This window comes from Clytia hemisphaerica, unplaced genomic scaffold (genome assembly GCF_902728285.1).
Source record: "Clytia hemisphaerica strain Z4C2 unplaced genomic scaffold, Clytia hemisphaerica genome assembly, whole genome shotgun sequence".
Classification (NCBI taxonomy): Eukaryota; Metazoa; Cnidaria; class Hydrozoa; order Leptothecata; family Clytiidae; genus Clytia; species Clytia hemisphaerica.
The window spans coordinates 2231413-2353308 of record NW_027104338.1 but is presented as its reverse complement, the minus strand read 5'-3'; the positions used below and the strand labels follow the sequence as shown (position 1 = coordinate 2353308).

The window sequence follows — 121896 nt, the reverse complement described above, 5'->3', positions numbered from 1 at the left end:
GTAGCTATCCAGGTAATTCCTTTGTTCTTTTGCTATTTTCTTTTGTTCTATGTGACGTCGCCAAAACGATGCTAAAGGACAGCCCTGAAATTCATCAAAAATCGTCTCATTTGGCTAAAATTTGACACACTTGTTCCTTTGGGAGAACATCTGGGGTGTTTTTTTTTGTTTTTTTTTTAACTTGGATTTTAGGGGCCTTGGCCTGCCTGGGCACTTATTTTTTGGTTTGCTTTGACTTCTGCTACGATCAGAACTATGAATAATTTGAAGCTAATGAAGTTGAGCCCAGTGTGTTGCGCATGTTCAACTATCAAAATAGACATTTTCGGATGTTAATGATGTCTTCTTAATCACTTATTTTTAATAATTTAGATTATATATAAATTACCATAAAATGCAAGAGCAAACGACTGATACCGAAGATATTGGGCTTCCCCTTGACGAGGAATCAAATTTTGCATTGAGGGGTCTCATTGCATTTGACAGTCAAGAGTAAGACTTTCTTTGTTTGCATTTTTAATGATCCCTTCTCTGATGTAGGTTTTTGATTTAGTGAACAGATGATTTTTTGGTCCCAGGAATGCCACTTGCATTACATCAAAGTTGAAATTTAAGTTTCAATAACCTGAAAGTTATGATTAATAATTAGAAATTATTGTTGAGATTATTATTTTTTATTTCAGCTTCAAAGAAATTGAAAAGCAAGATGGATCAAGTATGACACAAAAACTATATCTTTCAACAAGTTTTTTATTATTTTAGGCAAAAAGCGAAATTTATTCCTAAAGTTGTGTCGATCTTCAATCATGGCTCTTGTCACACTGTCTTATACTTCTTTCACTGTGTTTTATACATTTAACGTATACCTTTTCTACCTTCAGTCTTTGAAGATCAATTTTCAGCAGGGATGTTCTCCAAAGAGGTAAGATATTTTAACTTTGTTTACTTTAACAATTCTGTACATAAAGATTTTGTTTATAGGGGCCCCCAGTGGTTTGCGTGAATGTGTGAATGAGCTTTTTTCGTTTCGTGAATACGTGAATGGGTGAATCAAGGGTTCCCTTGGGGGGGCTCTTTATATTCTCTTAGTCACCGTTTAAATCATGTCACCCAGCTCGAAAACCAACGCTATTTCCTTATTACTGTAGATGATGTGTAATATTTAAAACTTTAAAGACTACTCAGATAAGGAAAATTATGTGCTGTAATTTGAATTAAGTTAGAAGTTTGTTTTGAGCTTTATAATGACCATAAGTTCAAATATAATTATGCTATTTTTTGGACCTACCCCGGTGGAGGTCCTATAAATTAACCTTTGTCCGTTCGTCTGTTCGTTCGTTCGTTCGTTTGTTATTAGCTTTCCTCATGATTGGCTCGTTAGTTTTTTCTGATTTTTTGCACAAAGATGCATAACTATAAACCCTCGAATGTGACGGAGCCCGATTTTCAAAAAAAAATTTTTTAGGGCAAATTTGGGCCAAAAAACGGCTAAAAAACGGTTTTTTTGGACTTTGGAAAATTAGGTCGTTAATTTTTTCTGATTTTTTGCATGAAAGTAGGGTACCATCGTAGGTAAAAGATGGCTTAAGCGAATTTTTGCAAAAAAAATTTATTGGCTCAAAAAACGCATGTTTATTTATAAGAATCACTATTAATAAGCATACATCAATGTTCTTAGTCAAATTACTCAATTTTTTTATGAGATTTTTTGCTAGGAGGGCTTATTTTAAGAATTGTGTTTTCGACTGAATTTGGGTTGCTTGGTGTTTTATAAAATAACTGGCCAATTCGATATTTTTTATAAGCAATTACAATTCTTAGGTATTAGCTTTCTCGAGATTGGCTCTTTCATTCTTTACGATTTTTGAACAAAGATGCATAACTATAAACCCTCGAATGTGCGGAGCCCGATTTCAAAAAAATTTTTGGGCAATTTGGGCCAAAAAACGGCTAAAAATGGGTTTTTTTGGACTTTGTGAAAATGGATCATTAATTTTTTCGGATTTTTTGCAGGAAGTAAGGTACATCATAGGTAAAATACTTCAAACAGATTTTGCAAAAATTTAGTTGGCTCAAGAAACGCATGTTTATATATAAGATCACTATTAATAAGATACGCAATTTCTTAGTCAAATTCTCATTTTTTTATGAGAGAGATGTTTTTTTGCTCACGAGGCTTTTTTTAAGAAGTATGTGTTTAGACATGTTTTATAGAAAAGCTGGCCAAATTCGATATTTTTTAAAGACACTATCAATTACTTAGGTTTAGCTTTTCTCGGATTGGCTCTTTATTCTTTATGATTTTTTTTGCACAAAGATGCATACTATAAACCCTCGAATGTGACGGAGCTCGATTCTGAAAAAAAAAAATGGGGTAAATTTCAGCTAAAAAAGAGTTTTTTTTGCTCTCGAAGTCTTGAAGTATAAAGAATATTGCAAGAGCAATGGAAGTTTGGTTTCTAAAGTGGGGTTTTTTTAGAAGAAACAACGACTAATTAAATAGATCGCCTCACTATTTTTGTGTGTTTCCTGAATGAAATTGTTTATTAATGGTACGCTATGGATATTCATTATATATGTGTTAAATGCATAACCAGTAGGTCCATAAAGTTCACTTGTTTTGCTTGTTTAGAGAATCAAAAGTGCTATTTTGATGTTTTTTTGGGGGAAAATTCGCGAGTTTTTAGGTTAATTTGCGATGCAAAATTGGGCTTATTTTCTCTATGCGGACGTTCATTTTTCACCAGTGTAGTCACCTAGGTTAATAAGTTTGAAAATTTAAGCAAACAAAAGTCATTCTTAAGATAGGACCCGAAATAGCCCCTTGGTATCACTTTTCTTGAAACAATCTCCGATTATTCAAACGGGGTAGATTGATTGTAGAAAGTTTTCGATCATAACACATTTTCGATCTCTTATGACTCATAGCCAAACTGTTTATTTTTGGGAATTGCAAATCTTTAATGACTAAAAATAACAAGGCATTGAGGTCAGCTATTTTTTCAATAAAAAAATTTACTGTGATTTACTTCGTTTCGAAAATCAATGATACCAATAATACCAATGCACCACACTTAACATTTTCCACTTTTAATTGCACCTTTCAAAATGATACCCCCGTTTTTAGTATACGTTGGAATTTGATATTTCACAAAGGTTACCAAGGGGTCTCTGGGGTCCATACTCCGAATGATTTTCTGTTCGCCTTGAAGTTTAAACAAACTTAACCTAAGGTTGAACTCCACTGGTGAAAATGAATTTAGCATTGTAGAAAAGCTAAATTTTGCATCGAAATTTAAGCTAAAATCGCGAATTTTCACAAAAACATCAATAGCGCGGGATTCTCTAAAACAAGCAAAAAAAAAATTCCATAATTATATTTGACTATCAAAAGTTACAGGCATTCTTGTTTCCACTGTCAATTATATCTGGACAGACTTTAATTTCTTTTTGACTTTAGATCTCCATTCCATTGTCTCCCCCAACCACACCAAACCCCAATGTAAGTTTTATGTGTTTCATTCTCATTATGGAAAAGGATCCAATGGCTATATTAGTTCCCATTATTCATCAACAGAATACATTTCTGCTTTTTCTAAAGAATATATTTAACTTATTTTTTACTTCTTTACTACTTGCTCATTTTATGATATAAGTTTGTGCTTAATATAAATGCTGGTAAATGCTGGAACGTTCTTCAAATCAGTCATTTTTCTTTTTCTGTCTTTCAGAGCTATGATTTGATACCCACACATCTTGATTTCCAGCCAAAATCTGGAAGGTAATGGACATTCTTTTCTACTGCTCTTCTATTTTTCACCAAATAATCATCATATAATAGCCTATACTTCATGTGGATTGCCCAGTATTCTAGGACTTTAATGTTCATTTGAACCCATGCAGTCAGGTGATGATATGAACTAAACAAAACATCGAATGAACAGGCATTTGAGTTCTAAAGAGAAAATGACATCTGAAATGTCCGGCCAAAGTTGGATTGGAATGTTATGGGAAAAGTGTATATATTTTTGGTCAGTTTTCTGCATTTTTATTTCAGTGTTACAACTTTCTGCCTGTACTGTAGAGGGGAATATCCATTTGAGATTTTTTATTTAGAAGTTTTATAAAGTTTTTATTTAGTTTTGAACTTTCTGTCCGAATTTACAAAAGTTCATTTGAAAAGACTTACGTTTTTATTTTTTAGATATAATTTTTCATTGTTCTTCGAAGAAGAGAAGAAAAAACCATCGAAATCATGCAATTTTACATATTCACATCAACTTGGAAAACTTTTTGCACAAAAAAATGTATGTGGCTGAAGTGATTAGTGAAATGGCCAAGATTATTTCATAAACTTGAGTTCAGTCTTAATTTTTTTACACACGAGACTAACTTGTTCTTGTTCATGTTCAATTTGCTGAAATTCCTGCTGAACATAATGACTGTCTGTTATTTCAAAAAATTGGGCTCTTCCAGAAAATGCTCGTACATGGAGGGTGGAGAATATAGCGTCCGGGGGTAGTTTTTGTCTGTTTGGGGGCAAATTTGCTCTGTTTGAGGGTAATTTTGAGTTTTCAGGGGGTTAACTAATGCTTGTCCGGCGATTTAGACCTGTTGTCCGGCGGGTCAAAAGTCGCAATGTCCAGGAGGTAAATTTCCAAAAAATTGTGATATCCTCCACCCCCTATATTCAAATTTTTTCTAGAAAAGCCCATTCATTCTGCCAAACTAAATAAACTTTTCTCTCTTATTATAGGTAGATGTTCCCATAACTTTCAAAACATCTATAGCTCTGCCAGAGAACTTTCAAATTAGATCTTACTTGGCTTTCGATGGCGACACATATCGATCACATCCTGTGGAAAAATGCCCGGCAGATCTCAAGGAGTGGAAAAGTAGTTAATTCTTTCTGATAATAGAGTAAACAGTTCACTCATCTCATTCGAACTATTTAAATCTGTCTGTAAAATTGGAACCAAAAGATTGGTCCCCTCAGTTGGAAAATTGTATAAAGTGCTCTCTGTAAAATCCGAATCTTTCTATAGTATAAGTGAAAGAAAATTCTTGGTCCCTTGATTATAGAATTCGAGAAAGTTAATAGCAGAATTATATTTTCTGATAAATTTTCAAACTGACTTTGACTGAATTTTGACTGAATGAAAATTCTGACTTGTGAATATTCTCATAAAAGCTGTATACTTTTAATTCTCTTTTCTCCCTTTTGTAGATATGACGGGTGAGAATCACATTATCATCAATAACAAGCCTGATACCATCTACTCGCAATGTTCATCAGGCCATTACGTAACAATCACGTCTGGATTCCGTACGGAGAAAACCAAAAAGGAGTTTTCAGATGCATTCTCTTTCACATGTTTCACAACGTGTCGTGGTGGTATAAATCGAAGAGATGTTTCACTACTCTTTGCTCTTTACTCAAAGTAAGTTGTTTTGTTACTTTTCATTTTTTAAATTTACTACTTTTTTAAAGGAGCCTATGTCTAGGTTAATAAGGTATTGCCAAAGGCTAGAGTTAAATCTCCTCTGTAGGATCTAAAGCTGCTTATTTCCTACATAAGTTGTGCAGCAAAGAAGGACCTATATTCAATTCGCCATCCAAAATACGACTCAAACTTTAATTTTAAGGCATCACTTTTACTTGCCTGGGAAAGATTTTAACCTATTCTCAAACCAGCGACAATGGTCCAGGACTTTAGGCGCCTTTAAAACTAAAGGCTCTCGGCTGGGGGATTGACTTCAGGCTCCTATAAAATGAGGCGTAGACCACTCACATGAAAGCCCTTGCTTAGAACTGGGTCAGTCGAAGACCTGGCTTACTTCTTTGGCCCGGCCAAATGACCTACCCTATGGCCTACAAAATCATGATCATCCCGTTTGAAGCTTTATAAATCATGCGATATCCAAAACTCAAAAAATGAATATTCAGCTGCAAGACCTTGTTTTTGACTTTGAACCCGATAGACACAGTTTTTTTTTATTTGACCTTCCCATTAATATGGAATGACGTAGGTTCTAATATGATCATCCAATCAGATTTGAAAGAGTAACTTTGGATACTTGTGCTTACTACGTTATTTTTTCAACAAAAAAACTTCTTCCAATATGAATTTATTCAAAAGGAAACACAATAGAGCAGATTTGGTTATGTGGTCTTTTTGTGGACTCGAGTTGATGGATGTTTTTCTATAAACTGCTATAAAAGCAATCTTTTATTCTTCGTAATTTTTTCTTTTATGAAAGACTCTCTTTTAGTTGCTTCACAAAAGACCATTTTTACCAATAGTGGTTACTTCATGAAGAACTTTTTTGGTTTTTGGCAACACATAGATTATTTCAAATTATATAAAAAGAGCTTTACAATAATATTGTTGATACAAGAAGAAAATTTTGTAATTTTTTCTAATAAGCAAAATATTTAATTTTTTTTTTATTTCAAAAAGTATGTACATATGGACTGTTTAATGTATACTATTGGGCGGTATTGATAAGTTGACTAGATTCTTATTTCAAACTCAGAATTTAATGGTGCGCCTATGCCAATCTTCATTTAAAGGGCTGTTGTTTTAGTTTGGGTTCTGCCAGAAAATTTTTGTACATGGGGGTGGAGGATATATTGGATATTTTGTCCAGTAGTGTGAAATCTGCAAAATTCGCCTTGTTTTAGGGGCAAACTTGCTCTGATTAGAGGTGAGTTTGATTGTCCGGGGGGGGGGGTCAACTGATGCTTGGTCTGGGGGGTGAGATCTGTTGTCCGGGGGGTCAAAATTCACAATGTCCGGGGGGGGGGGGGGTAAATTTCCCAAAAATTTATATCCTCCACACCCCCCCCCATATTCACATTTTTTCGAGCCCTATATATCCATTGTTTTTTGATCCTAAAAATTAGTTTGTAATTTATATTTTTTAACAAGATCAAAGTTACACTTAACCGGCTACACCACTGATTGCCGGAAAACGGGTTGTTACTTTTAATAGATTTCTACCACTTTTGTAATTAAGGTCGCTACCCAATCAGCATTTTATGGTCGTCGAACAAGGCGCGCGGCTTAATTATTGCATAAATTGCATAAATCAAGCCTTCAAAGGCTGTCGCTTTAAGCGCAACAAGAGTTGAAACTTTTCAACTTTTTTCGCTAAGCTATGCAGCTTCCCTATTGTTTTTTTGAATAAGCCAATCAGAAGAGACATTTAACTCTGTTGTACCGTGTGCAAAAAATCTGTCTGTGACACAAGAGTGTTATTTGAATTGATTATGCCATTTTAGTTAATTGATCGGCTATTGTACTCTTTTTTTTTCAGTAATCAATTTTACGGACAAGCTAAAGTTCCAGTGGTTATTTGTTCTTCACCTGGAAGAGATCGCATCTCAAAAGAAAAAAAGGTATACACTTTTTTATAGGAATGGTTTCGTGATGGATATTCTTAACTTTTTTGGAAAAAATCATCCTGAAGTATTCTCACGGCATTCTTAGGCTAGGATCCAAATTCAAACTAAATTTAACATTTAATACATATATACCTAAAGCAAAGTATGCCATTTTTGTAAAGGATTTGAGCCTTGCTGGTGATAATTACAAGTTAAAGTTAAAAATGCTCAAAAAAGGCGTTTGTTTTCAAATTCCATGATTGTGATATGTTTAGCATATTTTCATATATTTGTTTTTGCCAATTTCATTATCACAAGTCTTCTCCTTGCGTGTATCGAGGGAATAAATCACTTGAAATAAGGGTGTACAATAGTTTTTGCCTTTTTGCTTTTTCATTTGACTTTTTAACTTTTATTTTGGGGCCAAGAGAATCCTCTTCCTCAATAGTTTCAAAGTTGCCCATAAATAGTTCTCCGCTCACATCCGCCAATTCAATTTTTGAACGGTTTTTGACTTTTTATTGACATTTTGAGGTGTATAAGAACGTTTTGAGTGTTACATATATCTATCGATATGTATTTCGCTACTGAGAGATTCCAAATTGTAGAAAGTATTCCAAGAGGGTTTCTTCCTTTACGGGTGATTGGAAAATTATAAAAAGATTCGAATAATAGAGAGTACTGTGTATTTATCATAACCAACGCTATTGAATTAAACATTTTCAAAAATAATTTTCATTTCAGCTCATGAAAGCAACCTGCAAGACGATCAAGAAGGACGAGAATCCTATCCCAACGCCACCTACAAATGACATACCATCACCACCACCACCAACGCCACCAACGTCTGCAGTAACAAGAAGTGGAAAGCGCAAGAGTGAGTTTCATTTTTTCAAAGGTTTATAAATCATGAAATGGTGAAATACTATTTGTGGGAACTGTGATGAAAAATTAAAGAAGACGTCGGCTTTGGGATATCATTTTTACCATTTTTTTAGATAAGATAACAACAATGAAAAAAAGTGATCGAAAAAAGAACGACTAAAAAATCTTTTTTTTTTGGTCGAGTTAGGCGAGACCGATTCAATTTGTTGTTCTACGGGCGCGACCGACCAAGCATTTGCTGCAAACGAGAAAATAATAATATTGAATTTCCTATGCCACAAATTTCTAATACTAGTCATTTAAAAAATTTACACTTTGAAAAAGTTGAAAAGAATCTAGAATCATGAATTCTATTCACGAAAGATTTTATGACAAACTCCATCAAAGATGAATGATGAATTTTCGACCAAGATTATTTATTACTCGAAGCTTAGTTAACCTTCCTTGATTAATGAAAATCTTATTTTTATTTTACCGACCGACCGACATATTTTGCTAACGATCTGCCCGATTTTGCCTTATTCAAATTTTAAATTTTATTGATTTGGCTCTACGGGGGAGAAAATGAACGAAGGAGGGTAACTTTGTGACGTAAACATTGTGTTTCTGTTTTCCCCTTCTCTTTCTTGTAATAACGACAGAAGCAGTCATCGGCGGAAATATCTGCTCTTTTGTGCCAGCTTGGAAAAATCCTCCAATTTCCAAGGGACCAATTTTATGCATTGTATGTAGTGGTCATTCTCACCCTGATTGTTTCAAAACCCATCGATGCCTTCATCCGACTCCCCCTCAGATTCAATGTCTAATGAGTTGATTAATAAAGTATCATTTGATTCAACGGACATTTTGCATTTGGTCTTTTTTGATTCTTCGTTTTCATTAATTGTGCAAGCTCTCTTTTTTTACCAAAAACCTTGTTTAACAAATTTTGTTTAAAAATTCTCATCTCTAAAAGCACATTCGTTACGTCACAGATTTAAAAAGAAGGGAAATTTTCAAACGTCTATTATTACGCGTTGAAAAGAAAACTTGAAGACTCGAGGGATTTTATCACCTTGGTAATGGTTTGAAAACGAGGCAGGAGTTGCACTCTAAATAATTTGATTAAATAATCTAAATAATCTTTTTTACGTGATGCGTGATCAGCGAAAGTCGAGGCGTGATGCGCACTTTGGCCAATCTTACGCTATTTTTGCGTGTTAAGAAAATTTGGCGAATCTCGTGATCGCGATAAGACCAAAAAATTTGCGAGGGGCGCGATGACCGTTACCACTGGGGACCTTTTGCTAGTAACCTGAGAGTGGTTAGATTTTTCTACTTATTCATTTTAGTGGTGGCATACAACTTTCCAACTGATGTGGGAACTCTAGTGGATACAAATCCACCACCAAACAAAATTTACACAGTAAGTAATTTCAAAATCGCTCATTTCCATTCCTGTTGTAACTGGTTGTATATATTCTCAACTTCAGTTGAGCTAGAATCTGGGAATGTCTGTCTGTCTGTGTGTCTGTCTGTCTGTCTGTCTGTCTGTCTGTCACCAAAACTTTGGGGCAGGCTGGAGACTTCAAAAATGGTCCGATTGGGCTGAAAATTTGCACACTTGATCCTTGGGCAAATCCCTGGGGGTGTTTCTTTCATTTTTTCAAAATTTTAATTTTTGGGGCCTGGGGACGAGTTTTTCGCCAAAACGAGGCTAAAACTTTGGGGCAGGTTGGAGACTTCAAAATTGGTCCGATTGGGTTGAAATTTTGCACACTTGATCCTTGGGCAAATCCCTGGGGGTGTTTTTTTCATTTTTTCAAAATTTTGATTTTTGGGGCCTGGGGACGATTAGCCTAAACGAGGCTAAAACCCAAAATGCTATAATTTTTCTTAAGCCATTAAGTTTACAATTGGGCCTACGAATGATTTCAAAGATACTGAAGTTGAGCCAGTGCGGTTAGCACGTTCGACAGTTATATACATCATGGCATTTTCTAATATTGCATCGTAGACTAAACAGCTAGTTGGTTGCCCGGGGGGGGGGGTTACTTGATTTAAAAACGGCTGTATGTACGGCCTTCGAAATCCTTACAATGCAAAGAAAATTCAGCAAAATTTGATTCAATTTAGGCGAAAGATCGACCCTTACGATACATTTTCTTGAAAGGTTTTGACCATTCTGACCATGGTCAGATTTTTCCAAACTTTACACCCTTAGAGTGTACTTTTGAAAGCTTGGAAAAAGAACCCTTAAGGGCCGCACGTACAGTAGGTCATTTACCTTGAGTGCGCACCCCCCCCCCACCCTAAGATTCGTTGCAAGTGACGTTTCTGATTTTACGTCACTTACAACCATTAGCTATCGGGTCAATGGAAAGAAAATATAGTAAACCCTTTTTCTTATTTGATCTTCATGGGTCCGAGAATTATCTTCGAATTGGAGAAAGATTCGAATAATTACAAAGAATATTTTAAACCACTTTCAAGCTAATGACCCAATATATAAGTTTGAATAGACCTTTTTATAAATTACGTCACAGACATCACTTGACTCGTATTCAAACAATTACGATGGTGATTATATCCCTTGAGACATTAGTTTTAATAAAATTCGCTCGGGGTTAATCACCTTGGCAATAATTTCAAAACGAGGCAAGTAATGTTCGTGACGTAATTTATGAAAAGGTCTATTGAAGTAAGATTGGATAGAATAGAAATTCAAATTAGAGTGAGTTGACGGTAGATCCAATATAAAATTCTCATAAATCCAGGGCGTCTGGATCGATAAACAACAGATGATAGCGTTTTGTAGCATTTCTAATTGATAGATTTTAAATTTTTATTTTCAGATGCAAGTGAAGGGTTACGAACGATTTCTCTTGATGCAATCACTAAATAAAGCGATGGAAGATGCTCACAAATTCCGTGAACTCCAGAAAGGATCGGTACCTCTAACGCCACGAGAGCCTTCCTCGTCACCACCTCCGGATAAGTAAGTGGCGAGTTTATGGTTCGTTGGATATCGAGGGCGACGGTTAATCAAGTTGATGCAAAATAAAGTCGATAGTTGATGTACGGCTCTTTATCGTCTTTGCTCACTTAAACAGACGCCGGTATTTTGGTTTTTTTACCGTCATCGAGCAAAGTAGACGGCCATTTTAGCGACATGTCGACTTTGCTTTATCTCGAATGCATAAACTTGGTAGTAGCCTACTGCCAGCACTGCACTCATGGCTCCCAGATACTCACAAGTATAAAACAATCGGGGAAAATTTTGTCGGATGATGAAATGTCAGGGAACTTTTTCTATGGGGACACCCTCTCAGAATTTTCATCACTTTTCCCGATAATGTAAATGGAGGCCTTTACACACTTGTCTTATTGCTAATGACCTAATGAGAACTTTCGGATTGAACTAAGAGGTGGTCAGTTTTCAAATTGAAAAATAAAAGTTTGAAATATAAGGGTAGTTTTTTCGCCGGGAACGGTTCTGGTTGACTTTTCTTAGGGGGTCTTATGGGGAGTCTGTTTATGGATCTTATGCGGCCTTAGCATTAAGGTAGAGAAAAACTGTGAGTTTAATCCCCAGCCGGGTCAAAGATTCCTAAGATGGTACTTGATGCCTCTCTCCTTAATGCTCAACTAAAGAGACGGGTCGAGGGTAAGTGTTAATCCAGGGAAAGGAGTGCGGCGCCCTCCACTGTGGGGAGAAAAGGGAGCTTTCGGGTCGTCCTCCACTGTGGTTGAAAATCTCCTCGCTTATTAGGGATGTGTTATTGGTTATCAAGTGTTGTTCTCTATCGATTTCATTTACAGTTCTCTCATATTAACGAACAAAGGAATGGGAAGGATCAGAAATCACGATTTTGCTACGAAATCCACTTCCAATCCCTACTTGGATGAGGTATACGTTTTTTATAGGAACAAACTATTTAAGAACATAAGGCTTCGATGGCCAAAATATTAAGAACAAGTTAAGAACATTTTAAGGCTTTGTGGAGTCTAAAACAGACAAAAATTGAAAAAAATACTCAAAAAATGCGGAAAATAAGATCATGTTAAAAATACTTTAGGATAAAAACTCAATAAACCAGCTGCGCTGGAAGCTCCGGCTTAAGAGATTCAAAGATGTGAAAGATGAGCTTGTTAAGTTAGTTTTGTTAGAATGTTGCCCACAAACTACTAATCAGAACAGATCAGAAAGCAAAGTAATAATTCTATTGCAGAGCGAGTATGAGAAATAATCTTAACAAATAAATAAACCAGCTAGTTTAGCTCTTCTAAGTGATTACACATGCACTTTCTTGCCTAAAGAACCAATCCCACCCCCGCCGACTCATCCTCGACTAAAAAGTTCCAAATTGGAGCTAAAGGAGATAAATATTTAGAAGTGAATATTTCCAAGTTCTTATAAATTAATTTTTTTCTAAACATGCCAATAGCGAAACCATGATGCGCCGTTGATTTGATTGTCCGGATAAAATTTTGGGGAGAAAAATAGCCTTAAATTAGAGGCCACAGCTTCGAGCTAAGCATTATTTTTTCTGTTGGGATAATACTTGGAAAAGAGTAGGATAAACCGAATAAAATGGTACAATAGTGTGTATGTAATAAATAGTGGTATATTTGGAAAAAACCTGTTTCGGGTTTGAAAAATCTTCAAAAGGGATGGTCGCCCCAGCCAATGAAATTACGACAAAGTCCAAAAAATATAATTTTCAGTTATAACACTGTGAAAATTTCTCCGATCTTGCAGTCAGCCGCATCCTGGCAAATGAACGGGGTATTTTTCACTTGCGATTGGTGGCAAATGCAAGGGGTCGAAAACAAAAGTGATGTAATAGCGCTTAATACCCCACGCAATTGAACCGGGTTGGAAATATTTTGCTTCATTTTGAAGAACTGCATAGATGAAATTTTTTTTCCATGGGTCAATTTTTTCTTCGAAGATTGAAGAAACTTTTAACAAAAAAATAAAGTTCCCGGTTTTCTTCCTTTTTTCCCGTTTTCAGTTTGAAGTTCATTTTTTTTCATTTTCACGCTTTTAGCCTGAGACGTCCTATCTCATTTGCACTGGGTGACGAATACCCCATGCAAATGCTCACCCCGTTCATTTGCCAGGATGCGCCTGACTGTCTTGTTCAAATTTACACAGGAATTGTGTTTTAGTATCCTTTACTGAATTCTCGTAGCGATATGTTTGTAAAAAATCTGTGTCCGGTTTGAAAAATCAAAAGGAACGGTCGCCAGCCGCGATGAAATTACGACAAAGTCCAAAAACGATAATTTTCAGCCATAACACTGAAAATTTCTCCAATCTTGTTCAAATTTTCACAGGAATTGTGTTTTAGTATCCTTTACTGAATTCTCATAGCGATATGTTTGTAAAAAATCTGTGTCGGGTTTGAAAAATCAAAAGGAACGGTCGCCAGCCGCAATGAAATTACGACAAAGTCCAAAAACGATCATTTTCAGCCATAACACTGTGAAAATTTCTCCAATCTTGTTCAAATTTTCACAGGAATTGTGTTTTAGTATCCTTTACTGAATTCTCATAATGATATGTTTGTAAAAAATCTGTGTCGGGTTTGAAAAATCAAAAGGAACAGTCGCCAGCCGCAATGAAATTACGACAAAGTCCAAAAACGATCATTTTCAGCCATAACACTGTGAAAATTTCTCCAATCTTGTTCAAATTTTCACAGGAATTGTGTTTTAGTATCCTTTACTGAATTCTCATAGTGATATGTTTGTAAAAAATCTGTGTCGGGTTTGAAAAATCAAAAGAAACGGACGCAAGCTGCGATGAAATTATACGACAAAGTCCAAAAACGATCATTTTCAGCCATAAAACTGTGAATATTTCTCCATTCTTGTTCAAATTTACACTGGAATTGTGTTTTAGTATCCTTTATTGAATTCTCATAGTCATATGTTTGTAAAAAATATGTGTCGGGTTTGAAGAATCAAAAGGAGCGGTCACCAGAGTCAACAATGATGAATACAAAACAGGATCATTTTCAGCCATAAACATAACACCAAAAAAACTACTCAGATCGTTTTCAAATTTTCACTGTAATGTTGTAATTTTAGTATTCTCTTTTAAATTCCAATGGATGTGTGTTTGAAAGTTTCATTGTCAAGTTACCTACAGAATTTTATGGTTTTGTTAGCCATATGCAAGATTTAAGCACTCGATCAGCTGACGATTCATGGCCAAAATTTCTCCAAAGTCTTTCCACATTGTTAGAGAGCCAGTATGCATCAAACTTCTCATAAATCTAGTCCAAAACATCATGAATAATGATGAAAATGATCCAAAATAGTCCACTTTCGGCAGCCATCTTTTTCTTAAATACTTTCGGCCGGAATTCCCTTTCGGCCAATCAAATCACAGTATTATTGGAATCAGATAATCCGTTTTTATTAATTCGGAATAGATCATCGGATTAAATAAACAAACAAAAAATGTCTTGACCGTCGTCGTCTTCGGACGAGAGAGAATTTAAGGCTCCTAGGCCGGAGCAAAAAGTTAAGGACTGCTTTTCGAAATCCCTCAGTAACGTGAACAGATCTGTTTACCATGTGAGCTGCAGTTATAGATGGATGAGAAATTTCATAATCACATTATTATCTATCATAACAGTAATTATAATCTTTTGCGTTTCCTCTTTTTCTTAGAACAAGGTATATCATAAGAATTATCGTAAATTTGAAGAAATCAGGCGCAAAGTGCAAGTGAGATCTTTTAAATTGGAGCGCTCACAAAGTGACCCTAGCGAGGGCATACCAACCGTAAGAAGATCGAGAGTGATATTCCCGCGAAGTATAATAACAAATCCTGATGGTATTGGACACTGATCGCTTCTACTTCCAGGTGCGACCTTCCCCTTTTCAGTTTTCATTTCATCGATCACCTTTATGGACAATCTTTCAATTTTCATGGATGTTATTTTGATCCTTCGTCTCGTATTTTTGATACACGTTTACCATATTGCTCGTAACAACGAGCCCCTTCGTAACTCGTAACAATAATCTGGACGCATCTTCTGTTTAAAAGCATTATTTTTGGGTTGCTGACTGGGTTGATTTCTTGATGATTCTAGTCTAGCAAGCTAGACGACTAATTTATACATAGTAGAAATAAAGTAAAAAGTAATGAATGGAACAATTTTAGTCGTCTAGAAACCTTTGTGCACTAACTCCAAACAAAAGAAAAGTGTCAATATTGCAATTATAATTTTTTCCTGCTCAAAATAATTCTTGAGAAAAAAGAATACGTGTGGATCTGTGTATTGAAAGTTTTTCATTTGAGTTGATTTCGTTTTGAGAGTTTGTTGTTGCTTGAAAAATTGTTTTCTCGCTACGCAAGTTTCTGCGTAGCTAGCCCCTGTATCTATAAGGCTGGAACACCGGATTCTTCCAGTCGTTTATACAAACTAAATCCCGTGTTATTGTTATTATTATTATTAATATTAGTATTGGTATTATTAGTATTACACGCATTATAAACGACTCCAGTCTATGATGATTCTAATTGTCAACTTAAATTGCTGGTCGCAACGCTTAGAATTATTTTGGTATTCCAACTCATGTAAAGACTTTTTTCTTGTATTATAACTGGAACACATGTCAGTTCGTTGTATATTTTTGTATCATATATTATAACAAAAAGGTTGATCGCTTTTTTTGTTGACCTTTGTGTTCACTGAGACTTAGTTGCGACGGATTTTCTTTCATCTATGTTTTGAACAACAAGATTCCTACTAAAAGCCTGAACTTTTTGTTTTAAAATGATGTAAAATTGAGAGCGTTGCCACTTTTTTTAATCAGCTAGCGTAGCGTACAGCTTAAGTGGTCTTTTTTCATCAGTTCTTTAAGGGGCCGTCCACATAGTACGTACGCACTAAGGGGGGAGGGGGAGTCTTCTCAAAAGCGTATTCTTGCGTACAGGGGGAGGGGAGGAGTCAAAGGAAAATGTATGCACGCAAAGAAAGTTTTTTCAAAGCCCTTTTTCGCTTATTTTTTTGTCGTTTTTTTACGCTTTTTATACGCATCAAGGAAAAGAAAAAGTTTCTTGATAAAAATTGAAAACCTCGTCCCCATGACGATTTGCTTTTTATATAGGTTTTAGAAACATTGAGTTTCATGTATGAAATAAAGGTCCGAACCAAACGATTTGAATTCGAAATTTTCTTCAACCGAGGAGGGCGGGTGAATGAAAAAGTACGTACTTACCAGAGGGGGTATAGCCATTTGCGTATACTTGCGTACAGGGGGGAGGGGGTACTCGATTTTCGACATTTTAGTGCGTACGTACTATGTGGACGGCCCCTAAATTCGAAGCTGCTTAACCGGGATAAAATGTAGTTGCTTAACAGTAATATCAACAACTTGTCGTGTTAACTACTTAGATTTGTTAACTTCCTCGAATCTAAAGATTTTCACGAGGAAACTAGTATCAAACCAAGTCCCCAAGTCCCCTTTCTTAGTTTTTTTATATTGTTGTTTATTTCATTCTTGTTGTTTTATAAACAGCAAAATAGACTCTCTTTTAAAAACATGTTTATATTTTTGCATAGGTCCAATACTAAAAAAAGGAAAGATTTTATATTATTTTAAGCATACAAAGGGTTTTTTTTTTAAAGAATACTCTTTTATCTTTAGTTAGTTGCAAACACACGATGTACATAGGATTTACAACATTAAAATAGTTGATAAAAATATATCAAAAATAAAGTTATTATTTCAGAAAGTATTTTAAACTGAATTTTTTTCAATTCCATGATTCCATACAACTTGAATTAAAAATTTCGAAGATAGCAAAAACTTTAAGGATCTTCTGTTTTAAAATAATTTAAGCATTGTGAACAATGGCCTGGTATACCAGGAAAAAACGGGGTATTTTGTCCAGGGGTATCGGAAAGATTCCACAGAAAAAACTGCCATGTCCATGGGGTACATTTCCAGTGTCCACCAGGCAGGGGTATATAATGGGAAAAGAATGATAATGAAGAAGCTCAGAGTTCAAATTCAGGGCGAAGTCGCAGACCGCACGAAGGTAAGTAAATGATCGAGCGTGCTTGGGTTGTTACGTTTCCTGATAACAGTAATAGAAAAAAGCTTCTTTATCTGCAGTGAATTATACAGAAAATGAGTTGAAATAGAATCAAAACAAATCAAACTTTTCAAACGGCTGGTTGAGTCTGGATCATAATTAATGAGAATTGGAAAACTAGTTCCCAGGCAGCCTGATGGATTTAGTTCAGAAAATATATAGTTTACTTCGAGTTGTCAAGGACGTTGAAACTAATGGAATAATGAGATGGAGGTCAGTGGTCTAAATTTTTGAAAGCCTGTCTCAAAACTAGTTTATTGTATTTTGAAGCTGAAGGCAGAATTAACCAAATATCAAATGTTTGGAGATTGATAACCGCTTGTAATGTTTTAACATTCTGAAACCTTACTGTAAAGTTATTCTCTAGAAGATTTAGAAGTTTCCAAACGCCATCCAAAGATGTTGAGGTTACTGCTCACATTGACAGTCTTTTCAACATGGAATATGTTGGAGGTGTTTGGTGAAGGTGAACAATCTCCTCCTGTCGTTCAACAATCAACAAATATGTTCAACAACTTGACGTTAGAGACTTTCGAACAGTCAACAAAAGAGAAAGATATAATGTTGGTTCTCTTCTTTGTACCATGGTGAGTCATCGACCGTTTAGATTTTTTAATCTACTCCCAGTGGAGGTCCTATAAATAAACTGATGTTCGTTCGTCTTCAGAAATCTCCATTTTTCCAGATTTTCATTGGACTTTTTCCTTATATTTCTTTGTTATTTATTTTCACAGAAAAACATTATTGATAACAATGCTCACCATCAAGCATGTTTCAATTGATAATAAACTGATTTTTGCAACCGGAACTTTCTATCTATTTTTTCCTTACAACCCTTTCCTCTCCCCCCATCAACAATCAATGATGAAATTTAATGCGCTATGCATTTTTGCTAAACGCTTTATTTACTGACTGGTTGTTTTCATTTTTCTCCTTATTGCTATCTAACTTTCATCATCAGGTAGGTCCATTCAGCACCTAGCTTGTTTAATCTACTCCCAGGTGTTTTAAGCAATAAGAGCACCCTCCCTGTTTGTTAATGTTATTTTTGAGGGGGTTTTTAGAAGTACAAATTCTGTCCTGTAGCCCTCCTGTTTGTCTTAACCCTATTAGCCCCAGGGGGGGGGGGTAGAATCTACCACGCTGGAGTTCTTTTGTTTATATCTCGGAGAAAAATTTTTCAAACGACTTGAAACTTTCTGACTTTTAATAAAATCTTATTAAGAGTACTTGTGCAAAATTTTAGGGTCATAGGTTGTCCAGATCAGGTTTTATGACTTTATTGTGAAACATGACATAAAACCCAGCTTAAATCGCTTAAAACTCAAAATTTTAAAGTGCTGATAACTTCTAAACTATTTATTCAATCATTTTCAAATTTTGACACGTGATAGGCATTGATAATACAAATTTAAAAAATCAAAAGACAATTTTTGAAAATGATGACGTCATCATTTATGACGTCATCAAATTTTGAAAATTTTACTCATCTTCAGCATAGATTTTAAGAAAAACTCTTCATGGAATTTGCAAAACCGGCAATTCTGTTAAAGAACAGTCTTTTATCTTTCAGAATCTTCAAACAGAATTGAAATATCTTTATTGGTTCGACTGTAATAGACATTTTTGTAAACCATATATTTGGGCTTTTTTCCGACAGGTGGAAATTTTGTGATGACGTCATCAGTTTTTGAATGACGTAATCAAATTTTTTTTTCTTCCTGGAAAATTGTATCATGATGGAGAACATCTGTACCAAATTTCATGGCCATAGCTTTTCTAGATCGAAAATAATCGAGGGTGGTAGATTCTACCCCCCCCTGGGGATACAAAAGTCAAAAAAGCTTGGGGCTAATAGGGTTAATACGGTTCTTTCTTTCCCAGACAGGACAGATCCCATTGAGGATGGTTCTGCACTATAATGCTATTAGTAATTAAGTAATTTAATCAAACATGCACTCGCTTCCTTGACTAGTGATAAACAAAAAATTTCCATTTCGTTCATTTATTTCAAATATAGGTGTCCACATTCTAAAGCGATCCAACCAGAATGGGAGAAAGCATCAAATGTACTTGAACAACAAAAGGAATATGTTCTTGGTCGAGTCAATTGTGAAGATAGTGGGAAAACACTTTGTGAAAAATATGACGTCAAAAAATATCCGACAGTTAAGTTATTCCGACATGGACAGTTCCAAGAAGATTTTGATGGCAGAAATGCAGGTTTGATGCTTTTTTTTATAAGAACATGTAAATTTTGTTTAAGGCTCGGCTGTTCTCATTTTCACGAAGGGAGCTCTCAAAATCATCCCCAATCCCTTATTAGTAATTTTTGAGGCTCAGATTGTTATCATTTTGTTCTTAGGGTTAGACCAGATTTACCTAAAGAAATCATGAAGTTGGTCTCACAAAAACTAATGAATACAGATTTTAATTTGCTTGGAGTTGAAAAATTTCAAAATTGGTTGAGCTTGCGTCCATGAACAAATGGGTCTTTCTTGAATTTTGGCCTTTTGGTTTCGATAGATAATAGCTTTTATTGACTTTTTTGTTGAGTTACACGTTTTTTTTTTAATAAGGAACACGTTTATAAGGAACTCGAGGCTGAAAATGGTCCAAAAAATAAGGAATTGTTAAGGAACTGCTCAGGCTGAGAATAAGAAAACTAGTTTTAAGGAATCCAATTTTTGCGAATCCAAACTTAGCAGCTATGTAAATAAGGAACTCGATAAGGAACTTTGAGGCTGAAATTCTCTGTAAAAATAAGGAACTCCAGGCTCAGAGCAAAGTTAAGGTTCCTTATAAAAAAAAAACGTGTAATTGGTTTTCACCCTGTCTCTTTTTCCTATTAGTACTTTTTGTAAATCTAGGAAACTAATTTCGGTGGGAACTTCTTTTGGCGGGCAGCAAAAATCCTGAAAAGAATTTAAATTTTGTGGAATAATTTCAGCGAATAGCAGGGTAAATTGGTTCATTTTTGCCTGTAAAATGAATCCGTTAGGCAAAAATTAAGTTTTATTTTAGAAAACGATGAAAAATCTAGTTTCGGCGAGGAACTTACTTTGCTAAGGGAGTAATTTTTTTATTTTAGCGATAACTAATTTTGAAGAATGAGTTGCCTTAAAGATAAATTTAATGAGATAAAAAAATCTTTCAGAAGTTTTTGATTTCTTCAGATTCATTAATCGATTTCGTACAAAGAGCACAATCAACAAACGGACCTGTTGGAACGACACCAACGCCACCCTCTACTTCAACCACACAATCACCGCCACAGCAAACAGGGGCGTCTCTGGTGAACAGTGAGCAACAAACACAACAACAGCCACAAGCACAAGTTGTCACTCAATACCAATCAGCAGGTGGTGGGTTACTTACTCATACGTCAAAACAACGTTTATTTAACAGCCTAGGCTACGTCATATATCTTCCTTCGTTTCAAAAACTAAAAAAGCCTGGAGCTATCTTTGTATAGATTATTAACAGCCATAATATTCATAGATTTTAGGATATACGATATACATTGAAACAGTATTGTTAATCAGTTTACCTATAAATAAACTAACAGTTATTTCATCCTATTTTTTCTAGAGACTATCACACGGGAAAGCATAAAGCTTTTAATGCCAATATAATCAGTGTAGTTTTTCCTGACAGTATTTATTCCTTTACTGCCTTACTGTTAGAAACATAAATTTTCCTTTATTTCCTCTCTAGAAAACGTGAACAGCCAACAGCAGCAAGTTTCAGCGCCTGTTGTACAAACACAAAACCAACCCCAAATTGCAGAAAATGCACCCGTAAATCCGCCCTCGAATCCGCCATCTAATACTCCAGCGGGCGGAAATTCAATTCAAGGATTTCAATCCGAAAATAAACTTTCACAACAAAAAGCAGGACCAAGTCTAATGTCTTTATATGAATCCGTCTCTAAAACTAAAGGTGGGCCTCACCCTTTATACCCGCAAACTTTCCATTCACAAGGCCCCGTTGGAACAGCTCCGGCCTCAATAAGCCAAGAACCTTTTATACCAAAGCGAGATGCTGCCATTATGAATTACGTCATGAACCGACATGAAGAAATAAAACAATCACCGGGCGATTATCAGAGATTGGTAACTTCGAAAGATGTTGATCAAATTAAGAAATATTACGAATGGAAATTCAAACAACTGTCCTTACCAGAGAAAGAAAAACAAAAACGTATTGAACTTGGTTCTATGTTACTGGGAGATAAACGCGCAAAAGACTAAACGCAAGCTGTACTAATACATTTTTCCATCTCCAATGATAACACAATGACGAAAGCTGAACATTTCTAGGACAACCTGAACAAAAATACGTTGTGAAAGGTGTGGTTTTTGAATTGGAATGATTTCAGAATTAATACGGCCTTAATCTTTTTATATTGATAGGACTTTTCATAAGTTATTTTGAGTTCAAACGACTGCCTTGTTTTGAAACAATTATCAAGGTGATTAAATCCCTGGAGTCTTCAAGTGCGATTTTTTTTAAACAGAGTAAACTTCTTATGGGTTCTCTTGGAAATCAATTACTATGGCAATATTTTGAAAACGAGATAAAGCGTTGCTCGTAACGTAATTCATGAAAAGGTCTGTTGACCTTTATGATGATTTTGGCTGACCGATAATGATAACGTTAAAAGTGAAAGGACTTATATCGATGACTTTGGCTGACCGTCACTATTATGCACCGGTCATGGTCCGATTTTCATCATCGTGGATAATGCATTCAGTTCGAATATTCAGAATACATTATTTAGTTTCTCATTTTTATGTAAAATGCAAAACAATTTTGATTTCTATAAATTAATCAATCTTATACTGAATCAGATATTGAAACAAAGTTGAATAAACCCCCGGTTCTCCATTGATTTTTGTCTGGATTCTAACCAAAAATGTGTAGAACCAGGGGGTAGTCTTTTATATGTTACTATGATCAACCGTTAGTAAATAAGTCTGCCATTTTAAATTGACATTTTTTATCTGTGGATATTTTATATCTTGAAAGTAGTTTTTGATGGAAGTGTTTTCGTAGCAATACAACGGTAAATCTTTCGAATATTACGAATCCTGTTGATAATAATTTTCCTCTTTTAAATATTTTCAAAGGGTCAGCGAAATTTTGTAAAGAAACCGTAAAATCCAGACTTGATTCCATGATTTCCTAAGGATTTTATCAGGACTGAGCCTTAGATATAAAGTTGGTCTTACAACGAGTTTGCCTTATGAAAATCATGTTCTTTTGAAAATTTGCTAATGGGGAGAGTTTAACAGTTCTGTGAGACAGGTGTTTAGTCTTAGTCAGATATATTTTACACTTTGTCGCTAATTCAATTATTTCTTTCAATTTGCTTACCTTCCAGTGATACTTTTTTTTCATCATGTCACGCATTTCGGTCGATCACGATTCAATCGAAGATCACGCTGTACACAATGAAGTTCCCGAATTCATGTCGCTTATCAAACACTATAAAGAGAAGGGTTGTTATCAGGAAGTCCTTGCAATGAGATACAGATATGGCAAATGCAACCTTTTCCATTTGATAGCACGTAAAAGTACTTTACAACTCATCAAAACTTTTTTCGATTACACCGAGAGCATTATGGGTAAAAACTTTCTTACTTACGAGCTTAACACGACGGTTGATCGCAACGGGCGTACATTTTTTATCATTGCAGCCAAGCATCTCCAAGAAGAAATCTTAATGTATATTTTAAAAGAATATAACCTAGATCCAGGTTACTATGCTGCCTACAACAAATCGTCCGCTTTCACATATCTCACCAAACGTAAACTAACCGACTGCATGGTTCGAGCTCTTGCCTTGATTGACCAAACAAAGTTAAGCGAGGAAGGTTTCAAATGGTTTCTTGATGACATGGAGTTACTTAAAGATACAATGACCGAGAAAGGGTTAATCGAGGCAAAATGGATGTCAGCTATGACCTATAGATTCAAACTGGGTGGGCGAGTTTCCAAAATGCAACCGTTTCAGGAGTCAACGATTGCGTCATACGGTGGTGACTTACGTGTCCGTCAAATCTTACGTCATATATCTACGCAACTTTTCTTCCGTTGGAAATATTACCTTGGGTATAGTTTGTTAGAAGATGTTCAAATTTTGTACATGATCAAAAAGGCTGATAGGGAAAACCCAAACCCAAAGCCAATCATATTTGTTGGTTGCACTCCACTAGAGGTATGATTATTTGCAGTATTCAGAGTCACAGAGACACTATTTTTTTATTTTAATAATGGTTGATACGTGCCCACCCCCGGAGAGGGGGGCACTTGATTATTCTTAACGACGGCATTTGCCGCCAAAAAATTGGCTTTCAAAATCGGTGCCCTTTATTGAACTTTTCTGACCCTCGCAGTGTAGTTTGATATCATGTCTTACTATTTTGCTAAAGCTAGAGTCTGGAATTTATTTTCCATTGTCCCCAAAAACAAGCCCTTAGAGTGCATGAAGCTAATATGACATAATGTGATATAACCCTTACAGTGCACCCTTACTTACAGTGCATTACAAGGGTCTTGAAAAACCAACCAACCCTTCAGGACGGTACATGCCGTGGGTCGGACCATGTGAGTAAATAGTAACCGATCACTTTTTATTTTCTTATTTCGAAAGGTTGGCGAGTACATAAAGGAAGATTACAAAACTCGATCGTTACGTGAAATATTGACCAAAGAATACGACTGTCACCAACACGATGAAGAAGGTACTTCCCCTCCTGTCTTTAAAGTTCTGATAGGCCATGATTCTAATACATCAAGAACAATCGTAGGACTGATCGCACACTCTAATTATGATTTCCTCTTCAAAATTTTCAAATGATTGAAGTGATATAAAGTCGTTATTAGTTCTCATATTCATATTCATTGCGATCGGTAAACTTCTTGTCGCCTGAATAGAATAACATTATCCACGGAGAAACTTTTGAACTTCTGACACAAATCTAATTAAAGAATATACTTACGAGTAGTTATGAAAAATTCAATAAACTTTTGTCCAAGAGACTTCACCCAGGGTATAATACTAAGACTCATTCAATGTTTTATTCATTAGGTGATAAACGGTCCCGACGATTTGCTGCTAAAATTCGTTCAAGATGCTGGGGTTCAAAAGTCAAACGTCAAACACGTGAGTCGCGTGATATTATCAACCTTCTACACGTGGATAAGAAGAAATGTCAGAAAGTGGTCAAGCTGAAAACCAAAGTCAAGCTCCCTTACCTGGATCTAACCGAAAATGGTTTCTATTTGATCATACCGGGCGGGAATTACCTGAATACAAATATCCATGCGGAAGAATCCTTATGTGACGTATCAAGCTATCTCTACAACGCTTGGGATCACAAATCAGTCATCTACGGTAAAAACCGGCCTTGTATATCATGTTGCGGCCGCTTGAAATCAGAAGCAGTCGATGAGTACAATAAAAAGCATGGCTTCCTGTATACCCATACTATTGAGTACCAAGAAGATGACGCTAGACTGCAAACCTTGTCTCTCCTATACACTTCTCCTTCATTTATAACCAAGAAGCCACCACCGAAGCTACAAGATGGTGAAGAAGTTATGGAGTATAAGAAAGATGGTAGCAATGTTGGTCATGTTGAGGGGAATGTGGATGAGTTTGAAGATTTCGTGAAAGGTTATGATACTGCAAGTGACTCCGAAGCTGAATGATCGTTTGGTTGGGATTGGTTTTAAAAGTTTTTTAATCTTAATCTGGACATTTTAACAATACATCAAAACTAGCGAGGTTATGCAAGAAGCTATCTACGGCAAACACGAAATCTATGGCGTGAGTTTTTTGCAGACTAGCGTCCAAACCACAAAGATAGCTCTGTATCCAGTCTAAAACCCTACGGCATAGATTCTATACGTCATAGATAGCCAGACCATGTTCGCACGTGACGGTTCCGTTTCGCTCCGAAACAAAATGAAGCCATTTTATTGGTTACATTTAAGTTTTACGTCACTTCTAACCAATAGAACGACTTCATTCCGTTTCGGAGCAAAACGGAACCGTCGCGTGCGAACATGGTCTTAACCTCACACTTTTCCCATCACAGGGTAAAGATACTTAATAGGGACTGCCAATCCCCGTTCATTGGGTGATTTTTTCTATTTGACTTTCAAAAGAAAGTCTCAGTGAATAGTGCCAAACAGTATCTTTCCAGCGTCTGGCACAAAGCCTGGTACAGCCTATACCCTGTGAATAGCGGTTGAATCTTCAGTACTGAAGGAGCTTTTTATATAGATATCAAAGAATTAGACACTTTGCATCGTTTACAGTTCCTAACGCTTAACTAGTTGTTGAGTTTCGTATGTCAGATCTTTCGAACTGAATTCCTGTGCAATATATCTCGTAGCTCGACAATTTTTTTAATACGTGTGGACAAAACTTTTTAAGTAGGAATGGAAAACAAATTTTGTGATAAATTATGTATTAATGTTTTTAATCTGGGTCTTCTTTTCAAATTGTGCTTTGTAAAATATAATTTACCGATCTCTTAATATTTATCAGGATATAAAATTGAGCTTATCCATCCGCCATATTGGTCAACACGTGCAAAAACACCATAGTAACCATCCGCACATTGTGGATGGCCCCAGCTGACCACCCCTTGTACAACAAAACGACCGTCACTTTCACTGCAAACCAACGGCCCGCCGCTGTCGCCATGGCAACTAGCTTTTCCATCTCCACCTGCACATAACATATTGTCAGTCACTCCACCATTTAAATTGACTTGATTCATTTCTAAAAAGGAATATATTTGTGATGTTTAAGGGCTCTGACCATAGTCGGAAAATTGATTTTAGTATTTGAACATAAAAGTTATGTTTTAGGTTCTTTAACACTTTTAACAAAGAATTGCCTTTATAAATTGCTTTTTAATCAAATCCCTTCAGAGTAATTAAGAATTTAATTGCAGAAATGACGTTATGAACTTTAAAAAGACGTTAATAATATGTTGCATCACCTTATTTTATAAAAAGTGCTAAGTTTTAATGGGTAATTAACCTTTTTGTTTTAAAATTTCTTTACACTGTCCGCAAAGAATTGAACTATTTTAAATTTTTCTAAAATGATGTGTCAAAAGTTATGACTGTTTTTTTAAGCAAAATCCAGATGAAAAATTGATGAAAAACCACTATTTTGAAGATTTCGAGACGAAGAAGCATTTACAAAAATTTTCCGCAAAAATTTTTATTGTTTGGTAAAAGATACACCATCTACTGCCAAAATTTTTTCAAAATGTTTTTTCTTCGCCGAAACTAAGCTCTTCAAAGTTGAAATACTCTTCCTCGCAAAAGTCTTCATTTTCTTCTTCATCAAATTTTTTCATTGCAATTTTTGAATTTTCAGATTCAGGAATAGTTTGTCTAACAGAAAATGTATAACATGCCATAGTTTTGTTGGTTACATCAATCAGAAAACACATTTTAAACACGGCAATTATGAAAAATTCACTATGGTCAGAGCCCTTAAGGCAAGAATGGGGCTATACACAAGACTTCGCGTGAGTGTCGCTTATAGATACTTATGAAGAAAACCGTGAGACACGTCACATAATTTCCTATAGATAAAACGTATTTGATGTTTTAGGGATAAAACGTATTTGATGTTTTAGGGCACGTGTTATCTGTATCTGGGAACCCTTCCCACTGGAAAAATTGGCCAAAATATCGTCCCGGTGCAAAATATACTCTAATTTTTTTTCCCACTGAAAATAACCAGATAAGCAAATACCCACTGCAAAATATTGTGCTATTTTTTCCATCTTCACTGAATTTTCTGGCTAGAAAACAAAATAGAGTTCAAATCCCCAGCTATAAAAAAACATGGGAATATCAATCCCCATCGTGTTTTGGTCCATTATTTTTATCCCCAGTGGGTGATACGTGGGCTGATAAAATTCCACCTGATCTGTGATGGGATGTCTGTATGAAGATGGCAGGCTCAGTATATTTATTCATAGGTATGCTGTAGTTGAAAAGTCTCTCCGTTCTAAGTGAACAAAGCTTCATTCAATCAATCTTTATCAAAAACTATTTTTGTAGACGAATCTTGAAAGATATCTAGAAGATTTCGTTAAATATTCGCCTTGTAGGTGAGGAAGATTGGTTTTAAAGAATCTAAACGAAAATCTCACTTTTTGCACATTCAGCATTTGTGATGATAGGAACATCTCCATGAAGTAAATATCTTGTTGCCAATGTCGATGACTTCAATCCCCAGCCTGATACAAAACAGTTTCGACCTACGGTGAGAGAAAGCAAATAATTTTACTATTGTAATGTAATAATTGATCTAGTTATACTATTTTATGCTTGTGAAAATGTGGATTATCTCTTGCTTTCTAAGGCTTGGGAAGAACGCTTGTACCGGGATTGCGTGTTACTGCGTGGAAGTAAGCTGCGGCGAAATACAACGACGTGGTTTCACTAGTCTACTATTGACGGAGTCCGACAGTTACTTTGAATTATAGAAAGTTCGGTTAATAGATGTTGAAACGTTCGAATAAACGAGAGCACAATGTATACCTGCGAGAACTGGTTTCGGAGAAACAGCGTTCGGTGGAATACACGCAATATTTACTTTATCAGTTAAAACAGCTGGTTTATTCAATTTGATGAGTGCGATATCGTTATCATATGTACGTCTATTGAACATTGGATGGATCTTCAATTCACTTCCCATCAAAATTTGTTCGTTTGGTCCCTTCCTAAAAATACAATAGTAGAGGTTATGTTTGCCTGGCAAGTGAAAGCCACGGGTATGTGCTGACCCTTGGGTACCTTTTTATAACCTGGTCCCTAATTGAAAAGGGTTTGAAAAGTCTGAAATTAAATCTCAGTTCCAAAAAGTCGAAAAAACAGGGAAATTTCAACTGATTGGAATTTGATCAAATTACTAGTCAAAATTAGTCCTATCAAGGGTCTTAAATTTCACAATATTTTCTCATTTTCCATTCTTTTAGTCCCCTTAGCAGGGGATCATTCAAAGGTCGAAAGTCAAACAACGTGTACACTCCAGTTCGATAGGTCTAGGTGATTGAGACTTGTTGCTGGTATTCTCAAACGCGGATTCGTACTCTTTTCAAACTGTTACTATATACTACAATCATGGACAAAATATTTGAGACAAAAGGGATTTCCCGGCGAAATTTTAAATAACACCACAAATGATTTTAAGCGCGTTAAACTACATCTGGAAAGTAGAGTTTTAACTCTGAGTTTTAACATGAGACTTAAAACTTAGGATCTTAGGATCTCAGGATTTAAAAGCTCAAATTTGCTCGAATAAGACTTCTTGGAATATAGCGTAGAAGCCACCGAACCCCTCTTAAATCGAAATATTCAATGGAAGAAAATGGAAGTGCTAAAATAGCAATTCTCGCCCGAACTTTTTATTCTTTTTACTTTTTATTCAGAAAAACGTTAAAATACACTAAAATGTCAATATATTTTGACCATGATTGTACTGTTGTTTTTGAGGGGTTAAGGTTAATACTTAAGTTGTAAATTGCTGACCTCGCTCTTCGTGCAGGTATTTTAAAAAACACGAACCCGTTAGGAGATAGCAGTAGTCTAGATCAGATTACGAGACACACACAAGCCTTCTTAGAAAACTAATTCCGCTCGCCATAACTTATCAGTCTAAATACAATTTCTCTTGAATATATTACGAAATTTGGAGTAATGGGATGAAAATAAGTTGTGCACGCTTGTCGTATAAATTATACAATACAGTACACGTTTTTTTATAAGAACAAACTATATAAGAACATAAGGCTTCGATGGCCAAAGTGTTAAAAGCATGTTTAGAACATTTTAAGACTCTAAAACACTCGATTTCTTAAGAAAATGGACAAAAATACTATAAAAATGGCGAAAATAAAAACATGTTAAGCTTAAGAACATTTTAGGCTTAAAACTCAAAAAGTTAAGAACATCCAAAGGCTTCAAAAATTGTTGATGTTTTAATAAAAAAAAGGTGTATACTTACGTTTGTAGGTCATGTTTCCCAAGTGTGATTTGATAATGAAACGGTACTCTATAGTCCATCAAACAATGAGCGGCAGTCAAAACATACATCGGATGAATCAACGTACCCCCGCAATGGTGTTGCTCACCAAAAACTGTCCGTTTGATTTGTGCTTGCCAAGGCCATTGTCCTTCTTGTGACGTCACACCATTGATGACACGTGATTGGCTAATAGTCACATGACCGCAAGTTTGAGCGTTGCATCCGTTGTGCTTGTGTGATAAGATTGCTGTAGAGTGATTTGATATGCAGTTAAGAAAACTGATAAAATACAATTTAATTTTAATGTTAAACCTACCGCGACCTATTAATTTTCAGGCGAGCATTTTTTGACTACTCCTCTACTTGATTCGATTAAGTGAAATTAGTTCTTTCATTCTTTATAATCTCTTAAAGATCTAATTTTCAATCGCTTTCTAAACACCAGAGAATGACTCAAACCCCGACCTAATCATTTCTTTCTCCGAACCTCGTCCTGCCCTGTATATCTTAGGCATTATTTTCGTAACTGATGGACGTCAGAGAATCATCCCTGGCGCTCAATAAGCAACAAAAAGCCGGTAACACGAAGGGAACGGGTGCTGTAATGCACTTTTTTAAATGAGAATACACTCTTCTCGAGATGCATAAATTTATTGTTGTCCTCGTTTTCAAACAGATTTCATTGCTATAAAATTACATATTCACAATGATAATTGTGTTGTTTACACCTCATGAGACATTTTGAATTTCAAGTACTTTTGTTTTAGAGTTAATGTTTGCCTTTTGGGAATTTAAATTGGTTTAAATGTATAATTTCATAGCAATGAAATCTGTTTGAAAACGAGGACATCAATAAATTTATGCATCTCTAGAAGAGTGTATTCAGTGCAGTAATTTAAGATTTAACAACGAACACTTACTTGCTAAAATGAAAATTGCAAAATTAGCTGTAGGCATTTCTTCTTTCTTATCTTTTTACCGAGACGTGATCGTTCTTTCAATGTTCCTTATAATGGTTCGTAATCTACTTTTATTACTCCCACTTTTCCTCAAATTTGACACAATACCATTTTCCTAATGAAATTCGATATGAAAAAAAATGAATTGTTGATTTTACTGATATTCTTGAGAAAAATAAGTAATTTTTTTGGTCAATTCTTTTTATAAGTAAATTTCGTTCAATGTTTATCATTTCTATTCAATAATTTCTTGATCCAGCTGAATAAATAAGTCTTCTAAAAAATATGAAATTTAAAGAGCAAATATTCACTTTTGCAGGAATCGGGCGTGTAATACATAGAAAAGAGGGTAGGGGGTTATTATTAGCGAGTTTTGAAACGATCGGGAAAAACCCGAGGACATGTCGATTTACCGTCATCCTCATTTAGTCAGGATAGACAAATTAGAACCTTACCGTCTCTGTCGCGTCGCAGAAAAATACACATACATAAACTCGGAACCTTATCGGGGAAAAAGTGTCGGAGTTTTATTTAGTCGGGGTCTTTTCGTCACCTAGAGGCATTTTCGTCACTTTCCCCCGACCAAAATTTCAAATTCGTCTATTTTCCCCGACCAAGTTTACAATTTAGTCACTTCAAACCGACTAAATTGTTCAAATGAAATGGTTTCCTTCACTAGCTCGAAAATAGATCCTGTAATTCAACGTAGAAAGCACTAATTTCGGTTGATAAAGACATAAAAAAATTGGATTTGTATTTTGGGTGGGAAAAAAAATGGGGTAAAAGTTTTGGTCGGGGATGAAAAAAATCGGGTAAAAATTTTGGTCGGGTGATAAAATATCGGGGGAAAATTTCGTCACCCCTCAAAAGTTTTGTCACTTTCCCCCGACATTTTTTCCCTCGATAAGGTAATTATAGCGAAGGTAAGTAGAAAAGCCCCCCCCCCCCAGCGGGCCTTCAATTCACGCAATCACAGAAATTTTTTTCCCAGATTCACGCATTCATTCACGCAATGCTTTTTTCGCAAGTCACGCATTTTTTGTTCACGCGAAGCTTTCCAATTCACGCATTCGCGCATTTTTTTTACTTTTCACGCATTCACGCACTCACGCAAATCGCTGGTGGCGTAGAAGCTATCCATGACGTACATAATTTATGACGTGGAGTAGATACTGGATCCGACTGCTCGACCTATTGCGAGGAGACGGGTTAGAGGTATGTCCGAGCCAAAAATCGAACCCCTTGTCTTTGACATTTTTGGTTGAGACCCTTTTTGAGAGGTTTTTCGTCAAAAATTAGGGCGATTTTTATTACAATCTGATTTAAAATTTTCTTTCTGGGCCCGGTAATAAGTTTTCAGCCCGAAAAATGGTATTCTTGATATGCGTAATTCGAGATGACGTCATATTTTTTAACGGAAGCACCCTGGTTTTTGACCTCTGTGTTTCTATTTTTAGTAACAGAGAGAGGTCAAATCCACTGACCTTTATATAACCCTGGACCAAACAATATCTGCCATCTTTGATTGGAGTTTTTTTAGAATTGGTACCCAAGGAGAAGCCATTGCAATGTTAAAAATTAACGTCTAACGTCGCTACATCATCAAAAGAATTTGAGGAAAAGTAGACCTAGCGCTCTCGATGCATTTACACCGCTATCGAGTAGTGCCGACATTAGGGTACCAATTTTCAAAAAACTCCGATCAAAGATTTTGCTTGGCTGGGATTGAGAAGCTTTGTCCAGGGTATATAAAGGTCAGTGGTCAAATCCCGGCTTTTTCAGGGTGTTTTTGCTAGAAAAATGACTTACGCATAATCAAGAATACACTTTCGTTTTCAACAATTACGTCATTTATTGACCGGGTGCCAAATTTGTCAAAATGACGTCTTCTTTCACTTTGGAAAAGCAGGAGAAGTGTCTAGAACAAAGATTTGAAAGAGAACCAAACACCAAATCAATAAGTACAACACAAAATAGATACGACATAGATGATAGAGCTTTTTTGTTGCACCAAACTGAAAGAGAGGTAAACTAAATTTCATTACTCTCAGGTGCCAATGACCTCCTTGCAACTGTTTGGCTCATGTTTGTGTTTGTCGTGACTTGTGTCGCCCGTGTTGTTTGATTACCTTTGATTACCTTTGATGTGTTTCAGCAAATTCTCTGCTCACTCAACCCTTGGGGTCCGGTGTTTGACCATTTCAACAATTGAATTCGAGTCAGCCATCCTGTAAGGCAGGGAGCAGTGGCTGGTCTGGTCGGGAACATCTTGGAGAAATTGATCAAGTTGTTTTTTGAAATGTTTGTATTTAATGGATTTAATTTTTTCCTTTTTTAATCACAATCTGTCAATTTTTGCCTAGACCTTATATTTTTAGCTGAGGACTTTGAATCACACATTAACAGACATTCTTCTAAAAGATTTAGGAATTCCTTATGTGTTGTGTCAACTTCAGCATTGTATTGTTGGGAAATACAGAAGTTAAAATAGTATTTTGGGGGTGTACAATCTGGGGCGGTACTTGGGATAAGGCCTAATTTAGGGCCAGGAAGCGGTAAAAACAATAAAGTAAAGTAAAGACAAGAAAGCATCTTATAAATAAATATTATAATCATTAGACAGACGATTAGAACAATAAAAGATGGAATTACTTACAATAATCCAAAAAGAAATATTTACAGAACTTAAACAAAAGCCTTTTAGAAACTTGTTCTTAAAGACATTCCATATTCTGTTTTAATGACATTAAAAAATTCCACCAAGACAGAGTACACACATCAAACTTTCAAAACACGCAAACTGAAAGCAGTAATTATGACGTCACACATTCAGATTCAGCGAGTTCAGATCAATGTTTTGATTTGATCGTTTGGCGGTTCTATTCCCAGGAGAATAAATTTTTACCGTCAGCCGAATAAGGATTATTTTTGTACCTTCACAAATGATTTTTCAGCTTGAGTTTATGTCTAATGTTATGGTTTTTTGAAGTGCTTGTTCTAAGAGATGATCCAGACCCGATCAATCGAACTTGTCGAACCAATTGAACAATCGAACTAATTGAACTCCATCGAACGATTAAAGTTCGATCAAAAAAATTAATCGAACTCTAACTCTAAGATTTTTTAAAAGATTGTGAGTGTTCGATTAAAAAAGTTCGATCAATGGGTTTTGGTTCGATCAGTTCGATAAACCAATTTTGTTCGACAAGTTTGTGCTGCTCCGTCACCGTATATTAGCTTTTTTCAAAGCCAAACTCGGAATGTAAATCGGGAAATTACTTCTGATAACGGATTACACATTTTTCCTGTAGACAGATAAAAAAATTCACTCCATTAAGAATTAGTGAATAAGGCAAAACCATGGGGAACCTGGTGGAGCCGTATTTTTAGATACAAACAAATGAGAAAAATAAAATGACAAGATAAAGAAGACAAAAACGGTGAACACTGTAAAATCCGTGAAACCTTGTGTTTTAAAATACCAGTGCTACCCGCTTGTTTCAAGTGGCCGTAACGGAACTTGTTGGGAAACTGGTTGGTTTTTGTCACTGTGGAAAGTTTGTCACATCTTCTCATTCTGACAAAGAAGGATTGATATTCACAGCATTTGACCTAGGATCAGCTACACATGACAAGAGAACACCTGGGTTCCCATGTGTAGCTGAGCAGGTACCGATCCTTTATTTTATCGATTGTTTCACTTCTCAAGACACTTCAATCTTTCATTGAAAGGAAGTACCTTTTTCCTATTACTTTACTGTTTTGGTTCTCCTGCACTCGCACCATGACGGAGAACACCCCTGAAAGTGTTAGCGAAACAGAAAAGCTATCTCAAGTTGAAGAAAATCAGTCAGAAATAGAAGACTTAATTGCTGAATTATGTCTGAATACTTCATCTAAAGCAGTGAAATCTTGTGTGCGAAAGTATCAATTTGGCAAAAGTGTAGCACAGATTGAAAAGGACATATACAAAGAGAAGGTTGAATTGCTGAAAGAGACTGCAGAATTTTTAAAATACAGCATTTCGAGGATAAAACAAAGAAGGCGTTATCACACCTGATAACCTGTAAAATCCAAAACCTTCTTCCAGACAATTGTTCAGTTTGCAAAAGAAGGTATCGTATCAGCCTTCATGACTGTCCGATTCTCGAATGTGCCATTTGTGGCCAAGGGGTCCACAAACCTTGTTGGTTAAATCTTGCATCAATTGCTACAAATGATTTCAACCAACCTGTAGATGCGGATGTTTTCAAAACCTTGGTCAACCCTCTAAATCTACCAGGAATGTTTTACATTTGCGATCCCTGTAAAGTTACTACCATTCCAAGTGATGAAGAAGGGAATAGTAAGCGTAAAAAACGTACAAAAAGTACATCCCAAACTCAGAACAACCATCATCCAATAAATACTGAAGCTCAGGATACAACCCTTACAGTCACAACCGATTCAACAACTGATGTTGATGTTGTCGACATTGACCAGTCATCTGATTATAATTTCTCTGCTGGTAAACAAAGTGAAGATGACGAAACCAACAAAACAAGAAGAGGCGAAATCAAAGATAATGAAAAGAAATCCCAAATCTGCAAATTTTACAAAAGTGGAACATGCAAGCATGGCCTAAAAGGAAAGGAATGCAACTACACTCACCCTAAAATGTGTCGCAAGTTCACACAACATGGAACAAGGCAACCAAGAGGATGTAACCTTGGAACTAAATGCAAGGACTTTCATCCAAAAATGTGTTTAGATTCCCTTCGGAAAGGAGAATGCTTTTCAGAATCCTGTCGTTTTGCTCATGTAAAAGGAACAAAAAGACAACCTCCAACTGTGAAAAGTAGTGTAGCGCACAATAACAAACAATCAAACAATAACAAACAAGAGCCTGGTCATTTTTTTAGATGTGATTCGTCTGTTGAAGGAAGAAATTCTGGAAACACTGGGACAGAAAATCCAAGACATTCAATTTCAAGTACAAAACCTACAACAGACTCATCAATTACCTCAACAACAGACTCACAACAAATACCTCCACAACAGACTCACCAAATACCTCCACAACAGACTCATCTGATACCCCCACAAGGACTACCGCTGAGACCACCATTCCAAATCCCTCAACTACCATTCAACCCAATGCAAACATTCCAGTAGTGAATAGCTTTGCATTTTTTAACATACAAGGGCTTTGTCCACAAACAGTACCCAGCAAAGTTCCCTTTATTAAAGATAATGTTTGTAATGAAAACCAACTTTTTGTTGGATTGTCAGAAACTTGGTTATATAACCATAAAGACGCAGAACTTAAAGTAGAAGGTTTCACTCCCTTCCGATGTGATTCAACAAGAAAGAAGAAATCTAGAGGCAGATTTACTGGTGGAGTTTGTTTTTATGTCAGGGATGATATTGCAGCTTCATGCGAAAAAATCTATTCTCACTAGTCTACCGACAACCTGACGACAAAGCAAATGGTAATCCTTCAACCGCAAATGATTTTATCATTCCTATCAATGGTGTAAAAAATGCACTTTCAAAGTTAGAAACCGTACCAAATATCATTTTTGGAGGTGATTTCAACCTTCCAAAAGCAACTTGGCCTGAGGGCCTTCCAAAATCAGGATGTACTATCAACGACCGTCTTATTCTAAACTCTTTGAATCAGTTTTGCAACGAATTCTTCATGTCACAATATATCGATTTGCCAACACACAAGGACGGAAATACATTAGACCTTGTTTTCACTAACAACGAACAAATAATACACAGCTACACAACAGTACCTGTATTGCAAAGCACATCACATCACGAAATTGTACTAGTATCAACAACTCTGAAAGTTCAAAACTCCTTTCTGGACGACGATCAACAAGAGCCACGCACAAAATTCAACACACTGAATTATTTTGCTGATGACATTGATTGGGAAACTATTAAAGATGATCTCAAATATGTCAACTGGCTAAGTGAGTTCGATACTGAAGACCCAGATGTTATTTTGGAAACCTTCAACAACATATGCTACAGAATATGCGAAAGCAGAGTTCCCGTGAAGGCCAAGACCACACATCAAAAACGAAATCAAAAGCTGAGAGATACCGTCACTCTCTTACAAAAAGAAGAAGAAAAATTACAAAAAAACTTTTACACACCAACTCCAAATCCAAGAAAGACAAGATAAAAGATGAACTTTTACAAATTGAGAAAAAACTTCAAAAATCTTTTAATGAGTCAAAGCGTCACGTGGAAAGCAAAGTGATTGACTCAATTAAAAAGAATTCAAAATATTTCTTTACCTATGCAAAAAAGAAATCGAAAATTCGGTCTAATATCGGACCCCTATTGAATTGCAATGAAGAACTTACACAAAGAAGCAAAGAAATGGCTGATCTCTTAGCCGACCAATATGCTAAAGTGTTCAGTAAACCAAAGCAACCACAACCACAACCTAACCAAGACAGAACAAACGTCAAGATTGATGAAATTAACATAACAGAAGACTCCATCGTTAAAGCAATAAATGAGCTGTCTCCATCATCTTCTGCAGGACCTGATGGATTTCCAGCTATGTTTCTCAAAAAATGCAAAGATGAGTTATCCGTTCCACTGTGTTTACTCTGGAAGAAAAGCCTAGAAATAGGTCTTGTTCCAACTGAACTGAAAAAATGCACCATAACACCAATTCACAAAGGAGGAAGCAGATCTCTGGCTGCCAACTACAGACCTGTTGCACTCACCTCGCATGTGATAAAAATTTTCGAGAAAATATTGAGAAATCATATTGTAAATCACATGAACAATAATGACCTTTTCAATCCAAACCAACATGGTTTCAGAAGTGGGAGATCCTGCCTTAGTCAGCTTCTCGAGCAACACGACCTCATTCTTGACATATTAGATGAGGGTTTGAATGCAGATGTTGTTTACCTTGATTTCTCAAAGGCTTTCGACAAAGTCGATCATGCAGTTGTACTTGGGAAATTAAAGCAATTGGGTATATCCGGACCAATCCACAGATGGATTGAATCATTCCTTACTGAAAGATATCAAATAGTAATAGTAAATGGTGTCAAGTCCAAAGCCCAGAAAGTAATTTCAGGAGTCCCTCAAGGCAGTGTATTGGGACCTCTTATATTTCTAATATTGATTGGTGACATTGATGAAAAAGTACTGTACTGTATATTGAAATCATTTGCTGATGATACACGTGCCACCAAATCAATCAAAAACACAAAGGATGTTGAAATTCTTCAAAAAGAACTAGAAAAAGTCTATGACTGGACTGAAGAAAACAACATGAAACTAAATGACACAAAGTTTTGAACTTCTACGCTATGGTCCAGATGGAAGAAATAAAAAACCAAACTCACTACAAATCCCCTTCAGGAGAAAATATCGAAAGGAAGAAATTTGTGAAGGACCTGGGAGTACTAATGTCAGATGATGCTGTCTTTACACATCAAATAAATTCAGTCATTGAGAAAGCAAAAAACTTGATTTCCTGGATTCTGCGGACTTTCTCTTCGCGTTTACCCCAACTAATGATTACTCTTTACAAATCATTGGTTATTCCAGTCATTGAATATTGTGCTCAGTCCTATGGAGTCCAAGTGCTGTCAGTTCTACCCAAAGATTAGAAGAAATCCAAAAATCATTTCTCAAAAGAATAACTGGCACTCCAAAAAACTATTGGGATTGTCTGAAAAAGCTAAACTTTACTCACTTCAAAGAAGAAGGGAGAGATATCGGATCCTGTATACATGGAAAATAGCTGAAAATCTGGTTCCAAACATCAACAATAAATTTCAATTCAAGGAACTCCCAAGATTGGGAAGGATGTGTGTTCGCACCCATAGTTCAAAACTACATGATAGCACGCTTGTTGTGCAAGGTGCTAAATTATTCAATTCAATGCCCAAGAGTATTAGAGATATGAAGAATGTTACAGTCGAAAAGTTCAAAAACTCTCTAGACAGACACCTCAGTTCGATCCCAGACGAGCCACAGATTCATGGTTACACAGGGTGCAGGAGAGCCGACTCTAACTCCATTCTTGACATGAAAACTGTTTAGCTGCTGACATCCTTCCTTATTCAGGTTTGATGGATGCAGCATTGTGGTGTGAAGCAGAAAGTTTCTTGCCAGAGCATGAAGCTCGAAGACAACCAAAAGTAACCAAAAGTAAGTATCCTTTTAGCGCCAGAGGCGGTTTGTTGGGGCGTAGTATTCCGCCACTCGGCCGCGCGAAAACGCAACAGAGGGGCTACGGACTTTATTCCGGATAGACAAATATCCGGGTACAATAAACGTCAAGCTGTTAATAGACCTTTTTTCAAAGAGAACGTCCTGTTGAATAATTATGTAGTCCAGCCATAAAAACAATGATAGAGCCATGCATAATTACTGTATCATGCATATTGTAATAATTATGCATGGTTTTATCATTGTTTTTCTGCTGGACTACATAATTATTCAACAGGGTGGCCTCTTTGAAAAAAGGTCTATTCCGGGAACTGTCGAAATGGCAGTCGCGTGCCAGGATAAAGTTTTTGCAAGCGAGGGATGGAAGATATATGAGGATTTAATATCATCGAACTAATTGAACTTTTCATACTGACCGACAGACCGAACTAATCGAACTGCTACCGAAGAGTCGTTTAATATTGACATGATGCGTATTGTTATTTCGACATAGCTGTAGGCTGGTCTTCGAAATAAAAAATCAAACATAAACAAATACATACCAAAGTTATCAATCAATCACTAAATTGTACTCTCCCTATCACGTCACAGATTGTTGAAATGCAAGAAACGTGAAGGGGTTTTTTTTCGAAAAGAAAACTTTAACGATGTAGTCACTAAAAACTAATTAGCATTCAACAGAACGAAGATATCCAAATCAAAACAACATTTTGCACGCGAGGAATTTTTTAGTAGACCTTTTTACCGTGAACCGAAAATTATAAAAAGAACCAGATGGTCCTGAGTTCATTCAAATGCTCGCTTCAATAACTTCAAAGATTGATACCATTAGCGACTGCACCCCAGACATTTATATTTGTGGAGACTTCAATATTCCACACACATTGATCAACGATACGTACACACAAACAAAAAGCTGTGATAATCAGCTTATATATATTTTAACAGATTTTATGATACACCTAAACTTAAATCAGACAATTCATAAACCAACACATAAAGACGGAAATATTTTAGACTTTTTACTAACAAACAATCCAGATATGGTCTTCGACTACCAAGTCACTCCTACCATTCATTCAGATCACCATATGGTCCAAGTTGCAACCCATATGACTTTCGACAAAACTTGTAAAAATTTTACCAAGAAAACCTCACACAACAAATTTGACAATTTTAATTTTCACAGCCACAAAATTAATTGGGAAAATATTAAAAAAGATTTACTAAATATTGACTGGCATGCTATTTTAAACCCCATCTCAGACCAAGACGAACAATATGATACTTTTCTTGATAAATGCATAAACGTTATCACTGAAAATCAAGTCCCTTCAAGAATGTCAAAGAAATCAACAAAAACCATTATACCCAGAGATAGAAGAGTGCTGATGCGAAAACGCCTAAAGCTAAAGAAAAGGAAATCAACTCAAAAGATTCACCAAAAACTTATCGATATTGAATTTAAACTTCAAGAATCATACTCCAATGAAAGAAAGAACCAAGAAACAAATGCTACTTCGAAAATAAAATCCAATCCAAAATATTTTTATTTGTACGCAAAACGCTTTTCAAAACACAAACCGAAGGTTGGACCATTGAAGGATCCAAAAACCAATCAACTGACAAATGACAGTCAAAAAATGGCAAACATTCTACAAGATCAATATACCTCTGTTTTTATGGAACCACTACCCAACTATAACTTGCCAGAAATCACCGGAAATCAACCAAATCTAAGTGATATCGACTTCTCAGAACAAAATATTATAGAGGAGATCGACACTTTATCCTCCAATGCTGCAGCAGGACCTGACGGCTTCCCTGCAATTTTCTTAAAACAAGTCAAGTCACAGATTGCGGCCCCTCTCTCTCTAATCTGGAGAAATATACTTGACAAAGGCTACACACCTCAACTTTTGAAAACCAGTTTCATCACACCCATCTTTAAAAAAGGCAACCAAGGCCTACCTGAAAACTATCGACCTGTAGCATTAACTTCGCATGTAACAAAGATCTTCGAGAAGATTGTCAGAAAACAGCTACAAAATCATCTAGAAGAAAGCGACCTCTTTAACAATAATCAACATGGATTCAGGTCTGGAAGATCATGTCTTAGCCAACTTCTTTCGCACACAGAACGACTCATCCATCACATTGAAAAAGGACGTAACGTTGACGTTATTTACCTTGATTTCAGCAAGGCATTTGACCGTGTAGATCATACAATCTTACTCCATAAAATCGAGAGAAATGGTATAACTGGCAAATTACTGCAATGGATCAAATCCTTCCTTACCGGTAGGACCCAACAAGTATCTGTTGACTACATCCTCTCCAAAAAAGCAGAAGTCATTTCTGGCGTCCCCCAAGGATCAGTTCTTGGTCCACTTCTCTTCCTGATAATGATCCAAGATATTGACACTAACATCCTACATTCATTTCTATCTTCATTTGCCGACGATACACGTTTAATGAAGGAGATCTCTAATAACACTGATGTTCAATTTCTACAAAACGACCTTGATGTGGTGTATCAATGGACATCATTAAACAACATGCAGCTCAATGGCTTGAAGTTTGAACATCTTAAATACGGAAAAAATGAAGAACTGAAAGAACACTCAAGTTACCTCTCAGACACTGGTTCTCCTATCGAAACCAAGATGGACGTGAAGGATTTAGGAGTCACTCTGGATGTTAACATGACATACAGCAAACACATTACAAACCAGATCGAGAAAGTCAAAAGTATCATTGCTTGGATCCATCGAACGTTCAAAACAAGAGATTGTCAAGTAATGCTAACTCTTTGGAAGTCACTGGTACTACCATTCATTGACTATTGCTCCCAGCTGTGGTCACCTTCAAAAAGATATCTGATCCAACAACTGGAATCACTTCAAAAATCTTACCTAAATAGAATCCCTACACTTCAACATCTCAACTATTGGGAGAAGCTCAAAGAACTTAAACTATACAGCCTGGAGCGGCGCAGAGAAAGATACAGGATTATCTACACCTGGAGCATCCTAGAACAGCTTGTACCAAATTTTAACTATGCTGAAAACAAAGGTGGCATCTTCAGTTACAATAACCAGAGACTGGGTAGAAAATGTTATCTAAAAAAAGTGAACATAAGGCAAAAAAACATATGGAGAGACTCCCTGTCAGAAGAAGGTCCCAGACTATTTAATGCCCTCCCACAATCCATCCGTAACCTCAAAAACTGCTCCAAAACTAGTTTTAAACATCAATTGGACCATTTTCTCAATTCACTACCGGACGAGCCACTGCTGCCGAATTACTTTCCTCTTAGGAGAGCTGATTCAAATAGCATCAAAGTCATGGTCCATCATCGGATTTCTCAAATTGGATGATTGTTGAGACGAACAAAGAAGCCTTCAAAAAGTATTCAAAAAGTAAGTAACCCGGTTTCCTTTTGAGTTTGATGTGACCGCCATACTGGCCATCACGGCGTGCGGCTTCTTAGCGCCTAGAGCGTTTGTTTTTGATAAATAAGGAAGGGAAACACCAGGCTAAGCGCGCGAATTATTTTTATCACGTGACTTGAAGCGTAATAAAGTTGTAAAACTTTAATGATGGACACGAGAAAATTACGAGGAAGTTTGCATGCGTTTCGTGTGCTGTGTAGAACTGCTTATAATTTGGCTGTTTTTTTAATTGAAAGAATTGCAATGTTTATTGACATTGAACTTCTAGTTTGATGGATGAACTTGTTTGATAAGAATGATACCAAGAATTTCATTCAAGGTTTGTTTTGATTATTTTACAGATCTGGTGTCGACTTTAGAAGACGTATGTCGATATTAGACGATTCTACGGTATTGCTTCAAAAAAATTTTTGATTTTGTGAGTGTTCGATTAGGTTCGATTAATTTTTTTAATCGAACTTCAATCGTTCGATGGTTAGTTTGATTAGTTTGATTGTTCCATTGGTTCGACAAGTTCGATTGATCGGGTCATGGATGATGGATGAGCGAATTTGATTATTTCTAGTTTTCAAAAGAAGCAAATTTAATCTTTCTTCTACAAGATTACACTTTAATATATTGCCAATTATGCATGTAAGTTTTATATTAATACTTTCTTTTTCATATGTTTTGCATACTTTCTAAGGGAATTTCACCACGGCAATTAGGCCACTGTTATAATTTTTGCATATAATTCAATACCGTCAACTGCTCCAACTTGGGACGAGTGTACGCAACATGGGACGAGTGTACGCAACATGGGACTTGTTGATATCTGGCCTGTATTTTCACTTACTGTTAAATCTCTTTGACAACCAATTTGTTTTGATAACTCCACCAAGTTTATCAATCATACTTTCTGTCATAACATGTCACAATAACTTTCACTGATAGCGCGCCCTTTTTAACTTTTGTTTTCATTTAAAATCACCGGACGCCGAATGGAGAATTAGAGAACGCCCGCCGCCTAACCGCCTTCTGCACAATGAGATTAACAAAAAGCGAGTGTGTAACTTGTCGCGCAAGTGACGTCAAACGCTCACATTCGATGGATGAGCGCGTGTTCCACTACGGATTCTTTTCATATTTCGATTTAAAAGCCTACTCGGTGCGAAAGGGAAATCGTGTATTTTTTAATACGCGGTTCATTAAACTCAAATCAAATGACTTTGGAGGTTCCGTGAAATGGTGGTGGAATGGCCATCCCATGTTGCGTAAGATAGTCCCAAGTTGGAGCAGTTGACGGTATGGCGGATGGAAAGGCGAAAAGGTCTATTTTTCGTCCGGGATATGGTAATTCTTATAAAAAACAACGGTATTTAGGTAAAAGTCAAACGTAGACGGTATATAAAATTTTCGGACTTTAAAAAAAGCTTGTCATAGGAGTCAGCAAAAAGGTAAAAAGAACGCGAAAAACTCCCAAAAAAATATGGATCTTACACCAGGAATGGCTTTTTGAGGCTTTTTAATACAGGGAGGAGAACGTTGGGTTCATAAAGTTGAGCTAGAATGTCTGTCTGTGTGTGTATCTGTCTGTTTGTCACCTCAAAACTTTGGGGCAGGCTGGAGTCTTCAAAAATGGTTGAATTCAGCTGAAATTTTGCACGCTTGTTCTTGTTCCTTGGGTGAATCCCTTTGTTTTTTTTTCAATGATTTATCATAGCGCGAAGGGCTAGATTTGCAGCTTTAACCTTTATCCAGTAAAAAAGATTAGGTTTGGTAGCGGGAACGGTATTTTTGAAAAATTTTGAAAATTTTGGACGGGATAACAGTAATTTTCAAAAAAATGGCAGGGATGGCGGTAATTCAAAACCTCGTACACCCCCACTATATTGTAGGAAAAGATAAAAGGTAAGACTAGCCTAGTTTTTGGACCTACCCCGGTGGGGTGGAGGTCCTATAAATTAACCCATGTTCGTTCGTTCGTTAGTTAGTGTGTTAGTTACCAGCTTTTCTCGAGATTGGCTCATTAGATTTTTCTGATTAGATTTTTTTCTTGGCACAAAGGTGCATGACCTTAAACCCTCGAATGTGACGGAGCCCGATTTTCGAAAAAAAAAATTTTTGGGTAAATTTGGGCCAAAAAACGGCTTAAAAACGGGTTTTTTGGACTTTGTGAAAAATTGGATCATTAATTTTTTCTGATTTTTAGCATGAAAGTAGGGTACAATTATAGTTAAAGGATGGCTCAAGCAGATTTTTGCAAAAAAAATTTTTTGGCTCAAAAATCGCATTTTTATCTATAAGAACCACTTTTAATAAGAATACATCAATGTTCTTAGCCATATTATTATTATTATTATTTTTATTAGTTTTTTTACGATGAAAATGTCACGGTGGAGGGTAATGATTTGAGTTTTCTGTAAACACTTATTATTTTTTTGGCTGAAAAACGAATCTTTATCTATAAGAATCATTATTTATGAGCATAGATCAATATTATTTGCCAAATTGTTTTTTTATTATTATTTTTCTAACAGAAGAAAATGACACGGTAGAGTGCGACGGTTTGAGTTTTCTGGAAACCTTATTTATTAAGCTGTGCATTTTTCTGATAGTTGTTTTTATAAAGAAAAGCGCTTAATAGCTTTTTTATTTCTTTTCAAAAATCTTTTTCAATAGTGTTGATAGTTTCTCTCAATAGATATGCTTTCATTTTCTTTATTTTTTTGTATTTTGACCAGTTATGTCTTATGTGTTTCATTGTTTCAATGTTCACTGATTAGTTTGATAACTAGGTAGGTCCATAAAAGTATCGCTTGTTAATCCTGATAGGAGTTTTAGTCTAGGTTGTATACTTAAAATTGCCAAAAAATAAGAACATTTTTAAGATCAATGCTGAGCCTGAAATTACCTGGTTTCAAGCAATTTAGTTAGTAAAATTTGGGTATGATGCCTTCAAACCTCATTTACACCTTATTTACACCCTATAGATAAGAACAGGAAAAGAACATGCCAAAAATATAAGAACAGCCGAACATCAGCAAAATTTTATTTGCTCTTATAAAAAAGTGTATGATGAATGGAAAGGGAAAAGCTCAGATATGATGTCAAATCAATTTAGGTTCTTTTGGATTGCATTATATCTTCTTGCATTTTAAGGAAAATTGATTGGAAATTCCCTGATACGATCATTTTTTGAGGGCATTTTTTGAGGGCATTTTTTGCCCTTTAAAAAATGAGGGGGTCATTACACTTATGCGCAGTGCCTTATGAGTGCCTATCATGAACCCCAAACAAATATGTAATTAACTTCCGTTTCATTTCATGCTCTTTATAAAATCTATATTAGCAAAGTAAATACTGTCAACTGCTCTAACTTGGTAACTTGAGACTATCTGACAAAGCATGGGACAGCAATTTGGCCACCGTTTCACCGAACCTCCAAACTCCAAAGTCATTTGATTTGAGTTATCAAACGGCATTTTAGAAAATACACGATTTCTCTTTCTCGAGTTGGCTTTTAAATCGCAATATGAAAAAAATCTGTAGTGGAACACACACGAGTGTCTGTGCCCTCTAAGAGGAACGAAGAAGTATGATTGATAAACTTGGCGGAGTTATCAAAACAAATTTGTTGTCAATGAAATTTAACAGTAAGTGAAAATACAGGCCAGATATCAAGACCAGTCCCATGTTTCAACCAATTGTCCCAAGTTAGAGCAGTTGACGGTACTACTTATGTTTTAAAAGTTAAAAAATACGCTGGGGAATTCCCAGCTTCAGGATGTTCAAATTCGTTGTAGTTTTTATGTTTATAAACATTATTTTGGAAAAGAATAGGAGTTTAATTTTTATATGTTTTCTGAGAGAGTGATCAACAAAATAAGAAGCAGCTTTGGGTAAGCCAAGAAACTTAAAATAAAAAAAGTTTTATTAAAGTCCCTTGGGTAAACAAAGTTAAATTAGAAAGAGATTATACTTTTTAAGATACTTTTAAAATAAACATTAAATGACTTATAAAAGTGTTCATACACACTTATTGTGTCTCACATTTGAAGTGATGCAGACTGCTTTTTCTCTCTCTTTTTTAATAATTCTTTATTTTCTAATGAGGGTGCAATTATCTTTTTTCTCAAAGAACTGTCCAAGAAAAAAAGTCAATTACATTCCTTCAAGAATAAGATTGCTTATAATATTGATTATCCATATACACAAAAATTTCCAAATATTTATTAGACCTCCCACCTTGTACTCAAAGAACAAGAGCAATGGTGTCATTCAAACAATACACTCTCCTTTCTCCCCTTTCTCCCCTCTTCACTGTACATATACTATACGGGTTCCCTTAGAAACACCTAAGAAACTTTCTCTCAACGAGAACCAGTTTATATCAAATGAATTATAAAACTGGTGAATTCTCAGGCCACTTAAAGGTACCTTTCCTTAACCAACATACAAAAAAAGCTTATTTTTTAGTGCATAAGAACAAAAATGGCCTCGCCTGAACTCAAGAAGATGCTTGTGTCTGGATTGGCATTTTCTGGTGGTTTGTCTCTTTGTGTACTCATTTACAATATCAAAAGAAAAAGCAATTTTGTCAACACCTTTTCTGCCAAACTTGCTAGTACCATCTTGTTTTGTGCCATGTTTCATGAACTTATGGGTGGGTTTGTTCATTTTGTGTACCCTTATGATTGTCACCATTATATTAGTGGTTTATCTACAGGATTTGGTATCAAAGATGATAACAACGCCATGACAGCTATGGCTATGATTACATCGATTTGGGGTGGAGAAAGCATTATCATAGGTTTTGCAATGATGGTTCCATTCCTTATTGATGTTGATTTGTTTGTCACTAGGTTCTTCCTGGCGATAAGTTTCATTATGAGATCGATTACATTTGCAAATATTCATGCGGATATCATCAATGATCTTTCAAAGAATATGCCTGCTTACATAATGAATACGTACAGCTCCTGGGAGAATATACGAAAAACACCGCCAGGAAAACATCTAAATGTTATCAAGGCGGCTTTGTTATTGCTTGGATTTATCTTTTCATTGATTGGTGAACAGAAGAAGGTTGATGGAGAGAAGAAATCTAAAAAGTTGAATTGATTATATTGTTCTTTGTCAATTATATTGAAAGGGCTGGCAACGTACTATTTTTAAAGGGACTGCTAAAACGATCATGGGTTAACTTTTAAAAAGCACATTTTCAATGATAATCAAAATGCATCAAATGCACTAAAAATATTGTCACTAATTTTGGGAATAATTTATTATTAAGTATTTATTATAGGCAACAAATGCACTGATTTGTATGGATATTTTTTGAATCTATGTATTAACTATTTGTAGTCAAATAATGCACTGATTTGTATGGATATTTTTTGAATCTATGTAGTAACTATTTGTAGTCAAATAATGCACTGATTTGTATGGATATTTTTTGAATCTATGTAGTAACTATTTGTAGTCTAATAATGCAATAGATTGTATGGATATTTTTCGAATCTATGTAGTAACTATTTGTAGTCAAATAATGCACTAGTTTGTATGGATATTTTTTGAATCTATGTAGTAACTATTTGTAGTCTAATAATGCACTAGTTTGTATGGATATTTTTTGAATCTATGTATTAACTATTTGTAGTCAAATAATGCACTGATTTGTATGGATATTTTTTGAATCTATGTAGTAACTATTTGTAGTCTAATAATGCAATAGTTTGTATGGATATTTTTCGAATCTATGTAGTAACTATTTGTAGTCAAATAATGCACTAGTTTGTATGGATATTTTTTGAATCTATGTATTAACTATTTGTAGTCAAATAATGCACTGATTTGTATGGATATTTTTTGAATCTATGTATTAACTATTTGTAGTCAAATAATGCACTGATTTGTATGGATATTTTTTGAATCTATGTAGTAACTATTTGTAGTCTAATAATGCAATAGTTTGTATGGATATTTTTCGAATCTATGTAGTAACTATTTGCTGTCAAATAATGCACTAGTTTGTATGGATATTTTTTGAATCTATGTAGTAACTATTTGTAGTCTAATAATGCACTAGTTTGTATGGATATTTTTCGAATCTATGTAGTAACTATTTGTAGTCAAATAATGCACTAGTTTGTATGGATATTTTTTGAATCTATGTATTAACTATTTGTAGTCAAATAACTGCACTAGTTTGTATGGATATTTTTTGAATCTATGTTAGTCAAATAACTGCAAATAATGCACTAATTTGTATGGATATTTTTGAATCTATGTATTAACTATTTGTAGTCAAATAATGCACTAGTTTGTATGGATATTTTTGAATCTATGTATTAACTATTTGTAGTCAAATAACTGCACTAGTTTGTATGGATATTTTTTGAATCTATGTATTAACTATTTGTAGTCAAATAACTGCAAATAATGCACTAATTTGTATGGATATTTTTGAATCTATGTAGTAACTATTTGTAGTCAAATAATGCACTAGTTTGTATGGATATTTTTTGAATCTATGCATTAACTATTTTTAGTCAAATAATGCACTAGTTTGTATGGATATTTTTTGAATATAATATGTAGTAACTATTTGTAGTCAAATAATGCACTAATTTGTATAGATCCAACACTTTTGAAATTAAACTGATTTTTGAATTTCAATGTTTTTATAAATTTTTGTTTTTTCGTGTTAAGGGGCTGTTGATTATTAATCACTTGTAGATAAGATCATCCCTCATCATCATGTTTCGATCGCAATCATTCTCCAAACATCCCTATGTCACATAACTGTTCCAAGATCTTGTTTTGGTATGTCTATATCTCTAGTGAGAACATCAAGAAATGAGAGCCTTCTACCCCCGAGGGATTGTGTTTGGGGAGTTTGTTACAAGCAGCCTACGCTTGTCCTTTACGTATTTGAAAATCTTTCAGAGAGGATGATATGAAAAATCCCAAATATTTGTAATTGAGATACATCCTACACGCATGTGCTGCAATTTTTTTTATAATCCCAGAATTAAATATTTATCCATTTCTTTTTAGAAACATAAAAAATGACATAAGGGTAATCTTTAAGAAATAATTGAACCATAAATCCATAACAATGGCGTCAGCAGATGTTGGCGATAACGTTTCATCCAAACTGTTCTTTTGCCATGTTTGCTCACAAGAAGTCGGTGCAACTGAGGTAAATACTAAATTTTCATTTCCAATAATTTTTAACCATCACAGTAAAAAGTGGGCAGAATATCAGGTTAAGAAAAGCTATCATGCTCAAAAGGGGTCAAACACTCAAAATACATTTTTCACACCCTGGTAATCTGAATTTTCCTGTTACAATGTACTAATTACTATGTGATTGTACTTTGCAGTACCATGATTTAAAAAAAAATTTACATCAGAAAACCATTATCAAGTGCTTTTGGATTTCAAAAAGTAGAATTAATTATTTTTATTCCTTGATTGCATAACTCCCAGAAAGTTAGCTATGTTTTCCAGGCCGTCTTATTTTTGTAAAACTGTTGATATCTTTAGGACTTGACATGTGCAATCTGCAGTTCTGGTGCAATTGAAGAACTTGAAACTATCAACACATCCCAAGAGTAATAATTATCATGTTTTTAGTTTTTATATCATCATCACCAGTCATTTTATTTTTTTTAGTCACAATGAATAGGCCAAAAAAAATTCAATTCATGGGTATTTGTAACTGAAGCATTATTTATGATAGAATTCTTTAATGGTGATGATGAGAGGTCTCTGATTGACACAGTTTCAGAGTTGAAAGCCTGCAATTATAATTTTTCTATATCTCTCTATGATGTACTGCTTATTTTTGATAATTATTGTCTAATTTAGATATTTCACCTGTATTTTTTTCAGACCCACTCAAAACCAAGAACATGATGAACAGGACGATTTTGTAAGTGTAAGTGTTGAATGAAACAAAGTCAAAACGTTTTAAATTGGTGACCTAATTGATGATAGCATTACAATTTTATTTATGCAAATTCTTTCTGTCCATTACTTTTTTGTTTATAATATAGACTATAATAATGATTGTATTTTTTAAACTACTATAGGATGGCTATTCTCATTCTTAGGGAAACTCTCCTGGTGCTTTTACGGGATCTGTCTGTTATTCTATTCCAGGCATACCAGCTGGGGGAGTTTTCGTTGTAAAGTGGCAATAGGAAATTTTTTCCGGTAATGAAAAAGTTTACAAAACCTCCTGTTAATTGAAGGATGATCGTGTCATGAACAATTACCCTAATTATATATTATATTGAAAACAGAAACAGTTATATCTATAATGCTTTTGATCTTTTGTGTTCTCTTTAGTTTTGGGACAACATGAGCAGAGGACGCAGGAGAAGAGGTACTTCAATTCAAAAATTGCAAATTTCAAATGTATTTTGTATTTACTCTGTATTTACCTATCATAAATTCTTTTATTAATTTCTTTCAATTTTTCTATTTCCAACCTAAAATTTTATATTCTTCTATTTACAGCACACAGTTATGGTTTACGACAAAGCACCAATCAAATTCCCAGGCGACGTCCACAAGTCATGGTGCATATTGGTTCACCAAATAATTCATTCCAAATGCACAGCACAAGCAGTGGTGGACCTGATCTTGATATGTTTGTTCAACAGCTCTTTGGTAACCTAGGTGTGCAATTCTCACGGAATGGCTTTTCTGCAATGCCTATGGGAGGCAATGGAATGGGTTTTGCTGGGAATTTAGGAGATTATGCTTGGGGACCAAGCGGATTGGATAATATCATTACACAATTGCTAAATCAGTTGGATAATTCTGGTCCTCCGCCTGCTGAACGAACTAAAATTGACTCACTACCTATTTATGAAATCACTCAAAAGGACCTAGGTATGTTGTATTTGTGTAGATTCTGCATAATACCATCTCTTTTTGCAATTGGGAGGCTGCTTGCATATTAACTGCCATGAAATAACAAAACTTAAAGAACAACACCTTTATCCGTGACCCGATGATGTTATTTAAGTCAGCGAGAATGAAATTAAGCTAAACAGGGAAGAGAAATTGCCTGTTTGAATGGGTGGGGATTTCTAGTTTTATTGATTACAGGGGATTCTTTGAAATTATTATCATTGGCTTTCCTAATGGTAATGGGAATGAGAGGTCATTGTGTATATTTTTTTTCAGTGGAGGAAATGTCCGTTTCAGTGCGCCTCTATACTGTCAAAGCAGAACGAACAAGAAAATTTCTTAAAATTTGTGCTCACTGGGATCTGAAAATGGAGTAAATAATTAAATGTAGCCCTTAATGTAGCCCTTTAAATATTGATTTCATTTCTCGTAGACGAAAAATCAGAATGTGCAGTATGTCAAGATCAATTTCAATTGAGTGAAAAGGTCAAACAACTTCCATGTAAACACAACTTTCATACGCCATGCATTGAACCTTGGCTAGAAATGGTAAGATTTTTCTTTTTATCTATTCTCTCAATATTTTATTTTTTAAAGAAAAGCAGTTCTGATAATGTATTTGTTTGTCATCGAAGGATGTTGTCTGGGACAAGCATTACTACAAGAGATATACATGGATTTCGAATTAGCTCTGTAAGAAAAGTCTCCTTCAGATCGAGATACAGTAATAAAATCTTCCTAAAAACTCAAAATCATCAATTTAACCATTTTTGCAATCATTCATTATAGACATAAATGAACAAACACAATATGCAAAGGTGCACAGTTTTTGGCCAATCAGAGAGTTCACTATAATTTTTCCGAGAATTAATTCTAAAGTCTGTTCACGATATAAGTGTGCACTCTTTTTTCTTTTACCCATAAACTTTCGAAGGAATTCTTCAATCTTTATAAAATTTGGTATCGTTGGAGAGATACTTGTGAGCGGAACAATTTGAAAGAAAAATGTCTTTAGAAAAATTCTAAAAACGAAGACAAAAATGAAGAAGAAAAAAATGAAGATTTTGTAGAGAAGTGCTATAACTTTCATTTTTACTGGAGAGATTTTTGATCTTAGGAAATCATCACTGTAAAGAAATTTCACTAAAATATTTATTCAAGATAAAGTTATGATACAAAGTTAATAAGTGATTGACCCCAAAAAAACAGCAGAAAACAGCAGAAAACAGCGTTTTTTGACGTCAATCAGCTTATAACTTTGTTTGATATCTTTTGACTGAATGATTATTTTTGAGAAATCTTTTCACAGTGATGACGTTCGACGATCAAGGATTTACTTCAGTGAAAATGATAGTTATAGCAGTTTTCTACAAGATTTTCATTTTTTTCTTCTTCATTTTCATCTTCATTTTTAGAATTTTTTTATAGATTTCTTTATTCCAAATTGTTCCACTCACTAATATCTTTCCAATGACACCAAATTTATAAAGATTGAAGAATTTCTTCTAAAGTTATAGGTAAAAGAAAAAAGAGTGCACACTTATCGTGAATAGACTTTAATTCCTTGTATTTTTTTGGAGTTTATGAGACTATAACTTAATATAATGATTCTTTTACTTATTTTACAGCACGACTCTTGTCCAATATGTCGAATGAATTTGAATGGTGAACGATCACGTGATGACAGATAACCCAATCATGATTCGAGTTGACTGAGGGGATAGCCAATCAAATATTGAGTTGATCGGATACACAACCAATCATATTTCGAGTTGTTGTGATTGAAAGGAGAAGGATGCGTTTGTAAAGGGTACCTGTTGAGGTGTCAGACGGAGATAAGTGTGGTATTATCATGGTGACTTTCTTGCCACCAGCTAACGTGTATCAATTAAGAACATAACTTAATCAAATAAAATACTTGAAATGGAAATTGTCGATCTTCAGATAGAATGGTATCGAACAACTGAATTTTTTTCGTGAACAAAAACATACGACAAAATATCGGAACATTCGTTCTCTGAAAGAATCAATACCTTTGAAGGTTAAAACTCCGATAAAGACGGTTGCTTTACGCAAGTTACAAACGTTAACCTAAAAGTCAAATATTTTAGATAGTGAGACTTTCTTAATACCATCATAACATCCTGGAGTGTATCAACTCCTTGTTCTGCCTTATTAGTAAAAAGTCAAAAGGTTAGTCTATATTAAAATGAATTTTTACAGGGATTTTGCTCTCTGGCCAAATCTTAATTTTCAAACATTCTTCACTTTTTGTTGTTTAGTTTATCTACCCCTCCTTGCCTTTTTTGGCAATCAGTATTAGCTATTTATGTATCTTGACATCGAGTTTTCCCTTTTAAGCCGTTTTGTTTTTGTGTTTAAAAAGAGCATGCACTTTGTATTGTTAGTTTTATGTTAAAATTGTAACTCGGACAAAAATGATCACGGTATTTTAAGACATTCTTCTTTTTCTTCTTCATGTCCCACCAAGATTTTTTTGAAGATGCTAGCCTTTTAGAACAACAAATTTCTTTCATCCCAAGGAGTACAAATTGCCAGTCAGTGCCGGTGACTCATATTATCTATTAAGCTTGGCGAACACTATTGCAAGGGACTATTTCGGCTGTATTTGTATCAACGATTACGACAAATTGTTCTGTTTTTTTAAGTTTGGAGCTTTTGTTTTTTTTAGTGCTAGGTCAATAATACAGAATCGTAAAAAATTGGAAAAACGTTGTTCATTATTTTAGAAGATTTATTTTGTCCATAAAATATCATAAATTTTTTGAATGTAAATTTTATAGCAATAATTTTATTACAAGTTTATTAATGTAAAAATTAAACCCCCTTTTTTGTTCGTTAAAAATTCCCTTTAAAAAATTTAACATCTATATTAATTTTTTAAATGAAATAGACCATTTCCCATACTGCATTTTGGAAAAGAATATTTATGATTTTCAATAGTCCATGTCTCTAGTTTCTTTAATAAACTGCGCCGTTTAAGACCTAAGTAAAGTCCTAGAAATAAACCACTGTTCGTTCGTTAGTTGCTAGCCTATAGTGAGTTAAAATATTGCAGATGAATTAGATTTTTTTATGCTAAACTGACCTTTGATAATTTTTCTTGCTTGAGAAGGTTTAAAGATTTCCCTCTAGCCCTTTGCTTTAAGCTCGATGGCCTGGTCTAAATTCTACCACATCGACCTGGAATAATCTCCCTAACAATCTGAAACCAACGATGTAAAAATAATAGATAACCAACTTGCCTTGATTCTCAAAAAACATCCGTGTTACGGTTGTAAAAATATTAATGACATTTTGCATCGTAAAAAGTGCAATTAAATAAAAACTTGCTTCATTTGCAACCTTCTATTGGACAGAATCGATCACGTGATGTATATTTTTCCAAAATTTGGGTTAGAAAAAGTGTATTTTCCGATAGGCAGCCGCACAGAAGGAATTTTTTAATTAGATATTATTGTTCTATAAACATTCATCTGTTTATTTTGTATCATGCAACCTTCATGCACTTTTCATACGTGAGATATCGCATTTCAAATCACACATATATTTCTCAGATAACAGCATTTTATGAGCGTTTATTTATCCAGATGAAGATTAAGTGGTATCAGGCCGATCCGTAGTCAATTTGTCTAAAGATTGGTACCTTTATCTTTTGAAAAAAATTCCAAAATTTGCAGTAAATAACAATGCAAATTTTCTATCAATTCAGTGGATGTCAAAAAGTGTGTCAAAATCTAGCTAAAAGCATAACACGCACTGCACACAGAGCTTTTTAATAGAGTGCTCATTTCAATAGGAAAACAATGGTTGTTCTCTTGGGAGAAGTGCCTTCTAGAGGTAGTTGGTTATCTATTATTTTTACATCGTTGGTGTACCTTATTGTACGTTCCGGGCGGGTTGGATAAAAATATCAGGTAAGTACTAACCCCAAAGTTAGAAATTAGTGGGAGAAAGCAGCGTTCTGAGGGTTGAAAGCCCGAAAGCCAAGCTGATCATCTTCGAGTGGGCATAATAAAATTTACTCGAAATTTCCGCCCCCACGCCCCTACCGCCCATTTCCGCGATCATCCTGCTTTTTCGCCCTGCAGATAGATGTTGACCCGCAATTCTTAGTATACAGGTCGCGGGAAATAATCACGTGACCTCAAAATGCACATTTTGAGTGATAAAAATGTCGCCGACCAAAGACGAAACAGAAAGAAGAAAATGAAATTGGATAAATGGCTAACCATTTTGTAACAAAAGATTATATATATACTCACAATATTTGAATTTTTATCTCAATCCTGGGCCAGGATAACAAGGATCTATCCGAGTGTTCTGTTTCAAGACAACAGTCACTCATTCAGTCAGCTTCTCTACAAAGATAGCTTTTTTCATTTTTTATTGATTTTAGATGGTGCAGTTTTTTAGTACATTTGCCATTTGCTTACTAATGGGGTGATGACATAGAGCATTTAGACATTTTTGAAATTGTCTCAAACATCTTTTTATAATTGCAGTAAAGTGTGGGTTGTTTCAGATAAAAACAGAAAATCAAACGCTCTTAATCTGGCGCACCAAAGCGGAAATAAATACTATCTTTTGAAACAACACTATTTTTTCAAATCGATACTATTTTTTTTTAAATGATACCATCTTTTTGAAAGGACACTATCTTCATCAACTTTTTCAAAACAATACTTCTCATGTTTTTGTATGTTCAATGTTGCCTCGATTATATATATAGTATGAAAAAATAAAATGTTTTCTCCTGTCAGAACTACAAACAACAAAGAGTGGCCGAATTCTTTTTCCTCTTAGAGAGACGATGTTACAATGAAAGGGTAATTAGTCCTCTCTGGGTCCCTCTGTCTTTATCCTGGCTTGGGACAGGCTGACTGTCATTTAAGACAGTCAGGCGACATTACCCCAGCGGCCTGTACAAGATGACAACAAACTCCAGGTAGACTGACAGGAGAAGAAAACAAAACATGAATCAACAAAGGTGTAAACACCTTAGACTCCTTTGGAGCCGACTGCACTAGACACCAGGCAGGGGACATATATATATAAAAAGATCTCTGCATTTTTCAACCTTGATTTGCTTTTTACATGGGATTCTCACGACCATCAATATTATAAGCAGTGCTGCAAATAACGGTCGGTGACCGGTAAATACCGGTCATTTTGTAGTTTCTACCGGTCATTCTGAAGCTCAGTTTTTCATTTTGTCCGGTTAAAATTTTAGATTAGAGGCTTCTTAATAGCGCTTCTAATTAAAAGAGGAGCAGTTTTTAAATCAAAATAGGTGTTTAGCCAATCTAAAGGTCATTACAGACTACAAAATTTTCTAAGATGGTTCCGCCAGACCCCCTGCTCGTCACACTCGAAAGATTACCGGCCAACTGAAATTTCCCTATTTGCAGCACTGATAAGAACAAAGAGAGAATCAGGCCCTGGGAACAAGGTTGTGCATTTTTTAAGGAAATGTTTTTGGTTGGGTGTCTTTTGGGTAGCGATTTAACATAAGTTTATCCGGCCAATAAAAATCAAACAAGAAATCGAAATTTCCATAAATAGTCAGGCAGCTGAGCTCACATAAAAAAGTGCAGTAGCTACAAAGTTTGCGAGTTGTTTTCTATAGATATGACCTTTCTGAACACAAAATCATCAACCGGACAGTTTGAAAATACTTACCGGACGCGTCCGAAAATGTTTTCGTATAATTGATGATGTCACAAGCAAAATGAAAATTTTTATCAAAAAAAGCATAGACATATTATATACCAATCAACGCGTTTTTTTATGTAGATTTAAGAAAAAGGTCAGTAACTAAGTCTGAAAATTTGATAATGAAAAGTTAAAAGCTTCCAAAGTTTTGATGACGTCATATTTACACTTTCTTTAGGATCGATTTTCTCGAGTTAGGCTGAGAAATCATATATATCCACTTAAAAGTCTTCTATATATATCGATTTTTGAGAGCTTTCGAATGGCGGTCTTAGATTTCAATTTTGATAAGTTTGAATTTTTGATTTTATTTTCGTTTCGGACAGGTAAAATTGACGTTACGGACATAAAGGAAAAGCGTTCAAACTTTTTATAGCAAAATTTTCAGATATGGTTACTGACCATTTTCTTAATCTACGTTAAAAAACGCTTCGATCAGTATATAATATGTCTATGTTGGTTCTCAAAATTTTTTCAGTTAGCCTATGGGTACGCATGACGTCATCAGGTCCTAAAATATTACCGGACATTAATTTCAACAACTCCGGTTGATGGTTTCTAGATATTTAGGCTGTATATTTTCAACTTAAAAGTGGTTTGGGATTGTTCGCACCCCGTCCAATTTTTTTGTGACTGTCAGACAATGCTCATAAGAGCATTTAGAGGACTAAGGTTTTTTGTGAATTTTCATTTTGTCATTCTTTAGAGGAGAGGACTTTTCAATATTTAAGCAAGAAGAAAATATTTATATATATATACACTCCATTTAGAATGACAGATTTAATGTAGCCTTTTCTTTCTTAGTTTTAAACAGGATATTTCACGGAATCAGGCAATTGCGATGGGGTTTACAGTAATTTCAATCTAGCCTCTACCTGTCACTCCTTTTGGATATATATACCATGATATACAAAATTCCATTTGGTGCTTTGAAATTAATAAACAGGCCAGTTAAATAAAATGAGAAATGGGTTACGGCTTTAAAAGCATAACATAAACAATAATGTTAAAAACGTGCAATGCGCTGCTTTTTCGAAAACTTTAAAATAACTTTCTAAAAGACACATTTCTAAAAAAATAGCATCATTTTAACAAAGATGGTGTCGTTAAAAAAAAGATAGTAATGTTTTAACAAAGTCTTCTTTGTCAAAGATATTGTCTATTTGAAAAGATATAAAGTATTTTTCCCCTTTGGCGTACCATTTTACTATCTCACTTGAACAAGATCAATGATGGAACCAGTTAAACTAAATCAAACACAATTGACTGAGTGAATTGGTCATTTACTGGTCATTCAACTGCATTGATTACAATTGTTTGACTGTGTCCAGTTCAGTTAGGGAAATTGCATAGAATCTCAGCGCTGCAAATTTCTGCAACTTTAACGTTGTTAAATACGGAAACTTGTCTTTATTTCCGCTGCCAAATTTGAAAACACTTGCCTTTGAAACTACTGTAACAGGTTCTCAAAATCATGTGCATTTTGTAGGAAAACCCAAAAGTAAACTTTTTAGGGATTTTTCACAATTATCCTTGGCAGTAAGGCTACCTTATTCAACAAATCGCTAATTTGTTTGAAAGAGCAAAATTTTGCCTGATTTTGCTTGTGATTTTAAGAAAAATTCTTGGGTATTTATTATTTTCAATCACAGGTTTCAATTAAAAAAGTGTTGCGTAGAATAGCAGCGCACCTTGTAGAAGCCTTGCGAAAAACCACAATGCAGCGGAATTTTGCAGTGCTGTCATTCTATGCAATTTGCCTAACTGAGTTGTTTTTCAAATCATGCTAGTTACATAAACAAACAGACCATGTTTGGGTTCAAATCCCACTCAGAACTTGACTAGGTAAATTTCAAAAAATAAAAGCAAAGTTGACTTCAAAAATGGCCAACCTAATTTGAACGTTACTTCCTTTTTCAGATACAGTTACTGCACACTTATACATATATATATTTGTCTAAAAAAAGAAATGTAAGAGAAAGTGCAAAAACCTACACAAAACATGCTATTTTTTTCAAAAAAAATCACCCTTTATAAAATTGTTGAAATTAACTAAAATTAAAATTTTGGTCAAAACAAAATTTAAGCTACAAACCCAGTGTAAATATCTCTTGCCAGCAGCCAGAAAGTGACTACTACGTAAGGCCTTTAACCTTCTGAATGGAACAGTAAGGAAACAAATTAAATGCTTGAGAACTTATTCTATTTTAGACATCAATGTACATATTGGTTGTAAATAGCCACGTGTATCATAATACTCTTTATATATAAAAATAAATATATCATGAAGAACAAGTCTGCAGAGACAACACAAAATGTCCTTCAAAAACATTCACAGGTTTGTACTGTTAGTTGACCTACGTATTGATAAATAATATCTCATAAAACACTTAGAAATTCTCAATTTTTCTCAAGCTGTAGCAGATGAAGCAGAATAATGCATCATATTTGCTAGTAAAAGTGTTTTCAAATTTGAAATAATTTTCAAGTCTTTGTGCACGAAAAATTGATATATTACATCAAAGTGTTACGTCACTTTATATGGTGCAAGAATATACTTCAGCATGTGAAGTATGAGAAGCTTTGTCCAGTGTAACCAAAAATTGCAATATTTAGCAGCTCAGGTTTTGTTTTTAAAATTACAAATGTGTAAAAATATATATTCTCATGTTAAGATAGGTCAGGAGCAGTATTAATAATCATTAGCCAAAAATTCTAATTAGTATTATTTATTACTTTCAAAATTAGGCAACAGAAGAACAACTCAGAGTTGCAAAACTTTCACAGATGACTAAAGACTCTCATGAAGAAGAGATAAAAATGGTTTGTCTATAATGTTGTTCAAAAATTTGTTTGTTTGTTTGTTTGTCTGTCTGTCTATAATGTTGTTTCGAAATTGAATTGAATGAGTGATAATGATAAAAAGCAACTTCAATTCATTTTATTGTTGTTCCTATTATTTTGATTTCGATTTATAATTAAATATTATTAATTTTTTTCATTTGAAGCTTATCAACTGTTCTGTTCCCAAACTAAATGTATTGACTTTGAGTGAGTGGAACGAGGCAAAAGATGTAAAAATAAAGTAAAGAATCCAATTAAAGTGTTCAGAAAGATATCTTTAAAAAAAGTTTTTTATTTTATTCTCATTTATTCCGCAGGTTGCCGATATCACAAGGAAACCATTGGATATAGTCTCTTTGGCACTTCATGACAGTAATTATGATACATCTGTGGCAATCCAAAATATTTTCGAAGGGAAATATGAAGCTGAGGTATGGACAATTTTGATTAATCCTTTAACACTTTTACTTTAACAGATCTTTTGGAACAATACATACAAGCAATGTATGTGGTGTATGATGTGTTATAAAATATTGTATAAAATTATTTTGGCATGAAATTGTATGAATGTGGCTTCCTAAATATCCAAATAAATTCTAAATCATATTATGCTCTGTACATTATATTACGCTATAATTTATTTGATGGTAATTATGTTATATTTTTCTCAGGATGAATGGCAAACAAAAAGTACAAAACGGAACAAAAAGTCAGGGCCTGTTTTAAATAACACCACTGACTTTGGTAACGATAAATTGGATGTCATTGATATAAAAGATAACGACCAAAAACCAAATGATATAAAAAATATATCTCGTGGAGGAGGAACTTCTGGTACAAAAGGTAATATTTTGAGCCTCATAAACTCACATAACACTTACATATTTTATTCTTTTTTATGATTTTCACAAAGCAAGCATGCAGTGATTTTTAAATCATTTTTTATCTTTTTCAAAACTTTATATTGTTGTATATTTTCTATCCGTTCCCTACCAGGACGTCCTTCATCTCATAACAGAAAAGATGATAGGTTCTCAGATGATAGACGAGATGGCTCTGAGGAGCGATCAACAGACTTTTCTCGTGATCGTATGAGAGGTTCTGATCGTGGTGGACGTATGAGAGGGAGAGGCAGAGGAGGTGGTCGAGGAGGTTTGTTCATTTATTGGCTCTAAGTTTAAAGTCAGCCTAGAATCAACTAGAAACTCTTTTCAAGTTGTTTGAAAACCATTCTTTTTTTGGTTTGAAAATTAAAATTTGAAAAAAGTCTTATTTTGAATATACTTACTTTATAAATCTTTTTCTTTTATTTAGCTTCAAGAGGTGGTCGCGGAGGATTTGGTAGAGGTGGAGCCGCAAGAGGGTATGTCATGAATAGTCTTTTTTCTATTCAGATCATCAAATTTTGTTATTTAAAGTTTGTTAAAAAGCTTCAGGGTACATGTAGAAGGTGGCACTCCTAGAGAGATTGTGCCAGAACATACTACTTGTAGAGTATGGTTTTTAAGATGTTTAGTTGCAAGGAGATGACTAAAATTAGAACAGATCATCCACGATGCTCTAGACATGTTTTTTAATTGTTTGTTTGTGGCATCTTCATAAAAGATAAATTTTGATTTGGGTAACTTGGAGGTCTGAAATTTTCACAGGATGTTAGTAGTGATGATAGGAATTCTAGCTGTTGTAGGGGCCGGTTAAGAGCAAATTTTAGCATTTGCGTGTGTTTCGGAAAATGATCTAAATCAGAGCTAAAAACCCAGGAAGTTGTCTATCTGACCAATGATTCTCATAGAGGGATTGTAATTAAAACAGTCTTAAAAGGCCCACATTTCTTTATTGTGGGGCCCTTTATAGAGCACTTTTTTAGCACCTATTTTCCCATTGACAATAAGTGCCAAAACGCCAAAGTAAAAGGCTTGATTGGGTATAAGACTTTCATAACTTCTTTTGACATAGTTGAATAATCAAGCTATTAACACCAATATAACAAATGAGCTGTTAAAGGACCCGTTTGGAGCTAAATTTAGCATTTTCCACCGAAAATACTGCAGCAGAATTACTAATCTATATACTAAAAGTCTAATTTTCTATGAGCCGTGGGGTGGCCATTATGGATTTTTTTCCAAGTCTCTTTTTGAATCGAGCTCCGAGCGGGAAAACAGTAGAGTGTCCTTTTTTCAAGGCGGAGTACGTTTCTTTGGAGACACGGCACCGGAAAATAGCCTACGGTTCCTTGCCGATCGGGAAACGTCGCGCGGTTCGGAAGCGTATCTCCGTTTTCGAAATTCTACTTTACTGGTAATTTTCGTAAAAGTAAATAAAACATAGAATAGCAAGAAGCTCATTGATTGATCTGGTCTCTCTGCTCTGGTCACTGGTGCCATCGTTTGTACATGGATAGGGAATGGTCTAATGGTCATGGTATCCTGTTTCTTAAATAGAGAACATTTTGTTATGGATTTGTACAGTTGTTCTTCAGAAATTATTATGGGGCTTATCGCAACCAACCATCTTAACAAAATAAACAAAAAGAACAAAGACCGACCAATGGAAACATTTACTTTAGCCCTCTTGAAAATTGAGGGTGGCATATTTTTGCTGCATGGTAATACATCCAAGTAATTTGGTAGTCTTTGTAGGCGGCAATCACAAATATGTCCCGACCGACCGTCCGATTAGACCGACTGACCGCCTCACTTTGTAGACTGACCGACCGCTTCACTTTGTAGACCGACCGACCGCCTCACTTTGTAGACCGACCGACCGCCTCACTTTTTAGATTGACCGACCGCCTCACTTTGTAGCCCGACCGAGCGCCTCACTTTGTAGACCGACCGCCTCACTTTTTGTAGACCGACCGACTCAATTTTTAGACCGACTGACCGCCTCACTTTTTAGATTGACCGACCGCCTCACTTTGTAGACTGACCGCCCCACTTTTTGTAGACCGACCGACTCAATTTTTAGACCGACTGACCGACTCAATTTTTAGACCAACCGACCGACTCACGTTTTAGACCGACCGACCGACTCACTTTTTTAGACCGACCGACCGACTCACGTTTTAGACCAACCAACCGACCGACTCACTTTTTAGACCGACCGACTGACTCAATTTTTAGACCGACCGACCGACTCACGTTTTAGACCGACCGACCGACTCACTTTTTTAGACCGACCGACCGACTCACATTTTAGACCAACCGACTCTTTGTTTTATAAGAGCACTTTATTTGTCATCATTTTTATTATGTTGTAAATAGGAAAAGGTTATAGTTATTATTGACACCATTATATGATAAAATGAATCATCCTAATTTCATTCAGATTTATATACATTAAATTTATCACTAGCACCTCTTCAATTAACACTAAACCTCATTATAAAAAATATTGACATTATCCTATCTTCCATTTCTTTGGGTTCCTTTGTAGTATTGAGCGGCTGATATTTTCATTTTATACCGTACCAGTTTTTTGTCCTCAATAAATTCATGTTGTCTGTGTAGTAAATGGTTTTGGCCTTCAAGCTTAACTTCTTGCTTTTAAAGTATTCAGTTGTTAATCATTATGTCTATATAAAAAGTAAAATGGTTAATCGGGAAGGAAAATAGGAAAAAAAACTTTTTCTAATCTGTGACACATTTTTGTTCCCTGTGTTTTTTGTTTACATTGGGAATCCGCCATTTTTCTTTAAATCCGTTCACATAGCAACATGATAGACCGTATATTTTATAGCCCGGACTTTTACGGAAGATAAGTAGCTATGAAACTCAATAAGGCGATATCTCGAGATTGGAAAGGAGTTAGGAGATGGTTGACCCCTCATTGGATCGGGAATTTAATAGAGAATAAGTTGGGAAAGGTAAGAGTGGGTATAAAGAAACTTTAGAAAATATATATTCAAATTGGGGCATTTTGGGTCCGATGACGTCATCAAAACCTAAAAAATAAAATATCTCGAGTTTGAGAAAGATTTAAGCAATAGATGACCCCTCATTGGATCGGAAATCATCAAGAGAATCTTTTGGATAAATGACAAATTGATTTCAGTGAAGTGAAAAGTTTATTACCCTTTCGATGACGTCACTTAGGGCCAAAATGACGTCACAAAACATGAAATATGCGGTTTTCCGAGTTTTGATCATAGAAAAGTGGTAATATTTCCTTCTTTGGGCTTACAATATACAATTTTTACCTTCCCCCACCATCCAAAGGGCTTTTGATGTGTTCAACAACACTCTACTCGGCGGGTGCGACGCCGGGTGACGGCTAGTCTATATTACTAAAAGTCTAATTCTGAGTGAGCCGTGAGGGAGCCATTATGGACTTTTGAGATGGGGGTTTGAGAGTTACGTGACCGATTTCCGTTGGATGGGTGGTTGAAAACGAAAGCGAAAGTGGTCAGGGGAAGAGTGTGAAAATTAGCGTTTTTGAAAAGAAGTCGTTGCAGTGTCAATCTTTTGCAAATTCAAAGACCCACTTTCCCGTGGAAATAATTGATGTTTTTTTGTTTTTTTTGGGACTCTTGGGGCATAAGCTACCCCGTTGACCGCAAAAATTCCAAAATTCGTGGATTGACCGTTGACAACGTTAGGGGTAAAGGAACCAAATGACGTATATGAGACTTTCAAAATTAAACATATTCAAAATGAGGCTTTTTGGGTCCGATGACGTCATCAAAAACAGAAAAATACAATATCTTGAGTTTGAGAAGAATTTCAGCAATGGTTGACCCCTCATTGGATCGGAAATCATTGAGAGAATCTTTTGGGTAAATGATTAATTCATTTCAGTGAAGTGAACAATTTATTACACTTTCGATGACGTCATTTAGGGCCCAAATGACGTCACAAAACATTAAATTTGCAATATTTTTAGTTTTCAACCATTTAAAGTGGAAGTTTTTCGTTGTTTGGGCTTACAAATCAGATCTTTTTATTTTACTCTCCCCACCATCCAAAGGGCTTATGATGCGTTCAGCTTTCTACTCCTCGGCAGGTGCGACACCGGGTGACGGCTAGTATGTTTCTAAACACCTAATTAAAAGGCTAGAGTGCGTGTAAAACCTTCATAACTTCCTTTAAAGTAGTTTAATAATCAAGTTTTTAACACCAATATAACATTTGAGCTGTTAAAGGGCCCGTTTGGAGCTAAATTTAGCATTTTCCACTGGAAATACTGCAGCAGAAACCAAAATTAACTTTACACCTAGTCTAATTTTTGCTAAATTCAGCTCATTTTGAGACCTAGGAACATAAAATAACCTCATGAAGTTCTGTTCAATAGTGTATCAAGCAGTAATGATAACTTATTTTATGTTCAAAACCTTTTCAGGGTCCAGAATCGAGCAAATATTTAACATTTTCCGTTAAAATGCTAAAATACTGCTCGTTTTTGGTCCATTTAACTATGACAAAGATCACAGAAAAGACTTTTTAAGCTTCATGAATGATCCAAGCATCAAATAATGCCTAAATGAGCTATGAAATAACAATAACCTTTGGGTTATCAAATTTTAGCATAAAGACATGGCTTTCAAGAACTTTAAGTCCAATCAATGCTAAATTTTTGCTCGTCAAAGGACCCTGGAATGCTTTATATCGGCCAAATTTGGTTTTTCTATCTTTTTGAATGCCTCAAGCATACAAATATCAATATCATAGTTCTTTTGTGTTTATCTTAACTGTGCTGGTGGATTAAAAAAAAGCCACACCCAATGCTAAAAACATGCTCATAATGGGACCATACAACCATTTTTAGTGATTGCTTATGTTGATATATTGATCCTACAAGGTATAAAAAGGCATGTGCAAAGTATTAGAGTCATATAGCAGAAAAATTGAGAGAGATACAAGCCTCTAAATCCAAATGCTTATATATATCCAAATTGGCTCATTTTTGGACTGCACTTTGTTTAAACATAAGTAATATGACAGATTTAAGCTTTACAAAAAATTCTTTTAAATTTTAAAAGTTCATCTTTTCCACGCAATCATCATCAGGGCATAATTTCAGTTAATTCATTATATTAGAAACGAATGATGATTTCCCAAGACCCTGAAAACGAAACAATTAAAAATTATGTCCCTCTCCTCTAAAGGGATGGGGCAAATCTTCAATACCATGTTTCAATTTCTGAATCTAAAGTAAAAGCAATTTTTAAAAGTACATTATTCTTCTGACTTATGGTAGAGAATTTATTGACATCTTGCCCTCAACACTAATTCTATTTGTAAAAAAGATTTAACTAAAGAGGATATTTTTAACTGAAATCTACCTGCAACAAAGAAAAATAGCCAATACATTGCCATAATAATGAAAAATAGCCAGTAATTTGTCAGCGACAAAGCAAAAAGTTTTTCACGTCAGCCAGCAGTTGCATGGCTAGTACAAAATTGCTCAAGTTTTGGTTATTGATTACCGACAATGCTTTCTTTATTAAGGAGTGGAAGACCAGTCCGTGGTGCGGGAAGAGGTGGCAGAGGAGGCAGACGTGGTGATGGCCGTAGAGAAGAAAATGGTTTTGGTGAACCATTGGGCGGTGGATTTGGTGCTCCATCAAGTGGATTTGGAGAACCAAGTTCTGGAGGGTTTGGTGATCCTGCTGGAAGGTTTGGTCAACCTGTGAAAGAAGGTAGGACTAGGAATTAGTCTTCACTACATATGACAAGATAGAGCGAAATTTAAAGACAACATTTTTTAGATTTTGGTATAGGTGGTAAAAATACTAAGAAAAATGATGTGATGCAAAAAACTATTAAAATAGGTTTAATCAAAGAATGAATTTTGATGTGCTGCCAGGCAGCCTTTGTCTACGTTTTGCCTTTTTATATGATTTTATCATATTATCACTTTTGAAAGTGCCTATTCGTTAAATTTTGTTAATTCTGGTTAATTTCTAATTTAGAAACTTGGGATGTTGACGAAAAGACAGAAGGTTTGTGGCTAAGCAATTTACTTAAATTAGAATTTCGAATAAAGTCAAGAAATAAAATTACATAAATTGTTAGTTTCCCCTTTTAACGATTTTCAAAAAATGTGAAAAAATTCAACTTTAACTTGAAAATTCTCAATACAGTAGTCAAAACAGATGGGATTTCCATTATATTGAGATGAAACCATAATAGTTATTATATACCTCCTTGTTAGCAAGGTGTCTTTATGGAAAACGACTCATTAAACTAAGCTCTTTCAATGATCTCTAACACCCATGAACCTGGGTAAATAACTGCGGCTGTTGAACAGTTTATACTGATTGAAATAATAAGGCAAACAAAGGCAAAAAAAGTTTTGCGAGAAAATTGCAAATTGACTACATATTTTAAAATTGGTCTATTTCCAGTTGATCAACCTCTTTCAGTTTCAGTGCCCAAATGGCAATTGGTAAATAGCACATGGATTAGTCCCTATTCTCTGTATCCAGTCCAAATAGTGTTAAGGGCCTATATACACAACTGCAAGACAGAATATTGGCAAGTCCATTAAATCAGTCTAAGTATAGCTTAATATAATCATTAATTCAACTTCAGATTGGGGATTGGAAGATACAACCACTTCAACGACGACTGCAAACACAGAAACCAAACTCGAAACAGACTGGTCAAAAGACTGGGGCGATGAAGAGGTACATTTCCTATTTAATCTGTCCAGTTACGGAACTACTGGATGAATGACTTTTTTAATTACAGGCTTGGAAGTTTGTGGTATCTCCTTTTATAATACAATTCAGTGAGGCTAAAGTAAAAAGAATTTCTCTATACTCCTTTTAACATGATATTTTCCTTGTTTTAGATGGAAGAGCTCGAAACGACAAATGAGAAAGTAGACAGTTTATTCTCACACAAGTTAGACTGGGGCCACGTCAATGGGAAAACCGAAGAGAATTCATGGGCGGATAAAGAACAACCTTCAAATACGTTGCCTGCAATGGATTCTGGAAAATACGTTCCTGAGCAGTAAGTTTTCATTAGAACTTTCCAATTAGCCAACTACCTGAAGTGGATTAGTTTTGGCAATTGGCAAAAATGAAATTTTTGGAGCATTCTTAAAAAGATTTCGTTAAATTTGGCGGGGATTTGATTTGGCGAATTGCCGATTTTTGAAATTTTGGCAGGGATTTAATTTATGAATTTTATCAAAAATCGCCAAATTAAATCCCTGCCAAAATTTATCCACTTGAAGGTACTATTTAAATAACGGGTAAACGACATAACTGCACAGAACTGCAATTACTAAAACACAAATTGTTTTTACCCAATCTTCCTACTTTGAAATATAATTCTGATTTTTTCATCAATAGCTGGATGATATTAATGAGTGTGTTTTACAAAATTATGATAAGATTTATAAAACGAAAAATTATGAAGAATTTCTGACTTTCTTTCTAATTATCTATACATGTATTGGCGGTAGTGGTATCTTCATTACTCGTCGTACTCAGAAAAATATATATTTCACCTTTATTTAGGATTGACCCTGCTGTCATATCTTCAATTCCAACCCCTGCTTCATCAGCTGAAGCAACGTCATACCAACCAACCAATGACATCAGCCGTTACATCACAAACAGTGCTGCTAGTAACCAGTTCCCCTCAAGCCAACAGGAAGGTGGACTGACGAGTAGTCTTAACGAAAGAGATTTCACAACGTTGACAGAGTCACTTCAAACCAGTCTCTCTTCACTACCTATTGTATCAGGGATCACTGAAAGTCATAAACTGGAACAAGAACAGAGAGATATCGCTAAAAGCATGACCAAGATACAGCAACATCAACCAATCCAAAAGTTACTGCCTGGGCCATCGAGAAAACCATTACCCAAAAATTCATCTCAGCCTGTGGTGATGCCTCGTTCAGCCAAGATGGTACATGATGTCGAAGAACAGTTTGCTGGATTGGAATTCGGTTCTGGACCGGTCAGTCCTAGGCTACTAAAAGTCGCTAATTCCTCGCCTGCTCCATATTCAAGGTGATTAAGCTCAGATATCTTACATCAAACACTTGATGGGACTTCTACATCTCCCTGCTGAAGCAATTCTATTGAATAAAGATATTTACTCTAACCGTCCCTCTTTCATCCATGCTTTCTGTTTGTATTGAACACGGCAACAAACTGGTCTTTTTATGAAGATGCCGTATTATGTTGCCTCAACACCGAAGGGTTTGAGAGGAATCTTCCACTTCTCAAACAAGAAAAGAAGAAGTGCTTTTGGAATGACAGATTGAATCTAACGCTCTCTTTATTTTCATGCGGCTTACTTTTCAAAATTTAACAACAGATTTTACTTTCAATCTAGCGTTTGTGTGAAAACCACTTGGTTCAGGCGTTTTGGAACGGAAGGGAAAAAAGTGGCTTCATTTCCCATCCAAGAGCTTCAACTCTAGCTCCTTCTGGGAAGGAACTCCATTAAACTGAACTCAATGATCTTTGTGTTTGTTTTTATTTGAAATCAGATTAGTAATAAAATATTTTATTCGTTCAATTCAGTGACTTGAATAACACGGAAAGTCTGGAGATTTCAGCGACAAGACAACCAATTGCCATTCTACAAGAACCAACACCAATGATCACACCTTCTACCCCTCCAAAGTCGACAATAACACAACCAGACTTGGTTTCTCATCCCACAATTTTACCGAACGACACACCACCGACACCTACCATCCCTACGGAACCGGCAAACCCGTCACAACTTCCGCCAAGTGATCCTATTGACGTGACAAACTCAATTACAAGCTCTTTGAATGCTTTCCAATCACTGGAGAGTAGCCAAAACGAGAGTAAATCGCACTATCTGGGATCACCTGGAAGGGGAATAACTCATTCAATGGTGTGTTTTTCATAATAGATTCTATAGATGAATTTTTATTTATGCTATCGATGTCAAAGTATAATTTGACAATTTTTGGGTATTTCAAAATAAATAGCATTATGAACAAAGTTTCGAATTTGAGAGAGTCGATATGGATATTCTGCTTTCAAGATAAAGCCAGCTATCGTACCGTGTTCCTTATCTTTATATTTAGGTCATCTACGATCACCAATCTTAAATAGTATAATACTACTTTTATACTTAATTTACTTAAGGCTCAGATGCATCGAAAACAAATATTTCCCGTTTCTAATTTCACCTTTAACATTTCTTCGTTCGCTCTAGGCTTCAGATGCTAATCAATATTCATCAGCGTCTAAACTTCCTGCTTCTCCAACGTCAACCTCCTCTCTTGATGTTTTCGCACGTCACAGTGGACTGGGAACCAGTGTCACCATGGCAATGGACCCAAAACAAAAGCTATCTAGTTACCATGATTCACCAAAAGCCTATAGTTCAGTGGAAAAGAACTCAGACAAGCTGTTATCTGAGAATAAACAATTCCTTGCTGAACAACAGAGAGCGCTGGCAGCGCTGGCTGAGCAGCAGCGAGAACACGATGTAATTACTGAACAGAGGGCTGCATTTGCAGAACAGAAAGCCTTGGCTCAACAGAAATTACTGGCTAGTCAGAGGTCGAAAGATGACACTCGACCAGCTACAGACTCACTAAATAATAGCCTGAAAGAGACACGTCCTACTGATAACAGGCTAGGAATCACGGAATCATCTCCTTTACAAGTCAAGGTAATATATCAAATATTCTTACATTCGTACAAAACTTATTTCATCATATTTCAACTTTCACTCCTTGCTCAGAGATTTTTCTGAGCTCTTTTTATTTCCGTATCGGCCAAAATACTCAGTCCAAGATTGAGCATTTTGATTATTTTCTACGTATTTAAAATCTTTCGGGAGCTTCGCCATCTAAACTACCACCAGGACTTTGCCCTGGACCCAATGGGGACCCTGAGCTTTATCAATGCACAGCTTCGTAGAGCAGATGTTCTTACAGGCATATTAGAAACTCAACCTTAATTGACAAAAACTGCCCCACTTCATAGTGCTTAAAAAAATCTCTTTCCTTTGCTCACTTTCTTACGAGTTTATGTAGGTGTGTTTTTCAGCGACGGTGACGGTAAGATTCTCATTTGACTAGCCGAGGACGACGGTAGATCAGCACTATTACCATCCTCGATTTTGCAAGTCAAAACGGAAAACTGTCATTCCAAATCGCTTCAGTCACTCTACCATCCTCATAAGTGCAAATACATAAATTCGCTTTTAACGAATGTCTCTGGAGCACTCTCTTAATGTTGTAGAATATCAAATTGAAGTCCTTTCGCTTTAAGTGGGCACTCTCTTTGCAACCGTGTTGAAACGATATTGTAATTAGTCTGTCTGTTAGTATCATACACGTCATTTATTGAATAAAGAGAGGCTTCGAAGTAAATTGGTCCAGCAAAATGCTTATTGTTTGCTTTTGAAAAAATTGATCACGTTTTTCCTTTCTATCGACTTTAACAGGATTCACCTTCAAAGAATTCCACCACCAGCGATGCTTCATCCTATACATCGAAAGGTCATCCTCATCGTTCGAACAACACACGTTCAATATCCTCACCACCTGGCCTTTCTTCGTCCGTTTACACGTCCAATACTTCAAAGAATTCTGAACTATTAAGTCAAGCTGCCAGTTCTGCTACAAATTCAACGACGAAAAGTCAATGTGAGTGTTAGTTAAGTTTCGAAGGTTACAGTTTTTACTCTCGGGGGGGGGGGGGGTTGGAATAAAAATGTCCTGGGTCGAAAAATCTTTTTAAAGGAGGCTAATACAGCAGAATTAGTACAAAAGAGGGAACTTTCAGAAACATTTTCCCAAAAATTAATAAGCGGGGGGGGGGGTTGGAATAAGAGTGTCCCGGTTGGAAAAATTAATTAGCGGGAGGACGGCTATTAGATACCCGAGAGTACTTTTGATAATTTTGATGACATAAAAGAGGTAGGAGAAATTGTATTTGTGCTTCAAACCACCCTTTTTTCAAATTTCAGCAAAAACAAGCAGTGCGCCACCCGGTATGATTCACCCAAACCTTATGCAATACCCTGGAGTTCAACCTGGAATGCTACCATATCAGGTATCACTAAACTTCTTTTGTTGGTAGTTGTATTAAGGCCGGTCTCCACTTGCGCGCGCTGCGGCAAATTTTTTTTCCCGTACATGGACGGGAGTATCATCTTGACGGTCGGGAGTATCATCGACGGTCGGGAGTATCTTAAACTTATCTTAAGCCTTGAAATATCGATCCGACAGGGGTTCGAACCCACGAAATGAAAGAGTTTCTGATCAGAAACCCAGCACGCTATCCGTTGAGCCACACTCGCACAGCAGAACACAAAATTTGGAAATACTTATGGAATGACAAAAAAGACGGGGGTAATGTTATTATAATATGGGTAAAATTGCCCCTTTTTTAACCTGACTGAAATTCGAGCCGTTACTAGCAACCCTGCGGGGCCCAAGGCGCCGAGTATGCACCCGGCACAGTGACAAGTCGTTACTAGCAACCCTGACCTAAGCAATTCAAAACAACAAAACCAAACAACATAGATGAGATAATCCCGACCGTCGATGATACTCCCGTCCATGTACGGAAAAAAAATTTGCCGCGCTGCGATCGCACTTTATCTATCAAAGCTTCCAAGCTATTGGTCAAAAGAAAAACGAAGCACTTCCATTGGCGCAATCTGACGTAACGGTTGAAATAAGTAGAAATTTATTCAATTTTTTTTCGAGCGTGCGCTACATTTTTATGACGTAATCTTTTTTCCAAGCAAAAAGGAATGAAGCCAAACGGTGCGATCGCAGCGCGCGTAAGTGGAGACCGGCCTTTATACATTTGTTTAATAAGCAACTCGATTTTTAGCTCCAGCCGTAAAGTTGCTCAATTTCTTATAAATTTTCTACTTCTTATCCTATTGTATCTTTTTTTTTTGCTTAAAAAATGGGTCAAGGACTTATTGTACGCCTTATATTATCTGAAAAGCTTTTCCTTTTACGAGACGTTTAAAAAATTATTTGACTGGCTTTAAGGGCTTTTGAGTTATACCCTATAATTCTGTTTGCTTGTAACGCTATTTTGATAGCTATATTCAAGTAATCTGTATGCATATAATTCCTTTACTAAGAGTGATAGTTTAAGAAAAAAATTCTAATGACTTCCTAACTTTCAACTTCCTCGAAACATGGTGTCCTCCAGGTTTTCAGCCCCTCCCCCCCCCCATCTGAGGCCTAAAACCCCCATCTGGTCTTCTTCCCCGCCCATCCTTTTTCTGGTGTTCCTCCCGATAGACACCCACAATCACGATTAGAAATATGATTATTAAAAATTAAAAATTCTGCAATTTCTCTCCCTACTTTCCATAAAATATCCCCCCACCAAAGTGAAAATATTCACTTCCCCCTCCAGGACAAAAGTTGATCCCCCCATCTTCCTGGGGGGGGGGGAGGATCCCATGCGAAATCATACAATACAATTATCCACTTATTCTCGTTTCTTTCAGCAATTACACGGATATAATAATTACGAAGAACTTCTACAATTACAACAACGAGCTGTCCATATGGTGAGTCTACTATATAATTCTTGTTGATCAATTTTACTTTTCAACCCTTTTTTTCCCCATTCCGTCAATATTTCAAGCATGTCTCTGCATTGGAGTCTCCAATAAATCTGATAAATATCGATCACCTTCCCTAGAATTTCTCTTTGTTGAATAGAGAAATAGCCAAGCTCTGGATTAAATTTCTCTGGTCCCTTGCGAAGCTGCCGCATAGAGGCTCGTTATTTATTAGATATTTATTAATCAAAGGAGGTGAACTCATAGTCAACAAGTGCTCGATAAACCGACCAGGAGTAGAGCTTCTTCAATCAAAAAATATTTATAGATATTTATTAGATATTTAAAAAAAGAATTATTTTTGAGGTTTAACTCAACTTGGAATATTCTCAAATGTTGCAATTTGGTATGCTTGGAGCTTTCTTTGGGTTTACTTTTAGTTGATAAGATAATTAGATAATTATTCAAGGTCTAGTTCGATATTTTACCCAAAAATAAATACAGTACCCAAATATTAAATCATGTTTTCAAAATCATCATATGACTCATATGACATCATTTTTCTCTGCATGAGCACCGGGGTTTTTCCCTGCTTACGTATATCTTCAATTGAACTTTTTGCAAAAATGCTGAAAAATTGCTGATGCAAGTTTATCTCTGGTATGAATAGAATGGTCAGATCACTTTCATGTGTCGGTTCAATAACATTGAATTATTGATGACGAAGTTTCGATTTTAAATCAATTCCATTCATATCATATCTCTCTTATTTTGATAATTTTCCATCTTCAGTTTTTTATAAGAATACTTTTTGATAGATTCCACTTTGCTAAGATTTCAATTATAAATCTTGTCAATTAGTCAGGTTCTTTCTCTTCGACATAACTGGGAAACTGAAGGTGTATGTGTCACCACAGAAATAACTGACTTGTGGCAGCCGAGCGTTTATAGCGACCTTGCTTTTCGATCATTCGATGTTAGATATCTAAGTGTGTCAGTGTTTCTTAAATGTTTTAAACGAAAAACTTGACTTTGTTTTCTTATAAAAAGACATTTTACCTCCCTTGTTTTTTATCTGGAATATTTTTTCAGCATTCAATGTGGAACCATTTTCGAATGTTGTTTTCAAAACCTACCATAACATTTCCGACCGTTTAGTTTACAGTAAAACTCTGTAAATTTGTTATTAAATTTTAATTTTTTGATCACTCGACGCGCCGATTGTAAAAATAACATCAGCAAAACAGAATACAATTTTCAGTGAATTTTCAAGCATTTTTTCTTTTTGAAGAACAACTTCTAATCTGTGATAAAGTCAAATTAATGAGCTACAGAAACGGACTTTCTAAGAGTGTCAAGGTCAAAATGACCTTATCTCCTTCAATTCTCCATAGAAAATTTCCCCCAGCTTTGCAAAAATCCCAAGGTGTCATATGATAAGAAAATAAAATAAAAAGAGGTAGAAGCAAAAAGCTCATTTAATCAACGTTTTATTGAACTTCTTTCTGAAGCGTGGTATTTTGATAATGATAGGCTTTAATGATACAAAAACTAATTTACATCAACTTTAAACTACCTCTAAACAAAAAATATTTTTTTAAAGCAAAAATTTCGAATATCGAAAATTGTAAATTGCATAATTTTTAACTCTCAAGAAATGATAAATTAACCATCATAAAACTGACATAACATAGTGAAGAATTATTTAAAATAACAGTCAAAGCTAGGAGTTAATAGTCTGATTTTTCATGTTTCCCTATTCAACAGTGGTCAATTTTTGGAATATTTTTCCCAGAAGCGATCACCAATCTTTGCCAACAGACTTCCAAAGAACTTGCATCTCAAAGAGTCTTCTAATTCCTTCCTCAATTCCTCTTCGCTCTTCGATTGGTTCTTATTGTCCCCTTTACCGCCACCACTACTACTTCCGCCATTATGGGTGTGGTCGCCTTGAGCATGTTTTTGTGAGAGCTTTGTTATGATGGAGTTGATTATCTGCTCTTCTTCCTCTGTATTATCCATCTTTAATGATTCCAAGAAACGACGGATTGTTGCTATGGAGAACATTTCACCTTCTTTGATGTTTTGAAATTGGTTTGTTGCTTTCTCGCTCAAAATCTTCTCAATTCCAATGGCAATTTGATGTAGAGCTGATCTACGTTTTGTGTTATTTTCTAAGTCTTTTTCAACAAGCCAACAAACAAGTCCTTGGTACTCAAAATCTGACTTTATCGAATCCACTCCTAGGGCCTTCTCTCTCCTACTATGTCTTTGCCAGAAATCTCGATCCGCAATCTTTTAGTCTCAAATTCCAGTTTTGAGTTTTCCCAATCAAGTGCTACAATTTTGATATTCTTATTTCATCTGCTATATAATAACTTCCGTCCGATTTCTGTTCATAAGAATACCTTGAATCTTGATGCATACCCTTGCCGTAAATGGCAAGTTCTCTACAAAATTTCTGATATTAAACTCAAGAATGTGTACTGTTCTTTTCGCTTGCTTTTTAAGATATGATTCTATCAAAATTGCTTTGCTTTGTTTTTATTTCGTTCTTTTACCCCCTTTTTGTAAACTTTTTCCCGGGTGTATTTCTCTATTCACATTCAATAAATTCGTAATGCTGAATAGAGTATTCATATACGAAAGTTCCTATCAAAATAGGTTTCAATACAAAAAAAGTTAGTTGCTATTTTGTCTCTGGGAAAACTTCAATTTTTCAACAAATATTTTTATGACTCACCCCAGTTCCCGAATTTCCCGATAAACAATCGGATTCTTTTGACACTTCGCATTTCATTTTCAATTACATAACGGTTCCTGTTTTGACTCTTTAAATTTTTGTTTTTCATTTTCTTCAAAATTTATACCTAGGTCAATGTTTATTTCCACGTGGCCACATGACGTATGAACCTAACCCGGGTTTTTTTTTTCGTGCTAAATTAAGTAAATTAATGAAAAATCAGGAAACATATGAAAAAAACTTTGAAAAAATTATTGCCTACGTAATTAATGCTTTTATGAAAGTAATATGGTTAAGAAACAAGAAAATTGAAATTTTCATTACAGCCTCAATCACCATACCATTATGATGTTTCAACGATGTATCCAACGCCTACAGCTACTGCTACAAGAGAAGGGATCGCTGGTTATCAAGGTATTCAACGTAAAATAAATATATAAAGCAAAAATTAAAAAAATGTGGTGTTTCCGGAAAACGGCCGGGTGAAAAAAAGATTTTTTCTGACCCGGCCGCAGACTTGATACATTAGGGCTTACTTATATTATTCAGGGCTTACTTCATACTGTTTGTACATAAAAGTCATCAAAAGTTATCAAAAAATAGCAAAAAAAAAGATTTTTTTCCGGCCGGCCGCATGAGAGCTTTTTTCCTTCACCCGCATTCCGGAAACACTACATTTTTTGGACCTACCCCGGTGGGGTGGAGGTCCTATAAATTAACCCATGTTCGTTCGTTCGTTAGTTAGTGTGTTAGTTACCAGCTTTTCTCGAGATTGGCTCATTAGTTTTTTCTGATTTTTGGCACAAAGGTGCATGACCATAAACCCTCGAATGTGACGGAGCCCGATTTTCTAAAAAAAATTTTTTTAGGCAAATTTGGGCCAAAAAAAGGCTTAAAAAACGGGTTTTTTGGACTTTGTGAAAATTGGATCATTAATTTTTTCTGATTTTAGCATGAAAGTAGGGTACAATCATAGTAAAGGATGGCTCAAGCAGATTTTGGCAAAAAAATTTTTTTGGCTCAAAATCGTATTTTTATCTATAAGAACCACTTTTAATAAGAATACATCAATGTTCTTAGCCATATTATTATTATTATTTTTATTAATTTTTTTACGATGAAAATGTCACGGTGGAGGCTAATGATTTGAGGTTTTCTGTAAACACTTTTTTTTTTGGCTGAAAACGAATCTTTATCTATAAGAATCACTATTTATGAGTATATATCAATGTTATTAGCCAAATTGTTTTTTTATTATTATTTTTTCTAACAGAAGAAAATGTCACGGTAGAGTTCGACGGTTTGAGTTTTCTGGAAACCTTATTTATTAAGCTGTGCATTTTTCTGATAGTGGTTTTTATAAAGAAAAGCGCTTAATAGCTTTTTTATTTCTTTTTCAAAAATCTTTTTCAATAGTGTTGATAGTTTCTCTCAATAGATATGCTTTCATTTTCTTTATTTTTTTGTATTTTGACCAGTTATGTCTTATGTGTTTCATTGTTTCAATGTTCACTGATTAGTTTGATAACCAGGTAGGTCCATAAAAGTATCGCTTGTTTATTTTCGCCTAAGCAAAATTTCCCGATTTCGAAAAGTCTACTCATCTTGAAATATATACCTTATTACACGAATATTACTAGTCATTTTATTAACACGAATTGAAAAATTTCTTGTTAATAAAAACCCCCCTTAATTAAAACCAGCCGTGGTGTCCTTGAAAAAGCACATTAGAATCGTGTTAATTTTTTGCGTGTTAATTTCAAGGCCGTTGAATCCTTGCCTATAGTAATATTCGTGTAATAAGGTAGTTATGATTTTGATCATTTCATTTCGTCATAATGCTCTCAATATAATGTATGTGGGCGACTCATCTTACCTAACAATGCTTAAGTCCCTTAGACGAGTTTCCCTTACACTTTTTAGGGACTTAGTGGCCTGAATTTCAGTCTTCATATGTGCTGTCGTTTATACAGTGGAGTCTCCATAACTCGAACAGGGAACACAAATTTGCTTGAGTTAAGGGAATCTCGAGTTATGGAGTAAGGTATATAAGGCATTGCTAACTGAATGGAGCATAAAACTTGTTCGAGTCAAGGAGACGTTCACTGTACTTTATAAATGTGAAGCAAATAAAACTTTTTGCGTCCTTTCAGGCGCAGAAACTAAATTTGCAAGAGCAAGTGGAGATGAGACGACTGGTCTACATCAAGGTAAGGGGAAATTTGATAGTCCTCATGTTATAATTAGATTGAATAGCAAACACAAGTTTGTATTTCTTCAAATGGGCTCTTCCAGAAAAAAATTCGTTCATGGGCGTGGAGGATATATTATTTTTTCAATGATCTACCCCTGGATATTTCGATTTTTCACCCCCTTGACACGCGTTTTACCCCTGGACAAGCATCAAATCGACTCCCTGGACGCTAAAATTTACCCCGTGACATTACAAATTCACCCCGTGGACATGCCAGTTTTCAGGATTTTTTCGATACCCTTGGACAATATATCTTCCACCCCCTATGAAAGGCTTTTTCTGGAAGAGCCCAATAGAAGAATTTAATTCGAGGCTTTTCAATGAAATCGTCTTTTCCTTCCTGTGTTCACGACTCCGAATATATTCATCAATTGATTTTCAATCTAAAATATGAAACGATCTTTCAACGAGAAAGGCTTATAAGCTCTAGTGTAATTAGTCGACTTTCTGCCTATCGTAAGCGAAAAAATGGCAGAAAGTTGCCAGTTGAAATCTATACTTTGAAAAGATTAAAAGAAGTCATTGCGTAAAGGTCAAAAAAGGCCGAGGCATTGGCTTTAGACAGTCAACTCTCTACCCTCATTAATGCACAATTAGAATAGGCAGGGAGAAAATTGATATGTCTAAACTAGAGTTATTATTTCGTTGAGATTGTCAAAATGGTTGAAATTTAGCAAAATCAAAAACATGAACGAAAAAACCGACAAAAAGCAAGAAAAACAATCATTTGAAGAAGCTAAACAAAACCAAACATGCACTCCTACCTCCTGCTCAGATGACGATGACCAAAACCGTCTAAAATGCCGAAAATGCCACCGCATGGTACACTACGAGTGCACACAATTACCGCTTTATCAGCTGCAAATTTTTGCCAACACTTATAACGAACAATATCTATGTCAGAATTGCGTGCGGATAACACGATCTCTAATGAGTAAAATAGGTGAGAACTCGTATCATATGATGCAGAGGGAGATTGAGACGAAGGACGACGTCATTAAAAAGCTCAAAACCAGCTAGCCAAGAACCGCAGCCTTAAGAACGATATCGAAACATCTTAACCCATAAATGGCTGACTTTGAAATAAAAACAAAGCAGATTAAAAGAAGAAATAAGCAAACGACAATTACATAGAGAAAACATCAGAAAAAAAATACGCTGAAATAACTAAGAAACACAGGATAATTTCAAATCAGCAGTGAGAGAACACCAACAAGAAAACAAGAATGAAGAAAGAGACATCGAATCAAGAAAACGAAATATTATTATACATGGAATGGTGGAATTAGAGGTAGACAACAAAGAGAACAACAGGAACAGGACAAAAGATATGAAGGTATACTAGGTAACATTGGCGTTCAAGATATCAAACCGTCCCACCATCGTCGCATTGGACAAAACCAAAAAGGGCTACATTGGCGTCCAATCAAGTTGATCTTAAAAAGTATAGAGGAAAAAGAACGGATAATGCAAAATCTGCATAAGCTGAAACGATTCAATGAAATTGGTGGCTTTCACCATCAACGAAAGAAAAATCATTAAAGATATGTGCCAAAAGGCGAAAAAAATGAATTCAAAAAATGACGATTTCGTTTGGCATGTAAGAGGAAGCCCTAGAACAAACCTTCGCCTAGTTCGAAAATCTAGGACAAAGACCAAAACAACGTCTTCTCTTCTGTCCATATCTTCCGACTGGACGACAGATGAAGAATTAGACAATTTATAAATCTAAAATTATTTCGTAGAGGTCGATAGACCTGTGAAATATGATTCTATGAATAAAAATAAATAAAATCCTCTAACATTTTTCATCCAATATCTTTTAGCTAACGCACACGTAGCAGCAGGCAACATAAACGCCCAACATGCCCAAGCCTATATGAACGCAGCCGGTCAATTACCGTATGGTTTCACGTATGCTTACCAACCCGGTGTGATGCCAGGCCAAGCACCAGGCTTGTACCCAGCTTTCACTACACCAAATGTATATGTAAGTTCAAACCTTTACACAAAACTTATCTCGCACTTTCACGCTCTTTTTCAGTTTGGGGGTACAGTCCACAGATTTCTGTAAAGCCCGAAGGGCTAGATGTCGTGATGGGTAAAGGTGGTCTAAATAGATTACGACGCCCCTCAAAACAACATCACAAATGATGATGGGCTAGATGTCGTGCTTTTAAGCTCTTTCAAGCAAAAAAAAAAAGAATATCGCCAAAATATTGCTGCTATTGTTTTCGAAAACCTGCGGAGCTTCTTATTGGTCAAGAGCTGAAATTCTATTGTAATGTCACGTGACCTAGGCAGGATTTCCTACCTAGCCTCGGCACTTTTCAGCCAAAGCACGACATCTAGTCCTTCGGGTTTTATAAATCTATGGTACAGTTAGCCATAATATCACTCTTTTTTTTTCTCCAGTTGAACCAAGCTGGAGGAGGTAGCAAAGGCGTGGTTGGTACGCAATACCAGTCGCAATATACTCCACAGACCTTCAACAGTGCTAAATATTCAGGTTCTGGAAACCATGATTTCAAAGGGAATTATCACAACAGCTCATCACAGACTACCTTAACAAAGAGTGGAAACCCATCTGGTAAGCAACACTATTTTGTTAACAAATTTCATGTAGTACTTGTAGAAACTTTTGTGTTTATAATTTTTTAGAAATATTTCTAAACCTGGTATTTTTTCTTGATATAGGAAAATGAAATAGAGGGAGGCTAGACCTTTTCATCAATTACTTTACGAACATCACTTGCCTTATTCAAACAATTGCCATAGTGATTATGTTCCTTGAGACATTAAATGATTTTTTATGAACAGAAAGTTTCATAGTTTTAATAAAATCCGCTGGGAGTTAATCACCATGGCAATAAATTCAAAACGAGGCAAGTGATGTTCGTAACGTAATTTATGAAAAGATCTATTCTGAAATTTTCTGGTGTTTTCGGTAGGATATAAGACGTAAGCTTGATTTGTTTCAAGAATTAAAGATCATAAGGCATAATAGTGGAAAAAAATTTTCTTGATGTTTTTTTCTTTTTTTCAGTGAATAGTGGGAACGATAGTGGTCAGAACAATGCCTCCTTCAAAGGGCAAGGGGTGAGTTTTTAAAACGTGTTGAATTTGTATGACCAAGTGTCTTTATTCCCTCGCTCAATGCACTACACTAGGTTGGCACGGAAAGTGTTTTTATCATAATGATTACAATATTTTTCCCTTGGACATTTCGATCCCCCCGCAAATTCACCCAATAGGCAATAGAGATGGGAGTTTTTCAGTATTTTTTCGATACCACTTGGGCACTATATCTTCCACCAACTGTAACCCAGGTTTTTTCTGGAAAATCCAAATGAAATGATTTTGAGATCTCCTAAGGCATGGATTACAATTTTGTTACAAAAAATAAAACATCCAATGTTTAACTCTAAAACTCTGGTCAAGGTCCGTCCATCTGATTTATCATCTGTTTTAAGAGAATACGAACATTTCACTTCTTCTTCTACCTTTGTAGTATAATGATGGTAAAGCCTTCCTTGGCACGAGTCCATCATCGCAGCCTGGGATGACTTTGCACGGTCAAAACACTCATCTCAACCCGTACTTGTTGGCCCAGCAACAACAGCAGAACAGCCTACTAGCTAGCCAAGTTTCAGCCAATCAGATTGGTCATCAGGGTAGCCATGACAACCGATCTGGATTCAGTGGTAGTCAACAGAAACGGGAAGGGAAAGGATCATATCAATCTTACTGGTCTGGTTCAAGATAAGATGACGTCATCGCTGTCATCTTTGACCTGGTTTCTCGGCATGGAGCATTTGGTCTGGTTTCCACCTGCTTTTATATTATGGATGGGTACCTTTTCAACAAATTCATTCTCTGGACTTGAATTTTTCTATTAATTTAAAGAAAACGAAAAAATTTTTGGGACAGAGTGGATTTTTTTTAACCAGAAAAAAAACATAAGTTGTTGTTGTTATTTACGTGAGAAAGATAGAAAGAGTATTGTTTATTATGAATTTTTTTTGATTTTTTTTGTATACATTTTTTGGAACACATTTTCAAAGTGTCTAATATCTTCGCCCCCGGTTCTGTCTTTATTTTTCTTGTTTTGTTTATACTGAAGAGGAGAACTATCATTCTCGTGTTTTTGTTCTTTTTTTAGTTTTTTTTTGTCATTTTTTCACTAGTAGTGATTGACAAAAGAATATACAGAGATATGACTATATGTATATAGGATTAACCGCCCCAAACCCGCCCACAGGTTCGAAAAGAAAGAAAACACAAAAGAACAACTTCAAAATTCTGTGTTGTTTTTTTTTCTGACCCTTTTTTCTTTTGAAATGTTAACATTATACTGCATTATCGGGTTATTCCAAAAGACTTTAGGAGCAATGCAAAATAGCATCTTTCTCCGACCATTTTTAAAGTGAGGCCTTCATAAATCGAATACACGTGGGAGAATTAATTTTTCTTTGAGTAGTGAAAAGATGAGTCTGAATCGCAGATCTATAGATCTCTATAAGAAACCTTTCTCCACTAGCTAGCGGATAAGCAGATACCTTTGTAAAGATTTGATACATTGAGGCCTGTTTATGAGGGTTTGTTACTAAAGAGGCGAGAAAACTTTGTTTGAAGATATCGTATCAAGAGTCACTTGCATCATGCATCACTTTTTTGCTGTCAGAACAAAGACTTACAAAAAATCATCAAAAAGCGAGAGGAGCTAAGGGCGACTGGAAAACTACCAATTTTTTTTAAGCACCGTCAGCGAACCTTCCCACAATTGATACTTATCGGAGTTTTAGATTTTTCTGAAATAGCGATGCATTGTGGAATTGTTTCGGGGGTATTACTAATGAAGTAGAAGCCAAAGGCTAGAAGTCAATCTCTTTGGTAGGATTTGAAGCCAACAAATCCTACCAAAGTTGCGCGGCCTTGAGCAGCTCGCCTGGTTTTTACACAAATGACAGATTTAAACTAAAATTTACCGCTAAATTTCGAAAAAAATATCAATCGTAAACAAAGGAATTGCTAGATTCAGTCTGTCGTCAAAATAAGGCTTCACTTTTTCTTGCCTGAGAAAGGTTAGAGATTCTACTCTAGCCCTTCGGGCTTTAAACTCAATGGGTATTACAATAGAAATCCCACAATGCATCGATGTTTTGGAAAAGTCAAAAACTCCGATAAGGTCTATTGGATACTTATGATGTCATTTCTATTTCTCTTCCTATGAATTGCAAACCTATGCAAAACTGCATGTTTTATCCGCACATTGGGTCAAAGTTATCTGCTTGCTCGAAACCACCGCCTACATTTTCGCACCCTTTGGCACTCCTGAAGGGTAACTGTACGCATTTTCTACAAATTCTTCAACTAATACACGCTTTTTTTATAAGAATAGTGTACTTTGGATGAGGGCCCGGTCAAGCTTTTCTTAAAGAAATTTCTAAAATTGAGGGTGAAATAATCTTATTGTATTTTTACCTTCTTAGACTTGACTGTTATACAAACACGTGAAATGATCAATTTGAGAGTTTGGGATTTTTGAGTGCACATTGGGAGCTAAAATTATATTTCTGCCTCAAAGTTTCAAATCAAGTCTAACAATATTTTGTACTTGACCCAGTTTTTTCTGTTAACCAAATTCAAAATGACTGTATTCTTATCAAATTTATCTCACCCTACTAGAGGGTATTTTAACGATTTGGCCAATTTTCACCCTGATATTCCTATGGAACAAACGGGAACAAGTAACGGATTTCTATTTCTATTTGATCATTCACAGGAGGTTTACAAAGCCCCGGGGGGGGGGGGGTACTTAGGCAAAAATAGGTGCTGGGTATGTGCGGACGGTAAGGGTCGGATTTTTCACCTTTCAAAGTCTCTCTAAGGGTTACAAAAATCAGGTAATTTCAAAGAAGTCTCTTTAAGGGAGGGAAAAATCACGATTTTTAGAAAAAAAATTTGATTTTGAGAGAAAAAATTACAAAAAAGTCTCATAGTAGAGGGCATTTTGTAAAATCGCTCGACTGTTTTGTTAGAAGCACTTGTTATACATTTTTGGAAAGCTAAGGGGTAGGGGAATCGAAATCAATATGTTTCCAATTTTTTTTCGGACAATTTGGTGTGATTTTCGGACAAATATGACGGTCTCAGGCAAAAATCATAGGGTTAAAAATTAATGAAAATTTTAGCTCGAGAAAACGGAGACCTGTTGTATATTTTTGGAAAGCTCTCAAAAAATTAGGATTAGAGATATATTGCAAGTATAAGTGATTTCAGTACCTAACTCGAGATATTGAGCTTCAAAAAGCGCAAAAACTGGACAAAATAGCTGTTTCTGGCTGAAAAACACGGTTTTCAAGGGTTAATATCTCGAGTTAGGTACAGAAATCACCTATACTTGCAATATATCTCTATAATCTTATTTTTTTGAGAGCTTTCCAAAAATATACAACAGGTCTCCGTTTTCTCGAGCTAAAATTTTCATTAATTTTTAACCCTATGATTTTTGCCTGAGACCGTCATATTTGTCCGAAAATCACACCAAAGTGTCCGAAAAAAATTGGAAACATATTAATTTCGATTCCCCTACCCCTTAGCTTTCCAAAAATGTATAACAAGTGCTTCTAACAAAACAGTCAAGCGATTCCAAAAAATCGAACAAAATTCCCCCTACTATCACTAAGTCACTAAGGGTAGGAAATTTTTGAAAATCAGTGAAAATTTTTCGAAAAAGTCTCTCTAACGTCTAAGGGTCACTTTTTCACTAAAATTTGGTCTCTCTAAGGGTCGGTTTTCGGAGGTCCCGTCCGCACAAACCCCTCATTCACCAACCCTAGTACCCCCCCCCCCCCGGGACAAAGCCTAATCTCGCGAATATAATAATGGATGGATACTACAATCAGGTCATAATATTTGAGAAAAAAGGGAAATCCACCGGGAAGTTTTTGAACCACAATCGATTTGTAAGTGCTCTAAAGTAGGTTGGAAGGGTAGAGTTTTAACTCTGAGTTTTAACATGAGACCTTAGGATCTGAGGATCCAAAAGTTCAAAAATAGTCCAATAAGACTCAGAATATAGCCTGGAAGTCTGCCAACTCCTCCCAAATTGAAATATAGAGGGAGGGCTACTTTGAAATTTTCTTATTTTTGTAACCCCAGAGACTTTGGAAGGTGTAAAAAACCGACCCTTGTTTAATCTCCGCCACAATAATATTGCACACCCTGGCCCGCCCTAAGCTGCACGCATCCCCTCTGATATGATTTGATATAGGGGATGCGTATCGTCTAAAATATTTCTGTCCCAACTTACCCCCGTCTTTTTTTTTTCTTTTTTGATTATGCGTCATAGCAATACAATGACTTCTTTTTTTCTTTGTTCAATGAATGAAAACTGATAATTATGTAAACAATGCCTTTATTTAACATTGCAATGGCTTCCCTCGGGTACCAATTCCAAAAAAACTCCAATCAAATCAAATATTGACCACCTTGTCAGGGGAGACTTTTGAAACTAAATCGACCAACATCCAAGACCATGCCCGTCTCGACATTGCTGCTAGGGGATTTTGGATTCCTGGCCAGAAGGCATTCTTCGACGTAAGGGTTTTCAACCCAATCGCCAAAAAGTTCAGGAATTCCACCTCCAAAGTATGCGATGCAAACGAAAGGGGAAAAAGAACGTTTACAATTCAAGAATCATGAAAGTTGAGCACGGCTCCTTTACCCCCAATTGTTTTCACCGCAATGGGCGGAATGGGGAGAGAAACGAAACATTTTTACAAAAGGCTATCAGAACTTTTATCTGAAAAACGAAACGAGTCCCTTGCCATCACGACAACTTGGTTAAGAAGAAAGATTAACTTTGCCCTCTTGAGTTCGGTTCTCCTGTGCCTCCGTGGCAGCAGAACTCCATGGAGCAAAGATAGTCTTATTCTTCTTCGCTCTCATATAGTTCTAGTGATTCTGAACTTTTGTGTTCCTTCTAGATTTTTGACAAAACTTATTTTATTTAACATATCTAATATTTGGCGTGCCGGGACTGCCTCCGTGCAAAAATTGTGTAGTATATATTTAATATTTGGCGTGCCGGGACTGCCTCCGTGCGAATCAAAAAAAAAAATAAAAAAAATCAAAGATGGCAGAAATTGCTTGGTCCAGGGTTATATAAAGGTCAGTGATTCTGGGGATGCGCGCAGCCTAGGCCCGCCCCGGCCGCCTCCTTAATAAACTTCGGACAAAAAACCGGATTCTTTATTCCGATTCGGATAAACCGGTAAGTAGGTTGCATAAATTCGGACTCACTTTCGATTTCAGTCACAGAAAATTCAAAACAAAATGGCTGCTGTAAAGGCTGGCAACGTTTCTACACTTCAAAAAGCATTCAATGCCTTCAGAGGATGGTATGTTTATGCTGCTGGATACAGACAATTAGGTAAGAAAAACATATTTTTTAATCGCACCAAAACTTTCAGACAGAGTACTATACTGTATAAGGGGTCGTTCATGCAACAAACAAGATTGGGAATTTTTTATTTTATAGTCGTCTGATAGTCTAGGCATCGGCTGGGTTGCTTTGAGAGCCTAAGATTTTAGGGCAATGTTTTTAGTTTTCTGAAGCATATTACATGGAGGAATGTTGTGCACTAAAGTTTCAAAATAACACTTTGTTAAAATTAAAATTACTATTTGTTATAAAAACAGTAGCTGAGTGAGGAGTAGTAGCAGTCAAACTTTAACTCCTATATCAGGATTAGAAACTAGGCTAGTCTTACCTCTTTTATCTTTTCCTTTACAACATTACAATGCTAACAATTTGACACAACACATTTGTACATGCACATTGACAAGGACCCTGTCGACGCACCGGACTTAACGAACACCGGACACGCGAAAGTCCGGTGTAAAATGAGAATTTTTTTTACCACCGGACAATCTCTACACCGGACTTAAGGAAGTCGGATGTCCGGTGTCGGAGAAAGATATTTTTTCCCACCGGACAATCAAAACACCGGACATGACCAGTCCGGTGCGTCCGGTGTTTCTTATTTTTTTGTTTCATAAATGTCCGACGTCCGAAATTCCCTGTATGCAACACCGGACTGACACTGGACTTATTGCGTCCGGTGTAGCGAAAGGATACTTTTTGCCACCGGACAAATACACCGGACAGTCCGGTGCGTCGGCAGGGTCCTCATTGACAAGTATGCGCGTCCGAGTGGCGGAATACTTACGCCCCAACAAACCGCCTCTAGCGCTAAAAGGATACAGGAAAAGTGTGTAATCCGTTATTGGCAGGGGGGGTCAGGGTCCAGGATACCAACCCAGGGCCCAAAAACTTGACTTTTCGAGATTTTAAAGTAGTAGACACCGCCACCCCCTAAATTGGTATCAATACCAACTTGAAAACCCCAGTTTTCTAAAAAAGGGGGGACCCACCCCCTAAAGTCCCCCTAAATTGGTATCGATACCAACATGAAAATCCTGATTTTCTGAAAAAGGGGGGACCCACCCCCCCTAAATTGGTATCGATACAAACTTGAAAATCCCAATTTTTCTGAAAAAGGGGGACCCACCCCTCCCCTAAATTGGCAATCAGTAAAAATGCAAGAAGTTATATGCGTAGGATACTGCATAAAAGGGACGCTAAACAAAATATGTAGATGTTTTTACTCAAAGAACAATTCTTATTAATCACTTATATTATGTACCAGACTCCTGAAAATGGAAACAAGTTTTCTCATTCTAACACAACGTAAATTAAGTTTCTTGAACTAAATTGGCAAAATGTATCAAATTCATAAAACTAGTTAATAAACTGGACTAGATAAAAAACTCATTGTATTAGGCACGCTTAGAGTCTTTGTAAGCCTATACGATGAACATTATGTACATAAAAATTTTATAACAGCTAAAAAAGTTCTAAGATCTGCTAAGACTTGATTCAGTTTGTTCAACTCTAGTTTTGAATGAATTTTGGTTGATTGAAAGGATTGAGTGAGAGCAGCAAAAGTTAAATAAAAATTTAATTTCAATTATAGAAGGAAGAATGCTTTTATTTGGAATCAGGGTATAGTGTAAACAATTCAAATAAGTTTTTATACTTACATTATACAACATTTTAAGTCAGATACCAATTTCAAATTCAGCAAAAATTAAAAAAAAGGGGGACCCACCCCCTCATTTTGGTATCGATATCAACTTAAAGATTCCCTAATTTTCAAAAAAAGGGGGACCCACCCCCTCATTTTGGTATCGATACCAACTTGACTTTTTGAAATTTGAAAAAAAAAATTGACACCACCCCCGGCCCTGAGTTCGGTATCTGGATCCTGACCCCCTGGTTCGATTAGTTTGCTTGTTCGATTGGTTCGACAAGTTAGATGGATGGGTCTGTATTTGTTTCAATCTGTGATCCGTCGCTTAGGTTTTTTCTCATCTTCAATTTACTGAAGAAAGCAGGAATTTGATGCAAGAGTTAGATTGTCAACAAATTGCCGTAAAAAAATAACTGAATAAAAGAAGAACTTAAAATCTTAAATATTTTCATTTTGAAGTTAATATATAGGTGCAAAAAGTGAAATAGAAAAGTTTCATTTTTCATTGCATTACAGTAATTGAAATGGGGGATTTGGAAAATTTTCTATGTTTAGTTTTTTGCACAAACCCCTGTAACTATGGGTGAGCACCCCTTTGCAAAGACGTTGGCTTGAAATTGAAAATGAAACCACTCAAAACGAAAGTAAAAGTGGCTCGTACTTGAAATCCCGCAATCTTGATATACCGTGAGTGGTCCTAAATCCGACAGCCCTGCCTAAATCCGAACCCCCAAATAACTGCTATGAAAAAAATTCTATGTTTACAAACATTTCCTCTCCAAGTTGAACAATAAACTATTACAAGTACTCTCGAAACAAAACATCTGACAAGATGACTATAATGTCAAGATGTCAATTAATATGATCAAAAAAGTGTGATTTGTAAAAATAATTACCTCTATTATTCTGAATCCGTTGCTCAAGTTTAAAACGTCAACAATTTTGTAATGAAAAATATGTTTTGTATAAGAAGCAATTATTGTTTTTGGGTTCAATTGGTTCAGTGTATCAAATCTCTCAGTTTAGTTGACACTTTGGTATCTTCATTGCGCCACAGCAAAAGGTTTGTTTTTATTTTAGTTTATATCTCTGAAAGACCCCATCAGATTTAGGCAGGGCTGTCGGATTTAGGACCACTCACGGTACGAGTTTAAGTCTATACTGAGTAGGGTGGCCAAAGGGTCGCACCTCACATGGTAACAAACTTGCAATTTTATTGAAATAAAGTTTGGGGTGAAATATCAAAAAACATCAATACCTTTGGAAAGAAAAGAGTTATTTAGATGCAGTTTTTTATTTGTTTCCCTTATAATTTCTGATTGATTTAAAAAAAGAAAGAAAAGATTTGAATAATTAAAAAAAATAGCTGCTTGCATATAAAATGACATTAATGGCGAAAAGGTCTATAGAAACATACCATGAGATTAGGTAACTTGCATCAGTGGAGGGAAATTTGCATAGTCATCATCAAATTCCTGACCAATCAAAGCTGTAAAATTTCAAAACAAATGTACTGGTTCAAGAACTACACAGCTCTACTCGAACCATTTTCTCATTTTTCTGCGTGAGTATATTTGGCGAGTTACTTGCCGACAAAATTGCAGGTACATAAGATTGGTTAGATGATAAAAAATCATATTCTATCATATTTTTGTACATGTCATTCATTTGAGGAACATGCATGTTAGCCTTCACTGATGCAAGTTACCTGATCTCACAGTACCTGATCAACACAACCAAACCTTCTGTCTTGCGTTTGCTCTTTCCTTCCCAACAACTTTCGCTTTTGTAGTAGGTTTTAAAATTTAGAAGTAATGAACCTCTTGTAGCTTTATCTAAAAAAATCTTGTTCAAAAACTTCTGTCAGGTTCCATTCTGTATGCTTTTAATCCACATGGTGAACCGGTTTCCCTGATTTCCCGGTAATTAAAATTTGGAACATTCCTGTGGGTGTACCACCATCACAAAATATTGTGTACTGTATTTTAACACTCATGTAATATGACACAAATATGGGCTCTTTCAGAAAAAATTTGAATATGGGGGAAAAGGATATAATATTTGGAAATTTACCCCCAGACATTGTGACTTTTGACCCCCTGACCAGCAGGTGTAACCCCACAGACAAGCATCAGTTGACCCCCTGGACATTCAAAATAACCCTCAAACAGAATAAAGTTACCCAAAGATAGAGAAAGTTTAAACCCTGATGAGGCAAATTTTGTAGATTTTTTCACTACCCCCTGACACTATATCCTCCACCCCCATGTACAGACATTTTCTGGAAGAGCCAATACCAAATTTGATTCTCTTTTGCTCGTATTTTAACTTTTCACAATAGAAGGGAACTATTTACAAATAATTTTCTTAAACGAGCGTTGAATCACAATTGAAATATTTGATAATGTCATAATCAATGCCGTACATAATTTGTCAACCTCCTTTTCATTGGATAAATACCACTAAAATATTATAAGAAAAGTAAACATAAATTTATCGCCTTTGAGCACAGCTTAGATAAATGCACCTTTGCTATTCATTATCTATGAATTGAAGCGGGTAATGATTACCGTACAGGCTGATGACAGACAAATGATTTTTTAAGATATTTTCAGTTATAATTCAAGGTATATATATCAATGTTTCGATTTCTCTACCCAGCCCTGTTGCTATGTATGCTTTTCCATTGCTAAGAACTTTGCTTGAAATCGAAAAACGAAACCAAAATATTTTAGCATCGCACTGTCATGCGCATAATCTTGTTAAAATGAAAGGGAGTCCTGACTGTCAGTGGAGGCTAACATGTATAGCCCTCAATTGAATGATCTGGTTGGTCATTAAAATTCAAAGTTAAATCAAAACCTTAATTTCCGAATTGTAAATCTCCTAATCATAAAAGTGATGTCATGCTAAATTATATTTGAAAGCATTTTTGAATTCGAGATTTCATGTCCAGCAGCCATCAAGAAACATCAAAATTCACACCATCTTTAAAATTTATGCCATCCTCTTCAGCTTGGTCTCGCTACATTTTCTATTTTGATTTACATACGCAACTGATTTTTGGCTACTGTGTTGTCAAATTTCAATCTACTATTTTTAATATTGGGGAATGAAAATACTGAAATGGGATTGAATGTGCGAAATTTTTATTTTTATTTTTATTTTTGGTTTCCAAAATAGTGCAGTGAGTTTGGAGAAAAAAACTCCTCAACCTCAGGAAAAAAACTGTAACTTTGGGCAAGCACAAGACATCAGCTTGAAATCAAAAATAAAGACATCTTTTTAGTCTTAGCTGCCTGATAAGACGACCTCAGATTTCAAATTAAGCTCTATACCCCTGTTAAAACTACTTTTAACAGTACTTTAATCTTTTTTATCTACCCAGGCTTGAGAGCTGACGATCTTCGCATGGAAGAAAACCCTGATGTGACAACAGCTATCAGTCGGTTACCCGAAGAGGCACAATATCAACGCATCTTTCGCGTGAAGCGTGCCATGGACCTCTCACTCAAACATCAGCTTCTTCCACGATCAGAATGGACTAAACCCGAAGAGGTAAAAGATTCCTTCTAAAATTGATAAACTGATAGCCTTTAACTTGATCTTTGAGGTAAAGTAAAATGTGACATTATTAGATGAGCCTTTTGTGGAAAATTTCTTAAATTGGATATTACTTTTTAGGGGATTTGTTTTTGAAAAGTCAAATTTAGCTTTAAGGCTTACTTTTGACGAGGTCAAGTGAACTGGACTATGGGCCAGGGTAAACCAGTCCAACATTTCATCCAACATGATTTTCCAATTAAATGTTGGATGAAATGTTTGATGGAAAAACTTGCGTTGGATTGAGCGAAAATCAAGGCCGGGGCAAACCAATTCAACATTTCATCTGACATGACTTGGGAAAAATGAAAATTCGAAAAATAAAGAAAAAAGTACCACCAAACCAATCCAACACGACAAATTACACATTTCAATGAGAGAGCTTCTTTGATCTTGCCGCAAATGTTGGATGAAACTTCATCCAACACCGTCCAAAACGATTTTTTTTTAATTTTCATTTTTTTCCAAAAATCTAAGTTGACGCAAACCGGTCAAACATTTGATCCAACAGCCAGGCATGTTGGATGAAATGTTGGATCGGTTTGCTCTGGCTTTAAGCTGTTGAGGGTTTTGTAAAGTTTTTATTTGAATGCTGTGATTCTATTAGAATGGTTATCATTTACAGAATGAGTCTGTATCAATTTTAAAGGGACATAAAAGTACTGACGAAATTTGTAAACAAACCGTATGCAGCGGGATACAAAATCAAAACAAATGTCACATGTCATAATAGAAAATCAAAACAAATATGGCTGACTTTGATTGTTTCAATTGTTTTACAAGTTTGTTTTGGACACGTGATTTTAATTGTTCTCTTTAATGATACGTGGTTCGTGCAATGTTTACATTTTACTACTTTTATGTCCCTTTAATTCACTGATTTTTGTTTTAAGATTTCAATTTTGATAAACAGTCCTTCTTCGGTGGACTTAGGTCATTCGATTGTCCAACGAAAATTTTCTTAACCCGATATTCTTTCATTTTAGGACACTCTCTACTTAGCAGACATGATTGAGAAAGCTAAACAAGAACGAAAAGAACGAGAAGAGTGGGATCGAAAGTAAAACACAACCTTCAAAGAATTCACTTTGTATATTATTTTTGTCTAAATTTGATTGCCTTTAAAAAAACCACCATGTTACACTACACGTCTAAAATCTGTTCTATTTTTCTTCCAAGATAGCCCTTATGAAAATATTTTGAGTCCATGCAACGACTGCCTCGTTTTGAAATTATTACCTAGGTGATTAAATCCCTTGACTCTCCAGTGTTATTTTTATAAATAGAGTAATTTTCTTATGAACACCTGGGAATTAATTGCCATTTTGAAAACGAGGGTAAGCGTTGCTTATGACGCAATGGAAAGGTTTATTCTGCTCATTCTATAACAAAACAAAAGGAAATATACTTTTCAAGTAAATAAAAATCGGGTTTTAATCTATCTTTGAAAAAAGTCAGTCGTTTTGGTCATAGTCGTAAAAAGTTCTATATAAGGTTGATTAGCTTAAAAACTAGAAAATTGTCGATAGTCGTGTCTTCTTATATTCAAATATGAATTGGCTGTGTGTAGAATGTGTGTGCCAAACTCTGACCTTGAATCAACTAGCCGGGGAGATTGGAATAAGCGGGGGGGGGGGGGTTGGAAAAAATCTCAAAACTTAATAAGCGGGGAGGGGGTTGGAATAAAAATGTCCTGGGTGGAAAATTTTTGAAAAGGAGGCTAACAGATTGTTTTCAAGTCAACAAAAAATTCTTGATTCAGCGCTTTTTGATAACCGCCTTTCTGGGCGGGCGGATATTTTTGGCGGAACGATATTTCGTGATAAACTTTTAACTCAATTGTGGAGCAATCCCTAGTACTTTGCTACCACCACTAAAGCAAGATGGCTGACGAAAAGTGTCACATGGGAATCCTTTGAATTCCTCGCAAGCTGACAGAAGCATCGATCCCCTCTCAATTTTAAAGAAAAAAGACTAAGCTGAGTAAGCTAGCACCTATATTTTACAATTTTCATTTTTTGTTGTTTTTGTCTGATATGTGTGGCTAAAAAATTTTTAAAGGCTTTTTAAAAGTTTTTCTTCTTTGGTATCTCAAAACAGTCAAAAATATTAATTTTATTAACGGTGATTTCTAAAAAGTATACCCTTTTGATTGCTTCTTTTGAAATATCAATGTTTATGCCTAAGCTTCCGAGTTTCTTTGCACGAGAATTATGGCATTTTGGGATATGCCATAAGATACACAAGAGATTTATATGAATGCCCTGGGGGAGGTGTATAGGTTTACAGGGATGGGTAGTGTCATCTGGCTTAAGACCTTCGGACTCTTCGCGGGTAAAACATTTTTTTAAATTTTCCGGTTTTTTTCAGACCCTTAATGGGACTGAGGTTTAATTTCCTGATTTTTCCAACTTTTACAGGGACTGCCAGGTTCACCCTTAAGGGCGGCACATACTCGTACCCTTCACTTGCCTAATGCTATCCCCCCAGGATTCCAATCAATTTTCTCAAAATTATACTGTATACCGTCAACTACTCTAACTTGGGACGATTGGTCGAAACATGGGACTGGTTGGTATCTGGTCTGTATTTTCACTTACTGTTAAATCTCTTTGATAACAAATTTGTTTTGATAACTCCACCAAGTTTATCAATCATATTTCTTCGTTCCTCTGAGAGTGCGCAGACACTCACGTGTGTTCCACTACGGATTTTTTTCATATTTCCAGATATTTCGATTTTAAAGCCTACTGGGTGCGAAAGAGAAATCGTGTATTTTTTAATACGCCGTTCATTTTGGTGAAATAGTGGCCGAATTTCCGTCCCATGTTTTGTCAGATAGTTCCAAGTTAGAGGGGTTGACGGTATAAGGGAAGCAAAAATCTTGCTTTTATGAAGAAAGTAGTCGGTTAAATCCCTAGGTTAGTAATTATAATCCTATGGTGAAAATACATGTTTTTTTTACGGTTAGTGTAAAACACAGGTCACAGGTCACGGGTTACAGGTCACAGGTCACAACAATATCAAAATATGTTATTTAGAAGACTTAAACGACAAATCTTCAACCCCAATTATTGACAACAAATGACACTTGACTTAAATTATGTAAATAATGATGTTTTCTCAAAGTATGAGGTTTTGTACACCAATTAGCAATAAGATATTCCTCATGCATGATAGGATACTGACGCTGCAAGTGGATATAGATTGACAGGTTTTGAAGACAACAAATACTCCAAGAGAGCTGTGTTAGAAATATGAAAATAGTGAAGTCATTTTATCAAAAATACAAAGCAGGGGATAAAAATATTGAAACGTTTATAAAATATAATCCCATTGACGCTATTCTTATCAATTCTTGTTATCATACCCAAGGTGATGTATGAGATAAAATGAGATATGACATAGTGATTGTGAAATAGCTATTTTCCTGTTAGATGGCTATTTAAAGCAAAAGGTGAGATCAATATTTTTTTAATATGTATTCTTTGTATTATAACATACGTATATCTCAATGTTATAGATGTAATATATAATACAAGTATTAATTACAGGTCTGTGTTGTACACGGCATTAAACGCGAAATCACGTGGTAAGCATGTGGGTAGATTTTCGAAAGCATGCAACGAGGACCTTTTTTTAAATATCTGTTTCCCAGACATAGCCTTCCTGGAAAATTTGATCTGTTGGCCGAATAATTCAAAAATCTGATTCTTAGAAATGAAGATCTGAAGATCTGTTTCTCCGCAAAACCTAAATTTTTAATCTCAAAGTATCTTTCCTAGAAAATTTGATCTGTTTCCACAATTTTCAGAATTAAAATTTTGATCTGTTTTCCCAAATAGGATATCTGTTCCCCTCTCCTGGAAATTTTCATCTGTTTCCCTTTCTTTTTGTTATTGATATCTGTTTCCCCCATAAAGTCCAATCTGTTTCCAATGCAATATCATCTTTTTTGGAAGCAGATATCTGTTTCCCAATTTATTATGTCATCTCCTAGAAATATTGATCTGTTTCTCTCTGATGACGTCATCAGCTGGAGCGGGGAAACAGATAGTTTTAAGGAAAAGGTCTCTCCTAGAAAATCGGATCTGTTTCCCCATTTTTCAAAAAAAGCTCTCTCCTGGAAAAGGGAAACAGATATTTCAGGGAAATGGGCTCGTTGGCTGCTTCTGGATTTTTAGCTTTAAAATAGTTCTAGATCAATAAAATATCTTTGGAATTATATTTTTGACATTAACAACTGTTTTTCAAACATTTTCTTTGTGTTTTGCAGTAATTGAAGCTGACCTGTCAACACTGACCTGTGACCTGTGACCCGTGACCCGTGACCCGTGACCTGTGACCTGTGTTCCCCCCTAACCGCTTTTTATAAGAACAACCTAAATTTTTGAAGCCTTTGGATGTTCTTAACTCTTTGGGTTTCTAGCCTAAAAATGTTCTTGTAACATGTTCTTATTTTAACCAATTTTTGACAATTTCTACTCATTTTTCTATAAGAAATCATGTTTTTGAGTCCATAAAGCCTTAAAATGTTCTTAACTTGTTCTTAACATTTTGGCCTTCAAAGCCTTATGTTCTTATACTTTATTCTTATTGAAAAAACGTGTAGTACTTTAGGGTTTTTTTACAAAAAAAGTCACCTTACGTCCCTGTTCTTTGGTTCAAAGGAAATTTATTGGAGTGAAATAGGTCACTAACAGCATTGCAGAATTTGTTAACACTGGAAGAAGTTCCTAAGTCCTGCAGTGCAGTGATTCTAAGCACTCTAATATCTCACCAATGTGGCATATAAAAATTTCTTCTAAAATCAGAAGCAATTTCTTCTAAAATGACAAGCAATTCTCTCCTGCTTTTTCTAAAATTACAATTTCAAATTTTGCCCTTATCCCAATCAAATTCTTCTTTTGATTGTTAAATTATTGAATGGATCAATTTCAATTGAATGAATAGAATTGGGTCCGTCAAATCAATAGAACACAATCAAGTTTCCTGTTTTTCTGTTTACCGTTAAGAATACATCGAAACCATATGAATGTACAGTAGGAATTAGCCCTTTACCAATCACCAAAATTTACGTGTCGAACAATTAAAACTTAGTAAAAAATTAGTACACTCTTTTGCTGATTATGCATCAGTGTGTTAATCTGTTACTGATGTTTTCAATCATTCATTATGACATTGTGATTAGAAAAGAAGTCCATACATTGAAATACAATTGCCAGCTTGAATTTGGAATTGCCAATAAAACTTTCTCTACATTAATTTACACGTTTCTTATAAGAACATCCAAAATTTTTGAAGCCTTTGGATGTTCTTAACTTTTTGAGTTTTAATCCTAGAAATGTTCTTATTATGTTTTTTAATTTTCGAGCAATTTTGCCCATTTTCCTAACAAATCGGGTGTTTTAGAGTCTGCAAAACCTTGAATGTTCTTAACTTGTTCTTAATATTTTGGCCATCGAAGCCTTATGTTCTTATATAGTTTATTCTTATAAAAAACGTGTACTGTACATGAATATACGATTTTAACACATTGCTGGCACTATGAGTGGTAGCTTTCTGCTAATTGTGTTTAGCGTGGGTTGATTCAATGATTGTATTTACTGTTTGTGGATATTGTGGATATTGTCTTAAATACAATCTTACCAATGATGGGACCTTCTGTCAATTCTACTTTCTTTAGAAAAGCACAGAATGATTGCCTAGTTTACAGGTTATGTCATGACACTGCGAGGGAAAGCTTTTTAGGCAAAAAGACATGGAATTGAACAAGTTTTGTTGATTTTGAATCTGTTAAGTAAAAAATTACCCAAGCCCTTGAAGGCTCATGAAAAATCAAAGTCAATTCTAAAAAAAATTCTAGGTATATATCTAAATATAAATAACTTTTCTTTTTTGCAAGAGATTGAAAAAGTTTTTTTTTGATTTTTGAAAGAATTTTGAATGCTGGAAAATTCCAAAATAATATATTTAAAAAGATCCTGCATTGTTGCAAAAACACAGGCAAACAAAAGCAACCCCTCTTATTAAATTTGTTTACATTAACTCCTTGCTGAAATTTTGCAAGTGCATTGGAATGGTATCAACTCAAAACAGATTTAAGTCCATTTTTTCTATAATTTCAGCTTTTTTTTTTGCACGTTTTTCAAAAAATGGGAAAAAATTGAAAGTGTTGTGTTATATTTTTGCATTTTAGAATGTTCCATAAAATAAACAAAAAATTGCCCGAATTTTAGACAAAACGTCCAAAGCCTGATGTCTAGATTTTCAATATATTTGGATGATGGTCTTAGGCAGTTTAAGGCTCGATTTTAGCTTGAAACTTAGGTGAGAGTTACTTGCTATGAAGGTTTTCAGTTAAATTTAACACTGCCTCAAGTCCGTAAATGCCAATTTAGATCCTTTGAAGCAACCTATGAAAATACCTTTTTATAAACCTCAAAAAAATATCTATAAAATACCCAATGTATGGACTCTTGTTCTCAAACCCAGAAATTTAAATACATTTGAAGGCTTGAAAATGAATCGATGTCACACTAATTTTGATTCTGTTTTTTCTCTGTAATATTTCCTTTTATGGAAATTCTATTATACAAAGGTATAAAAAATCTAAAAAACATATTTGAGATCAGCGAAATTCAACAAAGTTTCAGAAAAGTATAAAATCAAATTTGACCAAGCAGAAAAAATCTTCATTTTTTCCACCCTTTAATTTTTATGTTCATTTTTGAATTTTTTGAAAAATTTTAAGTCTTGAAATCATCCGCTTAAGATTACCTTTTCAACAAGGTATTACTTTCAACATTTTTTTTTTGTTAAAAATGCCAGAAAGGGGGCAAAAACCTTTTTGAAAATCATCGGAGGGGGGGGGCAAAATTAGATGCGAAATGGAAAATCTCTAGGTTGGGGAAAAGATTTTCAGGCCTCAAAGCAGTAAAATATAGCATTTTGTATGTATTTTTCAGCAAAACAGAGTAAAAACATGCCCTTTTCAAAAGACTCAATTGATGTCAATTTTTTGGCAAAAGCGCATGCAATTGGGGACTCATATTTTTCGGAGACGGATGTGTTTCTGTTGATCGATTAACAAAAGTATCGTTTATAAACTGATGTTCATTTTCTTGTTTTAGTTGCTTTGTGGCATTGAAGAATGACGTCACTTCATACTTTTGTCAGCGGTCACGCAGTAAAATTGTAAGTGTTATTATATTCAAGAGTAACTATTCAAGACTATTTTTTCGTCTTTTCTGGGGGGGGAGGGTTGTTTCTTTACGATTTTAAAGTCTTGGGAATAATGATAAAATCGTTTTGGTGGTTAACCAACAAATAAAATCAATCGGAATAGTTTTGCCTAGATTCAATTACTCGCGTTTTTGAGGAATTAAATCTCGCGAAAACGCTTGAGATCGCTGACTCGAAAAATTTTTTTTCAGAAAGTTTTTAAAAGTGGATTTTTTTTGACAAGAACTGGCCATTTTCAACTGAATTTCAAGTGATTCGCGAAATAAATATGCGAAATGAAATGAAGTCAATCGATCCCAATAATTATCCGAAATGAAATGAAATGAAGTCAATCGATCACAACCCTTATTATGATCCAGTCGGCGAATATGTAACAAATCTCAAAGAAAACTTCGTCACTGAAGGTGTTGGTAAATCAAAAGCCAATACCTGACAAAGGCTGAGCAACGGTCCATCGTTAATTTGTCCAAAAATTCGATTATCAAAGAAGCCGCTAAAGGTAGAAAAATCATGGTTATGAACTTAGACTAAATACATTTAGCACCGATCAAAATCAAGATCTCGCAGGAATGATCCACCAAGAAATCAACGATTTAAAATCGATTACCAAGGTTATCAAGTCCCTCTTACTAGGACTTTCGAGTTTGACTTGGTCACCTCCTTCCATCCGACACTTTTCTGGTAACATTGGATATAGCGTCTCTGTACGCTGACATTGGCCATTAAAAGTAAGCAAATGCTTGTTTCGAGCATCTAGAAAATCATAATAATACATAGCTCGCCAGAATTCGTCGCATCTGCACCAAAATTTCTGATTATGACCATGAGAAGAGCAGGGTATAAGTGCGATGTGATCGAGCAAGCCCACAAGGAGATCTTAAAAACAGACCGTGGCACTCTTATGCTACCCCAAAAAAGTCAAACAAGATCAAAATCATCCTATCGACTCTTTTCGCATCACTTCTGACAGTAGCTTTCCGTCGCCGACGGACGGTAGCATTGACATCGCACGGCAGTAATGTAAGCTTTGTACAAACATCAAGTCTAGTCAGGTCAAACAAATTAGCATCACCATCAAGTGTTTGAAAAGTGGTGGCAACTGCAAAACAATCAATGTCGCCAATGCTGCTCGCTGCAAGTTTAATAACAACATTTGTGTTTGTCACCCGAGTGAAGCAGAGAAGAGATCATTCAATGAACGAGCTAGCAGTAATATTCTGGAAGGTCGTCTCTTCGTCAGTTGAAGAAAGAATTCAAGCAGATGACAAACTGATTCGCAGACTTTATAGGGTACTTTTACGGTGTGACGGGATTGGCCCTTTTTTAGTACGGTATTACGGGATTTGACGAAAAAAGAGACGGGAAAACGGTATTTTAAAATCAGACGGTGACGGTATTTACGTAAATTTTTGCCCTGTACAAGCCGGTGTGACGGTGTTATTATTTTTTCAATTTTCGGGATTCCGGGATTCAGCAAAGATTTCGACGGGAAGACGGTATTTCGAACCCCTACAACCCCCCCCCCCTTTATACTTTAGCTCCGACAGGGCTCAACAAAGACAGTCACGGGTGTACCAAAGAAGTTTATGAATTGTGTGTAAAAATTTGACGCCAGAAGAATAGATACCAATCAAATGTTAAAAACGCGTCATTCAAGGTTTTTTAAAGCTAATGTCAAAGTTCGCAATTTTAAATTTCTGAACACGTTACGAAAAGAAATGAAAATTAGATCAACAACGACGCAAAAAAAAATCCGGGAATTTCGTTACTTTGGGCTCGCGAAATTAATCCAATAGACCAAAGATTTATTATACACTGGATAAACGACTCATAAAACGATGGAGAGCGACCATTGTATTTCCTTTGTTTCAGAAAACAATTGATGTTCTAGCTTTGTCCGCAAAGGACAACTGTCATGGCGGCTCGAAGATTTCTAATTTTTTAAAATGTTTATCAGACTTATTTTTAAAAAGTTCTCTAGCTCTTTCTTTTTGTACATTTGCTGAAAAAAAGTTTGAAAGTAAGGCTAGCATTCCAAGCTGGATACATTTGTAAAATCTAATGTGAGAAAAACATCATTAGGCAATAAATTCAGACAAAATGCTTATAGTGACACGAAATCTTTAATGGGAAATATATTTCCAAGACTGTCCCCAGAAGAGCTGAAATTAACATAGATAAGACTTGAGTGTCTTGGCTCCACTGTGGTATGAAAATCTTTTGGAGGCACGTGGTGGCAAGGTGGTTTTTTTGAGGTTGAAGTTTGAAAATTTCCGGTGTCAACATTAAATTTCTTATACACAACACGTCTTTTGCATCTTTCTCACAGCTTGAAACGTCATAACGACTTATAATTAGTAATTAAGTGGAAGAATCTGACTCTCACAGGAAAGTTTTAAGTCTCTTTTGGGAATTGGATGAGTGATTGTCGATAAGAAATGCAATAAAATGCTTCGAAAAATCATTTAATGAGGGAAGGAGAGTGAACAATAATATCATTACTGCGGACATAGCTAGTACACGAGAAATCGGCAAAAATCTGTTACTTGTATATCCAGTGTATAATAAATCCTTGAATAGACCTTTTCATAAATTACGTCACGAACATCACTTGCCTCGTATTCAAACAATTACCATGGTGATGATGTTTCTTAATTTTTTTATGAATAGGAAGTAGTTTTAATAAAATCCGCTAAGATTTTTAATCACCATGGCAATAATTTCAAAACGAGGCAAGTGATGTTCGTAACGTAATTCATGAAATGGTCTATCAGTTTTTTTTTTGTTTCTACATTGTACAAATTTGGAAATGACTATAGAAATATTATCCTTTGAATTTCTCAAAAATATTTTTCCTTGCTTCCTTCCGATTTTTGTGTTATTTTGAATAAAAAGGAAAAATAGGACTGGAGGAGTAGCTTCAAATAAAATAAGATAAACTCTTCACTATGCATTTTGATTCGGCTTCCGTCTGTAAGTCCATGATGAGGAAATTAGTTTTTTGATTTGTCATATTTTGTCATATTTTTCTTCCACTTTTTTCTTTTCACTTTTCACTTTTTCGTTTCTTCATTCATCGAACAATAAAAACTTTTAGCCCTTTATTCGAAGAAAGAAACCTTGTTTGTTACATTTTGGTGTAAATTTGTTGTTCATCGCGAGGTTAAGGGTTAAGTAAATTGTTATTTACTAATTGAGCTAACCTGAAATTGTGGAGGTGGTGAGAGCTACTACCTTATTAGTCAGCCAACAGCTGATTATTCAAATAGGCTTTTTCCCCATCATCATCAGACCAAAATCGAAAAAAACATGTTACCCCGATATGCTCATTACGTAAGCCGTGTTTCCCCGATTTCTAAAGTTTATATCCGATCGGGTTAAGTTTTAGTGTACTTTTAGCGTGTGTTGTTTTTAGAAAACAGATGTGGTGTTTCAAGATGGCGGTTTAAACTGCTCAGTGTTTTCAGTGTAAATGCAGGAAGTAAAATGCATGTTGCAAGCTTCAATTTCTGTCATATCTTTTTTATAATGACTTTGAAACTTGGCAAATCAAACACATGATTTTCATCAAGGGGATTCTTTTTTATATTTGTTGAAGGTTTAGCAATTTGCTCAAGTTTTTGTTATTTTTAAGAATTTCTGCTTTTTGCATAAATAAATAAACATATTTTTCCTGTTTGCCTCTAGCTGTAGGTGGAATTGATCATGTTATAATGTTATTGGAATATGATAAAGTATAAAAAAGTACAGCTACTGTCTAAATTTGATAAAGACAGGATGCAATCATGTTTTTGGACTTGGACGTATTTGCCAGCATGGATTTCGTGTAAAGTATATTTCTATTTTTCTATTTCTATTTGGTTGAGTTGCAGGAGGCTTTAGAGGCCTATTCTCGCAACTATAGACGCTTACTAATGAGCGTCTCGTCAGCACCATGAACTGACTACCCAATTCCCCTCACATGGCATGGGTTGACCCGGGCGAAGGAACGTTCACTTGCCAAGTGAACTGCCGTGAGTGGGAATCGAACCCTGGCCGCCTGCACAGAAGCCAAGGTCGACTACCACTATACTACGGCACCTAACGTGCAACTGAAACGTTTTTGACACATTGGTTTAAGGGTACTTACAAAGATTGTTTGATTTTCAGTTGGTGTAAAGTAATAATTCCAGCTCGGCGTGAATGACTCAATAATTCATTGATTTTTAGCTTTCATTTTGGTTAAATTTGCTTTTGCTCGCTTACGCTTGCGTCAATTTATTAATTATGTTGGCGCATGCACCTCTTTTCCCATCTTGCACCCTTATTAAAAATTGAATGTTGGTACAAAAGAAATTTTGCTTGGCGTGAGGCTTGCTGTACGGAAAAATATCTTCGACGCGAGATTTTGTGGAATCCATACTGCACTGGCGTGTTTGGCTACAACAACAGCAGAGGGAGACAATCAAAAATATGTCCTGTTCGCGCCGGCTGTTTGCGTCGGCCAACCAATCCAACCAACTTGGCAGACAAAAATGCTGGAGGAGTCAGAAAATTGTCAGAATTTTTCATCAAGCGAGCGAATAAATATTAAAAACTAAACTTTGAAACCATTTTCCTAAAAACCTGACTAGATTTACTACCGACCGACTGACTGACTCTATTTTATGAAGATTTTTGACACGAACGAAACATATATTTGATTGCCGCCAGAACACTGGATAAAATGACGACCATCACAAATTATTTTTTTATTGTTCACACATCTGGACGCAGATTGTGTTTTGTGACCTAGGCGCATGTTTTGGGCTTTTTTGGTTGGAAACACCCACCTGTTCATAATAGGTAACAAACATCCATGTTAGAGAATGGGTGGACCCGCCCACTTGAAACACTATTTTACCATAATTTCATCACCAATCATTAGTCAAATAAATTACTTTGATGCTGTTAAAAGACAATACAGATCCACAAGTCCATTATTTCAAAGTTTATAATGTCAATTTTTTTTCTCTACATTTTCTGTCTGATTTTTACTTTTTTGCTTATTTTATATCAAAAATAAAAAAATAAAATTTTTATACAAATTATCATGATATAATATGAACACTACGTGTACTGTAATCTTTTAGAAGGGTTTGTCCATAATAGGGGGTGTCCATAAAAGGGTAACCTACCTTACTAAAATACAGTTTCTGTTGAAATTTTATAGAGACTGAACTACTTGTCGCAAAGTTTTTGAGGCAAATTGTGTTTTTCTGGAGTATGTGACTAGCTTAATTGTTAATGGCAGCCAGTTACAATTTCTAGAGTGTGAATTTCTAGTAGGAGCACCTGAAGAATTGTGACAAAGTGTTATTAGAATTTGGTCAGGTATAGACCTTTTTTTAAAGAGGCAGCCATGTTGAATAATTATGTACTCCAGCATAAAAACAATGATACAGCCATGCATAATTACTGTATCATGCATATTTTAAAAATTATATTGTTTTGTTTTGCTTGGTTATTGTAAACATGCTACTGGCATAAATTTAATGAACTATTATTCAAAAAGAAAACTACTTGTATTTATAAATGTAAATGATTCGTCTATTTGATTTTTTTGAAAAAATCTTTGTACAGGTTTATAACAGGACATATCTAAAATTTTGTAATTTGTAATTTGTCCCTAGATTTTTACTTTATCTTCAAAAATGTTAAAAGTTGAATTTAAATGCTTAACATACGGAATGTTCATTTTCTACTCAATCTAACTACTAGGAGTTTTGAGTAACCTGGACAAACATTTTTAAGCAAAATGTGGTTTTTAGCTCTTAAAATTTTCCAATTTCGCTTGATTCTTTGTGCATCTAGTCCTTCCTTCCATCGCAGCTACTTAACTTCTTTACAAGCTATCCAACTAATAATCTAGCTATATTGGCTGACTTTCCAGCCTCGGCTGGTTTATTAGTATTATATTTCGCGTGTTACAAAATTTCGCGATTCGCGAAATTTTTTCGAGGAAACGTTTCTCGCGTGTACTAAATTTCGCGATTGCCAGTTTCTGGGAATTTTCGCATGTATTAAATTTTGCGTTTCACTAAATTGGGCATTTTCAAAGATTGGGAAAAAGAAAGAAAATGACTGATTTCGCTTGAAACACAACGTATTGGGTGTAAACATACCAAAAATAGTAACAAAACTAGTGACAAAAATAGTAACTAAGTGCATGTCCATACTTGTGTAACAAATAAGTATTTTCGATTTTCGACCTATTTTGATAATTTTTCGCGTGTATTTAATTTCACAATTTTGTATTTTTGAAAAATTCAAACGGTATTAAAAAATCGCGAAATTAAATACCCGCGAAATTTTGTAACACGCGAACTATAATACCAATAAGGTATGTTCTTCAGGTGCACAGACTTGTGGATATATAAAGGTTAGTGCTATAATCTAGCACGAGTGCCTTCTAGTTTATGCGTATTTAATGCTACCATGATGTTCTAAAATTACTTCTACTACTACTCTATCCTCTATCGAGCAACATAATTAGGGAGTTGCTTTTGTTTAATTATCTAGATACACGTTTTTTTTCATAAGAACATCCAATATTTTTGAAGCCTTCGGATGTTCTTAACTTTTTGAGTTTCAAACCTAAAAATGATCTTAATATGTTTTTATTTTCACCATTTTGTGAGTGTTTTTGTCAATTTTCCTAAAAAATCGGGTGTTTTAGAGTCCACAAAGCCTTTAAATGTTCTTAACTTGTTCTTAACATTTTAGCCCTATGTTCTTATATAGTTTGTTCTATCAATGAATAATGCGTAGCAAACATCCAAAGAGTGCACAATACAGTTGTAGTGCTTCATAAATATGTATTTTCCAAAAATCAAAATGTTAAAAACATAACTAAAGTCTGTCCAGATATAATTGGCAGTGGAAACAAGAATGCCTGTAACTTTTGATTGTCAAATATAATTATGGAAATTTTTTTTGCTTGTTTTAGAGAATCAAAAGCGCTATATTTGAATGTATTTTTGGTTGAAAAATTCGCTATTTTTAGCAGTTAAATTTGCGGTTGTAAAAATTGTACTTTTTTTCTACTCATACTATAACTTTCATTTTTACACCAGTGGTAAATCAGCCTTAGGTAAAGAAGGTTGTCAAATTTCAAAGCAAACAGAAAAGTCCTTCGGAAGATATGGGACCCGAAATACCCCTTGGTAGCACTTTTGTGTGAAATATCAAATCTCCAACATATTACTAAAAACGGGGGTTATGTTTTTATTTTTGAACAGTGCAATTAAAAGTTGGAAAGTGTTAAGTGTTGGTGCATTGATATTATTGGTATTATTTCGAAAAGAAGTGAAATCACAGTATAATTGTTTTTATTGAAAAGATAAGCATGAACTTATATTGCCTTTGTTATTTTTAAGTCATTAAAGAACTTTGCTAACTCCCAAAACACTAAACACAGTTTGGCTATGAGGTCATTAAAGAGATCGTAAAATGTGTTATGATCGAAAAACTATTTTATCAATATATCACTACCCCCGTTTTTAGTAATAAATTTGAGATTTGATATTTCACAGAAAAGTGCTACCAAGGGGTATTTCGGGTCCCATATCTTCCGAAGGACTTTTCTGTTTGCTTTGAAATTTGACAACCTTCTTTACCTAAGGCTGATTTACCACTGGTGTAAAAATGAAAGTTATAGGATGAGTAGAAAAAAAGCTCAATTTTTGCAATCGCAAATTTAACCGCTAAAAATCGCGAATTTTTCAACCATAAATACATTCAAATATAGCACTTTTGATTTTCTAAAACAAGCTAAAAAAAATTTTGGAATTGTATTTGGCTATTAAAAGTTACAGGCATTCTTGTTTCCACTGCCAATTATATCTGGACAGACTTTTTTTTTAAAAGTTTCATGCACTTACGTACAATCGTCAGATGTGACTAAAAACAGTGTTGAAAAGAAATTTATGTACAAGAAAAAAATTCTGATTCATTAAAAAGTGATTAAAACATGTGATGGATAATTATTAAAAGATCGTTAAAAGATAAAAAAGACAAAGGTAGTAAAACTGTAAAATTCTCAAGGGTCTGGTGGGACCTTTTTGAAGTTTTTTAATAAATACTAGTTTGTTCTAATAAAAAACGTGTATGTGTTGATTTTTTGGTACATCGTTAATCTGTCATTAAACAACATTGTTAGTTTAACCTGGATCAGTTTATGGTTTCAGCTACTGTTACATGTATAATGGCTTAATTTTTGGTGTTTTTTTGGATCAATCTTTGAATATGATAAAATTAATGTTTTTAATTCAATTTAAATTTTCATTGTCATTCTTATACGATTGGAGGCGTTTGTTATAATATGAAATATTTCTGGGTGGGGTCTCAAAACTACAATTGGACCCTTAGACGCATTTTGACTACTTATAAGAATAACTGAGATTTGTATTTGAAGAATATTTGTCCATTATCACTCCCTTTTTATAGGAGGGAAGATGGCAACTTCTTTGGGGTCTTTGTGGGGGGGGGGTAACCAAGGCTTGAGGTCCAATATGATTGGTAAAATCTCATTTTCAACCTTAATTAATGGATTCATGCTTATTTATATGCTTAGACTTCGATTTGTTGATATTCTTTAGGTTCATGAAAATTTCTAATTTCTATGTCGGAACATTGATTCGGCTCAAACAATGAAAGTTTTCTTTGTAATTTGGCGCCGTAGGCGAAAATCTTTGGTCTAAGAAAGCTCAAACAGCTTTAAAAGTAACCCTAAAAAGGTCATCGTTTTAGAAAAGCTGCACGAATTTTTTTTCATTTTTGCTTTGAGGTATGATCACCGAATTTGAGCCGAAGTATGCTAAAAAAAGAGTGTATGGTGAAATTATTGACTAGTGACTGAACATACGTTGTACTCTTTTTTATCATTTTGGGGTGCATTGAGCTATTATAGTTTCCTTCAAACGAATTTTCTGTAAAGCATTTCATCTTTGCCAAATTTTAACTGCTTCCAAAGTCAATCTTAGACTTTCATATGCCGAAAAAAATAGGCTGAAATATTGCTTTACTTGGCCTCCAGGTCGGATAGACAAAAATGGTACGAATAACACATTTTACACGGTCTGATCTTCTTCTATTTTTGTCCAGCTTAAAGTAAAGCAACAGGAACTGTGTTATATCTTTTGAACTTTTTGCTCCTAATCAAAGAGGCTTTTTGGATTATCATATTAAAATATATTGATTTGTCGCCTTCTCAATGACGTCATTATTTTCCCTGCTGGTCCAAACATCTTGAATATCCTAGGAATTTGTTATGATGATCGAAAGATATGTGAAATTCAATTAATAGGATGTGAGTTACTTAAAGGTTAAACTTCTGGAGGTTGTACTCGATAGTCAATGGTTAGATCTGAAGCTTTATAGACTCTGTGTAATGAAAAACCTTGTTTGGCTCAGCTCAATATTTCAAAACCTTTTAACCGTTACTGTTATAGTCAATCCACGATTTTAAGACTTATCAGATTCAAAGTTATTCATCGGCAGACACCCTAAAAGTAAATCATTTTAGGGTTTCTACCAATCAGTGAATTTAAAGATATTCTTTTTGTGACAAAATATGCTGACAGAGCATAAAGAATTTCTCCAAATTTTTGATCGAAAGGTGCCGAAAGGGGAGGAAGTTGGGCAAATAGTTCAAGACACCTTAAAATGACGTTCTTCAAATCCTGCATTCAACAGGTTGTTTAATTTTTAAAACAATTTTCCTGTCCAAGAATTTATTTACACCCATAACTTCACCCAGTCTAAAATCGTACAGGTATCGAAACAACAAATTTTAAGACCTCTGGTTCTATAATTTGATACTACAAAAAATTTGAACACCCCTGTCTCAGTGCCCCGGTGGCATGATTTCAGTACATGATTTTTTTCAGTACATGGTTTCAGTACATGATTTTTTCCTACGTCACTGCAGTAATCAAATTTTTATTGCACTCATTTGTAATCATCCTAAATGGCTTGGGAATTCAAGAACTGTTTTTTATTGTCGTTGTCTTTATTCAATTTATATCTCAATTCACAAATGAGTGCAATAAAAATTTGATTACTGCAGTGACGTAGGAAAAAATCATGTACTGAAACCATGTACTGAAAAAAATCATGTACTGAAATCATGCCACCGGGGCACTGAGACAGGGGTGTATTTGATATCACAGGTCTTTCTACATTAATTATAAACTTTTAGTCCCTTAGAAAACAGTGAATAACTTAAATTCATTTTGCTAATAGTTAGGATGTCATCTAAGTATGTTGTTTTGCTAAATTAACATTCTCTTTGTTTAGAATTAATTTGTTGTTTGTCATGTTTGCGTACATGGGGGCCATGTAAACACGACCTATAAATAACTGAATCCTACTATATTTATCATTTTTTGAGATTTTTACATACTTAATTGATAAAATTTGAAATTAAGTAAGCTCGAATGGTTGTTAAGGTTTAAAGGCTTAACACAGTCGGCCACCTCGGCATTTCTTCTCCAGCCTCGTGTTTCGTATGTTTTGACATTCCTGTCGTTGAGTTTCTATTGCTTTTAACTTTAGAGCCATATTGGACTGATGAAGGGATCATGGCTTGCCAGAAACTTTATAGACTTATGATATGAGCCCTCCCCACTGGTCAATGGGTCCATGGAGGTATAAAGAAACAGGAGAAGTATGCTATTGTAACCATGCTCGCCCTACGATTAAAAAAATTACGAGGTATGCATGCTCATAATCTCATATATCGTGCATTTTTAATGAGCTCTTTTGTTGATAGGTGAAATCTTATTGGCTAACTTAAGTGTTGGAAATAAGATGAGACGAGATTCATTGTTTCTGACATTGGTGTAAGAAAATGTTTGGATTAAAAAATGGCCTGTAAACTTTGCAATCCTTCATCAAATGACAAGATTTTTCGATCAACATTTTCTTCAAGGTGAACTCTATTGCTTAATACTTTCCTCCAAAATTCTCCAGCGACTTTTTGTCTACAAATTGGGTCTGAAATTGTGTGTGCCTATAAAGAACTTTTTACTTTCTGGCTGGAGAAAATATCTTTTCAAAACAAAATTTAATGGATGACAAAATTGAACACAAACTTATTTCGTGGAGCTAAATTTTATTTTATTCTCGTATATTAGAAGGCTAGAAATCTTCGATGCTGATAGTAAGAATGTTCAGAGCAAACTTGAGTTCTACTAAAAAGTCGTATTTCATCGTGCGAGCCTAGAATTTCTTTTAATTTATTACATAAAAGAAATCAAAAGACTTTAACGACCAATTACCGACAAATTCATCTCCTGTCTTTCTTTATACCTCTACGATGGGTCCTACTCCTTACGAGTTAGGAATTCTTCCTTTTTCAAGTTGGAACGCTTAGCGCTGTCCAGACACCGCTGGTTCTGTGCACGCGAGACACAGATACCATGATGCATAGTGATGACACTCGAACTGCGCGGGAGAGCATATAGCTCATCGCAGGTGCAGAACGGGATGAGTGACACCACACATCACAATATCTGCAATATCACCAACACTCTTGTATCCGAGTAGTGGGACTGTTTAAGCGTTTTAATCGTTTAAGAATTAAAAGAAACTTTCTCAATAGTCAAAAGTTCTTTGTTGATTTAGCACTTTCGAATCCAGTCGAATCCCCACCTTTTCCCACACTTAATTATTTTGTTTATAATATACACCTTCAATCTTAGAATAATCTCTCATACGATTTTGTTAGTTTGCTTATAAAAGCGGGGGGGCGTGAGATTGAAATGAAATGACACTACGGGGTGCGTTACCACCACCACAGTCGACGCTTTTAGCTCCTTTTATATTTTACATTCGGTAATCTTTTCGCGTTATTGAAGTTTTGGATACTTTTTACCGAGGTTCGATTCATCAGCTGAGAAGCAATATATGTTTGTATAGATCATCCAAGTCAGTCAATAATGCTTTTATATTCTGCATGTTTTACTTTGATGGGTATTCTCTGGGTATATCTTTGGTGCCTGGCCTTGAACTTTCTTTTTTTCAAAACAAGGCTAAAGATTTCTCGATTGCGTTTTAGACCGTAGGAACGGTATTTATTTTCAATGCAAGATTGTCGGTCGGATAATCCGTGTAATAAGTACCTTATCGGGGAAAATTTTCGTCGGGGAAAAATATTCGTCACTTGCTGGTAGTTGGTAAACGCATTAAGGCCGGGAAAAATTTTCGTCACTTGGCCAAAATTTCGTCACTTTTCCCCGATATAAGGTATATTGTACGAATTCAAATGATGAAAGACGCGCTGAATTACTATGAGTGCTCATTGCGCAAGATTCTTTAGCAATTATCACGTGGCAATATTAAGTCATTCATAAAGAGCGTCATTTTTCCTTAATCCGATTAGGTTGCTCTCTTCCGGTCCGCCCCATTTCTTTGAGTTTTTTTCTCCTTACAAATGGTTTATATATTGTTGAGTTATTTAATCAATTTATTGACTGTTTGTTTGTGTACGAACATGATAAGTTTCTAGCCTAGAAATCTAAGCTAGTTTATCAGTCACTAGGATAAATCTGATGGTAAGTTGTGACCGAATAACAAAATAACAGTATTCCAAGGCAAACTTAAAATCCGTAAATATAAAACGTCTTTAAAGCGCCGAAAATGCTATATTGCCATTAGCCGTTTGTCCTAGGCTTGTGAATACGGGCTTAGTTAACTAGGCTAATAAGTTTCCAGGTTAGGAGCTTGAAGCTCGAATATACATTGTGTTTAAGGCCTTGAAGGGGCTAGACAGGAAACTCTTAGAAGGTAAATGAAATTGTTTATTTAAACGTGACCCACACAAACCGCAGGCTGAAATTAAAATTTACGGCTGGACTTAAAAAATACACCGTATGAAAACAAAGAAAATGGTTCAATCCGTCATCACGAAAGTGGCGCAAATCTTAAGGCTTCGCCGTTTCTTGGTTTGAGAAAAGTTGAAGATTCCTCTCTTGATTGTGGTCGCACAGTGCAGCGGAGTTGTTTGTAAAAAACGTTCTGTCAGTATTGATGTCAAGAACGGCAATCGGAATGTTTCTACATCAAAACGTATACTGTATAACCATAATGTGAACCCTACCCTTCTTAAGTACTATTTGACAGGGGTTGTTGAATTGGGGTCTTGCATTTGTGTGGGATTTATACCAATTTTTAGATTTAAGTATCACAAGGTTAGGTTTGGAGTTATACATAGAACTACTTGGTAAAAAATGGCCTTTATCAGGGGTTTCAATTCTCAAAGACCTCAAAACAAAAGGAACACGAGTAGTCCAGGAGCCAAATCCTATATCTCCTTAAATAAGCACTTTTGCTTAACCCAAGATTCTACAGGATAAACTATATATTTTTGGAATCTTCAATTATCCCAGTTTAAGAAATGGTCGATCCCCAAAGCTAACTCCTGGTCAATTTTTCATACTGGACCCAAATTTAGGGGGTACTTTTTACCCTTTGTACGGATTTGTTAAGGAAAATATCTTTCCATGTATGATATAATTTGTTATATCTCATGAATAAATTGACAAATTGCTTTGAAACTTAGCCAAAAGTTTCAAGATAGATTGGTGATCATCATCAAAATTATTTCGGGGGCATCCCCTGGGGGAAGTTAGGGAAGATTTAGTCATTTTCGCTGAATTTTGACACTTTATAAGACTGGGACCTACTAAAACAACTTTTAATGAGGCACAAAATTCGTGTTATGATAAAATTTGATGAAATACACCAGAAAAATTACTTGTCAACTGTATTTGGTATCATTTTGACGCTTCAGGGGGTACAAATGCCCATTTTATTGAATTTTTACATACACTCATTTTGTTAAAGCACTTGTTATACATTTTTGGAAAGCTAAGGGGTAGGGGAATCGAAATTACAATGTTTCCAATTTTTTTTCGGACACTTTGGTGTGATTTTCGGACAAATATGACGGTCTCAGGCAAAAATCATAGGGTTAAAAATTAATACAAATTTTAGCTCGAGAAAACGGAGACCTGTTGTATATTTTTGGAAAGCTCTCAAAAAATTAAGATTAGAGATATATTGCAAGTATAGGTGATTTCTGTACCTAACTCGAGATATTGAGCTTCAAAAAGCGCAAAAACTGGACAAAATAGCTGTTTCTGGCTGAAAAACACGGTTTTCAAATATCAATAAAAACGATAAAATCGTCTCAAATTGGCAATTTTACCCCCTGGTTTCTCCAACTGCTCCCTGTATGTGAGAGTTTCAAGTCAGCATTGTAATTTTCTAGTGTATTTAACTTGATCTTTGTGTAATATTATATTACACAAAGATCAAGTTAAAACAATTTTCAAAGATATTCTAGGCGAGATAAGCAGTGAAAATTGCTCAAATTATGTAAAAATTCAATAAAATGGGCATTTATACCCCCTGAACCTGAAGGGTCAAAAATGATACTAAATACAGTTGATAAGAAATTTTTCTGGTGTATCGCATCAAATTTTATTATAACACAAAGTTTGTGCCTCATTAAAAGTTGTTTTGGTAGGTCCCAGTCTTATAAAGTGTCAAAACTCATTGAAAATACCTAAATTTTCCCTATTCCCCCCCCAGGTAAACCCCCAAAAATAATTGTTCGCAAAATTTTTTTGCCAATGATGATCACCAATCTATCTTGAAACTTTTGGCAAAGTTTCAAAGCAATTTGTCAATTTATTCATGAGATATAGCAAATTATATCATACATGGAAAGATGGTTTCGTTAACAAATCCGTACAAAGGGTAAAAAGTACCCCCTAAACTCGGGCCCATTGTGAAAAATTGACCAGGAGTTAGCTTTGGGGACTATGCATTTCTTAAACTAGGATAGTTGAGGATTCCAAAAATGTATAGTTTATTCTGTAGAATCTTGGGTTAAGCAAAATGTCATTTTTCAGGTTTGGCTCCCAGACTAGAGTTGGCATGGCATCTTTGTTGCTATCACCGAACTTAATATAAATCATAATTATATTTAATTTCAACGTGTGTGGATCCTAAAATAGATGGAACTTGATTATTAATAGATACTAATCTTAGATTAAGGATATAAAATATTTCAGCTTCCTTCCCTCAATGAGTTGTACCTACTAATTATCCCTTCATTTTAATTAATACATCTTTTGAAGTTTAATAAAACAACATTGTGAAATTGCCAATAGATGGTGGAAGCTTATCACACCAGGGGATGGATAATTGAAGCTTGTAAACATCAAAGATTCCCAGGATTTAGTTCATGAATCATGGCGTGTTTACACACTTTTACTAACCTACCGAGGTCCGAAAATGGATCATACCTACATGGGACCCAAAATCTTGCCAAAACTTATGGAACGAGCTGGAACGAGTTATGAATTGGACTAAAATTCCCAAATTTTCTCAAAATATTCAACTTTTTTCCTAAAATTCCAATTAGCTTACCCTACGTGGAACTGGTGGAGGTGACAAAAGGTACAGCATTCTGGACCAGCGGCTCATCCCCGTACCGTACCTCTTTTAGCAAGTACCTATGATACAATTCTCCAGGGAACTGAAGTTACCATTCAACTTCAACTATCGGGTGTCCCAGAAAAAAGTCCCTCTCTTTGAAGTGATGTTTCTTGAGTTAAATTACTCTGTACCAGAGTGTATCTCACGATTATCGTAGCGTAGGCAATGAATTTTGAAATTAGCCGTAGATATTGGGTTTGTGTCCCGGGGGGGGTACTAGGTTTGCGAGGTGACGGGTATGTCCGAGCCGAAAATCGAAAATCGACCCTTTGAGAGACAAAATTTTGGTGATTTTGGGACCCTTTGAGAGACTTTTTCCTAAATTTTGGTCCATTTTTTCCAAATTTTGGTTTGATTTTCATCAAATTTTGGTCAAAATTTTTGGAAATCGTGACCCTTTGAGAGAGAAATTTTAGATTTTCGTGATTTTTGGACCCTTTCAGAGACTAACTTTTGAATTTGTACCCCTTCGAGAGAATTTTGAGGAATGAGAAAAGGTACCCTTATGGCTCGCACATACCCGGCCCCCATTTTGCCTAAGTAACCCCCCCGGGGTTTGTGTACAGACAAGAGTTAAATGAACACTGTTCAATTTGTCAAATTTGGTCAACTTGGGTCAGAAGTTATGGTCTCTAAGTTCTAAAACATTATAAAATTGAAATACATTTTCTGATGAATATACGTAAAACATTTGTGTAATAAATTTAATACCCTCATTTTTCGCCTTTTTCCGACTTTCTTGAAAAGTAATGTTTTAGCATTAGACCAACTTTCGATCTACCCGGCCAAATTTGACAAATTACCGCTCAAAATTTAAGTTTATCCTTCCTCTTTCCACTGCAAAAGGATTGATTCTTTAACAGTTCATAGATATAGAACTCGAGGAAAATCACATCAAAGAGGGGGACATTTTTCTGGGACATCCGGAATTAGATATTTTTAAATGATCTTTAATTGAGACAGGGGTACCACTTTGGGGCTCACTCTTGTAACTATTCTATTAGAGGTGCATAGACTTCTAGGTGCTCCTGCTCTTGTTTATTGATGAAAATACAAAGCGAAAAGTACGACCTCGCCAGGATTCGAACCTGGAATCCCCTGATTCGTAGTCAGATGCCTTATCCGTTGGGCCACGAGGCCATGTACGACTCTACGCACGAGATACTGATCATTTTGAACAGCCAAAGCTTGGTCTGAAATGTCTGATTCTTTGTGACTTGGAGTGAATTGATTGCCAGAAGATTCAATTTTGGAGAAGTATATCTAAGAACTAACTACTCGTGCCCTCTATTTTGGCTGGATGAGAGATCTTTAAAAAATCATTGAATTTGATGGACAGCTCACATTTCATGATTGATGTTTGGCTGTTTTGCTAAGTTTATTCATAAGCATATTATATTTGAACAGCTACTACTATAATAGTTAAAAAATTCTCTCGCAATTCCAATTTAATAAATTTAATTAGATAGGAACGTCGGCGATTACACTTTTTTTTATAAGAATGGTGTTTTCCTTTTCATCTCGGATATTCTTTTTTTTTTTTTGGGGGGGGGGGTCCATCCTAGAATATATTCCCTGTCTAATTTTAACCCTGTTTTAATACTAACATAGTTGAAGCATGAAATGGCATTTTGTTGTGAAATTCCTTAGCCTTGCTGGAGGATAGCAATTTATAGTTTTAAGAATGCTCGAAAACATGACATTCTTGGGCCCTTCTGCCAAATTTCATGATAGTCCGGCGGCGATCCAGGATCACCCTTACAATTAGTAAATATGGGTTTTTATTTTATTTTCCCATCATATGGTCCCTTGGGACCCCAAAACCAGTTTTTGCCAAGCTGGCAAAGCTGGGGAAAATTTTTTATGGGGGCTTGAAGGGGTAGGGCCATTTTAGCCTGGGGGTCCTTAGAAAGTCGATTTTTGAAGTTCTCATTTAGCTAAAACTGATTGTGCCATCAGATAGAGCTTGGAGAGAAGATCTCCAAAATGGGGTCATTTGTCTCATTTAGTGGACTTAGTCCCCCGGAATTGGCTAATACGTCTTCAAGAATGCAATATTTGTGCTGACGTCAGCATTTTTGAGAACATTTTCAGCGAAAGATACCAGTTTTAACAGATGCGTCTTGAAGAGTACTATCGATTAGAGGGGTCATTTATAGGGTTTCCTAGGCTAGATATCATGAGATATTAGAGTTTGAAATTTTGCTGACTCAGCAGAAAAGGGCAAAAAACGTTGAAAAACGCTAATGAAAATCAATTTCTTCAATAACTATGCCGGCTGTGCTATGGTTATCATTTTCACACGAGTGATTCTTTGATTGTTATCTACTTCGAATTCTATCAAAAGTTGCAACCTTTTTGTGTCTCCGCTGCAGATTATATTGAAACCAACCGACACCGACTAAACTTTAAGTTGGAACACATTATTTGACATCAGATCGAATCTGAAACTACGTTTGACTCTCTCTAATTCGATCTTTAAGGGAACAAAATTGTTCTTCGAATTATAGAAAGATATGGATTAGGGGAAACATTTTGGATGACTTTCCAGCTGACAAGAAGGGACCGATGTTGTAGTTCCAATTATAGAGAGATTCGAATAATAGAAGTTCGAATTAGAGAGAGTTGACGGTATCGCTGTATCAAGGATTCTTCAAAGTCTTTCAAATTGTTTCATAATTGAAATTTTGGTTTTTTACTTTATCACACTCATTGAGTTAGTTATCTTGCCTTATAGCCCTAAGATTACGTTATCATTTAATCAATTATGTCCTTCTATTGTCCTCCATCTTAATTTGTCTAATTATCTTTGACTTCCTTTTTCTTTCATATGGAATTTTCTAGTCGGTTCCTTAGGACGTTGAATTTGCTCATCGGGTTTTTTAGTTAAAATTCGGTATCATGTTTTATGGCATAAGATAAAACATTTCAAGTTGACAATATTTGTGTGTGGTTATGAGAAAGATTGTTGATGTACAGGCTGCTTAAAAAACCCGCATCCCTAGAATTTATTACGTAACTTTTTTCTTTTCAGCGTTTCACTTTGTAAACTACACCCTAGTAGATTTAAAGCCTACGGTTAAAAATTTAAAAGTGAAAACATGAAAAGAAAAAAACTTACGTCCAAAAATTTAGCGGCCAGGTTTTTTTATGAATCGCCTTGTAATTTTAGAAACTTTCGTCCGGGTGGTTTAATATCCGTGGTCGACACCCCTGTTTCACGGGAAAACTGCTCCAACATCGAAGATAAGAGGTGGTCGTTCATAAGTTGTTCAGACCAAAGTTTTTCATTTGTTTCTGTGGACATTTTCCTGTCTGTGTTTCTATCTGTTTACCTGTCTATATGAGTTAGTATTTTGAAACAGTAATCATCTGATTTACTGCAGCTGTATGTACTTTAATATTTTTTCATTATCTGTTTTTATTATCACTTTGTTATTGCACACTCTTTTTTTTATAAGAACAAACTATATAAGAACATAAGGCTTCGATGGCCTAAATGTTAATAACAAGTTAAGAACATTTTAAGGCTTTGCAGGCTCTAAAACACCTAATTTCTTAGGAAAATGGACATAAATGCTCGAAAAATAGTGAAATTAAGAACATGTTAAGAACATTTCTAGGCTTCAGTCTCAAAAAAATTGGATGTTTTTATAAAAAGAATTGTAATGTATGATCAATTCTTTCAAATTCGAGCCTCTACTATTCGAATCTTTCTATAATGAGAACTGGAATATTGGTCCCTTCAGCTGGGGTGTGGTATTCGAATCTTTCTATAATGAGAACTGGAATATTGGTCCCTTCAGCTGGGGTGTGGTATTCGAATCTTTCTATAATGAGAACTGGAATATTGGTCCCTTCAGCTGGGGTGTGTTATTCGAATCTTTCTATAATGAGAACTGGAATATTGGTCCCTTCAGCGCTGGGGTGTGTTATTCGAATCTTTCTATAATGAGAACTGGAAAATTGGTCCCTTCAGGCTGGGGTGTGTTATTCGAATCTTTCTATAATGAGAACTGGAATATTGGTCCCTTCAGCTGGGGTGTGTTATTCAAATCTTTCTATAATGAGAACTGGAATATTGGTCCCTTCAGCTGGGGTGTGTTATTCGAATCTTTCTATAATGAGAACTGGAATATTGGTCCCTTCAACTGGGGTGTGGTATTCGAATCTTTCTATAATGAGAACTGGAATATTGGTCCCTTCAGCTGGGGTGTGTTATTCAAATCTTTCTATAATGAGAACTGGAATATTGGTCCCTTCAGCTGGGGTGTGTTATTCGAATCTTTCTATAATGAGAACTGAAATATTGGTCCCTTCAGCGCTGGGGTGTGTTATTCAAATCTTTCTATAATGAGAACTGAAATATTGGTCCCTTAAGCGCTGGGGTGTGTTATTCAAATCTTTCTATAATGAGAACTGGAATATTGGTCCCTTCAGCTGGGGTGTGTTATTCGAATCTTTCTATAATGAGAACTGGAATATTGGTCCCTTCAGCTGGGGTTTGTGTGTTATTCGAATCTTTCTATAATGAGAACTGGAATATTGGTCCCTTGGGTGTGTTATTCGAATCTTTCTATAATGAGAACTGGAATATTGGTCCCTTCAGCTGGGGTGTGTTATTCGAATCTTTCTATAATGAGAACTGGAATATTGGTCCCTTGGGTGTGTTATTCGAATCTTTCTATAATGAGAACTGGAATATTGGTCCCTTCAGCTGGGGTGTGTTATTCGAATCTTTCTATAATGAGAACTGGAAAATTGGTCCCTTCAGCTGGGGTGTGTTATTCGAATCTTTCTATAATGAGAACTGGAATATTGGTCCCTTCAACCTGGCGTGTGTTATTCGAATCTTTCTCTAATTCGAAAAAGAATTCTTGGTCCCTTGAAAATCGAATTAGAGAGAGTAAACTGTAGATGTAAAAGTTTTAAGTCAAATATTAAATATTTTTTTCTTGATATTTGTAGATTTTTCATTAGAGTAAGGAATCTATCTATTGAAATAACTATTAAAAGTCATCACAATACAGTCCTCTACGACTTAAATTTAGTCGTCGACCTTTCACAGTATGATGGCTAGAGAAAATCATTAATAAGCAGTAAATTGGTCTCACAAAACTTAAGAATTGAAATTATTAACTTATATCTAATGGAAAGAAAATTTCATAAAATGATGTATTATTTATTTAGTACGACTTGAATATGATAAATGATATGATTAGGCGCTTGTACGTGTCTTTAATTCAAGGTATTTTGATCTCTGAAATCATTTGGTTATCACCATAGCTATGAATTAGCTAAGTGAATCAAAGAAGTATTGATTATTTGTTTGATTTTAGTTTTGTAAAAGATAAGAAATTGGAATGAGACATCGTTGTGCGCATGACAAAAGATTAAATTTCTAAACAAGTGTCTTGGTAAAATTACAATCGTTCACTTATGTTCTGTTTGTGAGAATAGCCTTTCCTCTGTATATGTATATCAATATCAAATATAGAATTTATGGTACAACGATTGATTTTGTAAGGTATTAAAAAGTTTTAGATTGAACTATTAGTAATATGAACGACGATATATATTCAGAAAATACTTTCAGAAAGTGCTGGCTGGTTATGGCTAAAGTCGTTCGTTCGTTCGTTCGTTCGTTCGTTCGTTCGTTCGTTCGTTCGTTCGTTCGTTCGTTCGTTCGTTCGTTCGTTCGTTCGTTCGTTCGTTCGTTCGTTCGTTCGTTCGTTCGTTCGTTCGTTCGTTCGTTCGTTCGTTCGTTCGTTCGTTCGTTCGTTCGTTCGTTCGTTCGTTCGTTCGTTCGTTCGTTTCGTTCGTTCGTTCGTTCGTTCGTTCGTTCGTTCGTTCGTTCGTTCGTTCGTTCGTTCGTTCGTTCGTTCGTTCGTTCGTTCGTTCGTTCGTTCGTTCGTTCGTTCGTTCGTTCGTTCGTTCGTTCGTTCGTTCGTTCGTTCGTTCGTTCGTTCGTTCGTTCGTTCGTTCGTTCGTTCGTTCGTTCGTTCGTTCGTTCGTTCGTTCGTTCGTTCGTTCGTTCGTTCGTTCGTTCGTTCGTTCGTTCGTTCGTTCGTTCGTTCGTTCGTTCGTTCGTTCGTTCGTTCGTTCGTTCGTTCGTTCGTTCGTTCGTTCGTTCGTTCGTTCGTTCGTTCGTTCGTTCGTTCGTTCGTTCGTTCGTTCGTTCGTTCGTTCGTTCTTTTTTCCGCTAATCCCTTTGGTCAGGAATTGTTATTTATTTTCTCATTCATTTAAAAAAATGCTTTCTTTCGTGGGCCCTTCCTTCTTATCTTATAGTACATGATTTTAATCTTCAACGAGAATAGAAGTTACATTCTTTCTTATTTTTCTTTTTTAAACTTTTAATGGGTTTTTGGTCCAAATTTTTTCTTCCTATGGACCCGTCAAAGATCCAAAAGAATTTGAGTGTAATCGTTTTTACACCCTTAAATAGTTCCGCAAAATTATGTCATCAAGCCTTGTTTGTGTCTTTCAAAAGGTTAAAAAAGCAGTGGTTTTGTTGTAGTAAGGGTAAGGAAAGTAAATTGATGAGGGTGGAATCTTTGTGAACGCATAATTGATTATTGAGAGTTGATAAATGTGATAGAGTTTTGAAGTTTGAATGAAAAAGAAAGCTTTTTTCTGAGAAAACACTGACTTTAAAACTTAAATGAAATAATTTTCTTTAAAAAATGCATTGAACCAGTAAATCTTTTCTGCCGAGGCTCGGCTGTTCTTATTTCTTTATTTACTTTTGGGCCTCAATTGTTCTTATCCTGTTCTTATTTAGAGGGTAAAATTTAAGATTTATACCCAATTTTTACTGCTTCAACCCCTAAATTGCTTGAAATTGAGTAATTCCAGGCTTAGCATTGTTCTTAAACTGTCCTTATATTTTTTTATTTTATTAAAGAAAATTTGATTCAGGCATGATCTAAATTTCCGTTAGGTTGTGATTTGGATTTTATCAATTCTTTCACCAGTCCGTAAAGCACAACAGTTGACTCTCGCTAACTCGATCGGGGGATCTTTTTTGTTCGAAATACAGAGAGATTCCAATGGAAAGTATTCTAAGAGAGTTTCTCCTTGACGAGGACTGAGTATTAGCTCGAATTATAGAAAGAGTCGAATACTGGGTTTACTGTATTACATTCTCGGTATTATTACCCAAAATTTACTCGAGAAAAATAAAAAGTTTTAGTGGTAGTAAGCCTTCTTAATTTGCAGTATTTTCCTCATAACATTACACAAGTTAGAAAGTTTTATTCCACTTTACTACACGTTTTTTTACAAGAACACGCTATATAAGAACATAAGGCTTTGATGGCCAAAATATTGAATACAGCTTAAAAACACCTCAGGGCTTTAAGGACTCTAAAATG

The 121896-nt window shown here is 35.3% G+C and overlaps 7 protein-coding genes and 1 non-coding gene across 10 annotated transcripts; 6 read left to right on the top strand and 2 right to left on the bottom strand.

Moving 5' to 3' along the window:
* Window positions 1-375: 375 nt before the first annotated feature.
* LOC136817813 (cellular tumor antigen p53-like) lies at window positions 376-15358 on the top strand. Of its 2 annotated transcripts, none has more exons than XM_067074135.1 (14): window positions 376-492; window positions 684-715; window positions 882-922; window positions 3461-3502; window positions 3732-3781; window positions 4205-4307; window positions 4757-4895; window positions 5228-5441; window positions 7321-7402; window positions 8132-8264; window positions 9604-9677; window positions 11107-11249; window positions 12074-12161; window positions 14939-15358. In XM_067074135.1, the coding sequence occupies exons 1-14, from the start codon at window positions 395-397 to the stop codon at window positions 15116-15118; spliced, it is 1419 nt and encodes a 472-aa protein (XP_066930236.1). In that variant the 5' UTR covers window positions 376-394; the 3' UTR covers window positions 15119-15358. The 2 variants fall into 2 exon arrangements, with proteins under 2 accessions (XP_066930236.1, XP_066930235.1); XM_067074134.1 differs by having other exon boundaries at window positions 684-745.
* Window positions 15359-17501: 2143 nt separating this feature from the next.
* LOC136817792 (uncharacterized) lies at window positions 17502-22251 on the top strand. Its single transcript, XM_067074108.1, has 4 exons — window positions 17502-17962; window positions 19396-19598; window positions 20552-20740; window positions 21093-22251. The coding sequence occupies exons 1-4, from the start codon at window positions 17775-17777 to the stop codon at window positions 21626-21628; spliced, it is 1116 nt and encodes a 371-aa protein (XP_066930209.1). The 5' UTR covers window positions 17502-17774; the 3' UTR covers window positions 21629-22251.
* On the top strand, window positions 22188-25575 carry LOC136817790 (uncharacterized). Its single transcript, XM_067074107.1, has 4 exons — window positions 22188-22443; window positions 22762-23598; window positions 24034-24124; window positions 24472-25575. Exons 2-4 carry the CDS (start codon window positions 22780-22782, stop codon window positions 25092-25094), a joined length of 1533 nt encoding a protein of 510 aa, XP_066930208.1. The 5' UTR covers window positions 22188-22443; window positions 22762-22779; the 3' UTR covers window positions 25095-25575.
* A 304-nt stretch (window positions 25576-25879) lies between these two features.
* LOC136817922 (chymotrypsin B-like) lies at window positions 25880-30503 on the bottom strand. The gene is made up of 5 exons (XM_067074265.1): window positions 30369-30503; window positions 29428-29695; window positions 27963-28144; window positions 27572-27679; window positions 25880-26175 (listed from the first exon to the last, which is right to left on the bottom strand). The coding sequence occupies exons 1-5, from the start codon at window positions 30403-30405 to the stop codon at window positions 25925-25927; spliced, it is 846 nt and encodes a 281-aa protein (XP_066930366.1). The 5' UTR covers window positions 30406-30503; the 3' UTR covers window positions 25880-25924.
* Window positions 30504-33719: 3216 nt separating this feature from the next.
* Window positions 33720-82344, top strand: LOC136817838 (ubiquitin-associated protein 2-like). 2 transcript variants are annotated; one of them, XM_067074171.1, is made up of 23 exons: window positions 33720-33759; window positions 58919-59045; window positions 59456-59530; window positions 59869-59982; window positions 60223-60394; window positions 60548-60703; window positions 60866-60914; window positions 65998-66188; window positions 66462-66491; window positions 67084-67178; window positions 67346-67509; window positions 68022-68522; window positions 69042-69384; window positions 69712-70173; window positions 70954-71155; window positions 71479-71564; window positions 72991-73053; window positions 76117-76204; window positions 77944-78000; window positions 79871-80034; window positions 80460-80634; window positions 81091-81143; window positions 81556-82344. In XM_067074171.1, exons 2-23 carry the CDS (start codon window positions 58992-58994, stop codon window positions 81808-81810), a joined length of 3549 nt encoding a protein of 1182 aa, XP_066930272.1. In that variant the 5' UTR covers window positions 33720-33759; window positions 58919-58991; the 3' UTR covers window positions 81811-82344. The 2 variants fall into 2 exon arrangements, with proteins under 2 accessions (XP_066930272.1, XP_066930273.1); XM_067074172.1 differs by lacking the exon at window positions 66462-66491.
* Window positions 49164-52662, top strand: LOC136817881 (E3 ubiquitin-protein ligase RNF115-like). Its single transcript, XM_067074213.1, has 7 exons — window positions 49164-49247; window positions 49595-49662; window positions 49943-49988; window positions 50402-50438; window positions 50573-50950; window positions 51405-51520; window positions 52600-52662. Exons 1-7 carry the CDS (start codon window positions 49164-49166, stop codon window positions 52660-52662), a joined length of 792 nt encoding a protein of 263 aa, XP_066930314.1.
* A 4001-nt stretch (window positions 82345-86345) lies between the features above and the next one.
* LOC136817846 (cytochrome b-c1 complex subunit 7-like) lies at window positions 86346-92895 on the top strand. Its single transcript, XM_067074180.1, has 3 exons — window positions 86346-86481; window positions 91533-91702; window positions 92734-92895. Exons 1-3 carry the CDS (start codon window positions 86385-86387, stop codon window positions 92809-92811), a joined length of 345 nt encoding a protein of 114 aa, XP_066930281.1. The 5' UTR covers window positions 86346-86384; the 3' UTR covers window positions 92812-92895.
* Window positions 92896-115587: 22692 nt separating this feature from the next.
* On the bottom strand, window positions 115588-115660 carry Trnar-acg (transfer RNA arginine (anticodon ACG)). Its single transcript has one exon. It is a non-coding gene; the product is annotated as a tRNA-Arg (tRNA).
* Window positions 115661-121896: the final 6236 nt, after the last annotated feature.

Excerpts from the sequence above, each read along its gene's own strand:
- LOC136817922 (XM_067074265.1), bottom strand. The coding sequence starts at position 30,405 with ATGCCTACAGCTAATTTTGCAATTTTCATTTTAGCAA. Across the intron at positions 29,696-30,368 it reads TGCAATTTTCATTTTAGCAA|CAATCTTATCACACAAGCAC; the intron begins GTAAGTGTTCGT and ends ATCACTCTACAG. Across the intron at positions 26,176-27,571 it reads AAATGCTGAATGTGCAAAAA|AAATGAATCAAGTCAATTTA; the intron begins GTGAGATTTTCG and ends ATTCCTTTTTAG.
- LOC136817846 (XM_067074180.1), top strand. The coding sequence starts at position 86,385 with ATGGCTGCTGTAAAGGCTGGCAACGTTTCTACACTTCAAAAAGCATTC. Across the intron at positions 86,482-91,532 it reads TGCTGGATACAGACAATTAG|GCTTGAGAGCTGACGATCTT; the intron begins GTAAGAAAAACA and ends TTATCTACCCAG. Across the intron at positions 91,703-92,733 it reads AATGGACTAAACCCGAAGAG|GACACTCTCTACTTAGCAGA; the intron begins GTAAAAGATTCC and ends CTTTCATTTTAG.
- LOC136817792 (XM_067074108.1), top strand. The coding sequence starts at position 17,775 with ATGTTGAGGTTACTGCTCACATTGACAGTCTTTTCAACATGGAATATG. Across the intron at positions 17,963-19,395 it reads GTTCTCTTCTTTGTACCATG|GTGTCCACATTCTAAAGCGA; the intron begins GTGAGTCATCGA and ends TTTCAAATATAG. Across the intron at positions 19,599-20,551 it reads TTTTGATGGCAGAAATGCAG|ATTCATTAATCGATTTCGTA; the intron begins GTTTGATGCTTT and ends TGATTTCTTCAG.
- LOC136817881 (XM_067074213.1), top strand. The coding sequence starts at position 49,164 with ATGGCGTCAGCAGATGTTGGCGATAACGTTTCATCCAAACTGTTCTTT. Across the intron at positions 49,989-50,401 it reads AACAGGACGATTTTGTAAGT|TTTTGGGACAACATGAGCAG; the intron begins GTAAGTGTTGAA and ends TGTTCTCTTTAG. Across the intron at positions 50,951-51,404 it reads AATCACTCAAAAGGACCTAG|ACGAAAAATCAGAATGTGCA; the intron begins GTATGTTGTATT and ends CATTTCTCGTAG.
- LOC136817813 (XM_067074134.1), top strand. The coding sequence starts at position 395 with ATGCAAGAGCAAACGACTGATACCGAAGATATTGGGCTTCCCCTTGAC. Across the intron at positions 3,782-4,204 it reads TTCCAGCCAAAATCTGGAAG|ATATAATTTTTCATTGTTCT; the intron begins GTAATGGACATT and ends TTTATTTTTTAG. Across the intron at positions 5,442-7,320 it reads CTCTTTGCTCTTTACTCAAA|TAATCAATTTTACGGACAAG; the intron begins GTAAGTTGTTTT and ends TTTTTTTTTCAG.
- LOC136817790 (XM_067074107.1), top strand. The coding sequence starts at position 22,780 with ATGTCACGCATTTCGGTCGATCACGATTCAATCGAAGATCACGCTGTA. Across the intron at positions 23,599-24,033 it reads TTGGTTGCACTCCACTAGAG|GTTGGCGAGTACATAAAGGA; the intron begins GTATGATTATTT and ends TTATTTCGAAAG. Across the intron at positions 24,125-24,471 it reads TCACCAACACGATGAAGAAG|GTGATAAACGGTCCCGACGA; the intron begins GTACTTCCCCTC and ends TTTATTCATTAG.
- LOC136817838 (XM_067074171.1), top strand. The coding sequence starts at position 58,992 with ATGAAGAACAAGTCTGCAGAGACAACACAAAATGTCCTTCAAAAACAT. Across the intron at positions 59,983-60,222 it reads AAGGGAAATATGAAGCTGAG|GATGAATGGCAAACAAAAAG; the intron begins GTATGGACAATT and ends TATTTTTCTCAG. Across the intron at positions 67,510-68,021 it reads GGAAAATACGTTCCTGAGCA|GATTGACCCTGCTGTCATAT; the intron begins GTAAGTTTTCAT and ends ACCTTTATTTAG.